Source organism: Anolis carolinensis, chromosome 6 (genome assembly GCF_035594765.1).
Source record: "Anolis carolinensis isolate JA03-04 chromosome 6, rAnoCar3.1.pri, whole genome shotgun sequence".
Classification (NCBI taxonomy): domain Eukaryota; kingdom Metazoa; phylum Chordata; class Lepidosauria; order Squamata; family Dactyloidae; genus Anolis; species Anolis carolinensis.
The window spans coordinates 19,626,178-19,770,356 of record NC_085846.1 but is presented as its reverse complement, the minus strand read 5'-3'; the positions used below and the strand labels follow the sequence as shown (position 1 = coordinate 19,770,356).

At 41.3% G+C, this 144,179-nt stretch overlaps 4 protein-coding genes across 10 annotated transcripts in view; 1 reads left to right on the top strand and 3 right to left on the bottom strand.

Moving 5' to 3' along the window:
* ndrg2 (NDRG family member 2) overlaps positions 1–43,024 on the bottom strand; it is a 44,408-nt gene extending 1,384 nt beyond the window's left edge. The window contains exons 1-17 of one of the 6 annotated variants that reach the window (XM_008116511.3): positions 42,878–43,024; positions 32,365–32,447; positions 31,584–31,628; positions 22,874–22,979; positions 19,746–19,866; positions 19,580–19,642; positions 18,231–18,291; positions 15,808–15,894; positions 10,685–10,741; positions 9,007–9,110; positions 7,923–7,967; positions 4,693–4,744; positions 4,480–4,527; positions 3,503–3,538; positions 2,370–2,421; positions 1,589–1,622; positions 1–591 (exon numbers count right to left, since the gene is read on the bottom strand). The exon at positions 1–591 is cut by the window's left edge and continues 1,384 nt beyond it. In XM_008116511.3, coding sequence (XP_008114718.1) covers positions 393–591; positions 1,589–1,622; positions 2,370–2,421; positions 3,503–3,538; positions 4,480–4,527; positions 4,693–4,744; positions 7,923–7,967; positions 9,007–9,110; positions 10,685–10,741; positions 15,808–15,894; positions 18,231–18,291; positions 19,580–19,642; positions 19,746–19,866; positions 22,874–22,979; positions 31,584–31,628; positions 32,365–32,442 — 1,188 coding nt within the window. In that variant the 5' untranslated portion in view covers positions 32,443–32,447; positions 42,878–43,024 and the 3' untranslated portion in view covers positions 1–392. Of the gene's footprint in view, positions 592–1,588; positions 1,623–2,369; positions 2,422–3,502; positions 3,539–4,479; positions 4,528–4,692; positions 4,745–7,922; positions 7,968–9,006; positions 9,111–10,684; positions 10,742–15,807; positions 15,895–18,230; positions 18,292–19,579; positions 19,643–19,745; positions 19,867–22,873; positions 22,980–31,583; positions 31,629–32,364; positions 32,448–42,559; positions 42,705–42,877 lie in introns of those variants that run through there. The other 5 variants (XM_008116510.3, XM_062957628.1, XM_003224512.4 and 2 more) reach the window with 5 other exon arrangements.
* A 38,165-nt stretch (positions 43,025–81,189) lies between these two features.
* On the bottom strand, positions 81,190–111,972 carry vwa5a (von Willebrand factor A domain containing 5A). 2 transcript variants are annotated; one of them, XM_062957626.1, is made up of 18 exons: positions 111,839–111,972; positions 109,010–109,067; positions 106,933–107,135; positions 106,426–106,648; positions 104,310–104,482; positions 102,471–102,585; positions 102,176–102,348; positions 100,750–100,838; positions 100,477–100,621; positions 99,349–99,428; positions 99,147–99,261; positions 98,018–98,182; positions 97,719–97,822; positions 96,643–96,860; positions 89,125–89,322; positions 85,945–86,081; positions 84,525–84,648; positions 81,190–82,014 (listed from the first exon to the last, which is right to left on the bottom strand). In XM_062957626.1, the coding sequence occupies exons 2-18, from the start codon at positions 109,050–109,052 to the stop codon at positions 81,935–81,937; spliced, it is 2,385 nt and encodes a 794-aa protein (XP_062813696.1). In that variant the 5' UTR covers positions 109,053–109,067; positions 111,839–111,972; the 3' UTR covers positions 81,190–81,934. The 2 variants fall into 2 exon arrangements, with proteins under 2 accessions (XP_062813696.1, XP_062813697.1); XM_062957627.1 differs by lacking the exon at positions 111,839–111,972 and adding an exon at positions 111,783–111,801.
* A 14,464-nt stretch (positions 111,973–126,436) lies between these two features.
* LOC100566504 (serine protease 33) lies at positions 126,437–138,956 on the top strand. Its single transcript, XM_008116556.3, has 6 exons — positions 126,437–126,629; positions 130,593–130,619; positions 133,891–134,056; positions 134,766–135,043; positions 135,329–135,516; positions 137,589–138,956. Exons 1-6 carry the CDS (start codon positions 126,578–126,580, stop codon positions 137,820–137,822), a joined length of 945 nt encoding a protein of 314 aa, XP_008114763.2. The 5' UTR covers positions 126,437–126,577; the 3' UTR covers positions 137,823–138,956.
* A 241-nt stretch (positions 138,957–139,197) lies between these two features.
* LOC100566698 (olfactory receptor 10AG1-like) lies at positions 139,198–141,450 on the bottom strand. The gene has a single exon (XM_062957466.1). It carries the CDS (start codon positions 141,427–141,429, stop codon positions 140,404–140,406), a length of 1,026 nt encoding a protein of 341 aa, XP_062813536.1. The 5' UTR covers positions 141,430–141,450; the 3' UTR covers positions 139,198–140,403.
* Between the last annotated feature and the right edge of the window lie 2,729 nt (positions 141,451–144,179).

Below are 144,179 nucleotides of genomic sequence, written 5' to 3'. Positions count from 1 at the left end.
ACCCAACAATACAATCCAAACCTCCCTTTGTTAAGAAAACTAACTGTGCAAAAGGGATGGAGGAGAAATTCAAAATAAGTGCTTGGGGTCTAACAGTTTAGACAATTTTATAGTACTCAACCCATATCTCTTTAGGTGCTGAAGGTCCCTAAAGAATCTGGAGGCTGACACTATGTAGTTTTAGGTTATGAGAAAGAAGCAGACAGGGTTGGCAAGGGAGGTGTGTACGTGTTGGGTGAGAAGGATGGGTCGGGAGGGGGTGGAGTTAATGTTTGTTTTAAAAAGTGTAAAATTGCATCCCATCTGGGCCTCCCTGGATGTTTAGTACCGTTAGGGGAGATCATCACATGGCCCAGTGGCCGGAGTGCATTGTGGGATAGCAGAAGTCCTGTTCAGAGGTGGGAGGCGGTCTTGTCCTCTGGCCCGGCGCTCAGCAGGACACCTCCATGGTGGGGGCTGGGGGCTGAGGTCCCCCCGCCTCGCTGCTCTGGGACAGGGTGCGTGAGCGGGACCGGTTCCCGTCCCCCGACGCGGCGCTGGACAGAGACGCGGTGCGTGAGCGAGACAGGCGGGTCATGCAGGACGAAGCCACTGTGGGAAAGAGGAAAGAGTCCAAGTCAGATAAACTCTTTTGCAAGCGCTATAGTCCATTCTCAAAGACTTGCTCAGTAGTGGACAAAAGATAGTGTGAGAGGCACTGTGAACAGCAATGTCCCCAGACTCCCACTGCAGAATTTAGGGGCAGCAAATAAGTGCAAAATAAAGGTCTGGTTTAACAAGGGAATTGTTTAGGGCAGTGGTTCTCAACCTGTGGGTCCCCAGGTTGAGAACAGCTCCCAGAAATCCCAGCCAGTTTACCAGCTGTTTTTGGGAGTTATAGGCCAAAACATCCAGGGACCCACAGGTTGAGAACCACTGGTTTAGGGTTTCTTCAAATTGCCAGCCCTCTTGGATTCACCAAGCAAATAAAGAGACCTTAGGATTGACTGAGAGTAAGGACTGAGATCTTTCAGTAAAAGGCAGTGGAGATCCTCTCTGTAAAAATGAAGGAAGGATCACAAAGCATGTGTCTCATCCTTATGAGTTAAAGGTAATGCAAATTGTTTTGGTACAATGGATAGTTATTTAGGTCTAACATCATGCCCACTTCTCGGCAGTTGTACCCATATCCATCATGCTCCCCATTGACACACCTAAGATGAATCCCATTCCTTCCCACTCCCAATATTCTGCAACTTAAGATGTGGGGTGCAAACCGACCATCTGCACACTATTAGGTCATTTCCATAAAATGTTAATAATGTGAGCAATTTTATTTTGGAAGGCAAACCCAGGCTTCCGATGGTGCCAAGTCAAGAGCTGTATGAGATCATACAAAGGCCCACCATCAGCCTTTGTGACTTAGGTGCACAACTAAAATCCAAATAAAACAGGAACACCGCAAACAGCTATGTGTGTCCTAATGTGGGGTTGTGCACACAGGAGTGAGGGAGTCATGGGAAAGGGGGTGAGCAGACATGTTGAGGAGAGAGTGTGTCAAAGGATTATGGGTGACGGGGAGGGGGAATTACCACAGAAGGTACCTGACCCCTGACTCAGTTTCTTGTCCAATACATGAGGGACTGAGGAGAAATAGGAAAAGATACCTCAGTCTGGAATGGTGAGGAGTTCCTTGAGGATGAAAAATCACTATTGTTTAAGGATTTGGCCAGAGCTTTTGGAAATCTTCAGGAATTTTGATAATTGAACACCATGGGGAGAAGATGGGGTCTTAGGATGGGTGATGGGTCAGATAAACTTTTTGTGTTATTACGAAGAATTTGGGGAAGGTGGTAGGGATTATACTAACTGGATTCAAGCCTGAGCCAAAGTAGAGATGATTGCCACCACTACCTTTAGATTTCCCCTTCCAACAAAAAGAACCAAGAAACCCTGAACTTTTGGGCATCATCACCTAATCTAGTTGGATGGTGTTGGTTGTAGGTGGGTCCAATAATCAAGAGAACAGGAGGGAATTTATACCGAGGCAACTGTCTGTTTTGGGATATGTAAAATAATATTAATTATATTATAATGTAATACAACATAATAATAATACACTATTATAATTGTATATTATATATTACATGTAATATTACTAAGAATATTGCAGCATAGTGGTATAGTACAATATAGTAATATATAATGCTTATATTGCGCTATACCAATAATATAATATATTGTATGTACCTATAACTTGTAAGCTGCCCTGAGTCCCCTTCAGAGTGAGAAGGGCAGGATATAAATGTCGCTATAACTTAACTCCACCAATAATGCAGGCCCTTCATGGGGTGTAGAAAGGAGCACAGAGTTTCAGAGACAATACTCACTGTATCCCATGCCTTGAACAAAGTACTTGAAAGCCTCAGTCAGTTTACCAGGCTGAAAAAATGGAGGAAAGAAAGAAGAGAGGAAAGTATCACAAGTGTGCAGGAGGTGAAAGGGAAGATAACAAAACCTGTCCAATTGTTTGTTCTGCTGTGCTTGTAAAGTTTCCTGCCCCACACTCTTTCCAGGAACATAGACACAATGCAGTCTTGGTTTTAAACTTAAAGAACAAGCATTTTGTTCCAATTTACTCACATGTTAGAAGAAGGCTAATTGGAAGTCCTTCCTTCTTTTGTTTTGTATTTTTTTAAAAAAACAAAATAAACATTTCTGTCCCAAAATATCAAATTATCTCTGTTATAACTGTCTTTCTTAGGAACTCCCTTCAGGCTTCCAGTTTGAGAAGCACTCAATTTGGCCAGGAACAAAAATAATAAGGGGGAATCCTGGACCCACCAAAATGGGCAGGGGCTCCCTGCAAATTGCAAGCTATGCATTTACCACGTCTGACCTGGCAGAAGAAGAAATCACATGTTACAAAATATTTGTTTGCTTGTTATTTAAAAAGACTAAAAACATACATATAATGATAGAATCATAGAGTTGGAAGAGACCTTGTGGGCTATCCAGTCCAACTCTCTGCCAAGAAGCAGGAAAATTGCATTCAAAGCACCCCTGACAGATGGCCATCCAGCCTCTGCTTAAAGCCTCCAAAGAAGAAGCCTCCACCACACTCTGGGGCAGAGAGAGAGTTCCACTGTTTAACAGCTCTCACAGTTAGGAAGTTCTTCCTAATGTTCAAGTGGAATCTCCTTTCCTATAGTTTGAAGTCATTGTTCTGCATCCTAGTCTTCCCGGCAGTAGAAAACAATCTTGCTCCCTCCTCCCTATGACTTCCCTTCACATATTTATACATGGCCATCATGTCTCCTCTCAGCCTTATCTTCTGCAGGCTGAACATGCCCAGCTTTTTAAGCCGCTTCTCACAAGGCTTGTTCTCCAGATCCTTGATCATTTTAGTCGCCCTCCTCTGGACACATTCCAGTTTGTCAACATCTCCTTTCAATTGCGGTGCCCAGAATCAGACAATTCAGTCTTGTTTCAAACCTTCCTCTTGAGCCTTGAGTAATCTTACCTGGGTCAGTTGTGGTTGTCCTCCTGAATCTGCCATCTAAAAGACAGAAAGAAAAGTCAAAATGGGCAGCGTGCAGCTATGTTCTCTCTCTATTTAACTTATCTCTAGATGGTGGACTGGAATGATTGTTTGTAAGGGTGCAGATTCTATTAACCAAAAAGAAAATATAAATGGTGAAAAAAAATTCTGCACACGTGTGTGAGAGATATGCTGATATGAAGAAAATCAACTCATTTGAGATGTGGTGCTGTAGGACAGCAAACTGCTAAAAAGACACATTCCTGAACTTGAACTCTTCCTAGAAGCCAAGATGACTAAACTAAGGCTGTCATACTTTGGCCATTTCATGAGAAAACATGACTCTCTAGGAAATACAATAATCTTGGTAAAGTAGAAGGCAGTAGGATAAGAGGAAGGCCACATTGTAGGTGGATAAACTCACTTAAGGAAGCCATGAGTCTGTAAGAACTGAACAGGGTTATTGGGATAGGGTGAGGTCCTGCATTCATAGGACTGCCAAAAGTGAAGCTGACTTGATATTAGTAAACAACAACAAATGTGTATGTGAAAGAAAGCGAGATAGAACAAGATGGAAAAAATTGAGTCAGGGAATCGAATCGTGGAGGAAAGTTGCTCTATTTTTGAGCTCAGACAAAATCTTAAAAGTTTCCAGCCTCTCAAAAAGATATAAAATACACAGTTTTTACTCTAACAGGCAAAAAGATATGCGAAGTGAGTATTAAAAGAGAGGGGTTGACAGCAAATTAGGTATCTTAGGCAAACATTAGGTATCAGAAAGCTGAAAGTCTGGGGCTATTAGATAGCATCTAAGAACTGCTGATAGAAGTGTAGGAGGAAGAAGACAGGCAAAAAATGATGCTCAAGAATGAAAGGTCTCTACCTTTCGCAAGGCTAAAGGAAGTAAAGGGTTAGATGGACAGGTTATCCTTTGGGCAATTGTGAGAGGCACTACATACCTTGAGGAAAGAAGTCTGGGTAGGATCCAGTTTGGAATTGCATTCCACCTGTTAGGAAAGAAAAGCAGAAAGACTGTGTGAGGATCAAGAAAAAAATTGCAGTGAGAGAGGCTGTGTCTTCTGCTGAACTGGAAAATAGAGTATTGGTAGCTCAGCAAGAGAGGAAGTGCAGGGCAATTCAATTCTGCAGAGCTTTTCTTTTTTAATACTCACCACTGCATCTTCATGGGGAGCTTGGTCTCCCACCACTAACATCACAGGACACCTGTCAGCATGAACAGGAGGAAAAAGGAGACAGAAGGAGAAATCTGTTTAACATTGCAAGTCAACTCTCCAAGTCAACAGTCTTAGAGTTAGGATTTTGAAGCCTAACCATAGGTGGTACCATGATCCTTGATGTTTACCTCTATTTAATACTCAGGCTATAGTTATGGATGTTTATGAAGTAGTAATTGGATTAGTTTTTCAGGTGCCATGGCTTTTTCCTTTTTATTTTTTCAAAGGGTTGAGTGAAGGCGGAATCAGAAACTGGCCATTAAGCAAAATGAAAGATATAAACACCAAGAGGGAGAAAGATAGCTAGTGGAGCCATCTGTGCTGTTATTTTTATCTCTTCTGACTGTTTTGTGTATATTCTGTGAGTGAGCCATTATATTTCACAGTAATGTCTTCTTTCTCCCATGGAGGCATCAAAGAGGTAGCCAACCTAAGCCTGGTATGTATTCATTCAGGCTTCTCTGGGTGGTGGAGAAGAAGGCTACCTGGTTTTCTAGAATTCCTCCTGCAGAACGGGGTCTGGAAAAGCCAGGGCTGCTCTGTCCACAATGCCTGCCAGACCTGGCAGCTACCCCAATCCAACCTGTTGCATCAGCTGGGGCCCAGTAATTTTGCTAGAAGCACTTCCTGAGGTTGCTCAGCAACCCTAGCATGCTTTTAATACCCTTGTCCTACGAGGTCAGAGCAACCTGGCTCCACAAGCAAAATGCCTGGGATGTCAAACTTGGAAGAAGCCAGATTTTGCTCTGAAACCCTGCAACATAGAGAAACAGGGTCAAAAGAAAATCACAGCTAACACCTCATCAGTAACAGAGTTGTCTTTGTTGCACTGATCACTTATTGAGTTAGCAAAGTACAAATAGAAATACGCTGGAGGAAGCACTTTAGCAACCTACATTTTAGGCACTAAGTATGCAAGAAGCAACAGCAATCTTTGCCTTGAGTACCTTTACAGAACTCTCTGTACACTTTATAGAATTCTCCCTAGAAGTCAATATGACTAAACTGAGCCTGTCATACTCTGTACATATCTTGGAAGACATAACTAACTAGAAAGGACAATAATGCTTGCTAAGGTCAAGGGAAGTAAGAAAAGTGGAACACAGATGTCCAGATGGATAGATGCAATCAGGGAAGCCCGGAATCTGTAAGAACTGAGAAGGGTGACTTGGAAATCTCTCATTTATTGGGTCATCTTAAGTTGAAAACAACTTGAAGACAGTTAACATTAACAAGCATTGTAGAATGAGTTGGCCCAGACCACCCTAAACTTGGCAGAAGAACCAGGCTTGCATCCAAGTCCTAGAGAGACAACAGCTTCCTTTCTCCTTTCCCTAGATTCCAGCAGTATTGCCGGTGTGAACTTGAGAGTGTGCAGATAATTTTGTGTAACTTGTCAGCTTTTGAGTATACATCCATATATTTATATCAGCTTAAGAACAGTTAGCAAAAGAAGGGAGTGTACAGGGGTAGGAAACCAATGGATATCAGTAGAGTAGAAATTTGGGATTTCAGAAAGCTGGATAAGGAATACTCAAGCTGCGCAAGAAAAGAGATTCCACCTGAACATTAGGAAGAATGTCTTTAATAAATGTTGACAGTAGGCTAGACCAACCTAAGGGTGGCGAATTTAGGATCTTTAGAGGTCTGTAAGCAGGGTTGGATGGGCATCTTTCAGCAGTGCTGCAGTTGTGCATTTTTGCATGGCAGAAGTTGGACTAGATGGCCCTTGTGGCCCCTTTTCAACTCTAAAATTCTATGATTTTACTATTCTTTCCTGCTTTAGTTTCCTTCCATGCCTGCAACAGCATATTTTCCTGCCTGCTAACCCTAGAAAGCTAGGAGGAAAATACATAGCAGCAATGAAGACTGGTGGAGGATTAGAAGTTGGTGAGGCCCCAACAGCTGCCCAAGATGTTGATCCTTGACACTGGCCCTGTAAGCAGGGATCAGTGCAAACAAAAACAAAAGCTCAGTAACAGCAACAGAAGGTTGCTTATGTCCAGACACAACTTAAGAAATCTCTATTTTTAGTCTCTATTCCTCTCCGAATATCTCCCGCTCAGAGTGTTACTTCTACCTCCCTTTTGCCACCCCAATGAGTTAGTTATTCACAAGGTCACACCTTTAATTTTGGATTAGTTAATCATGCAAGCATGTCCTTGGGGTTTTTGAAGTGTAAAAATGACTTTGAAAAATAGACTGGGTTTCTAACCAATTAATCCAAAATGCAATTAATTCAAACAGAGAAGGAAAGAAGGAGAAAGATCATTGCTGACATTGGTGGATGTCAAAAATCAAATTTCTTAGTTTTTCCTCTTAGGCATCCTGAATTACATAATTTTAGATCTATCTATGTATCTACTTACGTACCTATTGATGTGGAAATATAAAGTATTTATGTACAGAGTTGCATACTTTCTGACTTGTTACTGTTCCAGTGCCTTTTAAACAACACACTCTACAGATGTTATCAGGTGATAGTTTTCATCTTTGTACTGAGCGAACCTTCACCTAAAGCATACCAAGCTGCTATTAAAAGTGGAAGAGCAAGCTTCACTATTTTTCTGGCCTTTTGGCAACTTTATGCACATCCTTTTTAATGCTAGCCTCCAGTAATGAATGTGTGTTAAATTGTTCCATTTTCAAGATGGAGAAACTCTTTTGTTTCTTTTTATAATATCCTTAAATGTATATTTAAATGTATAATTATGTATATTTTAATGGATATTCTTAATTTTATTGTAATTTTTAATCTTGATGGAGTTTTAAATTTGACGACAACTGTTTTTAATGTGTATGTTTATATTGTAAGCCGCCCTGAGTCCCCTGATGGGTGAGAAGGGCGGGGTAGAAGTGATGTAATAAATAAATAATAAATTTTTGGATCAGTGCAGGAAACCACTCAGTTTTCAGTAGACATCTACAGAATGCTACCGTCTATTTGTCTGGCAGGATTACTATGCCTTTAACACAATAGGCAAGGGATGTGGCTTTGCCCGGCATGGAAAGGCGCTGATGGAGAAAGATCCCTGATTGTGTATCCAAATCTCACTGGATTAATGCTATGTGGGCTCTGCTGGTGATAAAAGGTGGCAGACCCCAGAAGAATAGGAAAATACGTGCACTCAACAGGAAGCTCAATGACTTGCTGAATGAGCACTCACTTGAAGGTGTGGTCTCCTCCCCGCTCCAAAGCTAGATCTCTGCGGCTGCAAGAGAAAAAGAGAAGATTGGTAAGCATCTTTTTTTTTCAATTTCTTAAACTCAGCTTTCTTTAAGCGATCAGCTCATTGAGTCCCGCTAATTTCTCCCATAAAAAACCATAACTATATTTTTTATAGTTATTCCTCTTACTATCTAAGTAAATAGAATTGCCAGTGCCTGAAGTTCTAAGTATTCCTGTGCCTGGACATATGTCCTGCCAAATTTTTCCTTTTCAAAAGCTTGATGAAAGAATAGAATCACCGTATGAAGTCAAGCGTTGCCAGTTTTACCTATTTCCAGGTCTTCATGTACCTGGTATTTCAAACTCTTCCCCCACTGATGCCTGTTTTGCACACAAACCATTTCCTGTTTCACTCGGACCTTAATTTTGCATCCTGCTAAAATGTATATTGCACATTATGTTTGAGATCCTACATTTCTTCTGTGGAGTTCCATGTCCAACTCTGTGAATGTCTCTTTTTGGATACAAGAGCCTATCTGCCAGACCTTTGTGTCTCATCCAAAATCTTCTCTTGCTACATAGCTGTCAAGCTTTTCCCAGACTACCCATGAGTGTACTTAAGAACAGTGGTCCTTAATAGGGATGGTGCTGTGATGAATTCACTCAGAATTAACAGAACCAGCAGAACAACAGTTTAGAGCAGTGGTTCTCAACCTGTGGGTCCCCAGATGTTTTGGCCTTCAAGTCCCAGAAGTTCTAACAGCTGGTAAACTGGCTGGGATTTCTGGGAGTTATAGGCCAAAACATCTGGGAAACCATAGGCTGAGAACCACTGGTTTAGATAATTATCCTAAGCAGGAAAGAGTTTCTGGACAATGGACTAGTCCCATCTACTGGAGCCTTCTTAAGAAGGAAGAGTTGTATAAGTCACACTGCTTCAGCTGGATCTTTCCTACACTTCCATGTTCCAGTCTGCATCTGGTCTTGGTCCCGTTTTGATACCTGCCAGTAGTTCAACCATGATATACCCTTACTTTGGCCTTAGGTCGATGATGTATTCTCCACATTTGGCAAGCACTGACCTGTTGTAACTGCTCCAGTAGAGTTGGATATTGGGCAGATTGGTTGCATGACTCAAAATATCCCGCTGTTGCTGCACCAGCTCAGTGTTCTTGGATAGTTCCTCCTGTGAATGAGCAGAGAAAGGGCATTACTGAAACATATCAACCGCTCTTCAATTATAACAGTAGGCCCTCCACTTTTTTGGAGGTTAGGGGGCAGAATTAAAAAACCCACTATTGTGGTGGAGGAAATGATAATAATAATAATAATAATAATAATAATTATTATTATTATTATTATTATTATTTTGTGATACGAAATTCAGCATATCTATCTTGTTTGCTGTGTCATACAACAACAACAACAACAACAACAACAACAACAATACTTATAATAATAATAATAATAATAATAATAATAATCCCCCAAGGGGATTCAGCATGTAAATAGATATAGGCAAACATTCAATGCCTTGTTACCATACAATGAGACACAAATACACAAAGGCAAAGGCTTCTCCTTTCATTTCCAGCTCTGGAGGAAATAGAGCTTCCTAGAGAAATGCTCGTGCTAAAGAAGTATTTGCTCTACTATAACTCTATGGTCAACTTCCAGTAGAACTTGACAATAGTATTTATTGCCCTGAAGGATATAGGGATTCCAGAAAAAACATATTAATCAAAACAGAAAATAATCAAATCCACAAAAGTTAAACCCTCAAATGTAAAGGGTCGACTATACTTAAAATAGTGTTTCATTTGCCAGTTTTCATCCAGCCTCATTAGCTGTTCCTCAGAACCATCCCAAGGTACAGAATTCTTGCGTTTCTTCTTCTTTTATGTTTTTTGCAGGAAGCAATGCAGATTATCTCTATGCCTTGTCAACCTCTGCCTGCTGACTTCTGCAAATCCAGCTGAAGGTGCAAAAAGAGTTCAAGGGCTCAGTCCCATTACTAGACAACTCTATTAACCTCCATAAAGCTGAGGTTAAATTTTCATAGAAATGCCTAGGATGCTAAACAGGATCCCTCCTATGCCTCCCAAACCACCTATTTTGACAAATCCAATTTGATTTTTAGATGCTTTACTGGATGAAAAGCCCAGTCAAATCACATTCCTCCAATCAAATTTCTCCTTATTTAGAGAAAGGAAAACTATCTTCATTAATTTTCGTCAAATTTCTAAATCAGACAGTGCTTGGGCCCTCGGGTTTAGCTGGCGACTGCTGAGACAACTCAAGCTGACATTGCAGAGTTCTCCTTTAATTATTAAAACAAATGCATCAATGTACAGTCGATCCTCCACATGTGCAGGATTCCTACAACCATGAATATAAATACATTATTTTTTTTAACATTTCTAGGAATGTCTTGGTCCTCCAGTGTAATCTTATGGCTAACTTCCATTGGAACTTGATAAAGAATCACACTGAGGTACACAGCAATGTCTAGAGAAGTGTTCTCTCTAGAAATCTCTAAGACTTCCAGTGCAATGCTGGAAGACCTATAAATTCCTAGAGAGAACATAGTCAAATCCACAAAATTGAAGCTCACATGTGGTTGGGTGACGACTACACATCAAGCTGTAAGATGTTTGAGGCAACAACTAACAAAGCTCAGTACGAGAGACTCATCCTTGCACCTTTCTTTGCCACCCCATTTGACAAGCACGTTATTATCCTCCTGTTCAATGAACCTACCTGGCTGAAGAGATGTCCCACAATCATCTCAGGGATGGAGGATGTGAGGCCGGTCAGCTAAATAGTAAACACAGAACAAGATCAGAGGGAAGACAAAAAGGGCACTATTTTGAATGAATCAGATAGATTACTGCATGAGAAAAATGGGGAATTAGCTCATTTCTGAATAGCAAGGTAAAGGTCTTTGAGATGTAGGGCTTAGCTTTGGAACATACAAAACATCATATAGAGAGTGCTTCCTTGCATGTAGAGCAGGCATGGGCAAACTTGGGCCCTCCAGGTGTTTTGGACTTCAGCTTAAGCGGCTGAGGAGAATCATAGAATAGTAGAGTTGGAAGAGACCTCATGGGCCATCTAGTCCAACCCCCTGCTAAGAAGCAGGAAATCGCTTCAAAGCACCCCCGACAGATGGCCATCCAGCCTCTGCTTAAAAGCCTCCAAGGAAGGAGCCTCCACCACAGCCCCGGGGAGAGAGTTCCACTGTCGAACAGCTCTCACAGTGAGGAAGTTCTTCCTGATGTTCAGGTGGAATCTCCTTTCCTGTAGTTTGAAGCCATTGTTCCGTGTCCTAGTCTGCAGGGCAGCAGAAAACAAGCTTGCTCCCTCCTCCCTATGACTTCACGTATTTGTACATGGCTATCATGTCTCCTCTCAGCCTTCTCTTCTGCAGGCTAAACATGCCCAGTTCTTTAAGCCTCTCCTCATAGGGCTTGTTCTCCAGACCTTTGATCATTTTAGTTGCCCTCCTCTGGACACATTCCAGCTTGTCAACATCTCCCTTCAACTGCGGTGCCCAGAATTGGACACAGTATTCCAGGTGTGGTCTGACCAAGGCAGAATAGAGGGGGAGCAGGACTTCCCTGGATCTAGACGCTATACCCCTATTGATGCAGGACAGAATCCCATTTCGGATCACATTGCTGGCTCATGTTTAACTTGTTGTCCACAAGGACTCCAAGATCTTTTTCACATGTACTGATGTCTAGCCAGGTGTTCCCCATTCTGTATCTTTGCATTCCATTTTTTCTGCCAAAGGAGGAAAAGAAAGGGGCCTGAGGCTGTTAGGAATTGTGGGAGTTGAAGTCCAAAAAACATGGAGGACCCAAGTTTGCCCATGCCTGATGTAGAGTACCTTTTCTTGCATCACTGAATTATTGGAAATAATCTCTCAAGATACAGAAACTGGGGGATATATTTTCCATGAGAGAAAGATACTCTTAGGCAAACTTTGGCACCTATACTTCACCTTCTTAAATCTATACATTTGTCCTCACAATGGGTGCATCTACACCATGGAATTAATACAGCTTAAAACCACTTCAACGGCAACTCTTGGGATTCCATAGCATTGAGCCATGGTGACAAACATAATTCATTATATGGTATCATATAGATGCATCCTTTGTTAAATATTTCCCCAGCCTACAACAGAAAAAAAAAGAATCCCAGCAGCTAGAAACCTGTCATATTATTGTGTCAGAAATGACTTGAGCATATACTGCAATTATAATAATACTTATTTTTATACCCCCGCCTCCATCTCCCCGAAGGGACTTGGGACAGCTTACATGGGGCCAAGTCCGGATAGAAACAGCAAACCAAAATAATATAACATCAGAGAATACAAACACAGACATTAAAATTAACACTCTAAACATAGTAAACGTATAAAATAATAATCATAATAAAAACATGTATTTGGCACCCAAGTAAAAGGATAGACCGAACTGGGTAAAGTGCAGTGAGTGAATATTGTATACGAGGTAGTTGATTGAGTGCTACTGTCAATGGAAGAGCAACTTGGGGTGGGGTGGACCATGTGACTATAACAAATTGATAGGGGAAGATAAAGTGCAACCTATGAGGGAATGGTCGTAGAAGCAACTGCAAGTCAATTCTGTGTGAGAAAATGGGCAGTCTACAAATATGTTGCCCAGGGAACGCCAGGATGTGTTAGCTGGGAGGTGTCTGTCTTGTCTCTGCAAGCTAGAGCTGACAGATGGGAGCTTACCACGTCCTGCGGACTCGAACCGGCAACCTTCGGGTCAACAACCCAACCTTCAGGTCAGCAGTTCAGCTGGCACAAGGATTTGACCCATTGCGCCACTAACCTAGATTTAAGCATTTAGCTCGGGTCGGGGGGAAGTGGGGAAAGAAATGCAGATTGACCATTCCTAATCTTTAAAAAGTTTAAGGATAATGCATATACACCCTTTTTTAAAAAAAAATAAGAAATACAGTAGAGTCTCACTTATCCAAGATAAACGGCCGGCAGAACCTTGGATAAGCGAAAATCTTGAATAAGGAGGGATTAAGAAAAAAGCCTATTAACATTATGATTTTACAAATTAAGCATCAAAACATTATGTTTTACAAGAAATTGACAGAAAAAGAAGTTTAATACACAGTAATGTTACGTAGTAATTACTGTATTTACAAATTTAGCACCAAAACATTGCAACATTTACTACAAAAACAATGACTACCAAAAGGCAGACTACCTTGGATAATACAGAAGCTTGGATAAGTGAAGCTTGGATAAGTGAGACTTTACTGTATATGTACATGAATAAATAAGACCCTGATCCTAATTTGGGAGGGACTGGAATAGATGCATACACTGTACATTTGATGGAACAGATACAGCTATTGTGTTGTCGAAGGCTTTCATGGCCGGGATCACAGGGTTGTTGTATGTCTTTTGGGCTGTGTGGCCATGTTCCAGAAGTATTCTCTCCTGACGTTTTGCCTACATCTATGGTAGGCATCCTGCCATAGATGTGGGCGAAACGTCAGGAGAGAATACTTCTGGAACATGGCCACACAGCCTGAAAGACATACAACAACCCAGATACAGCTATTTTCCATCTCAGTTCACAGTCAGATATGTCTACAGTGAACAATGAAAAGGTCACTCAAATTTAATTTACACTACGTTCTCACCAAGTAATATTGCGTGCATGTGAGCAATGGCAATTTTCTGCTTCGGGCCAGCGTGGCAAAACTGTCACCTTGCGGTCATCAAGGGGGAGCCATTTTTAGCAAGAGACAAGACAAGCAACCCAGAAAAGACAGTCATTGATGTCTTGAGAGACGGGAAGTGTGAGAAACAGAAAAAGACAGCCAGAAGCACTGCTCTTGAAGGAACTGCCACAGCGTTTCCGGCAAAGGCTGAGGAACATGCCCTTTGGGAACTGGGGAGACTTTGTGAGCTGGGTTCACCAGCAGCTGATGGGCCAGGAGGTCAGGGAGAGGCAGCTGGAGGCAGCATACAATGGCCTACAGAGGAGCAAGAAGGCTGCAGAAAGCTGGAGGCAGGTGCTTGGGAAAATGACGAAAGGGCAGCGGAGAGGAAGCGGGGCCATTCCCTCTAAAACCAAATCCACCGAGTCTCTCCACTGCCAGCACCATTTCCAGCTGGTCTTTATAAGAACTAGATTATTTCACTTTTAATATTGATATCCATGTTTGCGTCTCCCTCCTTATAGCTTCTTCCTCCGTATTGTGTGGGTTTTTTTAAAAATAGATTTTTGTGTTTCTAAAATATATTTGAGTCTCCTATGAGGGGAAAAGGTGGAATATAAATAAACAACAACAAACTGCAATCCTGCAGAGAGGGATGTTATTTCACTGCACACACATATATAAAATTACTCTGATATACTTTTTGGCTGAAAAGTAGGAGAGAAATGCTTTGAATAAGTACAAAATCCTGCAGGTACAATTCTGGCCGAATGATGATTCTGGGGTTTTAGGAAGCTATGTGGAAATGAGCCTAGCTTTGCATCAGGGCCAGATAAGTGAAATAACTAAAAAACAAACAAACAAAAAAAAAAACACCAAACAAAACCCTGTATATTATAGGTTGAACAGTTCATATCTGGAATTCTGCAATCCAAACTACAGTGTTCTCTCACTACTTCACAGTTCACTTTTCACAGATTCACTGTTTTGCGGGTTTTCAATAAACCCTAAAAGAATATTATAAATCATAAAAATTTACAATGTAAAGCCTAAGGAAGGGAGGAAGGAGAAGCTGAAGGGAGAGAAAAGGAGCCCGGAGCCCAAGCGGCAACGGGAGGAGAAGGAGGTGATTGATTCATCAACACACGATTGGTTGATAAAGACTTAAAATAGTGTATAACAACTAAAATAATGTATAAATATTAAAATAATTTTCACTTATTGCGGGTGGTCCTGGAATGTAACACGCACAATAAGTGAGGGAACACTGTACTCCAAAATCCAGAAAACCACTTCTAGAAAGCATAAACTATAGTATAGGTTGAGCCTTCCTTATCTGGAATTCTGAAATCCCCAAAATAATCCAAAACCTCACATTGCTCAAACCATTGCTTTCTAAAGATTCAAGGCACACAAGCTTTGCTTCATGCAAATTAATTTCAGGCTTTGTGTATAAGGCATATATAAAACATAAATAAACCTCATGGTTAGATTTGGTCTCATCTACAAGATATCTCATTATGTCCATAGGTGCAAATATAGGTATTCCAAAATTTGGAAAAAAAAACTCTCAAAACTCCAAATACTTCTGGTTCCAAACAAAGTTATGGATATGGAACTATTTCATATTCTGTAAGAATACTATTTTGTATTCAGTACATGCATTCCTCACTCATCATATAAATGAATGTCACAGCATGGTTTGAGTTTCTTTTTGGACTTCTTTCTTTGGACTTCTTTTGTTGCTACATTTCTTTGACAATCAGTTCACTCATTACGGCATTTGTTTAAAGCTACAGTTCAATAGGCCCTCCACAGTAGACACAGGAGCTTTGCAAAAGTGGAAAACTATTTTAAAAATTCTTTTTTTAAAAAAAAACTGAGCGAACACCTGTCTAGGAATCTCTATGTCTTTCAGTGTGACTCTATGTTCAACTTTTGCCAAAAGCTGAACACATAGTCACTTTGGAGGACCTGGAGATTGCTACAGAGAAATATTAATGAATTCTACAAAAATTAAACCCACAAACGTAGAAGTCCAACTGCAGTAATAAACATTATTGAATCATTAGGCTCAAGACCAATTCGCAATGTGTGTCAGGAACTAGGTGTCACATGCATTACATGAAGCTGTGGCTCTGCTCCTTCACCAGCCTCACCTTGTGAGCTGCCCAGTCCATCCATCCCTTGGCATTAGGGTCGATGTTGATCAGCACCAAACCCTCCACAGTGTTTGCATGAGTGAGCTGAAGAAAAAAAAAACCAATAATGGTTATTCTTGTTGCTATGATGTTACCAGCAATAAAACATTTACACCACTCTGGCATGTTGTTCACCACACTTCTCATATTTTTCATAGATTAGAGTAACATTTGCAAGCAGTTGAATGATCGGAACAATCCACAGGATGGACTTCTGGGGTATAGCAGTGGGAGCAGGAGGTGAAAAGAATTACTGCTAAAATAAGTATTCTGCTCACCCAAATGAATTTTTCCTTTAGTCCACAATTTTATAACACTGTAGTAATATAAAACCTCAGTTGTGAGAGAGCTTAGTCATTCACAGAAAAGAGTCAGGAAGAGTTACCAAGAGAATGCAAACACAGCAAATATATCCATACCATGGACTGTAACCTCCATGAATATGAAAGGCATTCTGTAATAAATTTTTATATTTATTTTTAAAGGTTTAGAAAAATGCAGCGAGGAGGGTAGGCTAACAAGTGGCATTGAAATAGAGATACACCTCTGAATACCAGATGGTGGAGATATACAACAAAGGATATCTGTTGCCTTATTGGCTTCCTAGAGGCAGCTGGCTAGACAATGATGGAAATAGGATGTAGCACTCAATGTACCCTTGGTTTGATTCAACAGGGCTCTTCTTATGTTAATGATTTCTTCTTCTTCTTTTCCCTTTTGGCTGAAGGGAGATTTAAACCAGAGCACTGCTCTGTCTTTGACACAATGCCACATTAGCTCCCCTACAGCGCCTTTCCAATAATACTTAACAGCCAGTGTAGTTGGAGCATCAGAAGAGGCCTCGGAGACCTGGGATAACCCTTTCCACCACCGAGACTATTGAGCTTGACCTTGGGATACGGAGTATCTTTCATTCTAACCAATTTATTAGGGTTCTAAAAAGAAAAACGGGGTGGCAATACAGTGGGAGAAAAGAACTATACACATCACCACTTTGAATTTCTTAGAGGAAAGATGAGATATTAATGTATTAAGATACACCCATCATGAAAATCAGGATGAAATATACCTACTGACAGTCAAAGCAAGTACTGGCAACTGTGCAGTTCTAAATACTTCAAGACCCAGCATTTATCAGCATTGGCTAGGCTGATTAAAGCTAATGGGAGGGTATTATTTACTCCTTTATTTTGTTGATTTATAATAATAATAATAATAATAATAATAATAATAATAATAATAATAATTTATTTATATTCCACCCTATCTCCCTGATGGGACTCACTTCTCTTCCAATACTGGAACCAAAGACAGCTAGACATGTGATTAAAAAGAGATGCAACGAAGAAGGCAGAAGTTGACCACTGAGACCCCTTCTACACTGTCCTTATATCCCAGGATCTGATCCCAGATTATATGGCAATGGAGACTCATAATCCAATTCAAAGCAGATTACCTGGGAATCTTATTTTGTATCAAAAGTATTGCATACATTAGTATAAAACTGATAAAAATAGAAGGAGCACAAACGGCTAAATATCTTTTGACTAAAAAACAGGCAACAGTGACTGCATTGTCTGTAGTCTCCAACAGTTCTTCCTCTGTACATGAGGCAGGACATTGTGGACAAGCATACAGATGCGAGTTGTCTGTTTTTCTCCATAGCTGCACAAGGTGGAGGATTCTTTTAGGTAGTGCCATTCTGCCAGGTTGTCTTTTGATCTGCCCACTCCACTTCTGAGTCTGTTCAGGGACTTTCATGTTGCCCATTTTTGGTTTGCCCCTGGAGGCAAACCCTTGTGGGGCGGGGGGGGGGGGGGGGAGATCCAATTGGGATTTCCTAGTTTAGCTTCCCAGAGGGATACTCTTGCTGTTGCTGGGGGAACATTAAGAGGAGTGGTGGTTCTCATGGAGCTTTTCTTTGATTTGAGTCTACTGGAAGGAGGCTGATAGCCATTATCTGGGATCAGATTCTGGGATATAAGGACAGTGTAGAAGGGGTCTTGGTTTCATTGAGGGACCTAGATAATCCTACATAAAACACTGTATTCAATCCATGAATAATCAAATCCACAGAAGTCAAATTTAAAAATGTGTAGGACCAACTGTATTATAATACACATGTGCTCTCCAGTGGAATCAATACAGGTTCCCTCCTTCCTTCCTTCAAACAGCAGCTCAACCAATAATCCAAACTGCTCTCACACAGGACTATTTCACCCCTGTTAGGGTTAGGAAACAGAATCAGTGGTCTGATTCTCTTGTTATTTCTGACATGTCCAAGTCACTGAGTGTAGGCAACCTGACCACAAGTGTTTGGCATGCTGATTATGTCTCAAATGTCTCCTCACATGACCACTGCTGGCTCTTAGCTCACTTACGCTGTAGCGTGCCAGAATGTAAGCTCCAGCGCCGACTCCAATTCCAATGATGCTGGTGAAGCTGTGGGCAGGAGAAAGAGAGGAAAGTTACAAAAGTACCCAAACATGTAAGAGTTCCCTGGCCTCCAGGATTTCTTTTATGGAGCTTAGAAAGAGCAGTCGGTTCCAGGAGTTACGGCATTTGCTTATCTTGTGTCTCTCAGTGTTGTGTTTCTGCATGGAAAATGTCACAGATTGCGCCTTTTGATTTTGTGGCCTTTCGTCTCCACTGTTTACGTTCTTTCTCTTTATCATCCGCCCCCTCTCTGGATGGATTTCTATATTTATCTCCCTTGATATAGATACGCATGGTTCCACCAGCTGAGGTTCACACTTCATGCATCTGATGAAAGAGGCCATCTTTCTGAGGCCAGACTGCAATTACTCAGTTTTGGAAGTACTACAAGTCTCTCTCTCCCTCTCTTTTAATATTTCCAGTAACTAATGTTGCTAATTCTCTGTAACTATAATTATACTAATCAGTATCCGAGAGGGGAGGTTGAATAGGGAAGGTCTCTGGCAGGCCAGAAGAAAGAACAGAGATCCCACCTGCAGCTCCAGAAATCAGATGAGGACCAGGTTCTAAATTCTCCATGTAGCAGACAAGATACATGGAAAGACAGGGAATTGAGATTCTTTTCTTAACCTGCAAGAAATCTTTGGGGCTAGGCAATGGGGCTAGGAAAGAGCTGGGTGTCATGGATTCAGGCAAAGAATACTTGACAAAGGACTTGGGTTATGTTCCCAATTGCAGAAGTAGTGTACGTGAAAAGCAAAAAAGTGTAGGGAAAGTGTTAGAGGAGAGATGGAATTCATGTGGACTTCCAGATGTTAAATTGCAATCCCACAAAGCGCTATTCACCTTAGCCAGTGGTGAAGAGTGCTGGGAGCTGGAGTCTAACATCATCTGGAGGGACACAGTTGTCCATCCTTAGTTTAGAAAACACCTTTTCTGAAGGAAGTTTGGTGCCATGAGTGGATGCTCAAAGCATGCATTCTACATTCATTCCTCTGAGATGGGGGAGCTGGCCCTGATTAATTTCTAACTGGCAAAAGTCCCAGCACTCTTTGAGGAAATAAAGGAGAAACCCAAGCAGTATGTTAGAACATAATGTTTTGAGTTTCAACATTTTCTTTGAGCTGTTTCTGTATTCAGTTTTTGATATGACATCAAGTCTTGCATTTTCAGATTTTCCCTTCCAACCCAGCACATGGGGAGCTGCTGGGAAGCCTCTGCAGAAAGTGGATACCCATCGCAATAAACATTCACTTGCATACACAAACCCCCAAACCACCCTCTTCTGACTCACTTGACATATTGCAAGATGCAAGGGATCATGTCTGCCAGCTGGTCCAGAGAAGGATACTGATACCTAGGAAGGGAGGGGAGAGTGGAGGCTGCGTTAGAGAGCCAGGCTCCCTCCCCACGACACCCAACAGCGCGGGTGGGGCAGGAGTGGAGGCGGCAAGGCTCACCCCAGAGGGAAGGCCGGGGCACCCTCCTCCATGCCGGGCGCGTCCACATGTATCACCACGAAGTTCTTTATGATCTCTTGCATGTCCTCAAAGTGGAAAAGGGTGTCGAAGCACGAATGATCTGAGGGTGGGGGTTAGGGGGAGACAGAAGAAGGGGGTGTCAGCCTGCGGAAGGGCAAGAGCTTGTGCTGTCGCAGTGGCAAGGTGCACATCAAAATGGGGGTGGCCTTATGGTGAAGTAGGCAGCAGAGCCAGATGTAGGGCAGCCAAATATCAATTGGATAGCCTTAAAAAAACAATAGAGACAGCACTAGGGTGTCTACTTTAAGGCACAATGTTATGCTGGTATAGTCAAAAGAAAAGGGTGCTATGATCTATGGTCTACTCCTTTGTGAGTATGTTTAGGACAGTGATTTATGGTTTATGGTTAACTGGCTCAACAAAAAAGGAACAGAAGGACTATTCAGTCAAGTAGGGGAACTTGGATTGGCAGATTCTATGCTCTTGCTGCAAAAGGAGTTAGGTTTGTGGAAAAGTGGAGCTTTCTAGATCATTTCAGAAAAAAGATGACCAGCGAAATAATCCTAAACCAGAGCTTGACTCACATTGGAAACCTAGAAGATAGTATGTCAGTTTGAACTCTTCCCACCAATTTTTGAAATTGGAACAAAAGGATTCTCATTTTAAGATACACATCCACATTTTAAAAGCAAAGCTGACAAAATGCACCTTTTTAGAATAGGGCTATATATTTTTAAGCAGCAAACTCAGGTCTCAGTGTCTAAATAATGCATGCTTAAAAATGAGTTTCAGGATCAACCTGTCTCACTCCCAAAGTCAAGATTTCAAAAACATTTTATTACTAGTAATTATCTGAATGCTTAGGAAAGTTTTATAACCTTTTCCTCTCGAGATGTTCTGAATGATAATATCTACTATCTTTAACCACCAGCGAAACTGGTTTTGCTTCTGAGAAACGATGTCCAAACCCTCTGCTAGATTAAAGGTTTCCTACTCTGTCACATGTGCAAGTATATATGTCTTCAAGTTGCCTGTTGACTTATGGTGACCCCATGAATTTCATAGGATTTTCTTAGACAAAGAATTCTCAGAAATGGTTCCCCAGTTCCTTCCTTTGAAATAGGACCTTCAACACCTGGCATTCATTGGCGGTCTCCGATCCAAGTACTACGCAGAACCGACCTTACATAGCTTATTAGATCAGCTGAGTTCTGGCCCTTCTAGGATATTTTAAGCATCTACCCTACCATAATATATGTTTAATTCACATTCAGTATAATCCACAATTACTTCTGTTTTCCACATGGAGAACTAAGTGCTAACAACATGTTAATACATGTTGTCCTCTGATAGCAGCTTTTCCATTCTGTGGGGAATTCTGAAAAATCTCATTTCCAAAAGGCAGAAAAAGCTGGAGGGGATAAAAAAACTGACAAACTGTGAAGGATGAGTGGTTGGCTTCCTCTCTCCGTCTGGTGTTTATCTTCCCTTCCAAAAGACTCAGATTTCTCTAGGAGTTGCAAAGTGGAAGGAGTAGCAGGAAAAATTAGCTGCAAAGATAAGATATGCAACAAAAGGAGAGATGAAGTGGGAAACTCCTCCCTTTTGAAGAAGCGTTTTCTGTCACCTCCAGCTTTCACTTCCTGTAAGAGGGGGGAGCATTCCGAGTTTTTCTACAGGAGGAAGATCTTCCTTGAGTTAGATATAGGTGCTGAGACAGATGGACTGATTAATTCAGAACTACTTAGAGGATGTGAATCCAAACAATCTCCTTTTAAAGAACACCAAACAATAAGAGTTGACATGCTTAAGTATTAATATCAATCTGACAGCAAGTCTGAGAGCAAACCATGTCTGAACTCTTTCTGGAAGCCAATATGACTAAACTGAGACTATAATACTATGGGCATTTCATGAGAAGACATGATTCATTCCAAAAGCCAGTACAGTCAGCCCCTTGAACTCCTAGAGATTTCAAGAGAATACATTTTAAATCAAATTCATGGATAATCAAATCTGAAAAACTAAAAACTGTGACTGTGGAGGGATAGTGGTAATACTTAGTAAGGTAGAAGGCAGCAGGAACAGAGGAAGACTGCATCACAGGTGGATAAAGTCAGGTCCCTTCCACACAGCTGAATAAAATCCCACATTATCTCCTTTGAAATGGGATATATGACAGTGTGGACTCAGATAAGACAGTTCAAAGCAGATAGTGTGCATTATTCTGCCTTGATATTCTGAGTTATATGGTTGTGTGGAAGGGCCCTCAGTCAAGGAAGGCATAGATCTGAGTTTGCAAGATGACCCGGATAGTTGATAACAGGATTATTTGGTGATTTCTCATTCATTGGGTTGCCAAAAATAAAAATCAACCCGAATTGCAATGAACAGCAATCAGTTTCTGATCCTCATCCTTCAAGGGGCAGTCTTGGGATTAGCTATGGTAGATGGGGAAGAATGTGGAGGGCAAGAGATAGTGGAAACTTCAGTGAGCTGGTGGATCTACAAAGGGGCTTAATCAGAACTTTCTAGGAACTCTCCAGGATGCTGAACCCATTTTAGGGATTAGATTCATTGTGTTGAGTAATTTCTTAAAAGTCTGGACTGCTACCTGGAGTGAATTGATCACCCCAATGGTGTGGAAGCCACCTGCCACTGGTAGAGGTAGAAGGGTGATCAAGTTCTACTGTTGGCTGAAGTTCAGAGAACTCTTTTGATTCCCAATTGTTTAACAAGAACATTAATCATATGGCTCTGATGCATCGGTCAGGCTGTCAAGACTCCCTGACTTCCATCAACACCAGTGTAGACATGCATGTATATGATCTAATACCTAGTTCATGAAGTGTATTAGACCATTTCCCCTGCTTTAAAAAAGCAAAATAAATCCTGGATACTCATTTTTTTAAAAAGCAAAATAAACCCTGGACGCACGCACACAGAGAGTTCGCCAAAACAAGAGATCTGGGGAATTCCTCTCCAAAGTCAATAGTTCCATGAGATATACTGCAGGATGCAATATTTTAACAATCTTTCTCGGTGTTGTAATGGTTGGTAAACTCCCAGCCCCCCTGCCCCCCAATGGGTGGGCACTCCAGCCTTACGGTTTTGTCCCACATCGTGGTAGGTGAGGATGGCAGGACGCTTGGGTTTGGGTGTTCCATGGATGGTGATTGTCACAATGCCATATGGCGTCTCCACTGTATGTTTCTGTGGAAGCAGAGAGAGAAAGACAAGAGAGAATTGGGTAAACACATGCAGCGTGGCAATGCTAGATGTCTGTCGCTGGAGTCATTGAGAGAGGAAGGAAAACTGGTGGAAAGCTAACTTTCTAACTTTCACGGTCCTTTATGAATCATTTGTATAGGAATAAGTTCTGTTTGAAGTAGGGCCTTATGTACACATTGTTCATAAGTAGTAAATACTGGACCTAACAATATGGAGTGTCTGAAATCATATATACTTAGAATTTGCAAGCACACAAAATTTTGTGCATGAGGTACAATGTGCATGAGATACAATGGGGGATTTTGTGCATAAATTACATTTGTGGGGGTGGATTAGGGGCTGACCCCTCTGATTCTACTCTTGCCTTCTTATTATATTCAGTGTATCGTCAATTCCGTGACTGTCTGCATAGAAAAAACAGGTTTTGCATAGTCTCCAATCCTTGGCCAAACATGGTATTATTTGAGTGTTACACTGTGACTTTAAGGGCACTTCCATACAGCCATATAACCCAGAATAACCCATCCACAATATCTGCTTTGAACTTGGTTATCTGAGTCCACACTACCATATAATCCAGTTCAATGTGGATGTGTCTAAGGGGCCTTAGAAGCTCAGGTTCAAATTCCCATTTGGCCATGAAAAGCTTCTGAGTGACTTTGGCAAGTCACATTTTCTTAGCCTTAGAGGAAGACAATAGCAACCCTGTCCCTAAAGAATCCAGTGATAGGTTCACTTTAAAGTTGCTATAAGTCAGAAAGGCCGTGAAAGCAGCCAACAACAATGGCAACAAAACTCCGATCTTGGGCTTTTCCATTGAAGGTTGAAAACTTTGAGACAGCAGAGAAATGGGTTAAGGTAAAAATCACTCAAGGTAAATCTACCTGTGCATTTACCTCAGAGTTTGGGATAATTACAGTTTTGGACTACTGCTATTAGAATCTCTCAACTGACATGGCCAATGACCAGGCAGGCTAAGGAATTTGGAGATGTTATCAGAAGAATAACATCCTGAAGTTGTACTTTTCCATATGAGTGAGGAGATATACATATACACACAAATATGTACATAGTGTATCTATGTAAAAAAAAGCAAGTAGGCAATCAAAACTGCATGCAAAAGGGAAAAAAAGCTACCATGATTCCATACGATCAAACCATTGCAGTTAAATTGGTGCCAAATTGCATTAATTTTACAATGTAAGTACACCCTTTGACATGTTGCATCTTTGAGAATGCATCTGAATCTCAGGTCACAGGATGTGACTCACAGGGAGGACCTCAGCTTGGGCATTTGTCATCTTAAATATTAAATATTGCCTCTCGCCAGTGCTCAAGAACAAGGGAGGAATTCAGGGCAGAAGGGACCGTCCCCGCCTTATTCTTGTTCCCATGATGCACAGGGAAAAACTTGGGTCGATATCAAAACAATCAGATTCTGCTTTTAAAAAAAAATAAAAGTTCATTGTTTAATTTCTTAGCCCTTCCTGTTAAGGAGGCTTTCTCCGATGGCACTCAAGGGAATTCAATGTGTTCAAAAGCAATTGGAGTGGCAGGGGAACAGTGAGCTGAGCCATTTGGCACTATTCCTTGTCCAAACCGCAATAACACAGGCATGAACAGGGTGAAAAGTAGAAACAAAGAGGCAGCCCAGAGATGAGGCAGTGGCCACTGAGGAAAAGGCAAGCTTTTATATTTCAGGCTGGGAGGCAAAACTGTCACAACAACCAAAGAGGAAAAAAGATGGGAGCTAGCGGATATTGTATTAATTTTGTTGCCCCAAACATCAACTATTGTGCAGGGCCAGGAAAATTAAAAATTTCTCTGTCAGTTCCCAGATTCTTCGAAAAATGCTTCTCACTGACTTTTCTCATTTTCATCTATGGCAGTGTAGTCCAACCTGTCGCCTGTGGGCCGCATGCGGCCTACAAATTCATTTTTGTTAGCCCTTGCCCTTCTTCCTGGAAAAATATTTTAATTATGTAATTAAATATTAATATTTTAATTATGTAAGTCAATATTAATTATGTAATTTGTTTTCTTTCTGGCCCTCACATTCCTATACTAAAGTTTGATTGTCCTTCGGGTAACTAAAGTTTGGGCCACACTGATCTATGGGATGAACCCAAATGACAGCCCAATAAACTGAACACAGCAAAACAATACTATTTTGTGACCTGACAGATATGTCGTTTTGTATGGTCATGCTATGGGCCTTACACAAATAACACATTATGTAATGTGCTATTTGTTTAATTGTTTTATTTGGGGTTGTGATGTTGTGTTTTTTGTGTCATGTAACTTCTGTTGTTTTAACCACTGTTTGCCACTTTGAATCCCATCCATGGGAGAAAAGTGGGATTAAGATAAATAAATAATCATAATACAGTCCAAAACAGGCACATTTCCAAGCTCTTTTTTGAATTCTGAACATTGTATTCTGGCACCAAATGAGCTCTGTTTTGTCACACAGATGGACAGATAGTGTGCTGACCAGCTCCACAGAGTCTATAAAGGATTGAAGGAAGTCAGCTTTCTATTTACAACTGTTTCAATGGCTGCTGATGTTAGCATAGACAGCATCTGGGGTATGGTTACTCAGCCTGGTTCTGTGAGCCCTCACAAAAGTTTCCAGTGCACAGGGGAAATGTCCGATTAGGATTTACAGTTCTTACCTGAACTGCTGATAATGTATTTAATTAATGGGGTCGTATATCTCCACTATGGGGATCTTAATACAGGCCTGTAGACCGATTCTCTAATGGGAAGTGAAGACCGAGATGGAAAAGAGTCTGTGCTGTACTTAAGGGAATAAAGTGCAGTTAAGTGGCTAGATACACTATGGGTGCATCTACATTGTAGAATTAATACAATTTAACCTCATTTTAACTACCTTGGCAAAATGTGACTGGATTCCATGAGTTATAGTTTTACAAGGTCTTTAGCCTTCTCTACTAAAGAGTGCTGGTGGCTCACCAAACTATTAATCCTAGGATTTCATCACATTGAACCATGGCAGTTCAAGTGCCATGAAACTGCATTAATGTGTTGCTGAAGGCTATCATGGCCAGAATTGTTGAGTGTTTTCCAGGTTGTATGGCCATGTTCCAGAAGCATTCTCTTCTGATGTTTCACCCACATCTATGGCAGGCATCCCCAGACCCCTCAACCTCTGAGATGCCTGCCATAGATGTGGGCAAAACGTCAGGAGAGAATGCTTCTGGAACATGGCCATACAGCCTGGAAAACACACAACAACCCAAACTGCATTAATTCTACAGTGCAGATGCCTCATAAGACTGCCTCCTCAGCCTATGAAAGTGTATGCTACTAACTTTGTTCTAAGATGCTACAAGGTCCCTTTGCATACTGGATATTCCAGATTGACATGGCTGTATCTTTGAATGACACAGAGAGTTTTTACTAGTAACACCTTCATCATGGTTTCACAGTGCCAAGTTATCCTTGACACATACTGCTTTCTTCATTATCAACAATGTCATCTACACCAGAGTGGTTAATCTGGTTTAAAAAAATCCCACCCAACATACTGGACAGCTCTTACCCCATCCTCTGAGAGCTGTGCTAAATGTTGAAGGTTATCGGTATAGTAAACGGTAAATACAAAGAAGAGTTGGATCTCTGTACTTTCAACAGCTGTGCCGAGAAAGCAATGCAGAGTACAGAGATGAGAAAAACTTCCCATTTATTTAAAACTACAATAATCCCCCTTCCATTCCAAGAAGCCTACATGGGTACAACTGTGATGATTTCTTAGAAGGTTTATGATCAGGCAAGAAGGGGAAAACAGCATTGTTCCAATTGCATGCATAATAATAACACAGATTTTTTTCCCTTCCTTTGCTTTTATGCTAATGTTTATGTTAATGAAGCCTATCTAATCTTGTTTTGCTTTATCTGCTCTTCGAAACTGTTTTATGACTTGTGCCTGTTTGCCTCCTTGGAAAATACATAATATAAAAAAACTAGGTGAGAAGATAGTAATAAAAATAGAACAATTAAAAGGTACTGGAACAGAACATTACAATATATTCACACATCCATTTAGAATCTTTCACCGAAGAATTTGCTACAAAAGATAGAACTACGTAGCCTTATTTATTTCCCATTTTTTCTTTTCTGTTTTCCAGGTACTGTGCTCAGTTGACTTTGGCCTGTTTGTTGCTTCCTTGTTTTTTTTTTAAAAGCTATTTTTTACTTCTGCAAACCACAGGACTTCCTCTCGTCATGTGGAAACTAATCTTTGTGTGTCCTGTTTTGGCTCCATTTTTGTTGACACCCATCAACTCCTTTCACAATGGAAGAAATAAATAAATAAATATGAAATTTGTAACAGGTAATGCTTTATAAACTGCTCTAATCAATTTCATTGCATTATTTCAATTCTACTTTTTTCTAAAATTGAAAATAAAAACTTTCAATTTAAATGATCAAATACTCTTTTTGCATCTCCAAGCTTTTCTCTTGTAATGCTTATCTAGAGGCCCTTCCATACAGCCATATAATCCAGACTATCAAGGCAGAAAATCCCACAGTATCTGCTTTGAACTGGGTTATCTGAGTCGATACTGCCATATAACTCAGTTCAAAGCAGATAATGTGGGATTTTCTGCCTTGATATTCTGAGATATAGGGCCATGTGAAAGGGCCCCTGGAATTCAACTTGCCCTTAAATTGTTATCAATTTGTCTTTTAGGGGGAAAGTCATTGATCTTCATGGATAAATTGGTTTAGAAACTTTTTAAATATCAATGTGAAAATTTTGTAATTATAGTTTAACAGTGATATTGATATAAACTTTCTTGCCCTTCTTTTGATATGAGTTTGATTATGGTCATTTCTCTAGAATTTTATTCGATTCTAGGTTTGAGTTAAATTGATAAGGTCCTGCATGGACCTTATAATTATTTTTAAATTCCTTATACTAAATTGCTGGAAATCCATTGGGTCCTAGAGATTTATTTAATGTAACTTTTGCTATTGCTTTGGAGATGTATTCAGTAGTAGCTGGAGACTTTCTACACTGCCCTATATACCAGGACCTGATTTCAAATTATCTTCTTATGCCAGTTTATATGGCAGTTGAAAATCATATAATCCAGTTCAAAACAGACAATCTGGGATCAGATCCTGGGATATAAGGCAGTATAGATCCAGCCCGGGTTATTCATCTGTTGTTTTTCTTCATTTTTTCACTGATAGTATTGAAAATCCTAACAGCTGAAAAATTTTGGATTCCCTCTCTAACTCTGGAATAAGATGCAAATGTAATAGAGGTAATGACAGTGCCTGATTGAGCTTTAGTTAGATAGCATGGAGCCCCAGTGGCACAGTGGGTTAAACCGCTGAGCTGCTGAACTTGCTGACCAAAAGGTCGGTGATTTGAATCTGGGGAGTGGAGTGAGCTCACACTGTCAGCTCCAGCTTCTGCCAACCTAGCAGTTCAAAAACACATAAATGTGAGTAGCTCAATAGGCATCGCTTCTGGGGGAAGGTAATGGCGCTCCATGCAGTTATCCCAGCCACATGACCTTGGAGATGTCTATGGACAACGCTGGCTCTTAGAAATGGAGATGAGCACCAACTCCCAGAGTCAGACACAACTAGATTTAATGTCAGGGGAAAACCTTTACCTTTACTTAGATAGCATAGGCCCCTTCCACACAGCTGAATAAAATCCCACATTTTCTCCTTTGAACTGGAATGTATGGCAGTGTGGACTCAGATAATCCAGTTCAAAGCAGGTATTGTGGGATTTTCTGCCTTGATAGACTGGGTTATATGGTTGTGTGGAAGGGCCCTTTGAGTTAACCCAGTTTTTTTGCAGCCTCCAGAATATGGAGACTTGCTTTATGTAAGGGAAGACTGATGTAACACGACTTTTGCAATCAGGAAGTTTGCCATTCCAAGTACACAAAAGACTGTTGACCTAATCTCATGATAACCACATAATTAAATATCCTTTCTTTTCCATTTGGGAAAGAGAGGCCCAAGATGGTGCTTTGCTGAAGGCTAGCCAACAAGGTCATGACTAAGCAGCTAGAGCTGTTACTCTCTTAGCTGGATGACGGGTTTGAGTTTCAACAGGTGTAGCTTTCCACAACATGGTGATGCATTAGATTTGCCAACAGAACTAACAATCAGTTAAGCCTGCACCTATGCTTTTAAAAACATCTGAATTAGCAAGTACTAAAAAAAATGACACTTTGTGTAGCACAGGCTTAAGTACAATCACTTGGTAATGCCTGTGGCTTATGCCGCTGTTGCAGGTTTACAAGTAAGGGTGTTGGTAATATTTGGTAACACCCAACATGTTGCTATTTAAGAGTGGAATTTGGGTTGAGAGAAACTTTAATTGAAACCCAGTTCTAGTTTGAAATGGCACTGTCTTTACTGGCTAATGGGCCAGGTGGCAGAGTGTTATAGAGGGCTACAACAAATCAAAGCCAACCAAGAAAGAATGGCCTGGGCTTAGAGCCAGGACTCCTGGGAAGAGTTGTCACTTCTTTTTTTCCTCAGTCTGGCAGGGTTCTTGAGCATTTAATGATTACATAATGGTGAAACTGGGGTAGGGGACAGGAAGGGATGCCAGTAAATGATACGGCACATGTGCTGAATGTAAAGGACCCATTGATTTCCCCAGGAAAACATCCCTCTCTGAAACTCTAGAGAGGTGCTGCTGCTCCAAATAAAGACACAGAGCAGAAGTGAGCAATGATCTGACTTGATATAAGGCACTTTCCTATGATTTAACCTATGCTGCCTTCCTATGGTTTGCTGTACAAGTCTACAAGTCCCAAAGGAATGCTTGAAAAATGTTCCTATCTCAGATAATCTCTGTGTAAAAATTATTATATCTACAGCTTTTTAAAAAGTTATAATTTTTCCTATCATAATGTCTTGTAGAACTTTAGGGTTCCACGGAACTCTGGTTGGGCAATCCTGTTTTAAAGAAAAACGTGGGAAGCAGAGCAGTTTGAATCTCTTGTGGAGCACAGCAATGCTCAAATGCTCTGACAGAAAAAACAAAGCAGAGTCCAAGAAAACAGTCCAATTCAACATGTTCATTATACGTTAATTAGCACCCATAATTGTTGTTCATGGTGTGTTAGTTTGAATGTTGAGAGACGCAGTGGTGGCTGAACTGCCGATCTTTGTGCTGGCTGAACTGCTGACCTAAAGGTTGGTGGTTTGAAGTGAGCTCCCATCTGTCAGCCCTAGATTCCCATGTGGGGATATGAGAGAAGCCTCCCAGCAGGATGGTGACACGTCTGGGCGTCCCCTGGGCAACGTCTCCGTAGACGGCCAATTCTCTCAGACCAGAAGCAACTTCCAGTATGTTAGCTTCTGACACGATAAATAAAAGTTTGAATGTTGGGACTATGACTCTGGAAACCAGTATCCGATTTCCAGCTTGAGTAACCTTGGTTGAGTTATAGAATCACAGAGCCGGAGGAGACCCCAAGAGCCATCCAGTTGAACTCCCTTCTGACATGCAGGAAAGCACTCCTGAAAGAGAGCCATCCAGTCTCTGTTTAAAAACCTCAAGAGAAGGAGACTCCACCACACTTCAAAGCAGCCTATTCCACTGTTAAACAGCTCTCACTGTCAAAAGGTTCTTCCTAATGTTTAGGCTCTTTTCACACACTCCCAGCCTCAGAAAAATTCACGGTAGGGTTGCCTTGAGCTGTAAATGTCTTGAAGGCACGCAACAACAAATTCTGCTTTCACTGACTCTCTAAGCATTACTCTTGTCTCATAGACAGAGGCAGAACACTGTCTGTCTGTGAGACAGTTTTATACTGCAGCCCTATGGATGAATCCTGTGCTATAACAATTATGTGAACTCGCTCCCCAGGGAAATCAGCAAGCCCCCACCCTGGTAGCATTCAGAAAGAGCTTGAAAACACCCTGGCTCTTCACTCAGGCCTTTGGATAAAGATTGCTCATCCCCATAACAATCCTGTATCCGTGACCATCTTGTACCGGTTTGCACTTTTTACCTTTGTCAACTTGATATAGACACAGGGTTTATTCCCATCCCAATTTGCACTTCCAAGAATTTGCAGCACTTTATCAGTCACTTCGTGTTTACAATATTTATATGGTGCACCTTACCCATACTTTTACAACCTCTCCGTTTTAATCCATGTTTTTATTAGTTCTCGTCATTTGTTTTTATTGGCTCATGTTTAAATGTTTATAATTGTGCATGTCTTTTGTCTATTGTTGTGTTTTATATTGCTATTCTTTTTATTCGGGCTTGGCCCCATGTAAGCCGCCCTGAGTCCCCTTTGGGGAGATAGAGGCGGGGTATAAAAATAAAGTTGTTGTTGTTGTTGTTGTTATTATTATTATTATTATTATTATTATTATTATTGAAAGGGGATGCTAACATGTTGATTCACATTTTGAGAAAAGGAAGGAGAGACAGAAGATGACTAAGAACAAATGGACCTCTTCCTTTAGCTTGGTTTTTCAACTGATTGGAGATCTTAGCAGGTATGGATAACCCAGATATTAACCCCATGAATGAAAAGGGAAAGCTGGGAGGGAGGGCATTACCTGGCCATGTTCCTGAAGAAGTTTGGCTGTTATCAGTTCAGCATCCTAGAACACAGAGAAAGAAAGAAGAGGGAGGGGAAAGACACACAGACAGAGAAGGTGCAAGAAAGTAGGAAGTAAGTGTGGAAGAAGAATCAGAGTTTTAGGAAAAGGTAGAGAGGGATGGGGAGCTGAGTGTGCAAGCTCTTCCAAAATTGGCTGAGACCGTTGAAACTGGCATAAGAATATAAGCAGATACAAAGCAAGGTGGACTTGCCAGAAGGCGAACTGTGTTTTAGAACTGCAATGTAGTCACTCACAGGCTCTGTCTATTTTTCCAATTTGCTCATGTATTACTCAGCTGAGGAGATCAGAAGTTGCAAAATGAGCATGCCTGACTCATACTTCTGAATTGTGAATCAAAATATTCAGATGAAAGGAAAGCACAGTCGTCTGATGGTTGTGGAACTGCAATCCGCACCAACCCTTGAATGCATGATAGGGAGACATGGGAGGTGCTATCCAACAAATATGGAGGGCCGCAAACCCCTGGTTTAGACAACACAGCTTTCCAACACTGACTCTCAAAATCAGATGATAAGCCACTGCCAGTCAGAGGGGACAACATCAGACCAGATGGACCAATGGTCAGACTGAACACAAAGTACATGCTCTGTTGGCACCCACTCAGCTAGGAAAGAGCCAGGGGGAAAAGAGGTGGGATTGAACAGTTTGGGAAAAGCCAATGGGAGGGGGAAAGAGTTGGTGGGGGAGACGGAAGAAAACTTGCTCTTTTGCTGACCTTGCCTGGATCAGGTGCTGGCGGGGATGGCAGAAGTGGCTTCCCCTCCGTGATCTGCACTTCCTGAAGTTCCGTCATGGCACCTGGAGCAAAAGATGAAGGCATTTAACATCAGACATCTTGATAGTTAGGATTCAAGCAATGGATCTCATAGTACTTTGACTAAGGATGGGAAGGCTATCTAAACTCTGCTTTCTTGCTCTTCTCAAAGATCTGCACTGTTTTAATGGTTACTTAAGCCAAACATGTTTTCATTTGATGACTGCCTATCAAGTGATGACCCAGAGTTATTGAGCTCCCTTGGTGGGTTATAGCTTCATGTTAATAAAGAGATGGGCTCCTGGGTTTAGTCTAAATTTCAAAGAAACTAACCAAGATGCTGAACCTTACCAGCAACTTGGGCAACTCCTTTAAGGTTCAGCCTAAAATGCAAAGTAGATTTGCCAGGTCACTGACATGACAGCCATCGCTTGAAACTATCCCAGCTCTATCTCCAAAAGATGAAACATGCATTATCATCACCCAATGTCACCTCTAATGCAACATTTTCAACAGTGTAGCATCTGGTCATACTATCAACCAACAGGACTGTTCCTACCAGAAATGGTGGATTGAGGCTTGTATGCCATTAGTCCTGCTTTATAACCCTTTAGCTCCAACACTGTTTACCCAATACTGAAATAAGATCTAGTTGTTAGTTTTCACTATATCGAACGAGGTCACTGGTGGCCACCACCTTGTTCTCTAGCTCAAGCAGTAATATATTTTAGGCCAATCCCATTAACTAGCAGGCCTCAAATGATAAGGAATAGATGTGCAACCCAACCCATAATGTAACAAATATAGTGATTTTCTTCCTCACATAGAACAATGCTATAGGACTGGATGGTGAATATGGGTCAGAAAATGAAACACATTCCCACTGCTCATTTGGATAGCAAAAACCATAAAAACCACACTACTTGCAAAAACAAAGTCTGCATCCTTTTATTATAGCTTAATATTCATCACCCATTTGCCTGTACTTCACAAGCTTTATAATGGTTGACACTCGCAACAACCTTGAGGCAGAGGACAATTTTTCATTTTACTATCACAAAGGCATTCACAAAGATAAGGGATAAGGGAGGATATATCATGAGCTGTAGGGATATGTCTAAAATTATGTCCTTGTTTATATGTCCATGCCTTCATGGAAACTGGAGAACATATGGCTCTCCAGATATTATTGGACTGAAAAAACCAGCAACACCTAGCAAGCACAGTAAAGGATCATAAAAGATAACAATCCAGCAATCTCCACAGAACTTAACTCTCCCCGTCCCTGCTTTAGATTAGACTGTCTACTTTCATCATTCCATACCCATGTGTCATGGCAATTCATTCTATAGTGTATTCTAGAGTTTAAAATGTGCTCTTAGAGATGGTTTTACTGTACTTAGAGTAGACCAATAAAAATGAGACAAGTAGGGTACAATTAACTTGAAATCTCACTGATTTCAAACAGTTTCCTCTGTGGAAAAAAGTGCTGTCCACTCCATAGTGGTATTAGTCATCTTGTGATAGTAGCTTGCACTGATTCACATGATTGTTTATGGATGTGACAGCCCATGGATTCATACAATAAAAATAGTTACATCCCATTTTATAGACAGCATTGCTGAGGCCAAGAGCAAATGAGAGACAGACAAGGCTGTGGTTGCACAGAAATCTGTGACAGAGGTGAAAAGGGGAACCCAGTTTTTCCAGGTCCAGCTTCTCTTCTTGCGCAACCAACTGTGATTTCATAAATTGGCAACTCCTTGCAGAATACTGTAAGCCAGCCTGACAGCAAAGTATTTTAGGCTATCTCTCCAGTCTAAGAACTCCAATGAATCTTAGGGATGAACCTGGGATTTTAATGTCACCAACTCTCAGGTCATATGTGCTCTGTGAACACGGAACATACTTTTCAAACTGTGCAGTGCACTGAGTTTGTGGGTGTAGAATATCTTAGGTCAGCACTCACACACACACACACACACACTACTCCTGTTCCTTCCTGCTGGGTTACAACAGCTGATCAAGCATTATAGCGGTGAACTATAAATGCAGTGGAAGAAAGCGTTACAACAGAAATGACAAGGGAACTGCAGCCTACTTACGACTGGGACTTCTATGCTTGGTGGTTCCCCCTCTCCACCCTGCCATCAAAGATCTGCACTAAAGGAACATAAATTCTATATTGTACAGTCAGTACACCAAGTACATTTAGATTCTGTAATCTATCTTAATATTCCCTCTTACTTTTTATGGATAACTGTGGGGGTAACAGCAGGAATCATTAAGGTCTGATGTTAAGTGGCTGAAATAGTAGCTCCCCGTTCAAGAATGAAAAAAAAAATCCCCACATAAATGGATAAAAACAAGTATTGAAAAAAATGTAAATATCATCTTAAAAGCTGTTATGGTGGTTTGTTTTTAAACTGGATTAAAATCAAACCTGAATCAATCATGAACAAACATGTTCATATTTACATGTGAAATTTTTGAAACCTAAATTTTGACCAAATGGGTTTGAAGTATAGCAACTGTGGTCTTCTAGATGGTGTTGGACTGCCACATCCATCATCCCTTACTACTGGGCTTGCCACTGGTTAGGGCTAATGGGAGTTATAGCCCAACATCTGGGAAATGGCATGTTCATTACTCAAAAGTTATAAAGGCAGCTGTTCTGGAGATAAAGAACTTATGATAAAAATGGCTGAATGAAGTAGGACAATAATACATACTGAGTATCCTGTATCCAGATTGTCGAAATCCAGGATATACTGAAATCATCCATGTGGGTGTCTGAGATAGTAAAATCCTTGCTTTCTGATTAGTCAGTGTACACAAACTTTGTTTCATACACAAAATTATTACAATATTGTGTATAAAATTATCTTCAAGCTATGTGTGTAAGGTGTACATGAAATATACATGAATTTCATGTTTGGACTTGGGTCTCATCTACAAAATCTGGAAAAAACCCAAAACAAGGAACATTTGTGGTCCCAAGCATTTTGGATAAGGGATCCTGAACCTGTACAGCAAGCTGTGTATTATCGTATTTATTGCATTAGTCTTCTCACTGTACCTAGAACCCAGCAAATCCCTGCATGTACTACAATATCGTCCTGCTAGGTCATCCATGGAGACCGTATGGGTGATTTCCTCCTCCTCTCAAATGACTTAAACCCTTCCACGTGTTCAGTTTTCAAATGATGAATAGTAATGACTCTGCTAATCCATTAACACAAACATTTACTTTCCATTTCATTGGGAGGGGGAGGGAAATCTCATGCTCAGTTAACTTTGAAAGACTGTATTATCTTTTATGAGCCTGCCTGGGTTTTTCTTCCTTCAGCAGAAGGTCTTCTTGGAGTCTCCCACTTGCAGAGAAACATTTGGTAGGATTTAAGGCAGTGCTTCTCAACCTGGGGTCCCCAGGTATTTTTGACCTACAACTCCCAGAAACCCCAGCCAGTTTACCAGCTGTTAGGATTTCTGGGAGTTGAAGGCCAAAACATCTGGGGTTCCACAGGTTGAGAACCACTGGTTTAAGGGAAGATCTACTAGGTGCTTGATCCCAAACTCAGAAATTCCTTGTTCTTTCAATGTGGGAAAAAGCCCCTTTTATTCAGACAGACCTTTGACAACTGAGTTGAGTTATCTATGATAACTCAGAGAGGCTGTTTTTTATTTTTTACCTGATATGCTTTTAATCTTTTTAAAATTTTTTATTTATTTTAATTTGAAATGGGTTTTCATTAGTCTCCCTTCGTGCCTATTTTGGCAGTAGGACATGATATACTTCCAATAAATTAATTAATATGAGTATTTACCTATGGAATGCTCTGCATGTGTGCATCTGAGTGCTATGTGCCAATCAGTTGCTGGGCCCAATTCAAGGTGCAGGTCATGATCTATAAAGCCCTAAACGGTTCGAGCCCCACCTATCTCCGCAATCGCATCTCCCCCTATGTTCCGGTGCAGACCCTTAGCTCTTCCAGGGAGGCCCTCCTCTCCTTCCCACCACTGTTCCAGGTACGGTTGGTGGGGATGAGGAGAGGGCCTTCTTGGTGATGGCCTCCCGCCTTTGGAACACCCTCACCAAAGAGATAAAGCAACCCCATCAGTATAATCCTTCCGCAGGGACCTGAAAACCTGGTGGTTTCAGGAGGCTTTTGAAAGTGACTAATCGGAAACCCTAGACTCCACCCTGGCCATCATATAGGTCCCTGTCTTGCACTTTACGCACTCCCATGGCCCTTCGACTTTGTCATTGCACTAGTTTATCTAGTTTAACCCCTACAGCTACTCAGCAGGCCTGAAGTGATGTAACCCGGGCTATGCCCCTTGCCATCAGTTGCACTTCACCCTTGGCTCTATGTTATTTTACTTCATGAGCCCTAGCCCAGCTCCTACAGTTGTCTTGACTCATCCGGAAAATTATGTTTATTGGCTGTCAAATCACCCAATGAAGTAATTTGAAATTGTTTTTATATTTCAAATGAGTACATTGTTTTTAATCATTATTATGCTTATGTTGTTGTTTATTATTGGACTGTTGTATGTTCTATCTGGTATTGAATGTTTACCATGTGTAAACCGCCCTGAATCCTTTTTGGGATAAATAAAGTTTTGTTGTTGTTGTTGTTGTTGTTGTTGTTGTACTTGGACACCCCACATAGAGTAAAATGGGATTTGTTCTCCAACAAAGGTACAAGAGACTGCATTTGTAACTTTCCACACTGTGTGGAACCCAACAAAAAGCTTATATATCATCTAAGATATATTCTGTTGTGATGAACCCATCAGAGGGGTGGATTCAGATAAGGAAGAAAAAAATCAGTTACCGTTGTGCACCATGTCTGTCAGGCAACTGGTCCTATTGTTGTAAACTGGTGCTAAATGCAACTCAATTATAGCATAATCCTACATTCGTGTACTCTGACGTACAGTCAATTGAGTTTAGTTGGGATAACTCCCAGTTAAATGGGTGTGCAGTTGCTGCCTTAGTCTGGATCCAACCCATTTTGTTTACAACACACTGCTTGGTGATATCATTAGATGCAGGAAGAAGCAGATAAACTGATTAAGTGAAGAATTAGAATAACAGCATATGTTACAGCAACCAGGTAATCTACTTATGCTTGTTCAAGAAATATGTACATTTCAAAACGGGAAACATGGCTTAAATCCATGATCTCCATCAGTCCTTTTCCTTGGCAATTTCAATAATCTTGAATTAAAACTATCCATCCTGTCTCTGTGAGGGGCAAAATATCACATGAGCAAAAGACTGCAAAATCTACTCTTGGACAACTACTTCTTTCTCAATGCCCATTCACACATGGTAGTGTATTGTGAGATCTTTCCATGATTGCAGCATAAAATTGTGTATGTTTGGAAAATACCATCTATGTGTGTTTGCCTTCACATGTAGTGATGGTAAATGAAAGCAGTACATGCTCCACTATGAAACATCATTGTTGATGTTTAGATGTAGAAATTGCACTTGAGTGACAGAAGGTGACTGCCCACTTTCACATGCATTTTGTGCAGCCATCCACTGAAAACAGCCTGAATGGAAAAAATAGTTCCATTCTAACCTACCTCTCAGGGTTGTTGTGACTTCAGGGGTGAGAAAGACAGGGATTGTGGAGCCCTTTGTGCAATTCCAGAACAGAAAGTAACACGCTGTGCTGAGATAGGGGTGTGTCCTTATATACTCTGCCAATGCTTGCATATCCCAGAGTGTCTTTGAGTTTGGAAAAATAAATCAGATCTTCCCTCTGCCTCAAGGCATCCAGAGAAATTGGAGACGTGCAGAGAAACACATCTACTTAGCCCCAAAAAGAAATAAAGCATAGTCACATAAATATGAGTGCCCCAAGGATCTACAGGATGGCAATGCCTGTTCTCATGCCAGGATCAAAGAAGTTTTGACACATGGAATGAAAGCCAACAGTTTGGGTCCAAGTGAAGCAATTTCAATGCTCCCTCACTACTTCTCTTCTTCACTGCCTGGTAGATAAAATTCATGCCCAATCATGCAAGGGAAGGTTTTTTGGATCAGAACTGATCTTTTACATACAGAAAAAAATAGAAAATGATGGGAGGAGACAGATGAAGAAAGCTCATTGGCTCTGGCCATTTATTGCTAAGGAACCAGCATGGTGAAGTTGCTAGACTGAGACATGGGAGGTCCAGGTTCAAGTCCCCCTACAATGCCATGACATACAGAATCAGTCTTCCTCAAGTCTCCTTTGCACTACATCAGTAATTTCCATTATGCCAGGTGTTTTGGACTTCAACTCCCAGAAGCCCCAACCAGCTTGGATATAAAATCATAGTCATAAAGTTGAACGAGATCACCTGGGCCATGAAGTCTAACCCCCTGCCATGCAAGAATCACACAAAGCACCCACAACAGAAGCCCATCCAGCCTCTGTTTAAAAGCCTCTGAAGGAGTTTCCACCACATTCCGAGGCAGTAAGTTCCACCGTTGAATAGCTCTTATGGCCGGGAAATTTTTTCTAATGTTCAGGTGGAATCTCCTTTCATGTGATGTCTAAAACCATCTGGAAGACCAAAGTTGGGGAACCACTGCACTGCATAGTCCTAGTTGCCACTAACTGTCATGACTCCATCCTATGGACATCAGTGGTCTGTTATTTGGGATTTCAAATTCTCCATCAGAGAGATCTAATACCCCAACAAACTATAAGTCCTGGGATTCAGAAGAATGCAACCATAGAAGCTAAATTGAAACAAACTGTCAATAGTATGTTGTGAAGGGAGATCTCAGTCTGGCCTCATTTAGAGGGTTGTTCTATAGGAATTAGGAGAGCCATGCATGCCACTTTCAGCTCTCCAGAGAAAAAGCAGGATAGAAATGTAATATAAATAAGGAAATTATATTTCCTCTGCCATCGCTTGTTGATATTCAGTTATTACTGGCCGGAAGGGTAGGTCCCTGGAGATCCCTAAGAGCAGGCAGCTTTCTTGCTTTCCTAGGCTCTCTTTTTCTCTCCTGGGTGCTGTGGATGGTTTCCACTCTGGGCTCCATCCAAGGATCCCCCTCCAGGGCCATAAATAGCTGTTTTGATCACCCTAACATGGGCAGCGGTCCAGTTCCCTGGGTGCTCCTTGTCATTCTGGGGCCCTTGATGGGGCTGGCAAAGAGCAGGCATTCAGAAAATAATTCTCTACCCACCACCGAAAGAGGGTTTGCACACATAATAAACCCACTCTGCGGGCACCAAGCTGGGAAGCCTAGTGGGGAACCAGGTTCCTATCACCCCCAGGAAATGATGGTGCGAAAGAAAGATCAAGGTTTACAGAGGAAAGACAAAAGGACACATCTGCACCCGCAAACGTAATGGCCCCCAAATCCCCTGCTTCTGAGAAAGAGAGAAATAACACAAGACATTATTTTGGAGACTCTCAGCACTTGGAATTTTGAGGGGGGGGGTTGCTGAGGAATTCTTCCCAATTCCCTTTCTGTAGATGTATGTCTCCTTTTCCTTTCGTACCACCAACATCATCATAGCAGGGCTCCAGCAGCTTCCCCCAACTGAACGGCAACACCACAATTCAACAAATGCAACTTGCCAGGCACCAAAGTACTTTGTTAGGTAGTGTCACCTGTTGAATGCCCGCCTGCTACACGCGGAGCTCTGCCAGGAACACACTTTTAATGCACTGAGCCAAGCTGGCACGAGTAGCACTATAAGTACAGAACTTTAGAAGCTATGGGTTAATGATTGGGCAGCAAAGGATGCTCCATCTGTCCCCCTTCCTTCCTCTTTCTTTCCCCCCAATCCACATCATCAACCTGTGCGGCACCTGCTAGTCTATGAATTTGTCAGATCCTTCTAAGCCAATGTTTGAGCGAGTGCACAGTGGGCTGTGTCTTTTTTAGTTGCTCATGGAGCCTGAGCTGCTACACACAGACATCTCCTGACCCTCAGCATAAATGCGCTTAGGTTTAAAAAGCAATTACTAGCGCAACACTATTACGATGCAACACGTGGTGTGTTTGCGTATATATTAGCCACAACCTTTCCACGTGTTTTCTGGACCTTTTAGTTTTAAAGGTGGGCTCTTTGGGTTTGCCATTCCTGCCTACTACCCTCAAGGGGTTTAATGTGAAGTGGTTGAAGTCAGGTCCACATTATCTCTCTCTCTCTGAAGAGGGACTTTGATGTTGTCAATCTGACCCAGGCCAAGGAAGTAGGACAATGTGGGGGTTGCTATGTTGTGAAACCTGGAAATGAATTTTCCAGGTGCCTGCACATGCCAACGCAGGGAGTGACTCTGTGGCCAGTTGTCCCTGGGGCACACACACAGGTACAAATACTCACAAGAGGACTTGGAAAGAAACTGGTGTACACACATACCTCCACACCTGTGGCTGAGATCATATGAAATGACCTGTGCCCAAAATAAAATGAGACTTCTCATTCCAAGAGTTTTTTTTTTATCGTGTCAGAAGTGACTTGAGGACCTACTGTAAGTTGCCTCTGGTGTGAGAGAATTGCCATCTACAAAGATGTTGCCCAGGGGATGTCCGGATGTGTTACCATCCTTCTGGGAGGCTTCTCTCATGTCCCCGCAAACTAGAGCTGGCAGATGGGAGTTTGCCCCATCTCGCGAATTCAATCTGGCAACCTTCAGGGCAGCAACCCAACCTTTAGGTCAGCAGTTCAGCTGGCACAAGGGTTTAACCGACTGCGCTACCTCGGCTCCAAGAGATATGCAGCTATCTCTTTTGACCCTGGCCAGCCCAGACCAGGTAATATCCTAAAATGCTCCCTTCCCAGAGCCAGGAATAAAATTCCTGAGACTTGAGCTTTGGCCTCCATTCCCTCTTCTACTGTGACTCTCACCTTCCTGAGCCACGGGTTACACTCCCACTGCCTCCGGTATAGGATATGGGACATCCTGAGTTGTAAATTGCCAGCTGCAATTCTCCCCACCTATTTCAATTCCTTCCTTTCCCAGAATATCTCCACCATTCCAGCGTCGTCATCCTCCTTCTCTGTCCCAAAGGCTACCAGGTATCTGGATCCACTGGTTCTCAATTCCTCCCACACTTACACTCCAGAGGAGTCCAAATCCTGCTCTAAGGGAGAGACTCTAGAATCCTGACAGCCCATCCCACCCTCTGCAATGTGACCCCTGCCACACAGCCCTGGGAGCGCCTAGGGGCCTTGTTCCCCACCAAAAGATGCCCACAGTCTCACCCCAACATCATACATGGCCCAAGGCTTTCTATCCCACCACATCCCCAACCTCATCCCTAGCCTCGTGTATTTACAGGTCTCTTCGAAATGGGACATCAGCACCCACAGCCTTTGGCACACCTACTCTAGGCTCCCTTGCCCAGTGGACCAATCCGAGGGAATCCCAGTTTGGCAGAGCCTTCACCCCCCCCCCTCCACCACACACAACTTAATCCCTTTCCTCTCAAGCAGAAGGCAAATATCCCCCCCCCCCCCCAACAACAACACACATCCCTCCCTCTTCTCAATCTCTCCTCTCTCCAACTGCCAGATCCTTGGCATCCAAAGGGTCTCCCCTTCTCCAATCTGCTCCTTCCATGGCTTGGAAAAGGGCAGAAGGGAGGGCTATGTTTCCCCTCTGGAATATTAATCCACCTCCAAAAATTTTTTGACACCCGATTCCCTTGATTCTGTCACCCAGGGAAGGAATCGGGCTGGGAATCAAACCCAACCCAACCCCCTTTGGATAGGAAAAGAGCATGGCTGGGCTGTGGGTGTGTGTTGTTGTCCTTTTTGCGCCCATATTCCTATTTCCAAATGCCCATGACATCTCGGTTTTAGAGTGGGAGGAGGATAGGAAGGTTCTTTTTTGGGGAGGGGGAAAGGGGGGGGGGGTCTGAGAAGCACCCGATTTCGGGGAGGTTTGGAAAAACAAGGGAAGGGGAAAGGCTCGCTTGGCAATAAACAGCATTTAATCCCTTCTGGCAACATCTGGCAGTGGCTCGGGAGCTCTCCAAATCTCCCCTTCCCTTTTCGGGGTTCAAGGAAAGGCGGGCACGGAAAAGAGCCTGGGTTTGCACAGCGGAAAGCCCCCCATTCTCCCTCCCGGTATCTCCAAAGACCCCCCCCCCTCCAGCCCCCTTTTCGGGGGGTGTACCCACTGTCTCTGGTCTCCCGGGGTTGTTGCCTCGGCCTGGCTCGCTGCGCGCCTTCTTTCCACCTTGACTTGCCTTTGAGTCTGGGACTGCAAAGCCTGCCTGGCCACCCCCTCCCCGCCCCCTCCCCTAGGGAGAGACCCCTCCCCCCGATCCCCTCCCCTTCCCCCTCCCAACTCCGCCTCCGCCAATCCGGATCGCCAACAAGGAAAGGGAAAGGGGTGGGGAAGCGGAGAAGGAGGAGGAGGAAGAGAGAGAGAGAGGGAGGGAGAGAAATGGGCCACCATCTTTCCCCCCAACGTACTAACAAAGGACATTGCTTACAAAGGCAGAGAGGAAAGGGGGGGAAACATCCCCCTCCCCACTTTAGCCCAGATCTCGAGCCCTTTCCCCCGGCCAAACGATTCGGAGTGGCTTCGAATTGCGGCAGACTTGGCTTCCTGTTGCAATGCTGAAGGCGTGAAGGCGCAAATGTGGGGAGAGCTGCCTCCTCCTGCAGCCCAAAGATCCCCACTGATTGTGTTTCCCAACTCTGCCACTCGCAAGGGGCGTTCCCGAAACGATCCGAAACCGGAGTAGTTTAATCCGGAATTAAAACACACACACCAACATCCTTCTGACAGCTGCTTTACTTTACAAAAAGGGGCTCCCTTTTTCGGGGGGTAAAGAAGCTGTTTTAGGGTAAAGAAATTGTTTGGAAATGCCACCTTGAAAGTGATTCTTGCCATTTTCTGGAAGCACTCTGCACATGCTCTGAAGCAGGGTTGTAGCCAAGGGGGGTTCGAGGTTCAATCCCCCCCCCGAAATTTTTTTTAATTAAAAAAACCTGATTTACTCATGAATTTTCACTGGTTAACCAAATTCCTATGAGTGTTCACTGAAGTTTATCTGTCTTGAGTGTGCACTGAAGATGGAGCCAGATTTCTAAATTATTTTGCGTTATGGTACTACTCTTCATGATTCGCTAAAAAAAAATGTTTCAACCCCACCCACCCCCATCCCCGAATTTTTTTTTCTGGCCATGGCCCTGCTCTGAAGCATTGTGCTCTGAATAATCAAAAGGGTGTCCAACACTGTATGTCAGCTGTAGAGTTAATGGAGTTTGACATCACTTTAACTGCCATGTCTCAGTGCTATGGAATCATGGGATCTGTCATCTGTTTGGCAACAACGCTTGTAAAACTACAGAGCACTTAACTGAGGACTTAGACCAGTGGATCCCAACCTTTTTTTTGACCAGGGGCCACTTTGGCCAGGGACCACTCTCCAACATTTGTACCAAAAGGGTTACTAAAAGGGAATCGGTTTTGGTCAACTTTAGATTCAGTTTGGCTATTTGGGGTGCTGATTCAGAAAACTGCATTGGATAGACCACATCAACTCTAGTCTCTGATACAGAACATATGCCATACAGTGGTCGCCATCTGCTCACCCACCCACAGAAAACCATATTTAATAATCTGGAACTGATGTGGTCTATCAAATGCCATTTTCTGAATCAGCACCCCAAATAATGCCAGGAACAGGCCTAAAAACAAAGACACCCAGGTGCCCCCCCCTCTTCCAGGCATCACATGGAGTCAGCTTCTCCCCTCCTGACATCCCCACTAAGAGGGTTTCATGACACCAGTCACCCTTGTTGCAATAGTGTAGTAACGGTGAGGCTGCGGACCATATTTTAGTTTTTGGGGACCACTGGCGGTCCATGGACCACAGGTTGGAAACCACAGACTTAGACGATCTGTTCCTCAGCTTTTACACAGATCACAGATCTTCTCTATTCGCCTCCATTCATTTCTACTTCGAGCATGAGTTGACCAGTGTACCATTGTACGACCATGTTAGTCTCTCACATTATACACCATATGGAATGAATCAGACCATTGGGTGGGAGGACAACCAAAAGGTCTCATTCATCACTCTGGATGTTGCCATGGTGTTGCTCCAACACCCATTCGTTCTCCATACCATGTGGTCTGCAATGCGATGTTCAAGTTGGGCAACATGGTGTAGAGCAGGGGTCCCCAAACTAAGGCCCGGGGACCACATGCAGCCCATCGAAGCCATTTATCTGGCCCCCACGGCACAAAGGCAGAAGGGGGTTGGGCTAATGACCCAAGGGTTCTCTATTATTATTATTATTATTATTATTATTATTATTATTATTATTATTATTATTATTAACATTGAGGCTGGGAGGCCATCTGTCAGGGGTGCTTTGCTTGTGCTTTTGATGCACAAAGGCAGAAGGGGGTTGGACTATATGGCCCAAGGGGTCTCTTCCAACCCTCTTTGTTGTTGTTGTTGTTGTTGTTGTTACTGTATTAACATTGAGGCTGGGAGGCCATCTGTCAGGGGTGCTTTGCTTGTGCTTTTGATGCACAAAGGCAGAAGGGGGTTGGACTATATGGCCCAAGGGGTCTCTTCCAAACCTCTTTGTTGTTGTTGTTGTTGTTGTTGTTGTTGTTATTATTAACATTGAGGCTGGGAGGCCATCTGTCAGGGGTGCTTTGCTTGTGCTTTTGGTGCACAAAGGCAGAAGGGGGTTGGACTAAATGGCCCAAGGGGTCTCTTCCAACCCTCTTTGTTGTTGTTGTTGTTGTTGTTGTTGTTGTTTGATGTTTTACCATCCTCGTGGGAGGCTTCTCTCATGTCTCTGCATGGGGAGCTAGAGCTGACAGAGGGAGCTCACCCGCTCTCTCCAGATTCGAACCGCTGACCTGTCAGTCAGCAGTCGTGCCGGCACAAAGGCACCACCAGGGGTTCGGGTAGATGTACCTGAATGCAAACAGAGCAGGTATACAAGTTTTAGGCATGCACAACTTGCAAAGTTTCACTCTCCATAGTGCTAGAAACTTGGAACTAAAGGAAAATGTCATGATTCAGGGCACAATTTTACTTGGGAAACAATGCTCATCCCACCACAGTCCCTCTAAGCTAGGTATGGGCAAACTTGGGCCCTGTAGGTGTTTTGGAGTTCAACTCCCACAATTCCCGGCCTCAGGCCCTTTCCTTTTGCCCCTCAGCCGCTTAAGCGGCTGAGGGGGAAAAGAAAAGGGCCTGAGGCTGTTAGGAATTGTGGGAGTTGAAGTCCAAAACACCTACAGGGCCCAAGTTTGCCCATGCCTGGTGTAGATACAAGCCAGGACAGAAAGATACACCCCTCTAGACCAATTCTCCCTTCTCGCATCCCCTTAGAGATTTTTAAAAAATGATTTCTAAACAGCCAAGGGGTATTCGGGTCAAGTTTCAACTCATCCATCAACACACTGAATGTCTAAGTCCATCTTTCTATGCTTTTCAGTCCCCGCCCCCCCAGCAATCTGATCACCTGAGAAAGTTTCAAACCATGTTTACTCAGTAGATCTCATGGTGTTCTGTGCAACTAGGTATTAAATAAGTACGTGCAGAAGGAAAGTACAATATTGACTTTTTGTTTCTTTCTTTTAAACAAAGAAACCCCCTTTTAAGCACCTAGACTAGAGCAACTTGTTATTACTACATTTTTAACAAAAGTGTTGTGCATTATATATCCACAAATTCCACCACCCACAGTTTGAAAATATCCCCTTTCCAAATCCAATGCTGCCATTTTAAATAAGGGGACTATTTTACTATGCTACTGCATATAATGACACTTAAACATTCACAGGGGTCCTGGAACCAAATCTTTAGCTAAATTAGACTCATAGGGCTGTGATGGAAATTATACATAGTGAGGCCTCATGACTACTCTAACTGAGTTATATTGAAAAGGAATACTGTTAAATCTTAATTGAGTTATAATTGCTGTTAAAAGGACTTAACTACAAGCCACTCATTTGTTGTGTTGTTGAAGGCTTTCATGGCCAGAATCACTGGGTTGTTGTGAGTTTTCCGGGCTGTGTGGCCATGTTCCAGAAGCATTCACTCCTGATATTTCACCTGCCTCTATGGCAGGCATCCTCAGAGGTTGCGTGGTCTATTGGAAACTAGGCAAGTGTGGTTTATATATCTGTGGAATGTTCAGGGTGAGAGAAAGAACTCTTGTCTGTTTGAGGCAGGTGTAAATGTTTCAATTGGCCAGCTTGATTAGCATTGAATAGACTTGCAGCTTCAAAGCCTGGCTGCTTCCTGCCTGGGGGAATCCTTTGTTGGGAGGTGTTAATTGGCCCTGATTGTTTCTTGTCTGGAATTCCCCTGTCTTCTGAGTGTTGTTCTTTATTTACTATCCTGCTTTTAGAGTTTTTTAAAATAATGGTAGCCAGATTTTGTTCATTTTCAGGTTTTCCTTCTTTCTGATGAAATTGTCCACATGCTTGTGGATTTCAATGGTGTCTCTGTGTAGTCTGACGTGGTGGCTGTTAGAGTGGTCCAGCATTTTTGTGTTCTCAAATAATATGCTGTGCCCAGGTTGGTTCATCGAGTGCTCTGCTATTGCTGACTTCTCTGGTTGAGTTAGTCTGCAGTGCCTTTCATGTTCCTTGATTCATGTTTGGGCAATGCTGTGTTTGGTGGTCCCACTCATTTGTTTATTCCAAGTTCTGCTTAGAATCTATATGGTTCTTTTAACAAGTGTTTTTTTAAAAATATTTGTTTCAGAAACCCCAACAACATCTCTGAAAAGACAGGCTTTAAAAAAAAAGGCACTCCAGACCTGGAGATTTAGATGTCAAGAAGAAAATATGTGGAACCGAGTCCCAGTTTTGATAGAAATGTGTTGATAAGGTTTGACAACTTGCCAGCCCTAATAGGGTCTCTCAGTCAGCTTCTAGACATGTGTCCACCCCAAAACATCTCTAATTGAAATCACACACCATACAAAGACAACAAAAATATTGTTGCTGTTCTGTGCCTTCAAGCCACTTCTGACATATGGTGAGCCAGCATGGTGAGGTGGTTTGAAAAAATCCCTACTTGGCTATGAAAGATGTAGCAAAATTTGAAAAATTTTCTGTTCCTGGTTTGAAAATGTTATTTTCTGTTTAATTGTGCAGTACTTCCTTTGAAAGTAGTTGTTATCCTCCAGAAACTTCGTTTTTGTGGCTGCCACAAACTATGTTGAACTGATTGAGACTCGATGAGATATTCATTTAAAAAATATAGTAAAATGTGCTGTGGGATGTCCCGCAAAAACAAAGTTTGTGCAATTTAATAAACCTTTTTCATGTTTTTATGATAGAACCAACTAGGAAATGACATTTAATACTCAGGAACAAAAATCGTTTTACATAATGTAAGTCAGTGGTTCTCAACTTGTGGGTCCCCATGTGTTTTGGGCACCAAAATCAATCAGAAATCCCAGCTAGTTTACCAGCTGTTAAGATTTCTTGGAGTTGAAAGCCAAAACATCTGGGAACCCCAGGTTGAGAACCACTGGTGTAAGTGATTTCAGGCACGTCATATTTTTTCAGCCTTAGATGCAGGCAATGGCAAACCCCTTCTGAACTAATCTTCCCACAAAAACCCTGTAATAGAGTTGCATTTGGTTGAAAATGACTTGAAGTTATGCACGCAGCAACAATAAGGCCAACCTATCACAACAAGATTTGTTCAGAAGGTTTTGCTAATGCTGATCTGAGAGATGGCTGAGCAGGGATTTGGACCCAAGTCCCACAGAATCTTTGTCCAATACGCAAACGATTACACATACATGTTGATGTTTCAAAGGCAAATAAAACTGGAACTCAACTTTAAAATGTTGGATCAGGATGGTGGGACATACACATTCACATCTTGTCTCAACCATGCAGATCCCTGGATGAACTAGGCCTGCATTCCTTAGGATTCTGGGCGGGTGAAGTCGTGGTGAACAGAGCAATCTACACCATTCTCGAGTCCCCAGAGGAAAGGCAGGATGAAAACAAACAGAATCTCTTTTTCTCTGCAACAATCATTTTAGTTCTCGGCAGGGAATAAACAGGATTATCCAGGCAATATAGGTTTTCCATTAACATGACAATGTTGGAGCAAAGAGATGAAGAAAATGACTGAGATGAAATAGACCGGGATGATGAGCAAGCCTCTTCCCCTCCACCATCCTTTCACGTATCCAAAAGATGATCAGACTGACAGGATAACCTTATTTAAACACTGGCTGTGTCTATGGCATGCAAGGGCACATGAGGGCAGCAGACTAGCTCTTACACTTTTGCACCATTTCTCACCCCTGGCATTTATCTTTCGAAGTGACAAAGATATAGCTTAGAGCAGGCATGAGCAAACTTGGGCCCTGTAGGTGTTTTGGACTTTAACTACCACAATTCCCGGCCTCAGGCCCTTTCCAAAAGGAAAGGGCCTGAGGCCGGGAATTGTGGGAGTTGAACTCCAAAACACCTACAGGGCCCAAGTTTGCCCATACCTAGCTTAGAGGGACTGTGGTGGGATGAGCATTGTTTCCCAAGTAAAATTGTGCCCTGAATCATGACATTTTCCTTTAGTTCCAAGCTACTAGCACTGTGGAGAGTGAAACTTTGCAAGTTGTGCATACCTAGAACTTGTATACCTGCTCTGTTTGCATTCAGGTACATCTACCCGAACCCCTGGTGGTGTTGTCGACCGCGTTTTAGGGGATCGGGCCCTTAAGGAGAGACCCGATCTGGTCCTGAGAGAACGGACCTTGGCGGAGCCAATAGGAAAATATGAGCCGCAATATAACCTGAAGCCGAAATGAAGAAGGTCCGCCAAAGTTGAAGGAAAATTCCGCCAAGGAGTCTTTATTGAGCGATTCAGCTGAAAAGGACTCTAGTAGTGATCATTCAGTCTACTAGGGTACCATATAATCAAAATAAAGCCATATTTATACAAAGTTTCAGTCTGACAGCCCCTTGAATTTCCCGCCCCGCTCCCCCGCCCATCTGATCGCTGATAGGCTAGAAGGTTGAACGAAGCGGGCTTTCGTTTCCCGCCGTGCTCTGTTGGCCCAATAGGGAGCTGCTTTTTGTCTCTACTCGAACCAATCAGGAAGGAGAAGGCGGGAGTTATTGGAACAATGAAGTGACAGGGCAGGAAAGATCGGATTAATTCCTGCCAGGCCGATTTCTAAAGGGATTGATGGCAGCAATCAAGGAATGTCCGGGTTTCTGTCACGTATACAGATTTTAGATATGCCTTGGGGTGTCAGGGGTGGAAGTAGTGATGGGTGGTGATGAGCCATAATTGACAGGCTCCGCAGGGCGCCTTCCTGAGGTGTCCTGGAATTTCCTTTGGATGAGATATGACAATGTTTGCCTTGGGGGCGAATCACCTTTAGGACAACACTCCGAATTCGGCGACTCAAGCCTTATATTGTCCATGCAATCTGAATTAGATTGGGTTAAGCGGTGGCAGATTATCCTTTTGTTTTTGGGAAGGGAAGCCTGGGTTATAGAAAATGAGATAAGTTCTGGGGTTCAGGTTGAGTTCAAAATATTCCCTATTTGATTTCATGACTTGACAATTATATGAAATAAAATGAAAAATAAAATAAAGTTGAAATATAAACCCTGCTGGGAAAAATACATATTTTCCGGGGATCCCAAAGAGTACAAATACATATAGGCAGACAGATAGATTTCATGGAAATAAGGGAGAATCCATAAAAGTGAGTTACATTGCATAAAGGGGAATCATGAATGATATAAACAATTGAAAATATCTGATAAGAACGAAGTTCATAACATCTGGAGAACCCAATATGGAAATTCATAAAAGTGGAGTTTTAGCAGCATGATTTTACAATTCATGAAGTTGTTATCTCTTGCCTCAGAGTGCAGGGATAATCCACAGTAAACTCCAGTAAAAAGTCTCAATCACCTTCTACTATAAATATATGGAATATAGAACATAAAGTCTTGACTTTTGAACTATCTTTTACAAAGTCCTGGGGGGGAGGGTGGTCACCTCGATCACAGTGGTGCCTTTGTGCCGGCACGACTGCTGACTGACAGGTCAGCGGTTTGAATCTGGAGAGAGCGGGTGAGCTCCCTCTGTCAGCTCTAGCTCCCCATGCAGAGACATGAGAGAAGCCTCCCACGAGGATGGTAAAACATCAAACATCTGGGAGTTCCCTGGGCAACGTCTTTGCAGACGGCCAATTCTCTCACATCAAAAATGAGTTCCACTTTCTCAAGTTGCTCCTGACATGAAAAAAAAACCAATCTACTTGCCTCTTTTTTAAATACTGAATTCAAGTTACTGCAATGCTAGAAATTTGCAATGGAGGGGGATTTCATTTGGGGAGAAAACCGCTCAGAGTATTCCTTGTCTAAGAAAAGCCTATGGGACGTCATAAGTCAACAGGGCACTTAAAGGCACATACACACTGATTTAGAAAAAGTTTCTTTCGGAACCCCTAGTTCTCAGCATGATTTGCGAAAGTAACTATTTCAAGCGCCAGCTCAGAGCCCAGCAACCATTTCCTGTGACCTGTCGTGCTCCTGCTATTACTCCATGCCCATGCTTTCTGGTTCTTACATTTCCAGGAACCATACTGAAACTCCTACTCCTATATAGAGTGACAAAACATATGTGCATGTGTTTGGCTTGATAGCTCATAAGTACTGCTTTGATAAGAAAGGTTCTCTAATGTAAAGCTGCACACCAAGAGAGAGCTATTTAAGTACGACTGAGACTGAGTTAGGGAACATCTAGGCTGCCTTTTCTTCTGTTCTGGATCTTCTTCATTTTCTCACTTTGCGGCGAGCGTCTGCCTCTTGTTCCTCACCCACTCACTGAAATGTTGCTTCTTCTAGCAGGGCTGGGTGGGACTGTTTTGCCTGGCACATACTTTTGGCACGTCTGTCTGGTCAAACCAGTTAGACCCGGTACCGTTTGCATCCTGGATGTGCATCCTAATGTGAAATCGTCACTACTGCACAGTACACACACACCGCTTTGCTCATTTTCTGGATTGCTTGCCCAGCCTCCATTACCATCAGGTGAGGATCAGGTCATTGCCCTCAGTGGACTGCAACTCCCAGCATTCTTCACCAGATGGATAGGGTTGCTTGGATGTATAGTTGAGGAAGGGCACCTGAATTTTCACCTCTGCCCCAAAGCCATTCCTTACTTCCTTGTTCAAACACCTTGTATGGCAGTCAGCCCAAATACACCCACCTTGTGCCAAGACTATTGAATTTTCCACCTCCCCACCTTCTTTGATATTGATGCAGAGCTTGGATACAAATTGAGGGCTAAGCTAGACATTAGGTTAAATGCTCTTTGTGCCCAAATGCAAGAGCTTAAAAAAATACAAATGGCATTACAACTGGTAATTAAGGGGGGTACAGCAGAAAGGAAGAGAGGCAAATTTAACTTTCCTAAGGGAAATCCTTCTTTCAAAGCTGGTATCCGTCCCAATGGAGGATCTCTTCCCAATGCAAATGCCAGCTTCATTAGAAGGATTTCCATTAGCAGAGGAGGAAGGAGAGCGCTCTCTGCTTTCAGTCTGATCTGAAAATTGTTCCTGATCACTTCTCCCCTAACGGTTGCAATCTGTGAAACAAAACAAAAAACAAAGACAAAACAAACAAGGGAACCAAATAGCCTTTCTTCTCATACTGGCATTTTAATTGCAGGCAGTTAGCAACAACTACTTCTGAGAGCCAGTATGAATTAATGGTTCAAGTGTTGGATTCCAACTCTGGGTTCAATTCTCCACTCAGCTATGGAAACCCACTGAGTGACTTTTGGGTGAGTCACATACACTCAGCCTCAGAAAAACCTGTGATAGGTTTGCTTTGAAGTTACACAACAACTAGTCAAGTCACTCTGTATAAAACTCTAAGAAGAGTTGTGTTTGATTAGACCAAAAGCCTGTACCATTCAGGTCCTCCAGAAAGAAAAACAACAGGATCTGAGAGTTTTCCAACAGTCTAGATGCATCCATATAGCATCCTTCTTTGGAGGTTTTTTAAACAGAGGCTGGATGGCATCTGTCGGGAGTGATTTGATTGTGCTCTACCTGCATGATAGAGGATTGGATTGGATGGCCCATTGGTCTCTTCCAACCCTATGATTCTTTGATTCTATGACATCTAATACTTATTATTGGCTCATGGACTTATCAATTTCCCATTTAAAGCAATTCAAGTTGGTGACTATTTCCCCACAGAATCATAAAGTTGGAAGAGACCCCAAGGGCCACCCATTACAATGGAGTCCCCGGTGGCGCAATGGGTTAAACCCTTGTGCCAGCTAGACTGCTGACTGACAGGTTGGTGGCTTGAATTCAGGGAGAACATGATGAGCTCCCTCTGTCAGCTCCAGCTTCTCATGCAGGGACATGAAAGAAGCCTCCCACAGGATGGTAAAACATCAAACATCAGGACGTCTCCGGGTAATGTCCTTGTAGATGGCCAATTCTCTCAGAAGCAACTTGCAGTTTCTCAAGGCACCCGCAACACAAAAAAAACCCAGTTCAATGTCTTGTCATGCAGAAATACAGAACCCAAGCACTCTCAAGAGATCTAGTTTCTGTTTAAAAATGTCAAGAAGTGGAGACCGCATCACACTCTGGGGCAGTGCATTTTAGTGTCAAGAAGTTCTTCTTAATGTTTAGGAGAAAATCTCTTTTTCTGTAGTTTGAATCCATTACTCTGTGCGCATACTCTCTGGAGCAGCAGAAAACAAGCTGGCGCTATCTTCAATATGACATCTTTTAAAATATTTAAACATGGCAGTTTAATTATTGTGTAGAGATGTGTTTCATTTTATCTGTCCTGAATTTCCCTAGCATTCAATTTCACCGGTTTCTAGTATCATGAAAGTGGGTGCCTTGGGATCTACTGCATGACTTACAGAAACCAATAAGAATATGCCTGTTTGAGCATTTGAGTGAGAACAACTCTCCCCTCTGTAGTCATGCACACAAATATGTGGCATTGAGCCGTGGCAGTTAAACTGTTGTCAAACTGCATTAATTCCTTCAAGCGGAACTCTGGAGAAGCTAGAAATTACCCCAAGTTCCAACACAGAACACAGGGGAATTCTAGTGCAATGAGTTGCTGTGAGTTTTCTGGCTGTAGGACCATGTTCCAGAAGCATTGTCTTCTGACATTTCACCTGCATCTAAGGCAGGCATCCTCAGAGGTTGTGTGGTCTGTTGAAAACTAGACAAGAGGACTTTATATATCTGTGGAAAGTCCAGGGTGGGAGAAAGAACTCTTGTCTGTTTGAGGCAAGTGTTAATGTAGCAATTGGCCACCTGGATTAGCATTTAATGGCCTTGCAGCTTCAAGGACTGGTTGCTTATTGCCTGGAAGAATCCTTTGTTAGGAGGTGTTAGCTGGCCCTGATTGTTTTCTGTCTGGAATTCTCCTGTTTTCTGAGTATTGGCTTTGCTCATGTTAGGAATTCACTCTTCCTGCTGTACAATCTGTAACTCAGTGGAAGAGACATTTCTTTTTATAGTGAGAGAACAAACATGTGCCTCTTTATTTTATTTTATTTACAAGATTTATGGCTACTAAGAGATCAGGGCAACTTAACAAGTATTCGGCCAAACAGCCCTATTCAAAACAACTTTCACAAAAATTAATAAATAATCCAGACCCTCCAAGGATCAGGCAGAATGAAGCAGCACTGCAAAATGATATACTGAATAACTTTACATGATTCATCCATATCATTCCTCTCATCCTTTTCAGGGCAACAATCCAGGTTTATGGAACAATTCAGATCCCAGCCTTAGAAAAACCAACAGATGTATGGGGCTGCAGGAATGATGAGGCAGCCTGTCTCTAGAAGCCAATTTTAGGTACCTTAAAAGGGTAACAAATGGGGAGAAATGATTTAGTTTATATTTTTAAGCATCATAGAAGAGAAGGCACAAGTGTGCTTTCTTCTCGGAAACGAAAGTACAGTCAGCACTTCACGTTATCTTTCTTACTTAGCACGTTTTCCAGTATGACAGATTTTTCTAACTATCTGAATTGAAGCTGCCTTCTCTCTTGATAGCTGTAAAGGTTTTTAGTCTTATAGCTGATGAAAAGGTTAGCTTTTTGCAACAAGTGTGTGGCTTTTATGGGTGCCTTGAAGCCATGGGTGATGGTGGGGTCTCATATGGAGGCTGGAGGGCCACAATTTCCCCTCCTCTATTTTATAGAATGATATGGTGAGAGTTAACTGTTGTGCTCTCTCTGTTTTTAAGGAAATCAGTTCTTCGAACATGCCTCATGGCTAGAAGGATTCAAATTCAGACCTATATGCCTTCCAGCAATCCCTCTTTGGCAGTTAATTCTCTGCCATCTCATTTTTTATCTGCTATTAAAATGTCTGAGGGTGCATTACATTATAAAATTAATGAAGTTTGATGCCTCTTTACCTGTCAGATCACAATTATATGGAATCCTGGGATTTATAGTTTGATGAGGCACAAATATCCTTTAGCAGAGAAGGCTCATCATCATCATCATCATCATCATCATCATCATCATCATCATCATCTTTATTTCTACCCCGCCACCATCTCCCAAAAGGGACTTGGGGAGGCTTCCAGAGCAGTCATAATGTAACAATACACACAGTGCAATAAAATACAAATACAGTAGAGTCTCACTTATCCAACATAAACGGGCCGGCAGACCGTTGGATAAGCGAATATGTTGGATAACAAGCAGAGATTAAGAAGAAGCCTATTAAACACCAAATTAAATTATGATTTTACAAATTAAGCACCAAAACATCATGTTAAACAACAAATTTGACAGAAAAAGTAGTTCAATATGCAGTAATACTATGTAGTAATTACTGTGTTTACGAATTTAGCACCAAAATATCATGATATATTGAAAACATTGACTACAAAAATGCGTTGGTTAATCCAGAACGTTGGATAAGCGAATGTTGGATAAGTGAGACTCTACTGTACATCAATGCCAAAGGTAAGAACATAATTGACATAATCCATATATAAAACAACACAATAAAATCAATCAACTTTAAAATATCAATAAAACACCACAATAATTATGGACATAATTATGGTAAAGGTAAAAGTTTTCCCCTGATATTAAGTCTAGTCGTGTCTGACTCTGGTGGTTGGGGGTCATCTCCATTTCTAAGCCAAAGGGCCAGCGTTGTCTGTAGATGCCTCCAAGGTTATGTGGCCGGCATGATTGCATGGAGCACTGTTACTTTCCTGCCAGAGCGGTATCTATTGACCTACCCACATTTGTATGTGTTCAAACTGCTAGGTTGGCAGAAGCTAGGGCTAACAGTGGGAGCTCACTCTACTCTCTGGATTCGAACTGCTGATCTTTTGGTCATAACAACCAATATATCCTGAAATAACCACAGCCTCCCTGATTCCATAGTACTGAGCAACGACAGTGAAAGTGCTGTCAAATTGTATTAATTCTACAATGTAGAATGAATTCTTTAATTTCTTTCGCCATGTGCCATTTGCCCTTTGTCCTCAGCTAACCTCAACTTCTGCAAACTAAATTCAAACTGTAAAAGTAGTTTTCTCCAAAATAGCAAATTAATGTCCTTTCCAGTAGGCTAAGGCAAAAGCAAAATGCTACCACCTCTTCTGATTTCTTTGTTTCTCCTCATTAATAACTTTAGTCATTTTGAACTCATGCCATTTGGCCATGTGTCTCAATTTTCCTCTGTGAAATGTTGGTCAGTATATATAGACCTCACACTGAATCATATAGCCCTCGAATCAGCTCTCAAGGAGGAAATTCTTCTGCATCTCTCCATCAAGAAGAATGGAATAATCCAATGTTTCATGCAGAATTGCAGTCGACTTGGCTGTTCTGGCTTTTCCTGCTTTCCATCACAGAAGCAGGTTAACAGTAGGGACAGCCCTGAATCTTGCTGTCAACACCTTTCTTTTTGAGGCTGAATTTGACCTGAATCTTGATAGACTTTTCTGTTTCTTTGCAGGAATACCCCTTTGATTTGGCCTGCACTTCTATAGAATTCCTTGCTCTTCTCCTTCTGTTCCTCGCCCCCCACTTTTTCTTCTTCTTCTTTTTTTGGATGTACTTTGGGGACATTTTGTTCCAGAGTGCTGCAAAGATAGGCTCGGCTCTTTCCTCCTCCCTCCTGCTCTTGAGTTCGTAAAGGGGGGCACTCAAAGAAAAGAGCCGGTCTCTGGGCATACAACAATTTGCAGTTTGTCGTGGAGCTGTCTCCCTGGCTAATTTGACAGTCGGGGGGAGGATAAAACTTTGCAGTCCGGAGGAAGTGGTTTGGATTGGATTGGGAAAGGAGAACGGTGATCTGTAGCCAAGGGCCATTGGTTTATTGTTGCTGGTGGGGTCTGATTCCTGCTTCCAGTGCTCAAGGTGGTCTTGTGTGCAGTAAGCAGAAGTTTTATGGGGTGGGATGCAGAGCCGAGGGGGCACTCTTGGGGTGGGTAAAGCCATTGGCATTGCCCTCCCAGCCCCACTTGGCCTAAGCTCAGGGAGGCTGGCAGGGGAAGCTGCAAAACAAGTCGAGGGGGGTCGGGTTGGAGACAAGGAGTGTCTCTAAAAATAGGCCACTTGGCAGAGCATGTGAGGCGGACAAGGCTTGATTTAAAGAGACACCAGAGCAAGCATGGGGCGTGGGAGAGGCACTGGCCCTTGAGGCCAACCCAAAACAGCACTGAACCCCACACTAGGCAAAAGGGACCACTAATCCTTCCTTGGTCTAAGATGGAACCAGCTGTTCCCAGGGCATAAAAGGGTTTACTCTTTTCTAAGGAGGAGTGGGTGGGTTAGACATTCGAACCCTTGGGGCTCTTTCCTCTACATCTCAGCTGAAAGAAGGTGATGAGTGAGTGAAGAAAGGAAGGCAGGATGGCACATATGGCCTGTTAGGTTGATCAGGAATAACGTGTTACCTAATGGGTAGAGCAGATGAGATGGGCATCTCTTCAGATCAGTGGTTCACAACCTGTGGTCTCTGGACCACCAGTGGTCCGCAAGAACTAAAGCATGGTCCACAGCCTCACCGTTACTACTACAGATAATAACACAGCTCAACCAAAAAAAATTTGTCTTGGTGTCTTTGTTTTTAGGCCTGTTCCTGGGGTTATTTGGAGTGCCGATTCAGAAAATTGCATTGGATAGATCACATCAGCTCTAGATTAATAAATACGGTTTTATGTGGGTGAGCAGAAGGCATATGGCATATGTTCTGTATCAGAAACTTGAGCTGATGTGGTCAAGCCAATGCAATTTTCTGAATCAGCACCCCAAATAACCAAACTGAATCTAAAGTTGGCCAAAAACTGATTCGGAACCTTTTTGGTACCAATGTTGGAGAGTGGTCCCTGGTCAAAGTGCTCCCTGGTCAAGTGGTCACTGGTCAAAAACAGTTGGGAACCACTGCTTATGATCAAAGGCACCCGGGCCATCTTCCAAGCCATGTTGGATCGACCTATGCTCCATAGTGGGTGGTTTGAAAGACAAGAGGAATATGTGGCATCAAATTACTTTGACCATGGATGAATTACAGTCGGCCTTCTATATTTATGGTGTTGACTTCTGCAGATCTGATTATTATTTATGGATTTCATTAACATGATCTCACTAGGCATCTCTAGATCAGTGTTTCTCAAACTGTGCTCCTCCAGGTGTTTTGGACTTCAGGTCCCATAAAACTCAACCAGCTTGTCAGCTGTTAGGAATTGTGGGAGCTGAAGTCCAAAACATCTGGAGTTAGATATCTGCTCTAGGTTCACCAGTAAAAGTCTATGATCACCATAGACTTGTACTGGTAAAAAGTAGACCATACAGTTCCACTGGAGGACATATAGATTTCTATATATATGTTCCCATAGGTTAATTTTTTAAAAATTCACAGGTTTTTCCACTTTCAGGGGGATCCTGTATCTCTAACCCTAGTGAATGTGGACAGTTGGGTATATTACACTGTGCAACAAATTTTGAAATTTCTTTCTGTTCCTGGTTTGGTAGTATTATTTCCTGTTCAATTGTGCGATACTCACTCTGAAAGTAGTTGTTATACTTCAGAAACTTCATTTTTGTGGCTGTTACAAACTATGTTGAACTGGTTGAGACTCAATGAGATATTAATTGAAAAACTATAGCAAAATTTGCTGTGGGATGTCCAGCGAAAACAAAGTTTTCAATTTCTAAAGTCTCAATTTCTAAGCCAAAGAGCCGGTGTTGTCCATAGACACCTCCAAGATCATGTGGTTGGCATGATTGCATGAAGCATCGTTACCTTCTCGTCAGAGCAGTACCTATTGATCTACTCACATTTGCATGTTTTCGAACTGCTAGATTGGCAGAAGCTGAGGCTAACAGCAGGAGCTCACCTCGCTCCATGGATTTGAACCACTGCCCTTTCAGTCAGCAAGTTCAGCAGCATACAAACATATAGGAGCTAAATGCTAAAATGATATTAAACTTAATATTAAACTTAAAACACATCTGTTAAAATACTATTACGTTGGAGGGTCTATATTGTATACAGTTGAGATAGCTTCTGTACCTTTAATTATAACGTGGAAGACGGGGTTTCAGTTGATGTTGCGTGTTAACCAAATGTGGGGCAAACAATTCCCTCTTCTGCACAACCATAAAAGATGCAGGAGCTCACTGACAAACCGAATTAGATGTCATCCACACTTAGATGACTAATGAACATACTCTTCCACAATCCTTCCACTGTAATGAAAGGAGGATTGTAAATCAGGGTCGGAGCTTGGAGCTAAGCCATAGGTAGCTTATTCCAGATCAAAATATTATGACTTTGCTGTCTCCAGGCTGGGAGGTAAGATGGACCTAGAGGTTAGGTTAGGAAAACAGATGGTCAAGATCCTGAACTTGGCAACCCTGCTGTTTTCAATGTGGGCAGCCAGCTACAAAGAAGAACGGCATTCCTGTCCTTTTAATAGTTGTGGAGCGGGGAAGAATTTTGGCAGCAGTGAGAAAAAGCTGCAGCATCTGATATTCCTTGTTCTGCAGAAGTATTACAGGAATCCTGTTTCTTTTTTGAAGTGTGAAAGGACCTAGAAAACAGGACATGGGTGCTAGGAGATGTTAAGAATCTATTCAGAGTAGCCAGTCCAAAAAGTCTTTTATTAGTCGACTGTACTAAGTGGACACAAACTCCCCTTAAAGCTGTCCTCATTTTTTCACCTTGTCCCCTTTTCTTTCGCTTCCTTCCACTTTCTCCTTTACTTCGGTTATTGCAAGCTGAGTTCGAAGTGCAAAAACGGTAGCTCAGGTTGCATCTACACTATAGAATTAATGCAGATTTACTCCAGTTTAATTGCCATAGCTCAATGCTATGGAATCATAGGAACAGAGAAGGTTTTTTAGCATTTCTCTGCCTAAGCTTTCTGGTGTCTCACTAAACTGCAATTCCTACAATTCCTTAGTATTTGAGGCATGGCAATTAAAGTGGTGTCAGACTGTATTAATTCTATAGCAGGCATGGCAAACTTCAGCCCTCCAGATGTTTTGGACTACAACTCCTACAATTCCTAACAGCCAGTAGCAGAGGCGGTCCAACCATAAGGCGAAATAGGCATTTGCCTGTGGCGCCATCGTCCCGGGGGCACCATCGTCCTGGGAGGAGGGCACCACTCTCCACCTCCTTCTCTTTCGGGCCTTCCAGCGGCCGCGCTGGGCCTTCCGGCCAGTGCAGACCCACCTTCGCACCACGCAAGCCCACCTTTGGGGCCTTCAGAGATTGTGAGGTCTGTAGGAACTTGGAAGCTAGGTATGTGGGGTTTATATATCTGTAGAAGGTCCAGGGTGGGAGAAAGAACTTTTCTTTGAAGCAGGTGTGAATGTTGTAATTAATCACCTTGATTAGCATTTAATGGCCCTGTGGCTTCAAGGCCTGGCTTCTTCTTGCCTGGGAGAATCTTTTTTTGGGAGGAGTTAGCTGTCCCTGATTGTTTACTGTCTGGATTTCTTCTGTTTTCAGAGTGTTGTTCTTTATTTATTGTCCTGATTTTAGAGGTTTTTTTTTTTAATACTGAGGGCTATCTGGGTTATCTAAGTCCACACTGCCCTATATCCCTGTTCAATGTTTAGTGCTAAATTTGCAAATATAGTAATTCCTACATAACATTACCATGTATTGAACTGCTTTTTCTATTGATTTGTTGTAAAACATGATGTTTTGGTGTTTAATTTTTAAAATCATAATGTAATTTGATGTTTTATAGGCTTTTCCTTTATACTTCCTTATTATCCAACATTTTCGCTTATCCAACGCTTTTATTTTTCAGTGATTGGTTTGGGGGGGCGCCAAAATTCTGTTCGCCTACACTTGAAAAATACCTAGGGCCGGCTCTGGCCAGTAGGCTGTTAGGAATTGTGAGAATTGTAGTCCAAAACACCTGGAGAGCCGAAGTTTGCCCATACCTGCTCTATAGAATAAATGTAGCTAGGATTTTTGTAAAGACAAAATCGGAGGAAATTTGATCCCATAATAACCAAGACAGGCAACAAATGTTACCAATAAATGCAAATGTTACCAACAAAATAAATTTTGTTGGTAAAAATATATGGAGAAATGTAGTCATCAATGTAGTCATCAGGGGCGAATAATCTATGCTATGTACACCTGGCAGTGCAATGGAGGTCCTATAAGACTCCAGGTATTATTTTAAAATGTGGATTTAAATGTATTTGTTTGCTTGTTTTGCTGAAGACATTCTTCAAAGGGAGTTCTCATCATTTATTCTGGCAGGCCTCCTGTGACTGAAACAGTAGTATGTCAAATAGATATATATACTCTCCAAATTAATCCTCTGCTTTCCCACTTTCTCAGCTTCTTTTAAAATGCCCTAGTTTCCCTTTGTTACTCTTGCTTTGGCCTTTGGTTTTTTTTAGGTGCTGATAACTGAGTTCAAAGTGTAACAGCACCAATTCTATACTGCCAAAATAATGCAGTTTGTCCCCATCTTTAACTGACATGCTCATTGTTATGGACTCATTGGAGTTGAAGTTTGGTAAGGCACCAGCTTTCTTTGGCAGTGAAGGCTAAAGACCTTGTCAAACTACAACTTCCATGATTCTATAGCATTGAGTCATGGCAGTGAAAGTGTGATCAAAATGCATTAATTCTATAGTGTAGATGCGCTCTCAGTAGGAGCCAGAATCTTGCCCTTCCAAGTACCACAGCATTCTGCTACAACTTCAGATTTGGAACCCAATATCTTGTACTTGTGACTCCAAATTGCTTCTTGAGATAATCAAAAAGCATAAAAGCAAGGGAAGGAGAGAGTTCAGTCAATTAAAAGAGTCTTTCCTTGAGAAGACTATTGTATTATGAGATTACCATTGTGCCCCAGTTTTTCTCTGTCGAATGTTGCCGTGCATGCAGATATTCAATATATACCATGGCAAGGAAATCTCACCTGTTGGATTTCTGATTCACACAGCTGTTAACATGCCCAGGAAAACAAGTGTTGGTCCAAATCAAAGACACACAGAGAGAGCTGCTGTCCTTGAAAAGATCCTCGGTTCTCTGCTTCCTCCCACCCGTGTGAGGTTTTGGCTGGTCACCCAGCCAGGACTCTGGGTGAGGCGACTTTTCCCAGTGAAGGGAACAAAAGATCCAATGCTGGGTGCTGTGAAGGGTGTGTGTGTGAGTGTGCAAGCGAGCGAGCCAGTGAGAGAAGCTTCTCAATGCCCTTTTGTGCTTTGGGACTGGCCTGCCAAGGCGTGGGACCTTTCAGGCTTGACAAAACAGCAGCCCCCTTATGCAGTTCTTTTCAGCTCCGACCTGGCCCTTGGATTCCCAGTGACTGAAATTTGTGTCAAGGAGTGCTCTGATCAGGGAAGGCCTCTCAAAGGGAAATTGGAGTGTGTGTATGTGTGTGAGAGAGAAAACCTTTCCAATTGCAGGGTGACTGAGGAGGGAATCTGGATAGACCTTGCTATGGGGACAGTTTCCATGGCAATTTTGGGGAGGGGGGGATGCAAGTCCAAAAGGAACTGGCTTTGAGCCTGGAAACATGTTGGCACCAAGTGGCATGCCGCCAGGAGCAGCCGGCCAGGGCCGGATCTCTTCCTTTCTTCTTGCACCTCTCTCTCCTTCAGCCCCACGATCAAAGCTGAATGGGAAAGCCCTGCAAGGTTCACCCGGAGCAAGCTGGTCGATCTGATTTGGGAACAGAGTGCTAGGTACAGATTTGCGGTTGGTGCCTTCACCAGCGTCCTCCTCAGCTTTTCAAACTCTTAAACCTCCATTAAAGCCTTTTGCCAGAGGTGGGTGAAAATCCTTGCTTGCTTGAAACATCCGGTTTTGCACGAGTGAGGAATTAACTCCTGCCGTCGGCGGCAGCCACCCAGTTCTAGGTCATGGAGTCACTCACCCACCACTAAGCCAGGCTGGCCGGCCAACTGTGCCAATTTCATAAGAAGTGCCAATCTTCTGTACTTTCAGAATCCAGAATTATATTCAACTTTTTTTTTTTGAAGATCAGAATTAAATAGTTTTCATGTGAGGCAGCTGACCACACAGAAAAATCTATTTATATGCAAGAAAGGGTGGTGGACTTATCAGCAGTTACTTCCACCCATGGAAACTTATGATTTCAGAGGCAGCATGCCCTTGTGAACCTGTTTGCATTAGGACAAATGTGTGAAAAGGCAATGGTTTGTTTGCCTTGATGGTGGCCTTTAAGTTGGGCTCTTTAAGAAGCAGTTCTTTGGAGTGTTGTGTGGTTGCTGGGCGGTATGGTCATGTCCTAGCAACATTTTCTCTGATGTTTCACCTGCATATGTGTCTGGCATCTTCAGAGGACCTAATGTTGGTAAAGCAGGTGGAGTATACATACCTGAGGAATGACCAGGGTGGGAGAAATAACCAATATATATTAACCAAGTGTGAAGGGTGCAATGAGCAAGCCTGATTTGTAAGTGTTTGAGTGGGATCCATCCATTCTTTGGTCAGTTCTATCACAGTTCTATCAAGTTCTAGTAGGTGTCTTTCAGAGGGGGTAGTTCAGAAAACACTGCTTGGTCACACAGCTAGAGAGAGACAGACTATTGCAACTGATCACTTCAGGTCACTTGTGAGTCATTGGATTCTTGGATCCAACTAGCCATGCATTTCTTGAAAAAATTGCCATAGTCAACATCAGCTACTTATTATGACCTTATCACATGAGACAGGCAAAGCTTCCGGCTAAAGAAACAGAGGGGCAGTGGGGCAAATTCATCATTGCAACGCATCCCTCATATGTGGGAAGCATCGTCCAAGTGATGACGATTCTTTCTGGCTCCACTAGAATCAGCACAAAACGTACAGGTTCCTGTGTTGGGAATGAAGCATCATACGACTCTTCCATTCCAATTGTGGGTGGGGCCGGAAGTCCAGCGACATCATGTGATGGACAGCATACCCATCCATCACTGGACTGATGGGAAAGCATCCTAGGATGCTTCCCAAGCCCCATCTTATGAGGTTGCTAGTTTAGTATACAGTATGACCTTGATATCCATGGGGAATTTACTGAAAATACTGTGGTAACAGGAAGGTGTGGATAATATTGAACAACTTCTACTGGTTACTATAGAGTTATCTTGAGGACCTAGAACATTCGCAGAGGCAAGCTATCTAGGACATTTCTACATCTTCTAGGGCAGTTATATAGAAACATACCATAGACTTGCCTGAAGAACCTAGAGATCATATTTTATCAAATGCTCATAGGTGAAACCATGGATATGGGATTCGTACAGTACTTAGCTAAGCAACCTTTCCTGGCTAACCTTTCCATGCCTGCTAACAAGAGAATTCCAGAGCTTGTGAGCAAGAATCCTAATGCACCTCTAATACTGAGAGAGAGAGAGAGAGAGAGAAAGAGAGAGAGAGAGAGAGAGAGAGGCAAATACAGGAAGCTCATTTCAACATTGCAACTGCTCATCAAGATGAACAGATGACAGGAAAAAAAATGTTGTTCCTTTGAATTAATTTGCTTTTAGCAAAAGGATAGGATTACTACCTCTTTCCTTTAACAGGAACAGCTTTACTTGTCAGAGCTAAAATACCTAGGATTGAGCACATGTCCAGATTTCTTACCAGTTACTTCCATAGTGCTAGTGAATCTGTAGGGGCAGCAAGCCCAAATAAAGATGCCCCCAGTGCTAAAGATGCTGCCATGCCAATCTAATTTCCACTTCTGTCAGTATTTGGTTGGCAAGTTTAATGCTATGCCTGGTGATATAAGCAAGCTGTTTGCATGGTTCTGCTTGACATTCTTAAGTACCAGTTAGAGAAAGGGAGTTGAGGAGGTGTTACAACACTGTACCATACAATTGGTCGGAAAGCCGCACCCAAACAGTAGTAATTCATAAAACAATGGTTGGCATCCTCATTGCAGTTGTGGATTTATAATCTAGGGTTACAGAGCTGTAACTCCTCCAGATATGCTGCTTACTCACTTTTGCAAATACAGTAGAGTCTCACTTATCCAAGCTAAACGGGCCGTCAGAAGCTTGGATAAGCGAATATCTTGGATAATAAGGAGAGATTAAGGAAAAGCCTATTAAACATCAAATTAGGTTATGATTTTACAAATTAAGCATCAAAACATCATGTTATACAACAAATTTGACAGAAAAAAGTAGTTCAATACACAGTAATGTTATGTTGTAATTACTGTATTTACGAATTTAGCACCAAAATATCACAATATATTGAAAACATTGACTACAAAAATGGCTTGGATAATCCAGAGGCTTGGATAAGTGAGGCTTGGATAAGTGAGGCTTGGATAAGTGAGACTCTACTGTATAGTCAACTCTCTATATTTGCTGGGGTTAGGGGCACAGGATCCCTTTAAAAGAGAAAAACCATTGATACTCATGTGGTTGTTGAGATTTTGGCCATCTGCTATTGGTGGGACCTCTTGTTCCAAGGCTGCTATATTACACCTGGCCTCATTTTCCCAATTGTAGCTGACCTTAAATTTATCATGGATTGTGGCTAGTAGGCACAAGTTGGGCAGATCATAGGCAAAACTAAAGGTCAACTGCAGGGCCATTACACCAAAAGGAAATAATTTACATTCACATCTGTCTATAGTAACCTCTTAAAAACTGACAAGTGTGTTTTGCAATAATTTTATTTATACTACTGAATATAGGTTCAAGCCTAGACATGTCATGATTGCATCAATATACTGGAGCCAAGATAATATCTAATGTAAATCATCCTTGCTATTTTTTTAAAATCATGTTGCCATACCACAATGTATTAGGTATAAGACCAAGCTAGTTTAGTGGAGTGGTTGGAGTGCTAGGTCACAGCCAATGTGTTTTCACATGACAACTTACAATATTATGATACCATTGTAATTGCCATGGCTGTATCCTAAATTGGGGTTTGTAGTTTGATGAGGCATTAAAACTCTCTGGCTGAGATTTTTTGATCCTTCTCCCTAAAATGCAAATCCCACGATTCCATAGGAGGTTGCTTTGGCAATTAAAGCCGAAGTATGATGCTGTTTGTTGTTTATCCGTTCAGTTGCTTCCAACTATTTGTGGCCTCATGGACCAGTCCTTTTGGCCGTTGCCACCTCCAGCTCCTTCAAGATCAAGCCAGTCACATGGATGGACCATCCATCCATCTTGCCCTGGTTGGCCCGTCTTCCCCTTTCCTTCAATTTTCCCCAGCACCATTGTCTTCTTCTTTAAGATTTCCTGTCTTCTCATTATGTGGCCAAAGTACTTCATCTTTGCCTCTAATATTCTTCTCTCCAGTGAGCAGTCAGGCATTATTTTCTGGAGTATGGACTGGTTGGATCTTCTCGTGGTCCAAGGCACTCTCAGAATTTTCCTCCAACTCCACATTTCAAAAGCATTTATCTTCCTTCGCTCAGCCTTCCTTATGATCCAGCTCTCGCATCCATAAGTTACTATGGGGAAAACCATTACTTTAACTAAGCAGACTTTCGCTGTCAGTGTGATGTCTCTATTCTTCACTATTTTATCGAAGTCGGTCATTGCTCTTCTCCCAAGAAGTAAACGTCTTCTGATTTCCTGGCTGCAGTCTGCGTCTGCAGTAATCTTTGCACCTAGAAATGTAAAGTATGATGCTATAAATCCCTTATCTGGACTTCCAAAATCTGATATCCTTCAAAATTGTACAAAATTATAAAAAGGTGGTGGATAAAACTGCCCCCAGGCTATGAGTATAAGCTGTATAAGAAGCATAAATCAGTTTCATGTTCAGACTTAGCTGCCACCTCCAAGATATCTCATTATATATGTACATGGAAATACAGATATTCCAATATCTGAAACACTCCAAAATCCTTCTGCTCCCAAGTATTTTTGGATATTTGGATACCCAGCCTGTATTTCTTTAAGGATCACTGGAAAGAGAAAGGCCAAAATTCTGCATAGACATGAAACGGATTGAAGCAGCATTATATTGAGCCTCATTAGATTCTTTTGAGGATAAATCAAGATGATAGTATCCTTAGATAAAAAATTAATATAAATATAATAAATTAAAATGAAAATAGTTACTGATCTTTGACATTTGCTAGCCTGAAAGGGGCACAACAAATAATCTACCCTCTCTTTTGTATAAACCTTTTGGTTGCTAACCAAATGATCAGAAAAGTTGTTGTTTACAAGCAGACTATTAGCTTGTGCTAAAAACTTTAAACCAGGCAGGTTGGTCAGAATCTGAATTGGTTCCAAGTTTTAGAACAGACTAGTTGACATTGGCAAGACTTCAAGTAAATTATTATGCCAGGTTTTGATTGCAACATTGAAAGAAGGAAAGAAATGGTGTAGGGAGACATTTCATAAAGGTGATTCTGTGTTCGCCACGTACACATACACAAAGATGTTTACAAGGAATTACAAATGGTGGAAACCAAGGGAGGAAAAAAAAAGCTTAAGCAGCAAAAAATGACAGCTTCTAAGTATTAAAAAGTAGGTTGCTTAGCTTTGAATGCCAAGGCATGCATCAAGAAAATTTAATCCAGGAAATACAGGCTGCATATTAAGTCCCAATAATACAAAATGGAGATTTATTTCTTCAACTGCAAATTCTGATCCAAATGGCTTAAGAACAGTCCAAGAAATAGTGACTGTCATGTGTCTAGGTTTAATAAGCATTGGACAGGGATGGATCATGGAGGCGACAATGTATTTGTATAAAGTCCACTGCCACCTGCTGGGTGCTTGATTCTGTATGTGTTTTTGTGAGTTAGGTTTTATCAAATGAGCCACAACGTATGACAGGAGGTTTGTGTTTGGCTTAGCAACCATCAAGTTAAGCAAGATTTGCATACACCATAGCCTTTTCACAAATAAATGAAGAAATCTATTTATTTGCTCAGGAAAATAAGTCTAGGGACAGCTGCTGTTCATTGGATCAGTGTTGCTTCTGTTCAAATTCTCTAGTTTCGAGGGAATCAGCTCTGGATGTGTATTTCTAGTTCATCTAGGCTATAGTTTCAAAGGCTTGCTGGGTTGCTGCAACTTGTGTGTGCGCTTTGAATTGGATTATATGGCAATATAGACTAATATAAGTAAAGGTAAAGTTTTCCCCCCGATTTAATGTCCAGTCGTGTCTGACTCTGAAGGTTGGTGCTCATCTCAATTTCTAAACTGAAAAGCTGTCGTCCGTAGACACCTCCAAGGTCATGACTGCATCGAGCGCTGTTACCTTCCCACCAGAGCAGTACCTATTGATCTATTCACATTTGCATGTTTTCGAACTGCTAGGTTGGTAGGAGCTGGGGCTAACAGTAGGAGCTCACCTCACTCCCCGGATTTGAACTACCAACCTTTTGTTCAACAAGTTCAGCAGCTAAGCAGTTTAATCCGCTGCACCATCAGGGGCTCCATAGACTAATATAACCTAGTTCAAAGCAGATAATCTGGATTTTATGTGGTAGCGTATATGGGGCCTTAGTTCCCTTCATTTTTCCCTCCCAATTGTGCCAGTATTCACTTCTGCTCGGCATCCACTTTCTGACTAAAAGTAAATAGATTAGATGAGATGCTCCTTATCCCATCTCTCCAAGCAGATGAGCAACTATGGTTAGTACTTCATGTATAATGCTTAATAACATCAGCAGGGACCATGATTATGTCTCATGTTTTGACCTGGAAACCTGAGATGATCTTGTTCTGGAAACCTTAACAGCATGAGTTTGTGTATCCAGCCCCTCCATTGCTATTTAGCACCAAAACACGCTTCAGAGGGATTTCCAGTTCCCAGGAGCAGGCGTTTGGGATACTTAAAGGACTGCAATAGGAAGATCTCACCCCTCACATATTTATACTGAATTCTGTGAACAGGCATAACTCAGAAGTGCTGCATGCAGCTTAGTTCGTTCAATTTGCATGAAAATAATATATTTAGGGCACATTCCTACATATAAACAGATTAAATTCCATTGGACCTTGATGAGATTTCTGTCTGAGTAAATATGCACTATATAGCTACATACAGGCTGTGTTATTAAGAACAACAAACAAAGAGAAATTAGTTTCTGGAAGGTTAGAATGGCCGAAGCCTGTTATTGAGAGTAGTCGAAAGAGGCAAAACATAGCTAAGCGTCAGTACTGAAGACAACTGCGGAAACTCTGCAGAAAAACCAAGCAAAGATGTCTAGGAAATAGATGAAACTGCCTCTCCTTGTGAGAAGATTCAGAGTTGAGGTATGAACTATGGTTGACCTTTTGGATGCTGTAGGACTGTATTTCCCACTGATCTTAGCCAATATAGTCAATTTTAGGGCTTGACAGGTGTTTGAGATCAATGAAATTGTCCTTTGTAATAAACATTAGGACCTGTGACTGGATCACAGCCTTACTTACTACCTACCTATGATGTAGAATTAATGTAATCTGATACTACTTTAATTGCCATCACTCAATATTATGGATTCCTGGGATTTCTAACTCTCTTTGATAGAGAAGGCTGAATATGTTGAAAAACTACAGCTTTTGCAGATTTGACTATTTACAGATTAAGAATCTCTTAAATTCTCCAGAACTACTCTATGGTCATGTCAGATGGACACTGACCATGGAACCATATTGAAGCATCTAGAAATTCTTAGAGAAACACTCCTTTAGGCCCTGCAGTGTGATTTTGTCAATTTCTGGTGGAAGTCAATCTCTGTTAGCACTGAAGTCAGAGACTGCACATAGGCCAAGGGTGAAGGACGAATGTAGAACTTGCATTTCCTTCAAATTCAATTTGCAAACAAATCTATAGAAGTATTCACATTTGGATTTGGTTCATTTCACAGGAGTCCTGCACTGATTCAGGCATCTGTACAGCTCAGCCCAATTCAGCACTAGATTCATCCAGATCTGAAATAAACTCTATAATTTCTTCCTCAGGATCATTTGGGGATTCTAATATTATCCAAGTTCAGAGCACCATCTGGCGGTCACAGTCAACAGGCACATTCGAGCAATTCTTGCCAACTCTCCACAAGAATTTTCCTGCCAATAATGCATCATGGCCTGTTATTGGGCAAATCAGAGCTGTTTACCTTCTTCAACACTGCCTCTGTTTCTTTGTTAATTGATCCTAATACAATAAATTGGTTTCAAAATCATTTCAAATGTCACTGGGTGATGTTCCTGTTTTGTGTCTTGCTCTTTCTAGTCCTCCCTCCTCTTAGATTGCCATTATAAATGTCTTAATATTTTGCAGCTAGTCTCTGTCCATTGTTGCATTAGGATGCAAGAATTCACAAAACCCTTAGCACTTTAAACATGTCTTCTACATGCAAATATCTGAGTTGTTTCTGTGTTTTGTTACAAAGTGATAAAGGTTTAAATGAAAGTATTAACAACTGAGGTAAGGTAAAGGTAAAGGTTTTCCCCTGATGTTATGTCCAGTCATGTCTGACTCTGAGGGTTGGTGCTCATCTTCGTTTCTAAGCTGAAGAGCCAGTGTTGTCCGTAGACACCTCCAAGGTCATGTGGCCAGCAGGACTGCATGGAGCGCTGTTACCTTCCTGCCAGAGCGGTACCTATTGATCAACTACATTTGCATGTTTTTGAACTGCTAGGTTTGCAGGAGCTGGGGCTAACAGCGGGTGCTCATTCCGCTCCCGGGATTTGAACCTGGCACCTTTCAGTCCGCAAGTTCAGCAGCTCAGTGCTTCAACACACTTCGCCACCGGGGACAACAACTGAAAGTGCCCGATAAGAAGCAGACAGACAAACATATATTTTCCATGCAGTTTAATCTGGCTCAGTAACTGAGCCATGTTACAAGCATACACTTTGGTATAGCATAGATAATGCTTTACTCCTGTTAAAAGAGTTCTTGTTCAAAGACACAGCTGTGTTAGTCTGGAATTCATAAGCAAAGGGATCTTGTAGCACCTTATAGCAAGTAACTGAGAAAATGAACTTGGTAGACTAAGTGAGGAAGTAGACAAACAGACCATCCACACTGCAGATTTATTACAGTTTGGCACCACTTTAACTGCCATGTTCCTTGATTCATAGTTTGTTGTGGCAGCGAGCTCTCTGACAGAAGGGTAAAACTTAAAATCCCAAAATTCCATTGCATTGAACCATTGCAGTTAATGTGGTGTCATCCTGCTATAATTTTGCAGTGCAGATGCAGCCTTAGTTTATGAAAGCTTATGCCACCAACTTCGTGGAATGTTCCAAAAGGGTTTGTTCTTGTGACTTGGTCTCTGTCAAAACACTTCACCATTCTTTGTTTGTATGTCCTAAATGTGAAAATATACAGATAAAATACAGAAATTCATTTTTTTAGTGTTCTCAATGGCAAGAGTGTTATAAAATTCCGTATCTTCTGAACAACTCTGATGCATTCTTTTGTGAGACCGTTGCAGATTTTATTCTTGAGATTAGTAACTCTTAATTATGCTTTCCTTTTTATCTTTGTGACTTCTTTTTGTTGTAAATGCTTGTGTTGTGATTTTGTTGTATCCCGAAAAAGGCTGTGTGTGTAATGTGGTGTCATCCTGCAGCACGGATACAACCCTAGCCTATGTAAGCTTCACCAACTTTGGTTTCTCAGGGCACATTGATAGTGGAGAATTTAATTCAGCTTGACAGCCATGGCACAAGATTATGGCTTCTAGGAGTTAAAGTTTGGCGAGGCACTAGCAGTATTTGGCAGAGAAAGCTAAAGGACTTGTAAAATTACAACTCCCAGGATTCTATATCATACATTTAACCAAGCACTCATTGCAAAAGTAACAATAGACACCATACAGTCCACATGAAAAGCCAGGAGGAATGCAATGGACCACGATTTGGCTCTAGCTCACTCCCTGCAGCCTTTACACATTCAGCCAGCCACCGGCCTGTGAGAAAGAGGGACCATGATGAAAAATCTAGTACCATACAAACATACTTGAACAATTTTATCGCATTCCAAGATTGCTGTACCTGAAGCATTACTAGTTGTTACCACCTATGTGGCCCTTTGCTCTTAAGTGCTTCCCATTTCTAAATTCAGACTCATAGATTGGTCACTGGCTCTCCGTGTGTAATTTTGATGAACTCCCCCATGGGAAAGATCAGTTGTGCTACTCTACCTGTTCAAAGGGAACTCAAGTAGTGAGATCAATTTTCAACATTAAATATTTAACTGGAATGGACTTGCTTACATGGGCTGTGGATAAGGAGCATTAACAGACAACAGTGCCCAATTCCAGTAGAAAGAAATGCTGAGCTAGGACTTGATGAGAGAGGCAAATGTTTGCTCTACCATGGCAGATATAAGCCCTCTACAAGCCCTCTGGCAGGGTTGCAATAAGAGTACACGATAAACATTGAGTTTAAATTTTCTAAGCCTCGTCCTTTTGACACAAGTATCTTTCCTCAACTCATTCTGATCTTTGGATGGTGGATCCAAAGACATCTCACCTTTGCTCAGCTGAGCCATTTCAGAGCTTTTGTTTCCAGTAGTTCCCACTCATTCCTCTGTTCTTTGGCATTGGAGTGGAGCCAAAGGATAGCCAGCACTGTCACCCACACATTTGGAGTCACCTGAAAGTAATGAATAGCAGACAAGAGGTACATTGTGTTTTGGGGTCTCACTGATGCATGCAAACATGATGCTTAAGCTAACCATATATTTGTTTTCTTTAACTGTGGACTGAACAATGAAACTGGACAAATGGAGAAGATGGCTCTATCCCGCACAAGTTGTGGTTGTTATGGATTATAAACCTGGGCATGAAACCACAATTTGAAGCAGGGTAGGTGGTGAGTGGTAGTGCTTCAGTTTCAGATCTTTCAGCCTGCAGAAGAGAAGGCTGAGAGGAGACATGATAGCCATGTACAAATACGTGAAGGGAAGTCAAAGGGAGGAGGGAGCAAGCTTGTTTTCTGCTGCTCTGCAGACTAGGACACGGAACAATGGCTTCAAACTACAGGAAAGGAGATTCCACTTGAACATCAGGAAGAACTTCCTCACTGTGAGAGCTGTTCGACAGTGGAACTCTCTCCCCGGGGCCGTGGTGGAGGCTCCTTCTTTGGAGGCTTTTAAGCAGAGGCTGGATGGCCATCTGTCGGGGGTGCTTTGAATGCGATTTCCTGCTTCTTAGCAGGGGGTTGGACTGGATGGCCCATGTGGTCTCTTCCAACTCTACTATTCTATGATTCTATGATTCTATGATTCTTAAACTTTAAATGAACCATACAAAGAACCAAATCTACAGGGAGCTTCAAAATGATGGACCCAATGTCAAAGCAAAATATCTCACAATAGCAACATGTTACAATTACACAAAAATTTACCATCAGTTTAATGAATTATCAAATTTGAGTAACCATTTTATAAATGCTTGATGTGTCCTCTATGTGCTGTATGGACAACATCAAATTTCAAATCGGGCCCATCTTTTTGAAACACCTTAGGGATAGGTAGAGTACCTTGGATGACCTTTAAAGCTGAGACTAAAACTCAAAGCAAAGTCACCAGCCCAATGATATGGGTGCTTTGAAGGGTCACTTGGCCTGGTCTCTGTTAACCATGGTTAAATGTGACTTATGCATAGTGCATACCATGATCAATCTACCCAGCTTCCAAAGTGTCGGGAGCATCACGTCAATGTCCACTACACTTGACAAGATAAACCATGGTAATATTGTAGGTCTGCAGTCTCATGAAAGGAGTCTCTAACAATACTGTATCTGCATAAGGGAATTCTCTCAGATGTAGTTAGGATCACTTCTTGGCCTCAGACACTTCATGATAGATTTGCCTTAGGGACACCATGTTGTAAATGACTTTAAGGCACACAACATGAACCTCCAACAGGGGTTTTACATCACAGCAACGCTAGAAAGATTATTATTGAAGGAACATTTCATGGAAGGGCTCTTGTTTGCAAAGCATAGCTCTCACTTTCCCCCTCCCACGTGGTTACATTTTTGGTTCAGCGAAATGCAAAGACTGAAGCCCACAAACTCACCTGGGCAGGTGTTTTACTCAAGATGTCAGCCTCAACCAGGCTGAGAATGCTGGCCAAGGCAGAATCAAGGCACCAGGAACCATCAGCATTTTGCAAGGAGATCAATGTCAGGAGATGAGAGTCCTCCTCTGTGGGCTGAATTTTATAATCTGCAATGGACAAAGTAGGTAGGTAGTCAAAAGGTCCATGTGTCTAGAGTTCATCCTTTTCTCTTCATGGTCTTTTTCTAACTCTAGGTACCATGTGGCCCTAAAAGGGCCTATGCTGTAAAGAAGGATCCCTAGAGCACCATGAAGGGATTTCAATGGGAAAACACCAAAGGCCTCCCTGCCTTTCTCAGACTTGAACAAATTTCTGTCTCAGGTGAATTAGTCACAAAAAATAATTCCGAAAGAAATTAACAGAACATGACTACTTTTGTACCATAGTTCAATGCTATGGAATCAGAGAAGCTGCCATTTTCCTAAATATTTAGCCTTCTCCACCAAATAATACTGGTGCCTCACCAACTATGTGGCCATTGAAGTGGTATAAAACTGCATTAATTCTATGGTGTAGATGTGACCCAGTCATATTTTATTGGAGAAGGCTCTATCCATGTTCCTGAGCATGTCCATGTCCACCATCTCATCTGTGAAGGATAAGAAAATAGGACATCACTTCACTACACATTTACAACTTTTCTTTTGAAGGGTTTCACTAGGCAGAAGCCGCAACTGCTCTCTGTAACTAGGCCTCCCTGTACACTGGCCATTTAATGCAGTTTTAAACTAGTGTCAAATAAAGAAATCCTGGAACCAGTTTGAGGCCTGAATGGTGATTATACAAACCACTGAGCACTTATGTGCACTGTGGTCTTACTTTTGCATGCTTTTTTGTTGTCTGGCTGTCACAGTCTGAACCCAGCTTTAAACTGCATTAAATGGTCAGTGTAGATGAGGCCTTAGTAGCTGATACAAAATTCCAGCCTCTTTTTTACAACCAAGTTTCTAGTCTTCACATTTACGAGACCATGAACAACAGTAAACCTTTTCCTTGAAATTGTCTCCTCAATATCTTCTCTCCAAACTGAGGTTGGAAAACAAAAAGAGCTGGAAGTAACACTCTACCATCAATGTTAGGAATATGGAGGACATAAACCTGTGTTCTATTTATGATCCCACATTGTCTCATTTCATTATTGTGATTGTTGTTGTGTGCCTTCGAATTGTTTCTGACTATGGCAACCTTTGCTGGGTTTTCTTGGCAGGATTTGTTCAGAGGTGTTTGCCTTGGCTTTTCCTGTGATCAAGAGAGTGTGACCTGCCCAAGGTCACCCAGTGGGTTTCCATAGACGAACAAGGGTTTGAGTTCTAGTCTCCAGAGTCCTGGTCGAACATTCAAACTATTTATTATTTATTTATTTACAGCATTTATATTCCGCCCTTCTCACCCCGAAGGGGACTCAGGGCGGATCACATTACACATATAGGCAAACATTCAATGCCTTTTAACATAGAACAAAGACAAGACAAACATAGGCTCCGAGTGGGCCTCGAACTCATGACCTCCTGGTCAGAGTGATTCATTGCAGCTGGTTGCAGCTGGCTTGCTCTCCAGCCTGTACTACAGCCCGGGCCTATTTAGCCTTTTTTGCTCCATCCCATACATTCTGTTAACAGGTCCCCTCAAATCAATAGCACATTTCACCCACTTCTTCAAAATAGCCACACACTGTATTTCCAGGCAAGGCTGTCACTGTGGAACTGCTCTGCCTTATCAGTAGAATTTTTCAGGGAATCCTGATCGTGGAACATCCCTTAATTTGTAACAGTCTTAATATTATTGCAAGCAAAACCCATGAATGAAAATTACAATCGCCCACAAAGTCTTTGTTCCAAGTCCATTTGTCAGAAAGCTCCCTGCCACAAGAGAGGGCAATACAACTCAATCCCATAAATCAAATAAATCCCTTGATTCAACAATACATAAAACAGAGACATCCCTCCAATCCCGTACTCAGGATTAGAATTTTTTGGTAAATTTAGGAAGAAGTTACAATGACTATTATCACCTGACAAAACTTGACCTGTCAGTTTCCTTGGAAGGCACGGTGGTGGCAGCAAACAGGATGCTAGAATGAGACACAAATAAGAATGATGAGAGTAGAAGAACATTTCTTCTTCTTCTTCTGTTTCAGATCAACATCTAGTACTCTGCATTCCTTCCCTTTGCTCAGGGTGGAACAGATGCTGGCCACTGACACAGGCAGGGATGTATAGGTATTTTCCTCACAGTAAATATTCTAAAGCAGTAGTTCTCAGCCTGGGGTCCCCAGATGTTTTTGGCCTACAACTCCCAGAAATCCCAGCCCGTTTACTAGCTGTTAGGAGATCTATTCCTAGCAATGCCTTGAACACTGGATGTGTTTAAGAGTGCGGAATCAATGCAATTCATGTTAACAGCCATGGCTCAATGCTATAGAATCCTGGAAGTTGGCATTTGCAAGGCCTTTGGGCTTTTTTGGGAGTTGTAGTTTGGTGAAGCAAACTATAGTTCCCATTATTTTCGTGTCAGGAGCGACTTGAGAAACTGCAAGTCGCTTCTGGTGTGAGAGAATAGGCCATCTGCAAGGATGTTGCCCCCATGATTTTACAGCAATGAGCCATAGCTATTCAAGTGATGCCAAACTGCATTCATCCTACAGTGTAGATGCACCCCAGTCACATTGCATTAGGGAAGAATGACTCCCCATCATCTTATTATCCCCTTATATTCTTCCCATGTTTTTTCTAATGCTGTTTCCTTCAGTTTGGTTTTTATTTTTGGTGCACTCATCTCAGATATAGATTCCCTTAGGGTCATTTTCCAGTCTTTAAAAGAATAGTTTCACATGGGCTCAACAAGGAGGCCAACCTATCAGTGTTTAATGGATAGTTGTTGTTGGGACTAGGTTTCTCTCTCTCTCTCTCTCTCTCTCTCTCTCTCTCACACACACACACACACACACACACACACTGGTGCTATATGGATTGTCCAAAAATGGAAAACTATAGCTCCCAGGGCTCCATAGCCCTGGACCATGACTATTCAAGTGTCAAACTTGTCAAACTGCATCTGTTCTACAGAGTAGATGGTGTGCGTAAAAGGAGCAAAGCAGCCTTATTCTCCTGGGCATAAAAGGAGCAAAGAACGAGCGTGTAAAGCAAAATGTAGCTTTTTTTTCCTTACCTGGAAATCTTGACTAAGTTCTGGGATGCTATTCATGAAAATGAATGCAGAACGCTGCATGCAAGGCAGTCTAGATGAGTAAAAACATAACCCTTTCCACCCATTTCCTCGCCAGGGAGCGTCAACAAATTCCTCAACCTCCACTTGCAGGGAAAGCAGATGGGAGAAGCATCCACTAGGGAGTCCAAAGCAAAGAGCAGTTTTGCTCTGTACCTAAAAATGCATTGAGTTAAAACGGACTTTTATCTTTGATCACTTTGATGACACACTGGATTCACTGCCCCTGTTTTGTTTTGTTTTTTTGTTTTGTTTTGTTTTGCAGAGGAAACAGAATATGACACCCAGGGATGCAGCTACACTGCAAATACACGCATCCCAACATTAGACAAAATCTGAAACCGCAAACACTTCTGGTCCCATTGGTACTTATATTACTAGCTAAAGAGCTTTAGTGTTGTGGTTCTTGGAATCCCACTAAAAAAACTGCACAAGTTTCTAAGTCCTTCACCAAACTACAAATCCCTGGGTTCTGTAGGATAGAAGCATGGCAGTCTGAAGTGGCATCAAGCTACCATAACAACATAGTAGAGACAACTGCTGCTCATGCCCTCAGATCACATAGCACACTATAGTACAGAACAGAGTTCCTTAAGCCTTTTCTACTTGAGACCCCTTTCCTCCTGATAATTTTTTATGTCACCCCAGGAATATGTATAAAATAGGCATGAAAATCAAGCATTTAATGATAATAAATCAGCTTTTGCAAAGCTTGCTAAAGCTGGTTTTCCTTTTTTTGTAGAATGCAGCTGAAGCATTTTCTGCAGAATCAACTGTAAACCTGGCATATTGATGATAACAGAGTTATGTAAATGGGTGCTATTCAGAAACCTTTTAGTGTTGCCAATTTTTGTGACCCCAACATTCAACTAAGGGGACCTCATTTGGGGTCAGGGACCCATAGTTTAAGAAGCAATAGTATAAAACTATTCACAGTTTAAGTCAAACATTCTGTGGATATAAATTCCAGCAGTGACAGAAACCCAGAGGCCAAAAGTCCAGTTGTGCAGAAAAGATGTATAGGGCCCGAGTGTCATTTTCAGTCAAAGATTCTGAGTTGAAAACCTCAAACCTGGAGAAGAAATAGCAAACTCTGTTTCTAGGAAAGAGCCAACTCAACTGCCTCAAAGGCCCTTCCAGTGCCCTGTAAAATTTGACATCCTTCTGGAAGGAGTGGAGCATCAGAAGAGTAGGAAGAAACATCTCAAATCTCAACAGAGGAAGAGTCTGCTCCTTAGACTTTGTTCATGGTCCTAAAAAGCCTAAAAGGCTCCTAGGCTTAAGGAAAGCATCTCATACAATCTTCATTTTTAATCTTGTCGAGTTAGGAGCTCTTCGTTGTAAGGAAGAGTTAGAACATATTTTCATATATATGTTATGGCATGCTGGCTGAACAGGTAGAAACAGATTTGATGTGCTGCTGCACACTCATTGCACATATACATCTATTTTTCTGTGCCAGGTTCTATGTGCTATCTAGATAGTCCTAATCCTTCTAAGAGTGAAGATGGGCACTTGTACATTGTGTCTGTGACTCACCAACCATGTTCTCAGGGTCTTCCTTCTCCCTCAGTCTATGGCATGTTTTGGAGGGCAAACGAGGAGAGAATTTGAAATAATAAAAGGAGAAACAGAACTGACAAAAATGCCACCCTTCCCTGCTCCAAGACCACATGGCACTTGTTTTAGGACTGACTTTCTTCTTTCTTAAAAACCAAAACAAATTAATATGTATATGTATGTTTGTATGTTTGCATGATCCACAAAGGTTCTTACAGTTTGGTCCAGCTCCTAGTTTGGAGTTGGACCAAACTAGGCACACATACCTTTCATTATCCAACTTAAAAAATAGGGGGTTAAACCCCATTTTGGGGTAGAGCCTCACATATAAATATTTTGCTCAGATGCAACCACAAGATGGCAGTGTATAGATAGAAAGGATTAACTACTGGCAGACAAAACAGCATCTTCTAGAAAAGGCTCACAGTGAGACCTATGATGAGGCAAAAAAAAAAAACCAAAGCCCTGTAGGTCACAGTTGGGACATCTACCCCATAAAGGAAGTAAGCAATTTAATGAAAATGTATATTTTGAAAGGTGTGTGTGAGTTGGTTTTTGTGTGTGTGTCAGGAGCAACTTGAGTCGCTTCTGGAGAGAATTGGCCGTCTGCAAGGACATTGCCCAGGGGACGCCCGGATGTTTTTTATGTTTTTACCATCCTTGTGGGAGGCCTCTCTCATGTCCCCGCATGGAACTGGAGCTGATAGAGGGAGCTCATCCACACTCTCCCCAGGTGGGATTCGAACCTGGCAGCTTTCAGGTCAGCAACCCAACCTTCAAGTCACTTAGTCCACTACGCCATCTGGGGGCTCCATGTGAGTCGGTGCCTACCAAGAAGAGGCGGGATGTGGTGCCATTTATGGTCATGGTCATGAAAAAGCCCAGCGTGAGGTTTAGAATGAGGCAAAAAACAACAGTCCTGAAGGCCATGGTCAGTACTTCTTCACCAGTCAAGGAAACAATTAATGTATTAAAACAGATTTTAAGAGCAGAGGTGATGACAAAACTCATTGAGGCTGAGAAAGTGTGACTCAAGACCAAAGGAGTGTGACTTGCTCAAGCAACAATTAAAGAAATTATTTAAAAGAGCTTATTTGCACATTTCTCTGAGGCTGAGTGTAATTCACTCTAGTCAACCATGTTTAATAACTACTTTATGTACCAGTGTTGCCTGGGTGTATGCACTTATTAGACATTCTTATTGTTGGCTTTACGTTAAGATTTGTCCCTTTAGAAAATGCACACTCAGATATCAGTTAATCTAGGAATCACTATAAGGAAACAACACAGCTTTAAGGTCAAGGTTTAGTTTACGGTTTTGGGTTATTTTGTTGAATGTGTATGTGTGGGGATTTCCTACCCCTGGGGACCCCCCCCCCCCAAAAGTCACATGGACCTCTTGACCTCTCTAAAAAAAACCCTGAAAGTGGATGGCTGGGTGAGTGGGACAAAAAAGAGTGGTCCAGTAAGTCTGGATTAAAACAAAAATAATACATCCAGCCCCAGGGACAAATTTTGTTCATTCATACTCCAAAGGAATGAGGAAAACTTAGTAAGAGAAAAGAACCACAATACATGTTTGAGGGTTTTCAGGAAACATAAAAAACTCCTGCATAAAATCTCAGAGCAAACATTACACTGTGGTTGCAGTACTTCTACAACCAACAACAGTTATTTGAGATACTGTGACCTGTGCATTTCCTAGGAAGAGAGGAAGACGACCCATTTAAGAAACAACCACCAATCTTATTTTCTTCATTCATCAGTAGTCCTAACTGAATAGTAGCATAGTCCCTTCTTCGGTAGTTCCAGGGTTAAAGGGTACATTGTGAATCCATGTGGATAATCCTGCAGGCCCTACACATTGTTGTCCAACTGCAGTATGATATTAAACACTAGGCATGGTTTTCTGTGAAGCCCTGCATGACCCTTCTGGGAGTCAATGGACTATAGCTTAATGAACTCTACTGTAGATGTTGTTGGATTGTTAACCATAGTCAGATTTATGCAGTATAGGCAAATTGTGCAGAATGCCAGGAGTTGCAGTTCTCGAGGGTGGTCAGATTTCTATCCCAGTTTAATGCTTGTAAAAGTTCCTTGAGTATTTGGAACTTGACTGATCACAGATGGTGCAAGTTGAATCTAGAGTATGCATGGGCAAACTGCAGCTCTCTAGGTGTTTTGGACTTCAACTCCCACAATTCCTAACAGCTGATAATTGTGAGAGTTGAAGTCCAAAACACCTGGAGGGCTGAAGTTTGACCATGCCTGCTCTAAAGAAATTAAGAGCTAGTTTCCATTCTTACTGTTGACTGTTGGTGTCCTTTGAAGACAAGGTAGCAACAGGACGGGGAATGTTTGCATGTATCTATCATCCATCCTTAACTCATTTGTCCCAATCCCCAAGGCTTTAATCATGTGTTGAAAATTGGACTACTCACTCAATGATAACCATAAGCATATATACATGAATTGCAATTTATTATCCCTCATCTCTGTAAGCAAATAACACAGAAGATTAAGGCACAGTGCACTGGTACGGTTAATGTTATATGCTTTGGGTTACAAGAATGCTTCAGACAAATCATTTAAGATCATTTCAAGAGAAGTTAGGACTAAATATAAAATGCTTGTACTGATACTTTTTTCTGGATTGTAAATTTGTATTCAGAAGAAAGCATGTACAGTGGGCCCTTGGCATCTACTGGGGTTTGGTTCCAGGTCTTCCCATGTTATATACAAAGACATAATAAAATGGTGTCTGGGGCAAAATCAATGTTTGCTTTTTAGATTTTTTGGGGAATATTTTCAAGCTATGGTTGGTGGAATCTGTGGCTATGGAGGATTGATTGTACTGTACTCTTTTTAATGGGTACTATTAATCACATGTGGGAGAAACGTAAGGAGAAAATGCTTCTGGAACATGGCCATACAGCTTGGAAAACTCACAGCAACCCAGTGATTCTGGCCATGAAAGCCTTCAACAACACAATTGCATGTTTCTTTGGTTTTTCTTGCCCAAGGCACTGGGATATGAGGAACCATGCAGAGCCATCAAGCTAAGGCCTCTATTAAAGAGAAGAAATTTCAGGACTTTTGCCATTAAGACACTGGGCACCAGAAGGAACTACCCACCCAGGAGGAATCAGCAGGGGATAATTTGACACAAATATAGGCGAGAAGCAGGAAGTCCAGCTCATTCTGCAACTTCAGAGCCCAAACACCTGGGGGCTGACACTGGTTCCCAAAAGAGCATTGCCAGCCTTTATACATTCAACCAACTGAGGCCCTGCAAATAGGAAGAGAAAAGGGAATCAAGAAGGTAAGTTTTATCAGCATTTCCACCACTACCCTATGCACAAGCACTCAGCTGGTTTTCTTTGTTTTTCAAAAATGTCAATAGCACTCTAATCTCAGGATGAATCTACATCTAGAATTAATGCAACTTGACACCACTTTAATTTTTTTTTCTCGTGTCAGGAGTGACTTGAGAGACTGCAAGTCGCTTCTGGTGTGAGAGAATTGGATGCCCGGATATTTTTTTTAATGTTTTTACCATCCTTGTGGGAGGCTTCTCTCATGTCTCCGGATGGAGCTGGAGCTGATAGAGGGAGCTCATCCGCGCTGTCCCCGGGTGGGATTCGAACCTGGCAGTCTTCAGGTCAGCAACCCAACCTTCAAGTCACAAGACTTTAACCCAATGTGCCACCGGGGGCTCCTACCACTTTAAATGACATGGCTTAATGCTATGGAATCCCAAGATTTGCAGTCAGGTTAGGCACCAGGACTCTTTAGCAAAAAAGGCTAAAGTTCTTGATAAACTACAGCTTCTGTGATTCTACAGCAGAGCTCCTCAAACTTTTTAAGTCGAGGGCCAGTTTGTGGTTCTTCAGATTGTGGGGTGGGGGGGGGGGGGCTGGATGAGAATTTGAGAAAAAACATGAAATAATTACTATGCACCCTGCACATATCTTATTTGTAGTGCAAAAAAACCATGAAAGAATAATGCAATATTTAAAATGATGAACAATTTTAACCAACATAAACTTCACAGCATTTGAATGGGAAGTGTGAGCCTGCTTTCGGCTGATGAGATAATCAAGTTAATTAGGATTGTTGTTGTTGTGTGCCTTCAAGTTGTTTCAGACTTAGGAAAACCCCAGCCCTAAAGTTTAGAATGGGAGACAGATAAATGTCCTTGGAGGGCCGTGTCCAGCCCACAGGTCTTAGCTATGATCAATGGCTATTTAAGCAGTGTCAAACTGCATTAAGTCGATTGGGAAGATGTACTCTCAAGCACATATGAAGCTAGGAAAAATAAGCTTCCATAACTCACCACTTTTAATAGTTTCTTATCAATAGAAATATCCTTAGGTAATTTTGGGATGCTCTTTATTCTGAGAATGGGAAAATGTTGGTATTTTGGGGCCTGGGCTGCTTTGATTCTGAGCCGCATAAGATGGCAATTTAACATGACACAGTGAAGAATCTCCTTCCAGGGACTGGGAGTAATAATATATCTTGAATCAATGGGGCAAACAACAAAGTAGGATAAATTGTTCTCCAATTCATGCTCAAAGGAGAGCAGAAGAGATCTTTACTCTCATGCTGGACTCTCTGCTTCTAGAAGGTTTACCATTTGAAACAATTACTATTGTGGAGAAACACAGTTGTTTTTTTAAAAAAAACTATATATCCCTGTTGTAAAAATCCCAATTTGAGCCAAGGGGAAAAGGGAACACAGGTCTTGAGACAGGCCTAAGACACAAAAACAAAGTCCTTAAAGGGCATCTACAAGGATGAAACCCAAGTGTTACCAAAGTTTACATATGGAAGTGAAAATATGGCCCACGAGAATATGGTTTGGGCAGTTTATTTCAAAATGGACTATTACTCTGAATGCATACTGTCCCTGTTCTCCAAACAATAAACCTAAGTTTATTAGTTATCCAACTCAGCATTGAATATTTAAACAAAAACCTGGAGAAGTCCAGTGATGTTATCTAGTCCCTATATTGGGAAAAAGGCAGGATAAAAATAAATAAATAGTAAGTAATAATCAGACAAATGAAAACTATGGCAGAAGGCCTCATCACCTCCAACAATATGCCTTTTTGAAGAAAATCAGAACTGAACTGAGACAAAATAGAGAAGATCAAGAAAAGCCCTATCAACCCTTCCTTTCCTGCAACTGTCTATGAACCATTGCTATCTTGGCTTTAGTAAAGGTAAAGGTTTTCCCCTGACATTAAGTTCAGTCGTGACCGACTCTGGCGGTTGGTGCTCATCTCCATTTCTAAGCCGAAGAGCCGGTGTTGTCCGTAGACACCTCCAAGGTCATGTGGCTGGCATGACTGCATGGAGCGCCGTTACCTTCCCGCCAGAGCGGTACCTATTTATCTACTCACATTTGCATGTTTTTGAACTGCGAGGTTGGCAGGAGGACTGCTAGGTTGGCAGGAGAACCTAGCTTTATGTCTCCTTTATTACTTTCAGGATATTTAGATGATGCCTTATACTTTCACCTGTCCTATATACTGTACTCTGCTTTTAACTTACCCTTCTTCCTTCCTTCCTAGAGATAACAAGGCAGCATTTTTAGTTGGAGTGTGATCTTTTTGAAAAAGGGAAATAAAAACTAGACTGAGGCCCTTCCTTGGGAACTGGAATCCTTATGAGAGACTGTAGTACCAGTGGAACTGGGTGGCAACTGGTGCCCTTTTCTCCTGGCTCTAAGACCTATGCCCCGTTGCTCATCCCCACCCCATTGTCAGGTCTCCCAGACGCACAGCATCTCACCTGAAGTCGCCTTCAGCCAACTGAGAGCTTTTGCTTCCAGTAGTTCCCACTCATCCCTCTGCTCCAAAGCCTTGGAATGGAGCCACAGGATGGCCAACACTGTTGCCCACACATTAGGAGACACCTGGTGAGGATGCAGAACATAGAAGAAACACAATGATTCCTGTTCACATACTGGCCCTGTGCAGATATATTTCTTGATCACTTACTAAAGAAAACAAACCATGATTCATTCCTGTAATCTAAACTCTGGTTAGAGATTACCATAAGCATTGTTTGAAGGGGGTGTGGATTCATAGGTTTCATGGACCAAGATGAACCTTTAGATTTTCATGGAATAAGTAGGCCATTTTCTGCCTTTCCCACTTTCCTACTGGATAGACCTTTGGTCTTTGGTCTGATCTAGCTTGGCTCAGCCAATAATCAGACTGAATCAATAAATAAGAAGAGAACTTGGAAGGGGAGCAATGAAGGAGATCATCAAGTGTGCAGATATATATCATTGAATACTACAGTTTGGATTATCCACACCATCATATTTCCCATGATTGTGAAAGCTGGGCAATTAAGAAGGCTGTTAGGTAAAGAACCAACTCGACTGAAATGTGATGCTGGAGAACAGTTCTACAAATACTGTGCATTAAACACACACACACACACACACACAAATGGATCCTAGAGAAAATTAAGTCTGAATTCTCCCAAGAAGACTAAACTGTGAAATTCTGGATCCAGGGGAAGACATGACTCACTAGAAAAGGCAATAATGCTTGGTAAGGTAGAATGCAGTAGAAGAGGAAGACCATATCCCAGATAGATTGGCTCAGTCAGGTTAGCCATGGAAGACATAAGCAGAACTTGGAGGACTCATTTCCAATTTAGGTCAATCCTAAGATTGTAACAGCTCCAGGATATATTCCACATACACACAAACACAAGGCAAACCTATTGCAATTTTTTTCCAAAGAGGTTTTTGCCTCTGCCTGATTCGCTCAAAGTCATGCCCAGTAGGCTTCCACAGTTGAGTAGGTATTTAAATGCTGATCTCCAGAGTCGTAGTCTAATGTTCAAACCATATTTTATGCTACCTATACAATCTTAAAGGAAGTGAAACAGAGGTAGCATTAATATTACGGTTGGAATCTTACTGGATACATCAGTGAGAGTAAACTGGCTGACTCAATAGGATTGATACAGAATTTGATGTAAGATTTGACAGGGAATTCAGTAGGTCTAGTTATTTGAATCTATCAATAGGTTACCAGATATATATCCAAACAGAGTCACTTGCCAATTATAACAGTTATTAGTTCCAGATCTCACATTTTAATGGTTAAAATCGTCATTTCAAAGTCCAGATATCTAGTCAAATGAATTAGCCCCTCTTCTTCCAACTTCAGACAGCTTGCCACAAACTCACCTGAGAAGGTGTTTTTTTCAATTTGGTCTCGCTCTGGCCTAGAATGTGGGCTAACCCAGAATCAAGCGGCCAAGACCCATCAGCATTCTGCAGGGAGACCATGTTCAAGAGTGGTGATTCTTTTTCTACTGCTCCACCTAAAATATACAAATAAATATACCATAATAGTATATGTACGTATGTATCTATGTGTGTATATACAGTATAGTCTCACTTATTCAACATAAATGGGCCAGCAAAACACTGGATATGCGAATATGTTGGATAATATGGAGGGATTAAGGAAAAGCCTATTAAACATCAAATTAGGTTATGATTTTACAAATTAAGCACCAAAACATCATGTTTAACAACAAATTTGACAGAAAAAGTAGTTCAATACGCAGTAATGCTACGTAGTAATTACTGTATTTACGAATTTAGTACCAAAACATCACAATACATTGAAAACATTGACTACAAAAACACTGACTACTAAAAGAAAGACTATGTTGGATAATCCAGAACCTTGAATAAGCAAATGTTGAATAAGTGAGACTCTACTCTCTCTCTCTCTCTCTCTCTCTCTGTGTGTGTGTGTGTGTGTGTGTATACAGTAGAGTCTCACTTATCCAAGCTAAATGGGCCGGCAGAAGCTTGGATAAGCGAATATCTTGGATAATAAGGAGAGATTAAGAAAAAGCCCATTAAACATCAAATTAGGTTATGATTTTACAAATTAAGCACCAAAACATCATGTTATACAACAAATTTGACAGAAAAAGCAGTTCAATATGCAGTAATGTTATGTTGTAATTACTGTATTTACGAATTTAGCACCAAAATATCACGACATATTGAAACATTGACTATAAAAATGGCTTGGATAATCCAGAAACTTGGATAAGCGAGGCTTGGATAAGTGAGACTCTACTGTATGTATGTGTGTGTGTGTGTGTGTGTGTGTGTGTGTGTGTGTATATATATATATATATATATATATATATATATATATATATATTATCAACCTTTTTAGACCTTGAACTCATTTTAAATCCAAATGTGCACTTAGGAATTTGTTTTTCTATACACCACAGATTAGACCATGATCTAACACACCAAATGAAGATCAACACTCCTAATGATTAAGGTTAAGATACAACATTCAAAGTACCGTATATACTCGAGTATAAGCCAACCCAAATATAAGCCGAGGCACCTAATTTTACCATCAAAAAACTGGGAAAACATTGACTCCAGTATAAGCAGAGGGTGGTAAATTTCAGAAATAAAAATAGATACCAATAAAATTACATTAATTGAGGCATCAGTAGGTTAAGTGTTTTTGAATATTTACATAAAGCTCAAATTTAAGATAAGACTGTCCAACTCTGATCAAATCATTATTCTCATCTTCTTCAATGGAAATGTGCTTATGTATCTTTTTAATAATAATAGAGTAAAATAATACATGTAATAATAATAATAGAGTAAAATAATACATGTAATAATAAATAGAGTAAAATAATAAATGCAATAATAATAATAATAATAATATCAGAGTGAAATAATAAATGTATTATTATTATTATTAATAATAATAATAATAATAGAGTAAAATAAATGTAATAGTAGCAACAATAATAGAGAAAAATAATAAATGTAATAATACCAATAATAATAAAGAAAAACAATAAATGTACCATATATTCAGTATAAGCTGACCCAAATATAATCCAACCAGGACCCTCACCTGAGTATAAGCTGAGGGGGGCTTTTTCAGTCTTAAAAAGAGGGCTGAAAAACTAGGCTTTTACTTGAGTATATACAGTAATTATTACAAGATTTGGGAAATCATCTCTTGGAAGTACCCCACTAGCCTCCTTCCCTCTCCAAAGTCTACATAGGTTGATAATTAAACAACTACTGCATATACAACATTAAAAAAACAGTGCTTAAGTTTCCATGTTTTCTTCTTCTTTCCATATCTTGTGTCATACTTTCAAAACTGTAATCTTGCAACAAGGACTGCCTTCTTCATTGCTGATTTTTATGTAACCCACTTTGAGATTTTTGACTGAAGAGCAGGATAAAAATGTTTTAGGAAGGTTTCCATCACTCCAAGATTATACAAATTTAGGGAAAATGAACAAGTGTGGTGTAATGGTTGAAGCCTTGGAGTACTATTTAACAGCAGAAACCCCTGTGATAAGGTGACCTTAAGATCACCGTAAGTGAGAAACAACTTGAAGTCACATAACAAAAACCAGCTATAAAGGGCAATCACATATGAATTCCCAATTAACTGATGTTGGAGCTGTTACCTTTACATCTGTTTAAAGGCTTTGAGGAAATATTTGAAGGATCATTGCTAGAACAGAATGTGACTCAGCAAGGAAGTTCAATCTAATTGAATTATGTTTTAGTTCAATATCAATGGTATGGAAGACTACAGGGAACAAATGCAATTCCAATGAAGTTGTCTTCTTGCTACCCATGGGATTCTACTAAAGCTTCTGCATTTATTTATTTATGTAAAAGTGTTGATTTATTGATCGCAAAGAAACTTTATGGATTACCTTTTAAATTAAACACTCCTTTCTTAAACACAATTGTAGACAAAAAATAAAGAACTTATTAATCGATTCACTGAAGTTATTTCCTATGAATATCCCCTCCAGGTCTTTATTATTAATCTAATCTGTTAAAGACCTTTTTTTAAAAAAAAAAATCTTTACTTGTACTTTCTGTTTAGAGCAAATATGTACATATGGTCTATGACTGGCTCCTTCTTTTTTGGATTTATTGATGTGGTCTACAATTAGCAGAATATGGATGTTAGTATAAAACTTTTGGGGAGAAAATTTATCTCCTTGTCAACTACATAGCATCAACCTTTCAGATTTCTTTAAAAAAGAACCCTTGTGAAATCTGATACCTGTTTAGAATAAAAAGGATTTTGTGATAGGGATAGGTTTTCGGATACATGTGTGTGCAAATCCTTGGCTTTTTTTCCCACCACTCTCTCCAATTCAAAAACATCAACATCAGAAGAAAAAACAGAGGTACAACCAAACCCAAATGTCCAAAGACACAGATGGTTGCACCAAATTTCAGCGACATAATTTATGGTCATATATAAACACATACACTCCTCCAGAATGTGCTACAAGCCTGCAATGGAGGTATTCAATTAATTACCATCCTGCTGTGGCTGCCCAGCGTCGCTCGATAAAACTCCTCGATGCAATGCCATTTTTGGACTCGGCAACATATGAAGCTGTGTACTACGAATCTTGCGCTTTGCTTGGGCTTTATAGCATACTCCTGCTGCTGGCATTGAAGACATTAACATCATTTGAGGGCATGCTAGAGCACCAGGTGGTCCAGAATGAAAACCTTGGAGGGAACAACAACAAAAAACCCTTGGCATCAAAGAGGAACACATTTCTTTTCTTCAAAAATATAAGGGCATAGAAATATTCTTCCTATCAAGAGAAATCATCCAGGTCAGTGTTGTCAACAGTGACTGCCAGAGTCTCTCTAGAATGATGGGCAAGATTCACTAGGATCAATCCAGCTTTCCTTTCAAAACCACGTGAGGCTAATCCATTCAGGCTGATATGTTGACCCCCTACCCTGTCATTCCTCCATAGAGCTGAGCGTGATCCACATCAGTGCTAATCAAGATGGTGGATACAGATGGTTGCACCTTTTGTTAGGTGAAAAACCAGGTCTGTCACATCAAATAATTTTAGGAGAACTAGTCTTGAATTTGGCAGCTGATGTGGTGTACGTCCATTTCCCTTACAGGAATGTTGCGGTAGGACATGGGTGGAAAAAGAAGCTTTAGAAGACCATGATTCTCCAGCACAGGCTTGCAAGTCAACTAGGCCTCTAGCTCATAAACATAAAATGAGATTTCTATAAAGGAAGAGCAACCACATTTCAGAGAAAGATATTTTGGAAGGGAAGAAATGTACACTTGATTGCTACATAACACAGTAAGGCCCACTGAAAATTCCATAAGAAATGTTTGTTTCACTTTGCGGGGTGAATTAGTCTTTAAGTGGACTTAAAGAATTTGGGCGATGACTGCTCTTAGGCTTAATTGTTTTGCTGGTGGGTGCTGGGAAATTCACTATATTACTGTACTGAAAGAACAATTGACATTGATGTGACATGAGGTCCAAATTTAGAATGGAAGCTGCATCGCGAATAATTAAATCTACCAACTGCCACAGTAAAGACACTCTACATCATTTGGATGTCTGCAAGCAAATAATAGATGCCTTCAGTTTGATTGCCCTTAGAGATCAGCCCATCCAATAAGAAGTTCGTTCAACAGACTTCCGGGTGAGCGCAATGGCGACGGACGCGGGCTCCTAGGCTCTGGGAACCCAACTCGAGACCGGCGTCTATCGGGGACTCCAAACCCCGATCCTGCCGTGGATTGAAACGACAGAGATTGGCGAAGCCAAGGTCTAATCCCGACGACCCCAAAGATCTGCCGTTCCTCAAGAACGGCGGCTCGAGTGGGTCCGGGATCCCTGGCCAGCAAGACGCAGCTCGAGAAGCAGGAAACTTTTCCAGCACAAGCCGATCGCCGCGCTCACTTCAACAATAACACGGAGAACATAAGAATACACTAAAAAGCGGGCGCAGGGGGAACCCGTAAAAGCGTAAGTAAACTCTGTTGGATCGCTAACTTCCTCATTAGTTTGGGAGGTGAAAATAGGAAAATAAAAATAAGAAGAATAATAACGACAGATTTAATGTAAGTTGGCTGATTGGTTGTAAAGTAGTAAGCTTGTTTACCCGACCAAGCTGAGAGATATTAAAAAAAGAAGAAGAAGAAAGCGGACTAAGAGAGGACAGGCATCGGTCATAACTAGTGATCTTTTCTTTCTCTATATACGGGCAGCAATTTAAAACCGGGAGACAAAAAGAGAAAAGCCAACCATCGGCCATCAGTTTTGCATGGGCTCCGATATTAAGGCAGCGAATAAGAGATAACAGCGCTAGGACTGACCTTGAAAGAGTCACGGATCAGTGGTGTTGTGTCTCCAGCACTCAACTCCCACGCGCCCGGCAAGTGGTGGAGAGAAGTCCCCACCCCGAGCCGGAAGCGAGTCGCTCCTGCATCAGGAAGCGGGGGAACGCTAACGAGGGAACACACACCATAGAGCGGCGGCATAGAAATCACTCCTTGGAAGGCTGTCCTGTAGCGTGCCTCGTAGAGGTAAAATAACAAAACAAGCTGCCAACTAAGTCGATAGTACACACTATTTGGAGCTTGTAGCCGTGGTGTCTGGTCGGTTGGGCGGTGCTCTATGTTAATGCCCAACCATTAAAAGCAGAAATCGCGAATAACATAAAGCCCAGATACCAACAGAACTAAGAGGAGGACAGTCAGACAAGTCCTCAAAGAGAAGAGTTACGGCAGGCGCTACCCCCTGGCCCGTCAAGCAGACCAAGAAGCACTCAATCGAAACAATACAATCTAAATAGAACCCATATTCAATACTTAATACAAATTAAACGAAGACCAGAATGGCAACATTTCGTGGAAAATGGGATAAAGATATAAAAGAAGCTAAATCAACACCAAGAAGGAATTCCCTACCAGAGGAAGTCAATTGGAAAGACCTCCTTCGGGAAATCCAATCCATATCAAATAAACAAGATTTACTTCAAAAGGAAATACATGAAATAGCCCGGAAACAGGATACACAACACAAGATATTACAAGAGGACATGGCTGATCTCAAAAAAGAAATTAAAGAAGAAGTGAATATGATAAAAACGGAAGTGGTAAAAAACATCCAAGAAATCTCGGGACTAAAACACCAGAATGACAAAATGGAGAAAATACAACTAAAAATGCAAAGGAAATTAGAGACACTGGAAGCTAAGAACAACAGGATAGAGAAGATACAGGATAAACTAGAACAAAACACTACAGATTTCCAACTAAGACTCAGAAACATACAAGAAGAACCAAAAGAAAATATTAAACAAATTTCAGCTCAGATAATAGCCAACATTCTAAATTGTACAGACCAGGACGCATTCGAACAAATAGACACAGCCCATAGGATATACACAAACTATGCAAAAAAAAAACAAAGTAGCTAGAGATACAATTGTCCATTTTGTAAAAAAAAGCACAAGAGAAGAGGTCTTCCGAGGCTCCAAACGCCAACCAACGATATATAAAGAAAGTAAAATCATGGTATACAAAGAATTCCCACAATCCACATTAAATAGCAGAAGGAAATATCTGTTCCTAACAGATGAATTGAAACGACTTCAAATTAAATTTAGATGGGAAAGACAAGAAGGATTGATGCTAACGTATAAGGAGGAGAGAGTCTGGATAAAAAGCGAGGAGAAAGCTGATGAATTTTACAGGAAATTAAAAAAGGACACATTACAAAAAACCAAGCAACAACCACCGAGCCTGGAAAAGAACCCAAAGCAGGCAAAGAAAAGAAGACAAGACTCTCCCAAAGAGATTCAGACAGCCCTGTTCAACGAAGATACTGAAGATAATCCAGAGGAAGACGGGGAGGAAGAAGAAGAAGGCGCAGTGAGTGATATATATTTTGATGACTAACTTACCAGGTGCAATAAGAATCTTCACAAACAATGTAAACGGTTTAAATTCAAAATTTAAAAAAAAAAAGATTATTTAATAATTTAAGGAAAAATAATTACGACATTATAGCGCTACAGGAGACACACATAGCCGCTAAAAATGCTAATTATCTAATAAACAATAGCTTAGGGAAAGCTTTCCACTCCTTAGACAAAAAAAAAAACGGGGAGTAATTCTATATATAGCAGAAAAATTCAACCCGGTAGAAGAATTCAGGGACCATGAGGGTGGGATCATCGCAGTTAAAATAGTAACGGGTAAAGAATCTATATTAATATGTAACATCTACATGCCAAACGGCCCAAAACAGAATTTTGTTAAACAATTAAGAATCAAGATTAATGAGACAGAATTCGATCACCTATTGATAATGGGTGATTTCAATGGGGTTATTGACTTCAAAATGGATAAATCATCACACAAGGACAATAAAAAAAACATTAAAAGCTCTCTTCCGAGAAACCTATTTCAATTTATGAATGAATTTGACTTATGGGACATTTGGAGACTAAAGAATCCCAACCAAAGAGATTACACATATTACTCGAGCAGACACCAGGTATGGACCAGAATCGACATGATCTGGACCTCCAAAAGTCTAGCACCCAAGATTGAAGAAATGAAAATACAGGCAAGGGACCTCTCGGACCACTGCCCCATAACGATGACAATAAATAAGAAAGACCATAGAGTAAATTGGAGATTAGACAATAATTTGATTAAACAGAAGAAAGATATCGAAAGCTTAAAGCGGGTAACTAAAGAATACTTCCAGTTAAATGATAATGAAAATGTCGCCCCACAAATTGTGTGGGACGCATATAAGGCGGTGGCAAGAGGTTTCTTTATACAACAAAAAGCAAGGAACAACAAAATCAAAAGCCAAAAATTACGATCACTCCAAGAAGAACTAGAGAAACTCGAGCATAGACTAAAAATAAACCCTAAGGAAACCAATATACTCGTAAAAATAAAACGATTACAAAAAGAAAGGACCAATATACAATTGGAAACCCTAGCCAATCAATTAAAATGGACGAGACAAAACTCATTTGAAAATGCAAATAAACCGGGGAAATGGCTTGCCAGATTAATTAGGAAAAAGAAAAACAAACAACAAATTATTAAAATCAGTGCAATGGAAAAAGAGGTGTTTACAGACGACGAAATTAAAGCAGAATTCCTGAATTACTATAAAAATTTATACAAAAAAGAAATAGTTAACCCAGAAGAGATAACAAGTTACATATGCAGACAAAAACTACAAAAAATATCTGATACCCAAAGACTAATCCTGAATAAAGAAATTACCGAAGAAGAAATTAAAAAAGCTATCAAGGACTTAAAACCAGGTAAATCACCAGGCCCAGACGGCTTTATAGCCGAGTTCTATAAAATTGAACAAATAGAAGTAACCCATTACTTAAAGAAAATCATGAATATAGCATTAAAGGAAGGTAAAATCCCTGACTCATGGAAACAAGCAGAAATAATTCTAATCCATAAAGACGGAACAGACTCGAGTAATGTAAGGAACTACCGGCCCATATCATTACTGAATAACGATTATAAAATTTATACGAAAATCCTTGCTGAAAGATTTACAACTTTTTTAAAAGATTGGATCTCAGAAGACCAAGCAGGTTTCTTACCCAACCGTAGTACTAAAGATAATATTAGAATTATTCTGGACGCTATAGAATACTACGACCAAAACCACCAAAAGGAAGTGGGATTCCTATCACTAGATGCGGAAAAAGCTTTTGACAACGTCAATTGGGAATTTTTTAAATTTTTATTTGCAGAATTAGACATGGGAGTTTTCTTTCAAAACGGGATAAATGCAATTTACTCTAATCAATTTGCAAAAATTAAAGTCAATAACGTGTACACTGATAATTTTGAAATACAAAAAGGAACAAGGCAAGGCTGTCCGCTCTCTCCCCTAATTTTTATATTTACGCTAGAAGTTCTGATGAGAGCAATAAAAGAGGATAAAAACCTAACAGGCATTAAAATTGGAAACCAAGAGCTAAAACTACGCGCCTTTGCCGACGATGTTATATGCATATTAGAGAACCCTAATGAGACTATTAAGGATTGGCTAAGAAAGATTGAGGAATTTGGCGTATTAGCGGGCTTCAAAATAAATGCTAATAAGACAACAATACTTACAAAAAATATGACAAAAAAGAGACAACATGAACTAAAAGCGATCGCGGGATTAGAAATCGTCAATAAAATTAAATATTTAGGTATTTGGATTACAAATAGAAATAACCAACTTTTAGAAATAAACTATAGGACAAAATGGCAAGAGATAAAAAGAGACATAGAGGGCTGGAAGCATTTAAAGATATCACTCATGGGAAGAATAGCTATAATTAAAATGAATATTCTGCCCAAACTGCTATATTTGTTTCGTAATATTCCCATTATCAGAGGGAAAAAACTATTCGTTGAATGGAACCGGGAAATAAATAAATTCATCTGGCAAAACAAAAAGCCTAGAATCAAATTCTCCACCATGATCACACCCAAAGAAAGAGGGGGCTTCGATGTACCAAGTCTACAATTATATCATGATGCCTGTGCACTGGAATGGACAATAGATTGGGTTAAATTAGAAAAAATTAAATTACTAACAATAGAAGGATTTAATTTGCGTTGGGGCTGGCATGGATACCTATGGCAAGAAAAAGAAAAAGTAGATAAACAATTTGGAAATCATTTTATAAGATCAGCCCTAATCGGAATCTGGAAAAAATATAAGAGACACCTATATGAAAAAACCCCCCTCTGGTTTGCTCCTTTAGAAGCCACACAGCGGAGACTACTAGGATGGCAAAAATGGCCCACGTATAGAGAAGTCATCAAAATAAGTAATAGGCCGGGAGTCGCACCTCCCTTAAAGGACATAGAGGAAATTAAAAAACAGTACAAGAATATTACATGGCTCCAATTCTATCAACTAAAAGAGTGCTATAAAAGAGATAAGGAAATTGGCTTCAACACAAACACTAACTTCTGGGATATTTTACTTAAAAGAGAAAAAAAAATTATAACACTAATCTATAATAAAATACTAGAATGGAATACTGAAATGAACATAATTAAAGATTCGATGCTAAACTGGTCAAGGAATATTGGAAGACCGATAATGTTAGACGAATGGGAAACTATTTGGAACAAGAATACGAAATTATGTTACTCTATTGAATTAAAGGAGAACTGGCTAAAAACCATACACAGGTGGTATATAACACCCAAAAAACTAGGTCTTATGTATAAAGACGGCTGTAAGATTTGTTGGCATTGTGGAAAACAAGTGGGCTCATATTTCCACATGTGGTGGGGATGTAAGATAATTAAAAATTTTTGGTTAATAATCCATAGAGAATGTAAAAGAATTCTTAAAGTTAATTTTGAATGTAAACCCGAATACTTCCTTTTAGGTCTATATAATTTCAAAATAGAGAAAATTGATAACCCAGAAATAGGGAAAGAAAACAAACAAAAACTATTTATTTATGCTATCACTGCAGCTAGAATAGTACTAGCCAGAAACTGGAAAGAAGGGAAAAATCTCAGCAAAGAAGAATGGATGGAAAAATTACTGGACATCAGAAACATGGACAGACTGACCTTTCTTCTTAAAAAATCTACGGGACAACCAATGAAGGAAACAAACTGGACACTACTAGATAACTACCTACACGAGACAACGCCCTGATGTGAAACATGGTCTGGAAGTTAGCCGATCGGAAGTCTTCCTCTAATCCCCCCACCCCCTTCATGCCTTTCTCTACCTTTTAACCTTTCCCTCCCCCCTGCCGAGCCCTCCCCTCTACCTTTCTACCACCTTCACCCTCACTCCAGTCCCCCCTTCCTATCTCTCCCCATATCCCCCTATTATGGAAACTTCGTGTTGTTTTCAACCCTTCCCCCCTCTCCTCTCTCCTCTCATTCTTCCCCCCCCTTTTTTTTATACCGATGTTAACCATCAAAACTTAATAAAAATTATTTTTTTTTAAAAAAAAGAAGTTCGTTCAATTCACCTCTATATCCCATTGATATTGGTATATTTCGATGGATCAAAGGCCCTTGAATCGGTTTGCCCAGTTCTGTGTTGACACCAACATAGGCTGTCTGTGAACACACCACCCCAGAATTCAGGCTTGTCTCCAGTGCCAGGCGTTTCTTTTCCTCCTCCAACTCCCCAGCTCCCTCCAGTTCCTGCAACAGAGTCTGAGCAGCCAGTCGGTGAATAAGGAGCCTACAGAGAAAGATAGAAAGAGAAAGAGAAGAACAGGCACTCTTGAACAGTGTAACTCGTGGATTTGTCACATGCCTTACATATACTTCCCAAGGTTGCAAGAATGAAAATGGGAGAGTGGGATACAAAAAGATCACAAACAGGTGAACAGTTGTTTAGAAAAGGTCAACAGCTAGCAACTGTTGAAATGTCCTTGTCTACATGATCATTACAGGTATATGAACTATTCCCATTTTTTATTTGGAAATCCTAATTTAGTAGATTTGAAATAATGATGGACGATATCAGGGACAGTATATGTCCCTAAAGTTGCACTTTTCTCATTCCTCTTCTTCCTACTAGCTTGCATTAGTAGGGAATTGTACTGGGAAATCCAGTGTTATGCCACATGCACATTGGAGTACCTTCTTACAGTGACACCAGAAGCATTTGAAATGGCCAGCTTCTGATCAAAGAAATGTTGTATATTGCCAAGTTTTTAACTTTGTTTGTGATCTCAATTTGCTTCTGACATGATAAATAAATAAATCAAGTATTATTGCTGTCCACTGCTACTGCCAGGTATGTCCATTAGGTTCTACTAACAAAAGGTCTCCCTAAGACAAGATTCTGTCTTAGAAAATATCTTCTGAAACTTTTTTTTTATTTATCAACCACTTGCCTACAGTAAACATAACCAGGAACTATTAGATTTCTATAATCTATGTCCTAGGCACAGAGATGGTGGATTTCACACTGGAACCAGGACCATCTTGCTAGAAATCATAGTACAATGGGAATGCCCAAGCCCTCTCTATAACTAAGAAACCCCTTTCTCTTTTATAAAGTCAATATGAGCATACAAAAAGATAGTCCTACCTATCCTTTTCCAAAGCGTGGAGTGAGAATGTTGCCTTCTCCATGAAAGTCTGATCTTGGAAAGCATAATGAAGGACAGCAGTACCTTCTGTGGAGTGTGAAGACTGCAAAGGAACAGAGAGTGTTACCAGGTGATGAGGTGGCGACAGTTTCTTCTATGTGGAGAAATGAATGCCGGGACTGTAAAACTCCAAAGGCTGTTATACTAGAACTCCTGTTGCAAAGCCTTGCCTTATTTGTTATATAGGATATGAGGCAGGGAATCTTCAATGAGAAGGACATTGAGGAAGGCTACTTGCCTGATGCTGTCCACGAATCTGAGCATAGATGAGGCACCGCTGTCCCTGGAAAATGACCTGAGGGCCAGATCCCACAAGCACAGCCTCGAGACCAGGAGGTAAGTCCCAATTGAGAGAAATCTTTGTCACTGCTGGCTGAAGGGCTTTCTTCAATGACTGCATTGCCTGCAAAGAGACATACATCTTATTTCGGAGTGGGAAAGTGCAAAATTAGCAGATCAGGTTTCAATAAAATACAAATATGATCTTTCAGCTCAGCCCAAGATTGCGCGCATCATCCGAAAATACATCATCCGAAAATACATCACACAGTCCTAGACACTTGGGAAGTGTTCAACTTGTGATTTTGTGAAACGAAATCCAGCATATCTATCTTGTTTGCTGTGTCATATAATAATAATAATAATAATAATAATAATAATAATAATAATAATAATAATAATAATAATAATAATACTTTATTTTTGTATCCCGCCTCCATCTCCCTGAAGGGACTCGGGGAAGCTTATGAGCATACATCTGTGAAGCTGTTCCAATAAGGAAGTTATGTTTTCCATGTAAATGGCCCTGGTTCAGTAGTAGCTGTAATCTAAATGTTTTCCAAACACCCTTTGAAGGCAAGCAAACAGAGCATGCTTTCAAAGGATGTTCGAAACATGTCTAAAATGTAGCTACTATAACAGGCAAACATGGCAGTAAAATCTGAACTGCATGTAACTAAGGCACTGTGACCACATTAGACAACTCAAAGAATGGCCACAGATAGCACACTTATTTAAATTGTGCAAACAAATTCATTGCTACTACAGTACCATAAGTTTAAAACCTACTGCTAGTTTTAGTTAAAGCAGACCTAGTGACTGTCTGCCAGATAATCAGTGGAAAGAGAGAGGAAAACTGTGCCAAAATGCAAGTGCAAGGCTCAACTGCTTCAGTGTCCACAGGCATGGTCACACTATTCATTCAGGTTTTACCCATGCCCTCAAAATGAAGCTTTTTAAGGGTAAAGCTACCCAAATGGAAATGCTTCCAAAGCTGAAAAGCAATGCAAGTTGCTTACAGTTCAGGCAATGCAGATGGAAATGAACCTCCGAACAGGAAGAAGAGCACAGAGGTCTTCTGCTCTCACCTTGGCTTGCATGCGCTCCTTGCCTGTGATGAACTCTGCGCTTCCACCGGCTGCTCGAGCCACTCCTTTGATGAGGGCAGTGGAGGCTCCTTCACCAATTCCAAAAGAGAAGCACCTGTTGAGAGGCAATGGGAGGACCATAGGTCAAAGAATCCAAAGAACCGGGAATGAAGATCAAGAGGCATTTTATCTTTAGCCTTACCTGTGGGAGCCGCTGTGACGTTTAACTTCAGCTATGACCTCATCTGTATTGTGGACCTCACCATCAGTGAACAAAAAAAGCTGGAGGAAGATAAAATGGGAGGGAGAAAAAGTAGGTGTAAGTCTAACTCTTGGCCTCTTTTCACCTCCTTCCTGTAAGAGCCCCATATCCAAAATTCTACTACTCAAGAGATATTGTGGTGTAGCAGCTAGAATGCAGGATTGGTACTTGGGAGGTCTTGAGTCAAGTCCATACTTATGTTACTTGATGGTCTTGGGTCAGTCTCTCTGTTTTTTTAAGCTTGAACTCCCTTGTGGGAAGGTTGCAATGATAAAGTAGCAGGAAAGAGTGGTTGTGCCTTGAGCTCACTGGATGAAATGTAACTGAATGTAAATAACTAATTAGCTAATCAATCAGTATAAATAAATAAATAATGATTATAATATGACTAGTAAATAAATGTCAGGACATGCTTACTTTATTATGCATGGCTAGAATCAGATTTCTGACTGGTGACTTCAATGTGACCATGTGTGTTCAACTACCGTTTCTATATCCCTGATCATTTGTACTTATGGATCTTTTGGAAGTTATTTAACCTCTCCACAATAGCTGATCTCCTACAAAAAAAAGAGAACATTCTTCCACCACAGGCCCTCAGTATTGTAGAAATATTTGGTATCTATCTATCTCAGAATGCAGCATAGCCAATGCAGTATGAGATTGTGGTAGGAGACAGAAGACAAAACTCACGATTTAAGGTTTTTTAAAAATGGGGAAACTTACACAAACATATAGAAAATCCATCTTGGGATAGGAAAGAAGGCGAACAAAAGGAGGCTGCCTAAATTTCAGTAGAAAAGACCCCATGGCTGGCTCTCATGTGTATATGTAAATAACCCTGAGGCAGGACCCGCTGTATGCTCCCTTCCCAGATAAAGGGGGACAAAGGACTCACTAATTTGTGGAGGGGCAAGCAACCACTGCAGGCAGGCAAGAAGCAAAAATGCTTAAGTATATAAAGAAAGAAGCAAAGATGTGAAACAAAAGTGCAGATATGCTCTCTAGATGTCCCTTTCACTAGACTCTTCATCCAAGCATTGATGCTGCTTTGCTTTCAACAAGTACCTGCCGAGGATGTCCTTCACGGCAGGACTGGCCGTAAATAGCCTTCAGAGGCTCTAGGATCTCTGTCCCCCCCAAATCAGCCTGCAGCTCCTTGACACGCTCCAGGGATTCCGTCATAGTCTGTTGGGTGTATTCTACACTCTGCCTGCAGAAGAGACCAGAGAGCCAAAGCTAGAGAGATTAGCAATTTTGGAAGTTCCAAAAACTTTGGGAAGCAAAGATTTCCCACTCTTGAAGCAAAAGATCTGATGATATTGGTGATACAATACTCACGGGTAGAATGAATCATGGTGTGATCCAAAACCATAGATGTTGAAGTAACATCCCAAAGGCAGACTTTTCAGAAGGAGGATCAGGGTCTCCTGGGATGTTGAAAGGGGGGGAAAAGACTGGAATCATCTTGAACATCCCGCCACATTATTTAGGAGGTGTTCCAACATTATAAGCATTTGCTCCTCCCAACAACCCATTAATCTAACTGTATGATTTTACCTCCAATGATTCACAGTGGCCTGATGTTGTGATGGTTGAAGTGAAGGATTCCAGTTACGAATCCTTCACTCCAAGCTGAAATCCCCACTCAACCAGGAATGCCATTTTCTGACTTTCATTCAAACAATATTTCACATGTTTGTTATTAAGATAAAACAGGAGCATGAAACACAAAAACCTCTATTAGTATCAGTAGCACCTATTGGCTTCCATGTCAGTGAAACATTGACTCACTGACTGGAGTTTAAAGATGCTATCCAAGGTGATTGACTTGTTTTAGAGAGAGAGGATTCAGCATCTCTCTCTCTCTAGAGAAAACCCCAGAGAAGATACATTGCTTCCGCTGACCCAAGTGAGTGCCACCAGTTACCATGTATGAAAAATTTGGACGTATAGCATCATAAAAATGCCACAAAAACAGCAAACATTATTCATAGTCCTGGTTACTATTTCATCTGTTTATTTTGTATTTTTGTACCGTACAACCCCCTCCGGAATGAAAACATCAGTGAAACAAAAAGAAAAAGAAAAAGAAAAAAAAGAGGGGTAGCAATTTCTTCGACTGATTTTCAGCGTGCCAGAGCCTACAGCCAAGCACTGATCGCCAGGCCCGCTCAGATGTAGGCCCTGGCTGGCAGGACCTAGAGACGAGCGCCAAGCACTGATTGCCGGGTGCCGGCTCGCTCAGATGTAGGCACTGGCTGGCAGGGCTTACAGCTGAGGCTGAGCGCTGGGTACCGGGGCTCGCTCGGATGTAGGCCCTGGCTGGCAGGGCCTACAGCTGAGCATCGAGCGCTTGATGCTTGTAGGCCTGGTTGGCAGGGCTTGGCAGGGGCTACAGCCAGGTGCCGGGTGCCAGGTGAGCGGCATGCTCGGATGTAAGCTCTGGCTGGCAGGGCCTACAGGCCCTGGTAGGGCCTGGTGCTTTACTGCCCAAAGTTCGAAAATCTTCAGCTTTTTTCGAAACTTGGGTGGAAAAGATCATTTGTATAGGTGCCCTTTTTTGGAAGCGGCAGACAGAAATGGAAATGGGGTCATACGAATTGGACAAACAGAAATGGATTGTGATTCTATACAAATGCACAAGACTAGCAAACATACTTTCTCCTTTCCTGTATATCTAACCTTTTCCTGCCGCAGCCCACAAAAATTGCCCCCTCCACCTCCCAGAATTCCCATATTTTCACTCCATCCATGCACAGGGCACCTTAGCACTCTGGATGCGCGGTGGTGAATCAGGGCTATGGCCAGTATTGCAATCCATGCTGCCAGAACGATCTAACAGGAAGATGAATTCCCCAGTAGCATTCTGACCTGTCTTGGTGGTTGTGACATTGGGGTACAAGGTAAGCAAAAGTGCTGGATCCCCCATCAGCAAACCTGTGTTTTGAAGGAAGCAGAACATCCAAAGAAGGATTTTTAACCCATAGTAGTGCTTTCTCCCCCTTTTTTTGTTTTATAGCAGTCTGTTGCATAGAAACCTCACCTTAGGCTTTACTCACCAGGGGCAACTCCAGCTTTTCCTGCTTCAAGGAAGGCACTGGGCTTGTGAACATCCTCATAATAAATCAGGAGCTCCACATCTCGGTCAAATTGGTGCCCTTCAACCAAGGAGACCTTTGGGATGAAGATGACAAACAAAAACATTTTGTAAAATGACATTCTGATGAGCTCTCTCATCTGTTTTCTTCTCATACTCAGCTGGAAGGATACGTTCAGTATAAAGTCAAACAGGGTTATAAAATACAGCCAGTTGGAAATCATTCAATTTCATTGTATTCTGCCCTGACAGTCATCTCTTGTCTTGCATACCAACCTTATTTCAATTCAAAATCCAGTTTTTGTAAAAACAGGAAACCGTCTTCCATTCTTTTCCTGTTGTCATTTTGATGGGCTGGTAGAGTCCCAGAGTGTCCTGGGAAGCAGGACCAATGGATCCCAGACCCCAGAAGGTTGTCCATGCTTCTTCTTAATCTACAAGGTTTCACTCTGGGTTTAAACAACTAGGAAGTTTCTCACACCCTAGGCATACATTTTTGTAAGCATGGTAAAATTTGTGCTCTGGCACGCATTTACTCTATAGCATTATTTGCTCTTGCAGACAAATGACAAACAGCATTGTAATAGGATTAAGTCAATGAATCCAGCCTGCCTTGTGGTATCAGCATGTGATCTCGTTGGGGTAGAAGGCTGGTGCATTCTCTTTCAGACTCAGTGAAGCTATACCTGCTAAACTAGTCTTGCAGTTCTGTGACAGCCCAGAAAAAAGGCTATATAAAAACCACCAGTTTATGATGTTTTCAATATGCCTTTCCTTCCCTGCAAAGGCTAACTACTATCTTATGATTCATAGATATGAGTCAGTGAGCTATTACATAAAGTCTATTCATTACACTATATAATAAAATTTGAAGTTTTCTGTTCCTGGTTTGAAAATGTTATTTCCTGTTTAATTGTGTGGTACTTACTTTGAAAGTAGTTGTTATACTTCAGAAACTTCATTTTTGTGGCTGCCATAAACAATGTTGAATTGATTGAGAATCTGTGAGATATTCATTGAAAAACTAGCAAAATGTGTTGCAGGATGTCCCACAAAAATAAAGCTTTTGTAGTGTAATAAAGCTTTCCCATGTTTTTATGATAGAAAAAATTAGGAAATGACATTTTAAATCCACGAACAAAAATCATGTTACATACTGTTATATATGACACTGGCCCATTCTTTCTCAAAATGGTAAGGCTGGGTTTTTAGAGCAGTCCAAATGTCCAGCATCCACATAACCTTGAGCACTGACCATAGTGGCTGAAGGCTTTCCATTCCTGATTTGCATTCAAACTAGGCATAAATTGCCTGCTGTTATTTATATATTTTTTCACAGCTGAATTATGAAAATCAAATAGGTAGCTACCAGGAGGGGGCCGGTGATGAGGATCAGATCCATGACATGGGAACAGTAGGAAATTTAAGACTAGATACTCTTCCCCTCCTCCAATTTTCCTCTCATCATTTGCATGCTGGCTATTTGCAATACTTCAAATGCTAAGGGCAGACTTGAGAACATGCTGATACAAATTTGGACAAACACAAAGCAACCGTATCTCTCCCTTTGTGTGCCATAATCCCAATCCATGGCATCATTTTTGCTCCAACATATTGGCTATTTGCTTTGGAATCTGCCCCAGAAAGCCCAAGAATGGGAACATGTTTACCATGGCCTGTAAATTCACACAAACGGTCCTGAATTTAGGTGAGATGCATATAGAGTTTGCCACAGAGAATGGAAAGAAAGACACACCAACTTTTCAAAAAGTTCAGCAACTCAGTTTGTCAGTAGACCTACCTGGGCACTGGTCCGGTCCTCTCGAATGTAGTGGAGTTGGTCAAGGGTGCATTTTGATTCCACACGATTGATGCCATAGGTGGACTCCACTGTGGCATTTAAATGAAGTGTGTAGGGAAGTTGTCCTTTGGGCACCCGTGGTACACTCTTGGTGACACTGTCTCCTTCTGATCCTGAGGACAGAGACACAGCGCAACTCAGTGGACAACGTGTATCAGGAGAACATAACCAGGGTAGAGTTATCTGCCAGTTTAATTGTATTTCCACATTCAAATATTTCAAATCTCCATATGAATGTAAAGAAATTTGCAGATTTTGACTAAATTCTTAGCAAAAACAAACTTGTCAAAAATTTCACAACTCATTGAGCTGGTTAGATTCACGTGTTACAGCTGTTCCTAGTAGAGAGGACTAGCCTGCTATGTAGCTTTTAAAAGATGAGGAATATCTCAGGAAAAAAACCCATGGTAATTTTACTTTGTACAGCAAATATATCTGAACACATAAGGATTCAAATATACATTTTGAAGATTTTGCAATAATCCTCTGCCTGGATGGCAGAGTTCCCAGCCTTGTCCTACATTCAAATTATTTTAAAGCTCATGTTCTTTCCACTATGTTTGTGAATCTTGGAAAGTTCTGCTGAAAATAGTAAACTGAGCATTATAATAAGCTACACTGCAAACAATGTTACACAGGCTTAGGATCAAAAGAAGCACAGGAAGCATAACTGTATGAGACAGAAATACCATTAGAAAAGAACTTATACTGGAAAAGATGCAGTATAACCTGAACCTAGATTTAGGTTTGGTTTGCACATGTTTCAGAAGAAAAGCTTTAGAAGCTTGTTCTATCTTTAATATGACATCATTTTAACATACATTTGACATACATTTAAACATAGCTATTATGTCTTCTGTTAACCTTTTATTCTCCAAGCTAAACATTCTCAGCTCCCTAAGCCATTTCTTATACGGTTCGGCTTCCAGACAATCTATCAGTTTGGTTGCATTCCTCTGGACCTGTTCCAACTTGTTCATATCTTTCCTGAACTATGATGCCTAGAACCATACAGAGGATTCCAGGTGAAGTCTAACCAAAGGAGAATAGAGTGGCACTATTATTTTCCTTTGGGCCCCCAATGGTGCAGCGTGTTAAAGTGCTGATCTGCTGACCTTGCAGAGCAAAAGGTCGCAGGTTTGAATCCGGGGGGCAGAATGAGTGCCCGCTGTTAGCCCCAGCTTCTGTCAACCTAGCAGTTCAAAAACATGCAAATGTGAGTAGATCAATAGGTACCGCTCAGGCGGGAAGGTAATGGTGCTCCATGCAGTCATGCTGGCCACATGACCTTGGAGGTGTCTACGGCAACACCAGCTCTTTGGCTTAGAAATGGAGATGAGCACCAATCCCCAGAGTCAGACAAGACTGGACTTAACATCAGGGAAAACTTTTACCTTTACCTATTATTTTTCTTTATCAAGACACTACTCTGGTTGTATTTGCTTGTTTAACTGCTATATCATGTTCAGCTTGTGGTCTACTAAGACTCCTAGGTCCTTTTCACTGTCAAAACAGTTGTCACTCATTCTGCATCTAACTTTGCCTAAGTAGATAAGAAAGCTTACTTCTTTCTCAAGATTTTAAAATTGTATTTAAAGAATTTTTGACGTTAAAGAACATTATAAAGGGCAAGTTGCAAGTAAGAACCTCATTCTGCCACATGCACAGAGCAATTCTTAATGGATGTGTGCATGGGGGCAAGGAGACATTGGTCCATCCACACATTCCCACAACCATTTACCACTGGACATGGGTTTGGAGCTCCTAAGAACTGAAATCCTAAACCCCTCAAGGGTCAAAGTGTGTGGTTCAAAGGAGGTTCCAATACTCTGGCCCACTCTGGTGCTGTCTGTTTGTTCCTCTCTGTACAAAACTAGAAGTAGGATCTAGACATGTGGATATGAGTTATTTGGGGGGGGGGGGGGATTGGTAATCTGAGATGCACCTCAGCTCAGACCAATTTTGAGGAAGTAGCGGGGAGAGTAAAGGCCAATTTATGTTGCTTGATGTTTTTATCAGGGGACTAATTGCTACATTTGGAGATGCAGAATTTTACCTCGTGGTACATAGCGAGGGTTCAGAACAGCAGGCAGGACAAAGCGGATGGCTCCATCAGGTTCTGGAGCTAAAGCTTGGACATAGCGCATCTTCAGTGTGGCTTCCCCATCGGGAGGAAGATTCCCCAGACTGATGGTGAAAATGTCACTGGTGTGTTCTTCCCTTCCGAGTAGGAAAGCCTCACGGCCTTCGCTCAAGGCATCCTCATATTCTTGCTCTGCCTGAAATGGAGGGTGGACAAGAGAGAGAGTGAAAACTTGAGGATTTATCTGAACCTTTAAACAACTTGTAACTTTTGACTCATTGGTTTTCAACCACTGATGTCTTTCCATGCATGTGAAAGTTGACTGAATACATAATGCAATGTATATTCTCATCTTTTTCCTAATATGGGACCCAAGCTGGGACTCTACAATGTGGAGATACTGTAATGCATTTTCTGGCTGACTTCACAAATGAGGTCACAATATTCCCCAAAGATTTATTATTTTCTGGTATCGCATACCTGCTTCTTCTCTCGGATCTGGGCTTCAATGCGTGTCCCTCCAATCACACCCTCAAAGGCATATACAGCAGCCTCATCTTCCAGAGGAAAGACAAAGACAGCTTCCACTGGGTTCTTCTCCTCATTCTTGTACTGAAGCTCAGACGCCACATCGGCTATGAAGCCCTGGACCAACACATCCACAGAGATATTTTTTAAAGGCACTAGGACAAGGAAACAGGGAAGTAAACAAGTTACTTCAAGGATGACATTATTATTATTATTATTATTATTATTATTATTATTATTATTATTATTATGACACAGCAAGCAAGATAGACATGCTGGATTTCGTGTCACAAAATCACAAGTTGAACACTTCCCAAGTGTCTAGGACTGTGTGATGTATTTTCGGATGATGCGTGCAGATCCCAGTAGGGTGGCCTTTTGCAGTTGGCAGATCGTGATTTTGTCAATGTCTATTATTTCCAAATACTGGCTGAGATCTTTTGGAATGGCACCCAATGTGCCGATCACCACCGAGACCACCTGTACTGGTTTCTGCCAGAGTCTTTGAAGTTCAATCTTGAGGTCCTGATAGCGGCTGAGTTTTTCCTGTTGTTTTTCGTCAATGCGACGGTCACTTGGGATGGCAACATCAATGATCCAAACCTTTTTCCTTTCTACAACTGTGATGTCTGGTGTGTTGTGTTCCAGAACTTTGTCAGTCTGGATTCGGAAGTCCCACAGTATCTTTGCGTGCTCATTTTCCAATACTTTTGCAGGTTTGTGATCCCACCAGTTCTTTACTGCTGGGAGGTGGTATTTGAGGCATAAGTTCCAATGAATCATTTGGGCCACATAGTTGTGCCTCTGTTTGTAATGTGTCTGTGCGATTTTCTTACAGCAGCTGAGGATATGATCAATGGTTTCGTCAGCTTCCTTGCACAGTCTGCATTATTTTTTATTATTATTATTATTATTATTATTATTATTATTATTATTATTATTATTATTATTCCCCACTTTTTCTCAGGGCTGAGACCCAAAACAATTCACAACTTTAAAAACTATAAAGGATAAAGACACACATGTCCTGCCTAAATTAAAAAAGTTTCAGCCTGCTTCTAAAAGGGAGGGGGCCATTCTAGCGTTCCTGGGAAGCAGATTACAGAGCCCAGTAACAGAGAGCTTTCTTGTGTCCCAACCAGCTACACATCTGAGAGAAAGACTTCTCTTAATGATCTCAGACTCTGGTTTGTACAGGGAGATGCACTCTGGCAAACAGCCTGGACCTGTGCCATATAGGGTTTTATAAGCCATAATCAGCACTTCGAAACAGAAATAGCCAATGGAGCTATTGCAACAAAAAGGTTGTATGCTCCCTATCGCCAGCCCCTGTTAACAATCTGGCTGCAGCTGTTTGGACCAGTCAAAATTTCCAAGTGCTCTTCAAGGGCAGCCTCAAGTAGACCTGTTACAGTAATCCAAATAGGATGTTACTGAGGCATGTACCACTGTGGCCAGGTCCACAGTGTCTCAAGAAATGGGTACAGTTCGGGAAAGATATGGACTCCTGGCCATTGCAGAAGCCTCAGCCTCTAGGTTCAGTGCTGATTCCAGGACTACTCGCAAACTAATGTGGGCTTGCCCATTGTGATTCTCATTTAGATGGATCCTTCTCCAGCCATCTTGACTTTTCAAGATTAGGCCAACCAGTTGGATAGACAAAAAGCTAGATCATTATAGTAGCAATTTTAAGCTGCACAGTATCTACATAAGACATCCCCTGAAAATAAGACCTAGTTGAGGTTTTGGTGAATTGCCAAATATAAGACATCCCCCGAAAGTAAGACCTATGAAGGCGTCTTTCCCTCCTTCTCCTTTGCGCTGCACACACCTTTCTCAGCGGACAAGGAGGGAACAAAATAAGATGTCCCCTGAAAATAAGACCTAGCACATCTTTGGGAGAAAAAAATTAACATAGGACACTGTCTTATTTTCAGGGAAACAAGGTAGTACTGAGCTTACAGTTTCAAGCAATAGACACTTGTCATTCTGCAAACACTTCACTAAATAATTGTAGTGAAGAGATCACCTGGTTGCTTCGACTGGGTCAGAAGGCCACAGATAGGTGCCATGGCCGACGATGATCTCTGAAACAAAAAGAGAGGCCACATGACATATCCATTATACTTCTGGTTTTATTTTTGTTTGGCAGGCTGCCAAGAGATCATGTGGTTTTCTTTCTCTCCTTTTCTGTAGCAGCAGTTTGTGTTAGCTTTGTGGGGGTCTATTTTTTGTACCTTATGAGAGAAAGGATCCAGCAGGGCAGGGTGGTTAATCTGTGGCCTTCCAGATCTTGATGGACTACAACTCGTATCAGTCCTAGGCCTGTAGCCAATGTTGAGGGATGAGTGAAGGGAGTTGCTGCCTTTAGCATCATTATTTGTCCAGGGCCTATCTACACTGCCATATAATGCAGTTTGAAAATGCCTTACATGATTATATTTAGTGTAGACTCATATAATGCATTTTGCACTGAACTGCATTATGAGTCTACATTGACCACAGAATGCAGTTTCAAACTGCAGGAATGCCATTGCTCCTATGACTCTGTTTTCTAGTTTGTGGGTTCTCAACACAAACTAGAAAACAGAGTCATAGGAGCAATGGCTTTCCTGCCCCAACCCCTAATAAAGCCAACCCATGGTCACTCCTTAATGCAAGACTCCACTTGTGCTGCTTCAAAGGAATGCTTAGAGTTCACTGATCTTCCTAGAAAAAACTGAGTCATCTACTGTCTGGGGGTGTAGCTACAGGGAGGGAGGAGAATGAGGCTATTGTCCCCCCAAACAAGAATTCTAACTCTTGTAATGACCTTTAAATTTAGTTTCCAAATTTGTAGAATTGCAAAGAGACACTGAAAATCATCCCCACAGGACCCTTATGAAGGTTGAACATCTCCTATTTGATATTCCGAAATACTCCAAAATCCGTAATTGTCTACAAGGGTGACAGTTAGGTCCTTCAATGTGACTTTATGGTCAAACTCTTCCAACCATGCTAGAAGATAGAGAGATTTCTAGAGTCCTTTCTGGGAATTTCTAGGTCCTATAATAAAATTCCATGGTTAGCGTCCAGCAGAAAATTGACCACAGTATCATGCATTGCAACATTGAGAGTAACGGTCTGATCTTGAGCTGATATAGCTTTGGATAGCATAGGGATGGGTTAACACCATTGTAGTGTTTGTTTTGCTTCCTGTGCCCCTGATTTTACATCACTTTCTGTCCCAGTGACAACTGGATTTTGAAAAATGTGGCTTATTGTGGAAACAAGGATTCATGAGAAAGCTTCAGTAGAGCTACCTTTTCCCCATGATAACTCTTCCAGGAGTGAATTTCCCTTCTGAGGGGTAGGTTTCTCTTAACTAGTTTGTTCTTAACTATGAGTCATTTGTAAGTTAGATGTTTGTAACTCAGAGACTGCCTGTATACGTCCCTCCAGATGATGTTGAATGGTAACCTCCAGCACTCCTAGCTATGGTGGCTAAAGCTCATAGATGATCAAGTCAAACATTATCAGGGAAGCTTAACTTTGTTTCCACCATATAGAGTGGCTATACTTTTGCACCATTCATGCTATACAATTATAGTGCTAGCACGGTGGAGTAATTTCAGTGTTGGACTGCAATTCAAGGAACTATGGTTTGAATTCTTGCTTGGTCATGATCTTAGACGAATCACATTATCTTAGCCTCAGAGCAAGGCAATGGCAAATGTCTTCTGAGCAAAGCTTGACAAAAGAACCCCATGATATGTTCTCCTTAGGGTTGCCATATATCAGAAATATTTTGAAGGTACACAACAACAACACTGGCCAACACACATTTTGGTGCTTCAAATATTAGCCCTGTGTTTGGGTATATTTGACCTGCGGATTCAAAAAATGGTACCCGTTTCCCTCTATCAATCCTAGTTTTTGAGATACAGAACAAATGCTATATACTAGAGGTGTGCAAAACGGCAGAAATCATTATGGTTTCGTTTTGAATTTCAGAACCCCCATTTTGTTTCAGAAAGATTTGGAAACATTCAGAGGGGGGTGTTTCAATTTGTAATTCGAAATCCAGAGTGTCATTATTTTTCGATAATATTCGGCCCATTAGGGCCAATGGGGACACTTACGAGGCTCATTTTCCCATCATTTTAATGGCTTTCAGGATGAAACTTGCCACACTCGCAGACCACATTTACAGCTGTACGCCTGCCAAGTTTCAGAATGTTTCCATCATCCACTGATTTTTAGAAAATGTTTAAAGTTTCTACAAATAAAATTTCTTTAAGAGGTATCCCCTTGAATTTCTCCACAATGACAGAAATATATATATCACTCTGTGTATATATACCACTCTTCATCTGCTCACCCAAAGAAAATCATTATAACAATATCTAAGAAACTAGAGCTGTAGCAGTTTATACAATGCGATTCTCTGAATTGGTGCTCAAAACAACCCCATGGACAAGGCTGAAAACCAAGACACGAAGAAAAATAATTTTGGTGGTTTGAGCAATAGATTTAACTGCAATGGCTACCTCGAATGGAATCTTAGGATTTGTAGTTTGGTAATATTAATAATAATAATAATAATAATGGACTTCACTTATACTCCGCCCTTCTCCCATAGGGGACTCACAGCGGATTACAGTATTTACATACATAGGCAAACATTTGATGCCCTTACAATCACAGATACTGTGAGATACACAAACACAAACAAAGGCAAGGTAAGGTGCTTCAGCTCTCTGGCTGAGCATCTTGAAGACCTAAACAATAAAAACATTCTAAAGACCGAAACCTAAACTCACCAAAAAGCTCCAGGATCCCACAGAAATGGAACCATAGGGATTAAAATAAAACTCACCCTGCAGATCCCAACTGGTTCGCTGCTGCTTCTTCCCTGCCTTCAGCAGCAGAAAAGCTGAGCTGAAAGCGAAAGTGAGCACTTCCCCCTTTGGCTGGCTTCCGTGTACTTTCCCGTTATCCCCGCCTCTCTGTAAGGGAAAGGCCACAAATTCCTTTGCTGGTATGAATCCTCGCCCTTCGTTGTGTAATTGTAGCTTTTCAGGGCGAGGAAGATTGACTGCAGCGGGGAAATGAGATCTTCAGCTAAAGGCCAACTCCCTGATTGTTTGCTTTGGAGATAGTCCAAAAGAGCCCATAGAATGGAAGAAACAAATATAATATATTTTATTTATACTTCACTCTATCTCCCTGAGGGGACTCAGAGCGGATTATGGCAAACATTCAATGCCGTTATACAATGGACTAAGACAGAGAGTACATAAACCAAGGCAAGGCTTCCCTCTTTTCATCTGTGCTCGACTTGGCCATGGGGAAGTGCTGTTGTTTCATTTTGCACGCCAAAGAGCCTGCCGTCCATGGACGCTTTTCCTGGTTGCATTTTACCAGCATGTTTTTCAGGGCGCCTTTTAGCTCCCCGCCAAAGCAGTACCTATTTATTTACTTACATTGTTGTTTTCAAACTGCTAGGTAAGCAAAAGCTGTGCTGATGGTGGGAGTTCACTCCAATCCAGGCTTGAACAGCCAACCTTCCAGTTGGCAGGATCTTCTATAGCTGATGATTTAACCCGCTGTGCTAACCCAGCCCAAAGGGTGCATCTAGACTGTAGAATTAATGCAGTTTGATGGCAGGTGAACTGCCATGGTTCAGTGCTATGAAATACCAGGATTATGTTTAGATCAGTGGCTCCCAAACTTATTTGGCCTACCGCCCCCTTTCCAGAAAAAATATTACTCAGCGCCCTGGAAATTATTATTTTTTAAATTTTAATAGCAATTAAAAAGAAAGATACATGTACCTGTGGCCATCACCACTCCCCTGGATTGCTGCAGTGCCTACCAGGGGGCGGTAGTGCCCACTTTGGGAATCACTGGTTTAGATGAAGCATCAGCACTTCTGGGCAGAGAGGCTGAAGAGTTTGTAAAACTACAACTCACAGGGTTCCATAGTATTGAGCCATAGCAGTTAAAGGAGTGCCCAACTACATTAATTTTAGGGTATAGATGCACCCCTAGAGAATCTCACCTGTGAAACCCAGGATTAGGTGTCTGAAAGGAAGAAAGCCAAGAGTAGCTTTCAAGTGACAAGAGTTGTGAGTTTTCTTTTTTAAATTTTTATTAAAAAATTATTTTTATTTAGACAAATTAATACAAAACCTATATACCAACGCAGAAATAAACGAGCTAACAAGCAAACAAGTGCAAAGTTAAAAATACCTTTTCTAGAATAAAAGAAAACATTACTACCATCACATTCTATACATCATAAAACATTACATTCTCTGTCTGATGTCTATATTTTCTCAATTTTTACACCAAATAATTGAAAAAGAACTATTGATACGTCTTTTTCCCATATAATAATACTCTTCTAGCCCAAAAAACCCCCCCTGAGTGATGGAAGTTTGACCAGTCTTTGCTGGAGGAACACAATGACTAGGCCCCAGGGCCCTTTCACACAAGCCCTATATCCCAAGATCTGATCCCAGGTTTTCTGTTTATTCCAGATTATCTGACAGCACGGACCCATATAATCTGTTTAAAGCAGAAAACTTGGGATCACATCCTGAGATATAAGGCCTGTCTGGAAGGGCCCCCAGTCTTTTTTAAAGTTAGACATCTCTCTTTAATTAACATAGTAAGAGTTATGAATTTCCTTTTTGTATTTTCTGGGGGGAAAATCTAAGTGGTTTGCGGATTTTTTGTGTGTGTCAGGAGTGACTTGAGAAACTGCAAGTCACTTATGGTGTGAGAGAATTGGCTGTCTGCAAGGATGTTGCCCAGGGGATGCCGGATGTTTTGATGTTTTACCAATCTTGTGGGAGGCTTCTCCCATGTCCCTGCATGGAGCTGGAGCTGACAGAGGGAGCTCATTTGTAGTCTCCCCAGACTGGATTTGAACTGGCAACCATCACGTCAGAAATCCAACCTTTCAAGTCAGCAGTTCTGCTGGCACAAGGGTTTAACCCATTATGCCACTAGGGGTTCCTATTGGTTTGGGTAAGTCACCACAACTTCACCACTGACTCCAGCTGGTGGCGCTTAAGATTCAGATAAAAAAAGCAAAGTAGATCCTCAGAACTACAAATGGATCCACTTTAAATCCGGTTTCTGCCTCTTGCTGAATTCTCGGGTTTGTGAGGCTAGAAACTGTTTGGCTGAGCAGTTTGGCCCTAAACTACAAGCTCCATTTAAAGTGGATCCATGCACTAGTGTGATGAAATCCTAAATCTTCTAACTTTTCACACAGCCTGCAGCAGATAATAGGACCAGCTCTACCACAGAGGTATCAAACTTGTAGCCCTCCAGATGTTTGGGCCTCCTATTTCCAGAAGCCCTAGCTGGTTTGTCCAATGGCCAGGAATTCACAGGAACTGAACTCTGAAACACCTGGAGGGCTGCAAGTTCGACACCACTGCATTAGGGAAAGCAAGGGAAGAACAGATGCCTCAGGCAACAGACTCTGGTGGACAGAATACTGCATATTCATCATCATAGATGATCACTCGTGGCAAAGTATGATTGTCTTCCAAAGGTGGAGTCTTGGCGGTGGATCCGTAAGTGACTGTGAAAACCTATTCTGGATGGTCTTTCACAATGAGGGACATAGATTTCCAGATGGAAGGTAGTCACACCAATATGGCTTAATGATGTGTATTATAAAGCAATTGTGGGCAACTTGCTGGGGGGGGGGGACACATGTAGATTACTAAAAATATCAGACATGACCCCCTCTGAAAACAGAACTGGGCAGAAGCTGGCATTGAAAAATCCACATATTTTAAATTATTAAACAATGCAGGGGTACTTTCAATACTGGCTTCGAGTCATTTTTGACATTAAATGACTTTATCATAAATAGTCTTAGTTTGATTTGTTCAGAGAGGGTCCTTTTTTAAGGCTAGGAGAGTGTGACTTGCACAAGGTCACCTACCATGGCCCCCTGTACACTGATCCCAGGTTATCTACTTTGAACTGGATTATGAGGCTCCTTCTGCACTACCACATAATCCAGATTATCAAAGTAGATAATTCGCATTATCTGCTTTGAACTGGATTATATGAGTCTAGACTGCCATATAATTCAGTTCAAAGCAGATAATCTGGATTTTATATAGCAGTGTAGATGGGACCTGAGGCCCTTTCCACATAGTTGTATAAAATTCACATTGATTATATAGCAATGTGGACTCAGATGATCCAGTTCGAAGTAGATATTGTGGATGATCAGCCTTGATATTCTGAGTTATATGGTTGTGTGGAAGGACCCTGAGTCTCCACTGCCATATAATTTGGGGAAAGGCAGACAATCTGGGGTCAGATCCTAGGAAATAAGAACAGTGTAGAAAGGGCCTGGGTTTCCACTGGGATTCACACCCTTTTCTCCCAGAGTCCTAGTCCAACACACAAACTATTGGGTCATGCTACCACCAGTAGTTAAAATAGTGATAAAAATAAGATTCAAACTGATAAAGATTGTATACCAGATATAACTGTCCCTGAAAAACAGAAAATATGGATTAAACCAGCCAATAAACATTTGGTGCCTCAGATGTTAGCCCTATTTCTGGGTATATTTAACCTGCTTATTCCAAAAATGGCACAACTTTTCCTCTATCTAGTTTTTGAGATATGGAACCTGTACCATATACTAGTTGTCATCTGCTTGCCCCCAAAAATCATGATAACAATATCTAAACAAGAGCTGGTGTGGTCTATCCAATGCAATTTTTCTGAATCAGCTCCCCAAATCATTTCAGGAACAGACCTAAAAACCAAGTCACCTGGATTTTTTGTAGGACTGTGTTATAGGTGCAGTAGTCTTGGGTCACAGAAAGATCGAAGACAAAGAGGGTGGGAGGGAGATAGAAAGAGAAAACATCCTTTTGTAGGCTTACAAAAGAAAACATGTGGTTCTAGTGGTGCTAGGGCTCTGGGAGCAATTCCAATTGGACTAACAAAACATTGAAATGAAGTTGCCATAGATAGGATCATTATGGTACAATTAGAAAAGAAAAGTGACATTGCTTGGAACGTGTCACATTCTCTGATAGTATCTCCCTGATTCCCACATTCTTGGATAGAGCCCAAGTCATTGATGGTCTCAAACTCTAATCAGGAACATCTGACAACGGAATGAATTGTGATGATTGATGTTGATGATATCTGAATGCTTTGTAGCAGAGGTGTCAAAATTGTGGCCCTCCAGGTGTTTGGGCCTCTAACTCCCAGAAGCGCTAGCTAGCTTGTCCAATGGCCAGGAATTCTAGAAGCTGAAGCCCAAAACACTTGGAGGTCTACAAGTAGAGGACTACCACTACTCTATTGGGGACCTTGCAGTGGGCTTACAAACTATTAGTTCAATGGCTAATTCCTAGAGTAGGGCCCAGTATTTGTTTCCTATGTTTCATGTGCTTTTGTACCGTGTCATTCATTCCTATGACATGGTACAGCAGACCCCTCCCCACACGGATGAAGCAGTGAAATGAATGTGAAAGCAGCACAACACCGTTTGCTTTGCTGCTGTTCATTTCATGTGGTGCTCCCTGAGCGGTCCTGGGTTTCTGAGCCACTTTTAGCCAATCAGAGGAACTGAAGTCGCCACATAAGGCTCTGGCTATTCAATGGGGGGAACACCCCCAAAGAGCTCATTGCGGAGCGCGTCCTTCTTAGCTGCTGGGTGGTTGTGCTGCTGCTCTGCCTGACGCACTTGTTGCCTCTTGCCTGCCTCAGTGCCTGCCTTGCAGCCTCCTTATTCTTGAACCACAGGTCTCCTCTGCATATCGAGAGGGAGACCTCTTAGAATAAGTGCTGCCTTAAACTCTGTCTTCAGCCTCAGGTCTCCTCTGCAGATTGAGAGTATAACATCTCAGAATCATTGGTATCTTAAGCCCTTCAGTTAGAGGGAGGGACTAGCGGGGAAAGAGGGAATGTTTTTAAGGAGATTTTATTTATAGAAAGAAAAAAAATCCCTAAAATTCAGGGGATGACCCAAACATTGTAAGAGTTGGAGGGCTAAAAGTGGTAGATATGCCCTCCATGATTTTCACCCCTTTAGCCCTAAAATGAAGCAGAAGGGAGCCTGTGCAGCCTGCCCACTGCCACCAATGGGACGAATGTAAATTCAGATGGTGAAATGAAAGAGCTTATTCGGATGAACGTTGGTTTCGGAAGCGGCGGACGGACACAGAAACAGGGCCATACAAATGGAACAAACAAATGGGTAGCGATTTTATACAAATGCACAAGACAACTGATTCCTGACTGCTAACAGACACTTGCTTTCCTTACTGCTACAGATCACTCTATACAAGGCTGAGGTATAGGTGTATTTGTAGTATTGCCATTTGAGTTTTGTTATGATGGATTTTCCCTCTTTTATTGCAACAGCTCCATTGGCTGCTGGTCTGTTTAAAGATAAAATTCAAAGTGCTTGTGTTGACTATAAAGTCATATATGGCTGCTGTTTGAAGGACTGTATTTCCCTTTATGAAACTCACTATAGTTCAAAGATGTGCTTCTCTCAGTCCCACCACTTTCTCAGGGTTGTTTGGTGGGACGAAAGGAGATGTGGGCTACTCCCAGATTTAGGAACACTCTCCTTAGAGAGGACAGAATGCCTCTTTTCTTTTCTTTTCTTTTCTTTTCTTTCTTTTCTTTCTTTCTTTCCTTTCTTTCTGCAAGTTAAAATATTTTTATGCCATTTCACCTTTAGACACTGACAAGAGAGAACATTTTACTCAAATCTGAAAAATTCAAACCAGCAAAAGTGGAGGGTTGAGTTTAGTTAATTCTGAGCTATATATTTCAGTGCAGTATACTCACATAATACCCAGTTTCTGAGAAAAGAGAACAACTTAGATATATAGCATTCAACACCGGAAATATAACTTGTGGCTCCCATGTCACTGGTGATGTAAATCTTCTCTGAATTTAATGTAAACATTAAAAAAACGAGGTCATAACCATCTATAATAAAATGCAATAGCATTCAATAGAATTCAACCAAATTAGCAAAACAGGCTACTAATAATATTAAATTATATCAGTTTGTACACAGTGGATCTTTAGTATCTGGTGGAGTATAGTTCCAGGACCTCTCACTCCTCCATGGACACCAACATCTCTGGATGCTGAAGTTCCATTATATACCATGATGTAGTAAAATGGTATCTGTGGATTGTTGTGATTTTTCTGGGTTGTATGGCCATGTTTCAGAAGCATTCTCTCCTGATGTTTCGCCCACATCTATGGCAGGCATCCTCAGAGGTTGTGAGGTCTGTTGGAAAATAGGCAAATTGGGTTTATATATCTGTGGAATGTCCAGGGTGGGAGAAAGAACTCTTGTCTGTTGGAGGCAAGTGTAAATGTTGCAATGGGCCATCTTGATTAGCATTGAATACCTTACAGAAAATGGCAAAATCACTTTTGGAATATTTTTGGCTGTGAATGGTTGAATCTGTGGATGCCCAATTCATAGATATGAACAGCTGGCTAATGGCTATTCCGTTACATTAGTTTCGAAGGTTAGTATTTTGGATAACTTTAGGACTAAAACCTGGGGTGGATGAGCATCCTTCTGACATGGATGCCGCTAGCCACTCTGGGGAAATGCAGATGTTTTTGCACAAATGAATTCTGGCAAGCTTTGGAAATGTTCCAGAGTGACTCATCTGCTTTGCATCTCACTTACAGTGCTGTTTATGAGCACAATTCCAGGGAAACCGGCTTGACAAGTGCCCAGGTTTTTCAGGGTTGCTCCCATAAGAGATGAGAGGGAGCTGGAGCATGGGATAAAAAGTCTGGAGGAGATGGGTGGGAAGCTGAATTTACAGGAAGGAAATTGAAGGAGCTACAATGGCCTGGGTTTTTGGTTTTCAGGGTTAGCATTTCTGCTTTCCTGTTTTAAGTAAGAGACGATCAAGGCTCAAATCACGTAAACTACAACTATGATTCATATGCAAGGCCCACAGACTGAATTCAGTCTGACATGTCATTTTGTGTGGCCCTCCAAATACTGGACTACAACTCCTATATTCCTCATCATTAGACATCATGACTAGAGCTCATGGCAGTTGTGATATAGCAACATCTGGAAGGCTGTAGTTTGTTCTGTTTAGTCAAGATAGTGGGGTTTGAATTTAAATACAGAGCTTGTGGATATGATGTCTGACTTTAAAATGTCCTTTAACTCTTCCCCATCCTCAGAGACTCAAGTGCTTTCATGAGGTTGCAATTCCCCATTATGGTCTGCATTGTGGATAATCAAAAGCGATGGGAGTTGTTGTTCAATAACATATGGAAACCCAAACTGGGTAGAAACTATGTAAAATAGTTATAGTTAGCCCTCTGTATCCATACCTGGAGCCCCCGGTGGTGCAGTGTGTTAAAACGCTGAGCTGCTGAACTTGTTGACCGAAAGGTCACAGGTTTGAATCCGGGAGAGGAATGAGCGCTTGCTATTAGCCCCAGCTTCTGCCAACCTAACAGTTCGAAAACATACAAATGTGAGTAGATCAATAGGTACTACACAACAGCGCTCCATGCAGTCATGCCAACCACATGACCTTGGAGGTGTCTATGGACAACGTCGGCTCTTCAGCTTAGAAATGAAGATGAGCACCAACCCCAGAGTCAGATACAACACATCAGGGAAAAACCTTTAACTTTACCTTTACTATCCATACATTCTCAGTCCATGGATGCAACAGCCTTTTGAAGAAAACCATAAGGCTGATGTGACTGTCAATAAAAATGAGCTTGAGAGCGCTACAGGTATGGTTCATCTGGATATTTTTGCATATCGGCAAGGAGTCATTATGTACTAAGAATACTACCAGCAGCCCATTCATATGAAATAAGCAGCTGAAAGTGGGAAAATTGAAAAAGCTAGGAAGAAAATGTTAATGGGTGTGTGTGTGTGTGTATGCAGCTACGCTTCTGAATGAATGGAGTTTGCCTTGACTTTAGCTGCTATGGCACAATGGTATGAAATCCTCAGAGTTGTAGCTTGGTGAAGCCAGTGTTATTTCAAATGAACCATGAAGAAGAGATCATACAAGACCACGGACAGGAACCATAAGAAACTATTCGAGACAGATTATATATAATAGTATAAAACCCACAGAAGTTGACTCGGAAGCACCATTTCCCCCCTTTTCCCCACACCCTCTCTTCCCTAACCTCTTTTTTTTTAACTTTCTTTCTTTCTCTCTCTCTTTTTCTACTCTCCCATCCCATATCCCTGCTCCCAGGCTGTTTTTTATTATATGTAAATTTCAAAATAAACATTTTTTTAAAAAAAAGAAGGCTAAAGACTTTGTAAAACTACAACTCCTGTGATTCCATAGCATTGAACCAGGGCAGTGACGCCAAACTGTATTATTGCTATAGTGTAGATGCACTTTGGATGAAATTACTACGAGCTCAGTACTCATACTGAAGAAATGCATTCCTGGGCTGAAGCAGAGGATATTTGTTGTGCTGTGTCCCTTCAAGGCTATCACTGTGTTTTCTGCAGCTGAGAGTGTGTGACTTGCCCAAAGTCACCCAATGGGTTTTCATATTTGAGTGAGAAATCAAGCCCTGCTCTCCTTGTTATTTATGCATAGGTATGACTACACACCTTACCCAGCATCTGATTTTAAATAGTGCCTCAGGCTTCTAGTGGAAAACACACACACATAGTCATCTTGTCACATTTGCTGCAGTTAAGAGCACAGGACTCCCCTGAAAGGAACAAAAAGTCCTGTAAATAAAAAAAATAATGCTTTTTTAACCTGGGAGGACACATCTCTAGAAATCCTCCAGCATGACCCTGTAGTCAGCTTCCACTAGAAGCTAACTATAGAATCATACTTGTAGATCTAGAGATTTCTAGAAATATTTTAATCAAATCTGTAAATAATCCAATCTGTAAAAGTCAAACCCCACAAATGTGGAGGACCGACTTTTTATATGTCCTATATGTCTATAATCTGCCCACCCTTCTTTTGGAGTTAAATATATCTGTCATTTTGATAGGGTTTAAATTATTCATACACTTTCAGATTTGTGATTGCATTCCTTTGTATATCAACTCGTATCACAATGTAGGAAAAATAATGTTAAGGTTTCATTTTTTTTTTCATGTCAGTAGTGACTTGAGAAACTACAAGTCACTTCTGGTGTGAGAGAATTGCCCGTCTGCAAGGACGTTGCCCAGGGAACACCCGGATGTCTGATGTTTTACCATCCTTGTGGGAGGCTTCTCTCATGTCCCCACATGGAGTTGGAGCTGACAGAGGGAGCTCATCCATGCTTCACTTGTGCAGAGAATTGTAAACAAAAGGAAAAAAAAGAAAATAAAAAACAGCAGTCATAGCAAATTTTTCTTTTAATGAGGAATACAAATCTGTCCCTTCCCAGTAGGCAATCTGTGTCAACATGACCTAGCTTGCTTCTTCTTTGTGTTGCCGAAGGCTTTCATGGCTGGGATCACAGGATTGTTGTATGTTTTCCGGGCTGTATGGCCATGTTCCAGAAGTATTCTCCTCTGAGGATGCCTGCCATAGATGTGGGTGAAACATCAAGAGAGAATACTTCTGGAACATGGCCATACAGCCCGGAAAACATACAACAACCTTGCTTCTTCTTTGTCATTTTGATGACATTCTGATGTTGTTTAACCACATATGTTTGGTTTTCATATATGAAAAATTGGTGGGTATGTATCTTACCTGAGGAAAAACTGGGTGTAAGAATATGTAAGAAATTGTTGATGCAAATGAAGATGCATAATAATCACACCAGGCATTTTCAAATTGTTTGAAGACTACATTATGAACTATTCAGTGGACTGAAGATTTTACCACCCTTTCACCATACAGATACCAAGTTCTTATGGACTTTTTTCTGGATGTTCAACCACATTTTACTGAAGTATACAATATCTGTCCAAAGTCCAGCCTCATTTTACTGAAGTATACATTATCTGTCTGAAGTCCAACCTAATTTTTTGTTGCTCACAGCTGTCAAATTGGTTTTGATTTATGGTGAGCCTGTGAATGAAACATATTTAAGACATGTTGTCATTAACTTATTTTGCCTAGGTCTTGCAAATCCAGTCCATGGTTTTCCATCATTGAGACTACTTGTAATTGAGTTTTCTTATTTTTCTAGGGCCTTCCCCCATCCTTGTTTTTTGATGCTCACTGCTGTCAAATTGGCTTTGGTTTGGGGTGAGCCTGTGAATGAAAAATATTTAAAACATGCTGTCATTAACTTATTTTGCCTAGGTCCTGCAAATCCAACCCATGGTTTTCCATCATTATGACTATCCACTTGTAATTGAGTTTTCTTATTTTTCTAGGGTCTTCAACTTTCCCAAGCACTGTTGTACTTCCATTTTGTAGAATAGAATACACTAGCTTTATTTGTCATTGTGCTATTGCACAACGAAATTACATGCTCCCCCTGCAACTACCACAAAACAACACACCCATTCCTCCACACCACCACCATACAGCCCCCAATGCCACATCAGTGCGAAATACAGAGTTCAACATAGCCACAGCTCTAGAATAAAAACTATCCTTCAATCTATTTGTCCTTGTCTTTGTCACCCTGTACCATCTGTCAGATAGCAATAATTAAAAAAAAAGAATATGCTGGGTGAGATGGGTCCTCAAGAATGCTCTGAGCTTTCTTAAGGCAGCAGGAATTATAAAGTTCTTCCAAAGAGGAGAGATGGCAACCAATGATTCACTGTGTAGAAGTGCCTTTCTATCTGCCACTGTGCAGCCACCAAACCATGTACAGGTGCAGTAGATTAGGATGCTCTCTTTAGCAAAGTGGTACCCAACCTGTGGTCTGTGGACCACCAGTGATCTGCAAGAACTAAAATATGGTCCACAGCCTCACTGTTACTACTACGGATAATAACTCAGCCCAACCCCCAAAAATATTTTTCTTGGTGTCTTTGTTGTTAGGCCTGTTCCTGGGGTTATTTGGGGTGCTGATTCAGAAAATTGCATTGGATAGACATCAGCTCTAGATTATTAAATATGTTTTTCTGTGGGTGAGCAGATGGTGACTACTGGATGGCATATGTTGTGTATCAGAAACTTGAGTTGATATGGTCTATCGAATAAAATTTTCTGAATCACTACCCCAAGTAACCAAACTGAATCTAAATTTGACCAAAAACTGATTTGTAACCCTTTTGTTACTAATGTTGGAGTGTGGTCCCTGGTCAAGATGATCTTTGGTCAACCATTGCTATAGCACAATAGTAGAACCAGCAGTTTTTCATTCAGTTGGTGGTTATTTATTAAGAGTCTCAAGTAGTATGGTCTCTACTGAGCTCTCTTATCCAATGTATGAGTGTCACAGGTCAGATTCTCTTGCACTGTGACACCCAGAACTTAAAACTGGCCACCTGCTACACTTGGGTTGAAATTTTGGTTAGTTTTTCCTATAATCTACCATGAGCTCCTTGGTCTTGTTGATGTTAAGAACCAACTTATTGTCCCTGCACCACGAGAGCAGATGATCTACCTCATCCTGATAGGCAGACTCCTCCCCTTCAGAGATCAACCCCACCACGAGCTTCGTTGTATGACGTATGTGCATGTAGCCAGCCATACATACACATGTAGAATTCAGTAGGGCAGTTTGGCAACTTTAGTCTTGAGACATGATCACTTAGAAAATCCCTTTTCAGATCAGGGTAGGGCAAAATGTAACCCGGCAATTACACCTGGCTTTGATGCTATTCTTTTTTGCTCTCAATCTCGCCAGGCTTCCTCACCACTTTCCTGGCCAAAATAAACATAATAACAAAAGGTGGGTGGAATTGCTTCTCCTTGAAACCTCCAGGACTGGTAATTCAATTATATATTAATGCCATAGGGATCCTATGGCATTAATATATAGAAAATATGCTTTCAGTACCAAAAGTGAAGTTCTGGTCACTTTAGTTTTGATTTAGGTTACCTGCTGAGCCCCTAGAAGGTCCAAGCACATTCTTCACCTGTTCTGATTTGACAAGGAGAGTCTCTATTAATTATTTGTCATCCTAATTTTTCACCTGCTATTAAAATATCCCAGTTTCTCTCTCTTCTTCCTGTTTCGCCACCTTTGTCCTAACATTATTTCAGTTGCTCCAATCTGAGTTCAAAGTGTAAAGTGTAGCTTGTACTCAATGAATTCAACAGGGGGGAGAAAGAGAGAAAGAATCTTGCTCTGCCCTGTGGGATCAGGCCAAGGCAAACATCTGCAGGCGCTCCGAGCTCATAATGATTGCCATCCTCAGCACAACCTCATGTTGTCTTGCCACATCTGTACAGGTGTTCTCTGTCCTTGGGCCCAGCGTAGCTGCCCATCCCTGCTATGGACTTTAATATGGATTATGTCATTTACTTCATTTTGTGGCAAACAATCCCTTATTGTGTTTGGAAGACTCTCGTTCATTTTTGCTGGATTAGGTCCCCGAATTTCTCTCCTGAGGTCCTCGCCTGATGACACAACTGAATGAAGATTGGTGCCTATTGCGGGATGGAAGGATGGTGGGTGGAGCACCTAAGCCAGTGTTTCTCAACCTGGGGGTCGGGAGCCCTGGTAGATCGCAAGGGGGGTGTCAGAGGGGTCACCAAAGAACATCAGAAAACACATATTTCTGATGGTCTTAGCAACCCCTTTGGCAGGAAGACCGTAGATCTCTCTCCTCGTCATGTGGGTTCTCTGTGGAAGGTTTGGCCCAATTCTATTGTTGGTGGGGTTCAGAATGCTCTTTGGTTGTAGGTAAGGTAAAGGTTTTCCCCTGACGTTAAGTCCAGTCATGTCTGACTCTGGGGGTTGGTGCTCATCTCCATTTATAAGCCGAAGAGCCGGCGTTGTCCGTAGACACCTCCAAGATCATGTGGCCGGCATGACTGCATGGAGCGCCATTACCTTCCTGCCGGAGCGGTACCTACTGATCTACTCCCATTGGCATGTTTTCGAACTGCTAGGTTGGCAGGAGCTGGAGCTAACAGCGGCTGCTCACACCGCTCCTGGGGTTTGGACCTGGGACCTTTTGGTCTCCAGCTCAGTGCTTTTACACACTCCGCCACCGGGGCTCCTTATTGTTCTTTGATTGTAGGTGAACAATAAATCCCAGCAGCAACTCCCAAATGTCAAGGTCTATTTTCCCCAGGCTCCACCAGTGTTCACATTTTGGCATATTGAGTATCCATGCCAAGTTTGGTCCACATCTATCATTGTTTGATTCCACAGTGCTACAACTACAACTCCAAAACTCAAGGTCAATGCCCATCAAACCCTTCCAGTATTTTCTGTTGGTCATGGGAGTTCTTTGTGCCAAGACTGGTTAAATTCCATTGTTGGCGGATTTCAGAATGCTCTTTGATTGTAGGTGAACTATAAATCCCAGCAACTACAACTCCCAAATGACAAAATCAATCTCACCCCAATCCCACCAGTATTCAAATTTGGGTGTATTGAGTCTTTGTGCCAAATCTGGTCCAGTGAATGAAAATACATCCTGCATATCAGATATTTACATTACGATTCATAACAGTAGGAAAATACAGTTAGGAAGTAGCAACGAAAATAATTTGAGGGTCACCGCAACATGAGGTATTAAGGGGTCGTGGTGTTAGGTAGGTTGAGAACCATTGACCTAAGCTGATGAGGAGCTGGAGCAAAAGGTCAGAGAAACCAATATGTTGGTTCTCCCCCCTTGTTGGGACACTAACACTGAAGTGCTGTAGAACAATTCCTATTATCTAACTGAAACTCGGAGAATGAAAAAGAAAAGAAAGAACAGGTTTCTGCAGATAGTCTTACAGGTATGCTAATCCCAAATTATTTAGGGGCTTTCAAAGGTCATGTGCCAACACTTTGCATTCTACACACAAATAATTGGTAGTCAAAGTAGTTCCTGAAAGGGGAATTTCAATGAGTGCAGCAATCTCCCATTCTCCTCTATGAAGAACTGGATTAGCTGAAGTTTTCAGTTCTACAGAATTGAGAAATAAGAGAGTCCTGTCTTCCTTTGCTCACCTCTCTCTCTCTCTCTCTCTCTCTCTCTCTCTCTCTCTGTCTCTCGCTTGCTCTCTCTCTCTCTCTCTCTCTCTCTCTCTCTCTCGCTTGCTCTCTCTCTCTCTCTCTCTCTCTCTCTCTCTCTCTCTCTCTCTCTCTCTCTCTCTCTCTCTCTCTCTCTCTCTCTCTCATAGACACACAGAGAGGCATCAATTCGTCCCTCTTTCATATTGCTCTAAAATCACTGGTGTCTCCTCTCCGCCCAGAGATGGAGGTGGAGATAAAAATGGTTAAGGATAGCTTGGCTTCCCAGTGAGTAGGCAGCTGAGCTGGCCCTACTGGGTAGCTGGGGGTGGAGTGTGGAGGACAATAACCAACAGCTCAGGTTTAGCTCATTGGCAACCTCCCTGGTACTCCACAACGCCAAGAGGCCGCTCCTTTTAGCTGTTCACCAATCCTGTCCAAGAGTGCTGTCTTCAGCATCCCGGCATATATTCCTCTCACCTTCCCTGATTGGTGTCAGAGCTGGGTGATCCAGGGCTGATGATCCTGGACCATGCTGACTTTCTCCTGCTGTCAAATTGTGCTGGTATTCTTATTGCTGAGAGGTGAGTGCCTAGAGGAATGTGAGTGTGTGTGTACTTGGAAGTAATACTTTATGGGACCACAACTCCCAGAATTACCCACCCAGCATGGACATTTTTGCCATGCTGTATGTGTATAAATGTAAAATACGCTAAGAATATAGGGACCATCCTTGGGTCTTCTTCTAGATACTGAGCATTAGAGCAATGATTCTCAACCTGGGGTCCCCAGATGTTTTTGGCCTTCAAATCTCAGAAATCCTAACAGGTGGTAAACTGGCTTGGATTTCTGGGAGTTCTTGGCCAAAAGTATCTGGGGACCCCAGGTTGAGAGCCACTGCATTAGAGGATGATTCCACAAACCATGGAAGAGTGGAGTCTCAAGATCTCCCCTCTGAGATTGGGTTTAGGGTTAGACTATGCCTGAAATTATCTGGTCAAATTACACCTCCAAAACTACTATGAAGTTGAGCCCCACCAGGAACTGTCAATCAGACATGTACTAAATGATAATAAAAACACACAAATTGAAATAGCTAATGTGAATTCTTCCAAGAATATTGAGGGTTTCATACAGTCTATTCTATAAACTAAAACTATTACCTGGAGGTAAGCTATGCTGAACACATGGGCACAACTTGAAGTACATAGTCTACTTATAAGAGCATTGATAGTTGATTGAATGATAATCGATGGGTGAATTTTGTCCTTCCCTTGACTGGTGTCCCCAAGTACTATGATAGCTGTTCTGATAACCAGGGTAGAGGCAAGATGTCTTGCCTTCAATGACTCTACTAGGGTCATCTAGCCCACTGTTTCTTAAGCTCTTGGTCCCAACATCAAATGGCTCAATGTTGGGGTCCCAAAAAATTGGCAACAGTAAAAGTATTCTCAACATCATCTAGGCAGTGTATTCTGTATTTTTCTTGTTTTACAATAACATAGTATGCCTGTGAGTAGATAAAATTAATAATTAGTTGGTTGCCAATATTGAGTTCCATATCTTAAAAAGTTTTAGAATCTTCAGATCATTCTCTTTTTTTTTTGTTAAACTAGGCCAAAAATACCTAACTTTAGAAGGAAACACACAGGAAATTCTTATTTTCTGAGAAAGTTACAGGGTGGTGGTAGGCTCTGGGGCAGAAGATCTCAAGTGTAGTCTGCAGATGACGGATGGATAAACTCTACTCAAAAGATTGGTGGGAAAGTTGCAAAAGTGTTGAAATTTCTCTGTTTTGTATTTGCTTTATTTTTCTGGCAAACAGATATGTCAAGGATATTCAGATTTTTGATCAGGCTATACATGGCTGATGTTTGCACAGTGGAAATCCTACTCGATTTTGGCAAAGCAAAATGTTCCACTAGTGTTATTAATGACCACTTGGTGTGCATCACCTCTGACAGACATCGACTGTCTGACAGATAGATGTGCTACCTCAGCAGTACCTCACTTTGGAGCTTTAGATCCTTGGAGCTTTAGATACTTTTGGCATTGGAGGGATATCTTAAACAGGGAAAACTGAACCTGGTCTCTTAAACTGGGGCCAGTCTGGAGCTTTATGCTTCTGTCTGGCTGCAGAGCAATCATGAAGGCAGTCAGATGCACCTGTCTAAATCCCTTATGCCATCACACTGGCATCCAGCTGTTCATCATCATGGTGATTCCATAGCCACTTTGGAGCATAATACTCCAGAATGGTCTGAGACTGCATTGGTCCCATTGGACCATCACCTTGTCCTCTGTGTTGCCACCACTGGTCCTAGACTAGTGCCTGGCTCTCACCTGTTATGTCTGTGATGTCATACTAGGGAACTTGTGTAACTATCAAGTATCGGTAGATCAACTTCCTCCTTCTTGTTGGTTATTCAGACACCCATTACGACATCGTAGATGAGACTGCATCTAGTAGGCATTCAAACAGAGCTCTGTGGCTAATGGGAAATGAAAATGGCAACACATGGAATGCCCTTCCCCTGCACTGATAAGCTCTGAGAAAGGGTGATAGCATAGTATCCTCTTGTTGGACAATGGATAGGTGCTGTGAATAGAGCTGGCCTGCGTCAGGATTTGTATGCTCCACAATGGTTTCTCATTGCTGCTACTCTTGCCACTTGTTCAAAGACATTTTGTGTATATCCTGTATGGGCAATGTTAAATATAATTTCTCATGTATCAGTCCACTGAGTTAGCATAGGATCCCAGCTAATCAATTTTGACTTTCCTTAGACGTATAGCATGCTGCTGAAGGTAAAGAAAAATGTGTCATTATTATAATTGCTATTATTAGGAGCCCCTGATGGCACAGCGGGTTAAAGTTAAACCACTGAGCTGCTGAATTTGCTGACTGAAAGGTTTGTGGTTCGAATTCGGGTAGCAGGGTGAGTTCCCACTGTTAGCCCCAGCTTCTACCAACATAGAAGTTCAAAAACTTGCAAATGTGAGTAGATCAATGGGTACTGCTCTGGTGGGAAGGTAACAGTGTTCCATGTAGTCATGCCGGCCACATGACCTTAGAGGTGTCAATGGACAACGCTGGCTCTTTGGCTTAGAAATGGAGATGAGCACCAACCCCCCAGAGTCGGACATAACTAGACTTAACATCAGGGGAAAACCTCTACCTTTACCATTATTATCACTTATTTTGTTTTTATCCCATCTTTTTCCTGATATAGGGATTCAAGGCAGCTAACAATTAACTCATTATAGTATGAGTTATGTATGTACATTTTGTTGAACAATACAAAGAAATGTCTTAAATTCAAGACTACCCTAAGCTCTAAGATTTCAGGTTCCAAACTAGAGACCTAGGACTGACTCCTTGATGTCAGGGCTGGCGGGTCCTAGTGATGTTATAGGGCTGTTATTAGGAGTAGAATATGCCATTTAAAGACAAACAAATGAGAAAATACATACGCTCATATTTCCATGGCCGCATTCTCACCCTGAAGTTCCTCCCTCTCATCTTCTAGATTGGAGAAGGGCATCCAGGTTTTCAGATTAGGGTAATTTATATGGGAGAGCATGGCCCATTATAAGCTTGGACAGGAGCCATATAGGGCTTCATAGATTACAACCTTCACTTTGAACTGGGTGTGGAAACATAAATTAGCAGTGTAGCTGTTGTAGCAAAGGTCTCATTTATTCTCTGTATTATAAAAACACAACATTGAATGGAAGTTCTTCTAGAGGGTTAGAGCAGGGAGGTCTGAGAACTGGATGTATATTTTCACCTCTCAGGACTGGTTTATTCCCACAGCAGGTCTATGATGCCTGTGTGGCCTGTATTTCAACAGGTGCAGCTTTTCTTCTGCTCTGGGGATGTCAGCAAAAATTCAATGAATCTAGCATTTCCTCTGCTGTGAAGGGGCCCATTAGACGAAATATCTAACTTGTTTATTTTCTGCCTGATGTGGTGATAGTAAATGTCCAAAGGTCTGGTCACAACACCTACAGCAATCCTTATCTGGAAACTCGGAGGTATATGTGGGTGTATGAAAGAAAGAGAAAAGGGGAAGGGAGCATAAAGAGAAAAGTTAGAATGTGGAAGAATTTTGATTTCTTTCTTTGTTGTTAAATGGCAAACCTTTTGCGATTGCCGTGTATCGTACTATTAGCCCATGACATATTTTCACCTGGACTGAAACAGTTGGTGCCTCTTGGGCCCCACGGGAAGTTTGAATTACCGCTTTGTTCCCATGCCTGTCATGCATTGCTAGGGAGATTTGGTTATCATGCCTGAGAGGCAGATCCATTGCAGAAGAGGATAACAAATCTTTTTGAATTGCCTCCATGACTTTCATTGACCTGGCTTGACTTGCCCTGCTCCACATATTTCACGTTTTTCAGAATTCCAGAATGAACTTGGTATACAGGCTTGTCTTTTTTTTTTTTTGCAAGGCAGGAGCAGTACAAAAGCCACAGTTTCTGTTCTCTCCCTGCCTCAAAAGTCCCCATTCTGATTTCACATCCTGTTTTTCCATTCACAGGTGCTGAAAATACTCCTGCTCCAAAAGGTAAGAAGCCGCACCTCCTCACAAATGCCACAATGTGGTTGAAATGGGCTCCATATGCAATAAGGGGCGGGACACAAAAGCAGTTTATCTTGCAACTAAGCACAAACAAATACATTCCTTTCCTGTTTACCGCAATAGATTCTTTCCATGTTTAATTTAAATTCCTTTCACATCCGGTGTTGTTTCGCTGAGTTGATATTGACATTGTCAACTCCTTTTGGTATGACCTCTAAGGAAACCACAAAATTAACAAAATTGTCCTTACAGAACACGTGTCAACTGTCCTGATGTGGCAGGGATAGCTCCGTAATCATCCCGCCATCCCACTTATAAAGCAGCTTTTAAAATGTCCTGGTTTTTCTCTCCTCACTCAAACTTTCCTCCTTTATTCTCAGCTTGTTTACTAGCTGCAAACTGAGTTCAAAGTGCAGAAATATTTCATGCTCAATTAGTGTATTTACTCATCATTGCCTGGGTGTTCTTGGGACTGCTCCCTGCCGACTTTCTCCAGCTCTGATAGGGCCTACCTCACCAAGTCTCTATGGCAATGGTAGCAGGTTCTCTTTGTGGGTCTTTCCTTCCTTCCTCTCTTTCTTTCATACACATGTCACCTTTCTCCCCTGTGACATGACACAAAGGGCCACTTCACCTAGCAACGGTGGTCAATCTTTCAGCTAGCAACAGACAATCCAGTGACACAATCCACCTATACCTAGCAATTTTTTTTGTAGTACAGACAGACAAACATACATACTTTGACTTTTAAAAATAGAAAATAGAAAAATAGAGAGAGAGGGGGGGGGGGCAGTCAGCCGGGGAGACAGGAGAATATGGGGCAGAATATTACTTTTCCTATGTGGCTGAGGCATAGGTAAGACTGTTGCAACTTTTCATAGGTTGTCTGTTCTTCCTCAGTAATTTTTTTCATCTTGACCACATTCTAATGTTGCTCAGCTTCATGTTCCCCAGTTTCATTAGTGAAATGTGGGGGAATATGTGATATAGATGTAACCATCTGGAGCTTAGAAAAATACCCTTTTATATTACAATTGGCCCTTTGCATTTGCAGATTTGAATTTTTGTAGATTTGATTATTCATAGATTAGGTGAAAATGTTATCTCTAAGAAGCTCTAAGTCCTGAAGTGAAACTCTGCAGTCAATTTCTGACAGAGGTTGATCAGAGAGCCATGCTATACAGATTTCTAGAAAGAAAGCTTCTCTGAGATTATTTAGGTCCTCTAGTACAGTGGTTCTCGACCTGTGGGTTTCCAGATGTTTTTGCCTTCAACTCCCAGAAATCCCAACAGCTGGTAAATTGGCTGTGATTTCTGGTAGTTGTAGGCCAAAACACTTGGGGACCCACAAGCTGAGAACCACTGCTCTAGTATAATTCTATGGTTAGCTCTGGTGGAAGTTGACAATAGAGTCATGCTGGAAGGCCAAGAGATTCCTAGAAAGATATTCATTCAGATTTAAATAGTAGCAAATTTTATTTACATTTTTTTCAGTTTTGAGGTGCTTCTGTGTCAGTAAATATGGAGGGCTGACAATGTCTGTAATTGCCAGTCTGCATAGCGAGTGTCTGCTGAAAGTTAGAACAGAATTTACTTTCCAAAACTCCCCCCAACCCAGTACCTCTCTATTTCACTTATGAGCAAATAAGTTGGCACAACCAATCTTCATTTAATGATGAACATATTTGCATGTGCTACACCACAGTACAAGGTCACAATCAGGGAGAAAGAACATTCAAGAGAAAAGAGAATCAAAATGCACAGTGGGGGTTTCACTTCCATGTGCTAATTAACTAATCTTTCTGTATTAATCCTTTCTGTCTGTCATATAGAAAAGAGGAAAGTCAAAATAGTTGCTTGTGGATATTAGGCTCATTGAATGAGCTGACCTGAGAGCCCAAGATATTTCTGAATACAACTCATTGTATCCATGTTCTCTCTTAGCTCATAAATACCAGTCTTTGCTCATTAATACCATGTCCTTCATTTACCCGTCATTGTCTACAACCTGATATTTATTCACACACCTATCTATCCATTTACTACTATTTGCTCTACCCTCATCCACCCTCACTCCTCCTCCAATTTTCTCTCTCCCCACAATAACCACTAGTTGTGTCTAACAGGGTTTGATTTAATCATTTCTACTTCCGACACCTCACTCTTCAGACTTTCAGTTGTGCCAGTGTTTGTAAACATTTGAAGAGAAATAGGAAACATGAGGAAATCACATCTAACCAACCAACCGTGCCTTCAAAGATCTCTGGAAGATGTCCAGGTTCTGAGTATAGTGAGTCCACAATGGAAAATTATTCTACCATTGATGTGCAGCAATAGAAGCACCAGTACTTACTGCCAAGTGGTTCTTACCTATTGTAGAGGGGCAGTGGTCAAATAGTGCTTCCAGGCTAACTGAACACACAGCTCTTAGAATAGAAAGCATCATGATTTATTTAGCATCTCTGCCCTTCTGTCTATCATTGTGTCTAACTTGTTCCTTTATCTATTTTTTCTTTCATATACTCCTTTCTCCTCATATGTGTCTGCCTAGTGTCTCCACCAACTCTAACAGCATCCTTCTTTCCATTCCTCTATTTAGCCCTTCATGTTCCTTATATATCTACCCCAATTGCTGGAGATACGACATTATATTTGATGTTGCCTTGCAAATGAATATTTTAATAACCTGTTCTGAAGTGAATAGAAACTTTGTTTCATGCACAAAAATATTACAAATACTGTTTCTAAAACGAACCTTCACCTAATGTGTACAAGTGTATATGAAACATAATTTTTTTTTGTTTAGACTTGGGTGCTATCTCAAGATATATATGGATGTATATGCAAATACAGGTATCTCAAAATCTTCTAAACCCAAAAATTCAAAACACTTATGGTCCCAAGTGTTTCAGATAAGAGATATTCAACCTGTATAGACTTTGAAGCTGGAGTCGGAGTTAGAATGTTTCGATTGACCCTAACTCCAATTCTCACTGGTCCAGAATTATTTCTGACTCCAGGACTCCAATTCCACAGCTTTGGAGACTTCAATAAAAAACAACATACTTTACAACAGAGAAGGCCCTGGTAGGTACTTATCTTTCAACGATAAAAAGAAGTTAATTACAACAGTATTTGTAGATGGCGTTTCCTAAAAAATGGCAATGTACATACACACTCACACTGCTGAACAATGTGAACATTTACATGCTCATGCTTGCCAACGTATTTCTGCCCTTTTCTGGTTCTTTTGAAGTCTGTGGCCAACCTAAAGTGCGCTCCCTCCGGATTGTTGGAGGGCAGAAGGCCGAAGAAGGGGAATGGCCCTGGCAAGTCAGTATCCGACAACATAGGCGACATGTTTGTGGTGGAAGCCTCATCTCACCCCACTGGGTGCTGACAGCAGCTCATTGCTTTGATGGGTGAGTAAAATGAACACCATGCTAAGATCTGCTCACTGAGTGCAGACCTCAAATGCACTGGAGAGAAAGTAGAGAGAAAGCAATATTCATCATAATTTAGGAGCAATTCAGCAAGGTGTCAGCTTCAACTACTTTCTCCTCCTCCTCTTGTCTTCCTCCTGAATTCATTTTTTCATCACTTTAGTAGCCACAGCTCAATGTTATGGGATCATGGGGAGCCCGGTTTTACAAGCTTTTCGCCTTCTCAGCCAAAGAATACTGGTGTCTCACCAAACTATAACTTCTAGGATTCCATAGCATGGAGCCATGCCTGTTAAAATGGACACACTGCATTAATTCTACCATTTTAGACACTCCTCTCTTGCTAGATAAGGGAGTAAAGGATTGCAGTCTAAAACCACTATACAAATATTAAACTTTGTGCTCATTTTTTTTGGAAAATTGCTATATATTATGAACCATGTTATCACAGTTCATAATTTCTAAATATGTTCATAAACCTAATTGAAATCAGTGCAATGTACATTAAGCTAGCAGGATAATTGTTTAGTATATAAAATGTTTCACTCTTTAATCCATCCTAGTTTTACAACAACTCTGTGAGTCATATGAGCTTGAGCAAGAATGTCTTCCCACTTGCTTTAAGAGAAGGGTATAAATCCATACATTCCCTACAGTAGGAGACATTGATATTTCCTTAACTTTATAGGCCATTGAATCGATTTATGTACCGGATACACCTGGGAGAATATGAGCTGCCCAAACCTGCAGACACCATGGTCTCCTCAGAAATTGCTCAGATCATAGTGCACCCCTATTATGCAGGAGATGGACTCAGTGGGGATATTGCACTGGTTCGATTAAAGAAGCCGGTCAGTTTCACCCGCATGATTCTGCCCATTTGCTTACCCACTACAAAAGATCCGGAACCCTTCCCTGTTGGGATGTCATGTTGGGTCACCGGTTGGGGAAGCCTCTATCCAGATGGTAAGTATGAGCTTGCAACCTTGTCCTTAGGGTTTATCTACACTGACCACTTAGGTCAGTTTGGAACTAGTTCAGCAGAAATACATTTTGCTGTGTGGATGATTAGATTGACATATCTGGAACAGGGTTGAGGCCAGGAAGGTGATTACGTTACCACAGAAACTGGCCTCAAACTGGTTCAAGAACCATGTTGAGATGGTTAAAGGTTAAATGATGAATATTCAATTTGCATCTAGTGAAATGGAGTCCACATTCAATCTCACTGCCTCCCTTTTCTCGTACCAGCCCCCTTCCTTACACGGACCCTGCAGGAGTTGGAGGTGCCAATCCTTGATGTGGATCATTGTGACAAAATGTACCATAATGACTCCAATGCTGAAAGTGAGAGTGATACTGTTCCAAAGGGCTACAAACTGATCTATGATGATATGATCTGTGCTGGTTTTCCAGAAGGGAAAAAGGATTCATGCCAGGTAAGAATTATGGATTTGAAGCAGCAGATTTACAGTAAAAACTACGATGCATGTATGTAAATATATATACGTGTGCCCAAATGGATAGATGTGCATAATTGTGATTGCAGTCCAGTGTCAGCTTTCTTTGAATTACCTTGGATGGATGCTGGATGATGTACCGTTATCCTAATAGGCTTCCATCCTTTTAGTTGTTATTCATAGATGTAGACAGTGCTAAATCAATAGTTAAACAGAGACTATGTGTTGTCGAAGGCTTTCATGGCCGGGATCACAGGGTTGTTGTATGTCTTTCGGGCTGTGTGGCCATGTTCCAGGAGCATTCTCTCCTGACGTTTCGCCCACATCTATGGCAGGCATCCTCAGAGGTTGTGAGGATGCCTCTGAGGATGCCTGCCATAGATGTGGGCAAAACGTCAGGAGAGAATGCTCCTGGAACATGGCTAAACAGAGACTATTTTTCATAAACTATCAAGCTGTGTGACTCATAGTAAATGTTGCCATATTGTGAGAAGAGAACCCATTATTGTTATTTTTTGGACCTCATCAGATGGAGCTCCTCAATCTGGGGGAAAGAGAGGGGGGCAAATCTGGTGGGCAGTGGAGGAAACTGTCACTTAGTGCTCCTCACCACCTACATCACTCCCTTCCCCATCCCATGTGGGGAAGAGTCACCACCCGGCTTCCCCTTGTGCTTTCCTTGACTTGTCCTATGAGAATATGGGAAACCTCCCACATTCAGGGCTCCATTGTAGGATGCTGCTACGATGCTGGGAAGAACGGAACTCCACCAGAAGTAGCTGTGTGTTGTCTGATGGGATCTGGCCGGCTTTGTCCTCCCAGCATCTTGGAAGCAGCCTAGGATGCTGAAAAGTTCAAATGTGATGAAGTCTTTTGTCATCTAGTTGACTTTGACTTATGATGACTCTATAAATGAGAGACTTCCAAGTTTATCAGTTATGGCTTCCTTGATCAAGGGTGCCTCTACACTAGAATTAATGCAGTTCAGCATCACAATAACTACAATGGCTCAATGCTGTGGAATAATGAGAGCTGTAATCTTAAGGTTTCTCTGCTAAATCGTGCCTCACCAAACTATGCCACCCATGATTCCATAAAACAAGCTCTAGCTATCAAAAGCAAGCTGCTTCTGACCTGGTGCACTCCAGCCAATGTGACCTTTGACCATGCTTGATTGGCATGATGGGAATCACAGCTATAGGACAGGAAAATTGTTCTAAAATTAAATATTGGTGTGGGGAACATATGTTGCTAGACTGAAAATCTCATGGTTTATCACTATTAGCTATGCTGATTGAGGTTGTTGGAAGTTATTGGTTGTTAATAGCTAAAGGGACACAAGTTGCCCATCTCCATCAGATATAAATACTGAGAATTGTTGCTGTTAAGTATCTTCAATTTCTAATGTATGGCGATCTTAAGATGATCATGGGGTTTTTTGGGGTTGAAAGTGCAACTGCCCAAGCCAGTGGATTTTCATGGCCTTATTATTTTAATTACAGTAGAGTCTCACTTATCCAACATAAACGGGCCGGCAGAACGTTGGATAAGTGAATATGTTGGATAACAAGGAGAGATTAAGGAGAAGCCTATTAAACATCAAATTAGATTATGATTTTACAAATTAAGCACAAAAACATCATGTTATACAACCAATTTGACAGAAAAAGTAGTTCAATAGGCAGTAATGCTACGTAGTAATTACTGTATTTATGAATTTAGAACCAATATATCACAATGTATTGAAAACATTGACTACAAAAATGCGTTGGATAATCCAGAACGTTGGATAAGTGAATGTTGGATAAGTGAGACTCTACTGTAATAGTAATAGTTTTTGCTATTATTCCTATTGGTGCTACTGCTTTTACTACCATTTTCTCCTTTTGACCAGGAAAGAACTTCAAAGTTCATAGCTCTTAGTTAGAAAAGTGGGAGTGCGGAGCTAAAGGTTACATGGACACCATCACTGAGTATCAACATGTAATATCCTATATCTGTTCCCTTCTCAGAAGACTGACGCTCTCTGGTTTCTTCTTCCTTTTTTTTAGGGTGATTCTGGAGGTCCCCTGGCTTGCAAGCAGAATGATACTTGGTACCTGGCTGGCCTGGTGAGCTTTGGGTTGAGCTGTTCAGAGCCCAACCGACCTGGAGTCTACACCCGAGTCACTTCCTACATGGACTGGATTCAAAACACAATGGACACAAACTCAGCTACTAGTGGTGCCCATCTCTCAGTCATTCTCTTATCTCTGTCCATTATCCTGGGTATTTTTCACTCTTGAACCCTTTAGTACTATTGTTCTAAACCTGTTGGAAGTGCAACCAAAATAGAGGCTCAGCACTGAAGTCAATGTAGCATTGTACCACTCCAGAAAAATTGAGTAATGCCTGCAGCCATGGCATGGCTTTATACATCCTTACTCAGTGCAGTGGGATTTATTCCTGTATCAAAGAGCACATTTCACACTTGCCATTGGTTTGTTACAATAATCTCATCTGTTCGGGGAATTACATCTTAAACAGATAGCAGGCTATAAATTTTAAAAAGTCTTCCCACTTCCATCCAGGTTGTCCACCTATCCCAGCACTGGCACCAATTGTAAGGACTTACCTTATCCTGCCACTATGGTAGCAAATGGGAGGATTTCCACCAGCCCCACCTCTACGGCATCAAATATGGGAGCCTTATAATCTCAACCACTGGACATTGCCACCTTCAACCCACTGCTACCTCCACAGACACTTTGTGGATGGACTCATTTGTCCCAGTGACACTATGGTGGTGTTCTCAGAGGCACAGTGGTATAACATAAAAATCAATTCATGAAATAGAAGTCTAGAATACAGTTAAAAGTTACTTATTTTTCACATCCAAATCTTTTGACTCTAAATAATTCTAGCGTACACCTCTCACTCATATTCCTAATTTTGAAAGACTCAAGTCTCTAACTTCCATACACACCTATTTTAAAAACCATTTAAGGCATTCAATAAATCAAGAGTCACTCCGGTGTTCCATACTAGCACTCCTTCCAATGATCCTTATTACATATACCATACAGTATACCATAAGTATGATCCTAGTAGCAGTAGGGATGACATCTCCTTGCATATGACAAAATATATCCTCGCTAGGGAATTTCTAGCTCCTCCAGAACTTACCATTAGAGTCTCACTGGAGGGATTAGAAAATTCTTAAAGAGGAATACCTCTCTAGGAATAGTTTTAGTCCTCCAGCAAGGCTCTGGTAGTTTTTAACAGAAGTTGTTCATTTCATTATGGTTCACTATTACCCATGGTTTCCTGTTTTCCAAAAGTATATGCCTTCATGAATGTGAACATTCCTTTCTACTTTACTTCACATACATATTTTACTTTAATTTCTCCAATAAATACAGTATCTTTTCCCCTTAAAATTTTGTGACATGATGTCTTCTTACCACTATAGAGTAATTTTAAAAATGTGGTGGTGGTGGTGTATCTGGTGGAGGTGTTTTGTGTGTGTGTGTGTGTGTGTGTGTGTGTGTGTCAGGAGCAACCGGAGTTGCTTCTGGAGTGAGAGAATTGGCCATCTGCAAGGACGTTGCCCAGGGGATGGCCGGATGTTTTGATGTTTTACCATCCTTGTGGGAGGCTTCTCTCATGTCCCTGCATGGAGCTGGAGCTGATAGAGGGAGCTCATCTTCACTCTCCCCGGGTGGGATTCGAACCTGGCAGCCTTCAGGTCAGCAACCCAACCTTCAAGTCACGAGGCTTTTATCCCCTAGGCCACTGGGGGCTCCTCTGGTGGAGGTGTAGGAAAGCAAAAGAGTATTGGTCCATGATTCATGAACGTACCCAGACAATCTTAGAAAATAAATTTGCAAAATTACCAGAAACATATTTATTGGGCATACCCAAAACTCCCCCAGGATCAAACGAAGAAAAAATAATGTCATATCTTACGACGGCTAGAATTACATATGCTAGATATTGGAGGAAAAAAGAAATCCCCTCTAAGATGGAGTGGCTAATCAAAGTAATTGAAATAAAAACATGGATAGATTAACCTACCTAACAGCTAAGTACCAGGGAAAACCAAGGAAGGAAAGTAATTGGCAACAGGTGGAGAAATATCTTGCCACAAAAGACAAAGGGAACCCCAAAGAAGAATAGAAATGATTAGCAAGAACCAAAAGCGATAGAACCCTCACCCGAAACATGAAGGAAAGAACATGTAAAAAAAGACAGAAGAAGTGAATGAAGAGAAAAGAGGAAGATATTGAACTCAAGAAACACACCTTCCGAAAGTGAATTGGAAGTAAATATTTTTCTTTCTTTTTTTCTTTTTTAATCCTCTCCCACTTCCTACCCCAACCCCTTCACCTCCTTAACACCCTCCCCCCATATCACCTGCCCTATCCCCTCCTACCCCCTTTTTTCTCCCCTTCTTTTCCTACTTCCCCCTCTCCCTTCCCCCATATTTTTTAATATGTACTAAAAATCTTTAATAAAGACTATTTTAAAAAATAAAACAAAATAAACTTTATTTCTAGACTGTCCTCTCTCCCCAAAGGGACTCTGGATGGTTGTCATGCATATAAGAGGCAAACATCCAATACTTTAGTAAGTTAAGTAAATTAACTACCTACAAAGTTTAGACTATATGAGAAGAGGTACAACCCCAAAAGATAGATCTATGAGTATGTATGGGTACCCCCATTTTGGATCATAATTACTGGCCATGCCAAACAGGTTCATAATATCATTTTGGCCATTATCATTAAGGTTTCTGCATTTTCTTTTCTCAAACCAAAAGTCAAGGAAATGCATACAAGGTATGTTGGACAGAATGAAAACATGGGAGATAACTAACTTATGTTCTTAATTTGACTCCATGCCCATTTCAGAAGTTCTTTTATTGCACAACAATCTTTGCAAAGCAGCATTCACCTCCTTGTTCCTCAGAGTGTAGATGAGAGGATTGCAGAGAGGAATGATGACTGTATAGAAGAGCGACAGTAACTTGCCAACTTTGATGAAATCAGGGGTCTTGGGAAGGATGTATGAAAACATTGCAGAGCCATAGAAAAGACTCACCGCAGTCACGTGTGATGAACAAGTAGAAAAGGCTTTCTGACGACCTGTAGCTGATGGCATGTGCAGTATAGTCCTCGTGATATATATGTAGGAAGCCAGGATGACCACAAATGGAACCAATACAAACATTGTGTCTTCTATATATATAGCCAACTCATTAGCATAGAGATCAGCGCATGCTAGGCTCAAAATGGGTGGGATGTCACAGAAGAAGTGGTCTATCTCATTGGGCCCACAGAATGGCAGGGAAAAGATGAGTGCAATTTGCACCAACTGCATTGGTAGACTGATGATAAATGAGCTGGCCACCAGACCTATCTGCATCCTTTGGCTCATTATGGTCATATAGCGCAGTGGCAGGCAGATAGCGAGATAGTGGTCATAGGCCATGGTTGCCAGGAGGAGACACTCAGTTACACCTTGGAAAATCAGGAAGAACATTTGAGAGGCACAGGCTGGCAGAGAAATGGAGTGGTCTCCAGTGGCCAGACTGGCCATCATCTTGGGAAGGGTGACTGAGGTATAGCACATCTCTAGTCCAGAGAGGCTGCGGAGGAAGAAATACATAGGAGTATGCAAGGCAGGATCTATGGTGGTCACCATCACAATCAGACCATTTCCTAGTAGAATGGTCAGATAGATTGCCAGGACGACTATGAATAGCAGGACAGAGTGATCATGATATCCCAGCAAGACAAACTCATTCACAGTACTTTGGTTTCTCCAGTGCCTGTCCTGTTGATGATCCAGCTGCAGAAAGAACAGAGTAAGAAACATAGATATTAAATTTTGTGTGTGGCTTCTAGTCATTATGATTATGATTATGATTATTATTAAACTTTATTTGTACCCTGCTAGCATCTTCCGAAGGACTCGATGCGGCTTACAAAGGCCAAGGCCTCAACACATAATATAACAATACAAAACAAAAGCAAATTAAAGGAATTAAAACAGTATAAACCACAAGCAATAACAATACGCTAAAACACAATAGAACTGGGCCGGGCCAGAGTAATGGATACAAGATTAAAAGTGCTGATGTGACAGGTGATACATAAGGCTTATAGGGCAAGTGCAGAGTGCGATATGTGATCTTAATTCTAATAAAGTGCTTATGGGACTTGGTATTGGAGATTTCCTATTAATCTGGGAAGGCACATGATGACCCTAAGGCAGCCCTATAATGGGATGTTGTGGGTTTACTAGTATGTTACTCACTCCGGGTCACCCTGTGACAACCGTGGTCAAATAAAGAACTGAATCCTGGTCTTCAGAGTAATAGTCCAATGTTCAATCCACTACACTATGCTGGCTCTCCAGCTCTCTTCTTAGCTGGGATAGACTCTAAAGGGAAATAACGGAAATTGCTGTTGAACACCTGGAGAACCACCTGATTCCCACCCATAATTTAGCATATAGAGTTAAGGCTTAGCATGTTCATTCAAGCATTACAATGCTATGGATATGAAGTCAGTATGTTTCACGCCCTTAATACATGCTATGGCTAGCTTCTTGCTAATGACTTATAAGCATAATTTTGGTGCTTATTCACACATAACTACATTTTACTTATTAACTAAATAATCTGTAGAATTATGGGTAGGGATGGGTACTTTGGCTGACATCCAATTACCTCCATGAGACCTTTTAGTCAAATTAAAACACATACAATATACTGATATTCAGCTTCAGTCTGACAGCCCTATCACACGGGGGCTGTAATGAAAGCAGCCCCCCTCTTCTGACATGAGCAGAATTCTGGGAAATGTAGTTTGGGAAGGTGAGGACCTCTGTAGCAGAGTATTCAAAAGGCCCCACCCTAAACTACATTTCCCAGAATTCTGCTTGTGTCAGAAGAGCAGGGCTGCCCACGTTAAAGCCCCAATGCGATAAGGGGGCTAGTCTGAAGTATGAATATTGCATTACATATTATTCATCATTTTTGTGACCTAACAAACCATGAATGCTAGACATTATGCCTTGTTTTTTCATAATAAATCTTGTGTCTGGCAGCACCAAAAATAGGTACGGTACCATTATCAAAGGGAACTCCAAAAGGGAGACTAGACAGAGAAGGACAGCCCATTTTTTTGAAGGGGGGGGAGTTGAAGGAGTTGAATTCCCCTATTTTTGCGGGTTATTCCCCTAACAACAATGGTTGTTTTGATGACTACGACATGGGTGGGGGGAATAACAGGAAAACCGGGGGAAATTGTTTAACTCCTTCAACCCCCTTTCCCCCTGTAAAATGGACTTTCATTTTAGTGTCCTCTTGTGGCCTCCGCCTGGATAATGAAACAGTACCCAAAATAAAATAAATCTGGAAAAATACAATCTTTCCCCTCATGTAGACTGTGATAAGGAGGAAGCTTTTTCTTCATAACACTCACACTTCATTTTATTCCTTGAAATGCATTGGCACTGACTCAGGACAAACAGACACAGTTCTTCCCACAACCAGTTATGATGGAAAATACCCAGTATCTAAATATCAGATGTTGGAGACAGTTAACAGAAAAAGACTGTTGAAATCATATCTTGAATTATGTAGACCTTCTGTTTTCCTTTTCGCTGAAGGCAATACATTCTCTAAAGATAGAAATGCTAGTTCCTCTCCTTCCCATCCACAAAGCTCTTCTACCCTTCTAATTCTACTCTTCTCTTCTAAAATGAAAATAGAATAGATCTGATGCATGCTTCAACTGAGCCAATTTCTTCTAAATATGAGTCTTCCCACAAAAGAATTAGTGATTTTTAGGACACCTTCCAAAAGCAACCTGTTTTTATTTCCATCCATAATTGGTAGTACTTTTGGATTTCTAGCTTTGTATGTATGATAAGGAATTTTGTAGCAAGAAAAGGAGAAAAAATGAAAACGGATACCATCTGCACTGATCAACAATTGGTTTGTTATTCCTCAGACACAGCCTAAAGATTTAAATATATAAGATGCATGGAATATTGGACAATATGATTATCTTGGGCGATATACCTGCTTCTAACATATAATAATAATCTTAGAATTGGAAGATATCACAATTTTTGCTTGTTACACTGAACTCATAAGAAACCAAAATATCTATCCTTTAAAAATCATAATCATCTTCAGCATTATCATCTCCTCTTCCACCACCCTGCTTCCATTAGCAGCAATAGCATAAATTCAAGAAACTCTTATTTTTATGCATACAAATATATTTAACCAGAATCAACTCATTTTACCTCCTTGCCAAGATCAGCCGAAGAATAAATCTAAAAGCCTTGATCTTCCATTGACCAACAGAGAGTATTTCTCTTGTCTGTCTTCCTTTGGATGTTTCACCTTTTTTACAAAATGGTATTCCCTATTGAATCAATTACTGAATGACAAAGCAGTGTGTATTAGGTCTAATGGCCGCAAAGGCACAAGATCCTCCCTTGATGGGAGATCGATAAGGAATACTAGCTAGTGTAGGCTATATTTCAGAAAAGGGTATTTTGATATTGCATTCTGCTAGCTCAATACTCTACTAAATCTGCATCATGTATACTGCAGCAACAAATGATGTTTACTATGTGGT

Coding starts and splice junctions, on each gene's coding strand:
- vwa5a (XM_062957626.1), bottom strand. CDS start 109,052: ATGGCACCTATCTGTGGCCTTCTGACCCAGTCGAAGCAACCAG. Junction 102,349..102,470: donor AAAAGCTGGAGTTGCCCCTG/GTGAGTAAAGCC, acceptor TTCAAAACACAG/GTTTGCTGATGGGGGATCCA. Junction 86,082..89,124: donor TGGGCAGCCACAGCAGGATG/GTAATTAATTGA, acceptor TGTATATTTTAG/GTGGAGCAGTAGAAAAAGAA.
- LOC100566698 (XM_062957466.1), bottom strand. CDS start 141,429: ATGACTAGAAGCCACACACAAAATTTAATATCTATGTTTCTTACTCTG.
- LOC100566504 (XM_008116556.3), top strand. CDS start 126,578: ATGCTGACTTTCTCCTGCTGTCAAATTGTGCTGGTATTCTTATTGCTG. Junction 126,630..130,592: donor GGTATTCTTATTGCTGAGAG/GTGAGTGCCTAG, acceptor TTCCATTCACAG/GTGCTGAAAATACTCCTGCT. Junction 130,620..133,890: donor AAATACTCCTGCTCCAAAAG/GTAAGAAGCCGC, acceptor GTTCTTTTGAAG/TCTGTGGCCAACCTAAAGTG.